Source organism: Gorilla gorilla, chromosome 7 (genome assembly GCF_029281585.2).
Source record: "Gorilla gorilla gorilla isolate KB3781 chromosome 7, NHGRI_mGorGor1-v2.1_pri, whole genome shotgun sequence".
Taxonomy (NCBI): Eukaryota; Metazoa; Chordata; class Mammalia; order Primates; family Hominidae; genus Gorilla; species Gorilla gorilla.
The window spans coordinates 12448319-12552193 of record NC_073231.2 but is presented as its reverse complement, the minus strand read 5'-3'; the positions used below and the strand labels follow the sequence as shown (position 1 = coordinate 12552193).

The window sequence follows — 103875 nt, the reverse complement described above, 5'->3', positions numbered from 1 at the left end:
GCAAATTGTGCATATGACAAAGGTCTAATATCCAACATCTATAAGTAACTTAAATTTGCAAGAAAAACACAACTTCGTTAAAAAGTGGGCAAAAGACATGAACAGACACTTTTCAAAAGAAGGTATACATGTGGCAAATCATATGAAAAAAGCTCAACATCATTGATCATTAGAGAAATGCCAATTAAAACGACAATGAGATACCATCTCACAACAATCAGAATGGCTATTACTAAAATTTAAAAAACAATAGATGCTGGTGAGGTTGTGGAGAAAAAAGAAGCCTTATACATTGTCGGTGGGAGTGTAAATAAGTTCAACCATCATGGAAGGTAGTGTGGTGATTCCTGAAAAACCTAAAAACAGAACTACCATTTACAATCCCACTACTGCATATATACCCAAAGGAATAGAAAACATTCTATCATAAAGACACAGGCATGTGTATATTCATTGCAGCACTATTCACAATAGCAAAGACATGGAATCAACCTAAATGCCCATCAATGACAGATTGGATAAAGAAAATGTGGTACATACACACAATGGAATGCTATGGTGCCATAAAAAGAACAAGACCACGTTCTTTGCAGGAACACGGGTGGAGCTGGAGGCCAGTATACTTAACAAACTAACACAGAAACAGGAAACCAAATACTGGATGTTCTTGCTTATAAGTGGGAGCTAAAAGATGAGAACACGTGGACACATAGAGGGGAACAACACACACTGGGGCCTTTTGGACGGTGGAGGGTAGAAGGAGGGAGAGGATCAGGAAAAATAACTAGTGGGTACTAGGCTTAATATCTGGGTGCTGAAATAATCCGTACAACAAACTCCCATGACATCAGTAGTTTACCTGTATAATAAACCTGCACATGTACCCTTGAACTTAAGAAAATTCTTTCATGTTAAACATTCACACACACACACAAATTAAAAATTAGAAGAGCAGATGCTGTTTATAAGCACTCACTTATGTATCTAGAACTTTGTTCCGCTGGCTTTTTCTTCTAGGCAGCTCTCAGCTGTCAGTACCAGTAAAGCCTGCAGCCAGCATTTGTCTTATTCCTGGATCTCTAAGTTCAGTTTTCCATGAATCATGACCCATGGAGCCCACAAGTAGACTCGAAGCCCAGCAAATACCAAGAACGTTATCTTCCTTCTTTCTCTGATGACACTGGCATCTCTGAACGTGAGCCTATTGGGCGCACTGAAAATCTGTATTTCTCCCAAACAAGTATAAAAATGTGTAAATCTGATTTTAGAGGGAGGTTTGATTAGGGGGAAAAGCTTTGCACCTGGGAGAGAAATTACTCTGGCTGTCATTTTGCCCCAAATTGTGTAATCTTAACAGAATCACTTCTTGTCTTGACTTTTCATTTCCTCATCTGCAAGAGACGGTGTGAGTCCAGCTTCACAGGCTACTTCCTCCCCATCCTGCAAACTGTGATTTTAATCAGGTAATTCTGCCCATACTGAATTATTTTCCATAAAAAGTATATAACATTGGGAACATTTGAAGAAATAGCCGTAACATGTAAATTATTAAACATGATAACAAAGCAAACTGCTGGGAATTCACAACTGATCATTCCCACAAAACCTCCTCTCCCTGCCACTCTTTTGGCTTGCCCAGTTTTGCTCGTTACAGGCGGACATGACAGCATTCCCTCTTTACCAGCGGGATGTTAAGGTTCTAATGCAAGATCACTTGATAGTTCCATTTTCTTCTTCCCTTTAAATAAACCGTTGTCAGAATACCTTCATTTAAAAATGACTTTCCTGCTTGTAATCCCAGCCCTTTGGGAGGCCATGGTGGGCAGATCACTTGAGTCCAGGAGTTCAAGACCATCCTGGGGAACATGGGAAAACCCCATCTCTACTAAAAATATAAAAATTAGCTGAGCATGGTGACATGTGCACCTGTAGTCCCAGTTACTCAGGAGGCTGAGGTAGGATGATCGCTTGAGCCCAGGAAGTCGAGGATGCAGTGAGCCAAGATTGTGCCACTACACTCTAGCCTGGGTGACGAAGTGAGACCCCGTCTCAAAAAAATAAAAATGAAAATGAAAATGACTTTCCTTAAAATTATTCAGCACGTCCATATTAAAACAAAATTATTTGGTGGTTTTGCTGAGGAACATGCTTGTCTAATGGCTAAAATCAGGATTTCCATTCTGTCAAATAGGAAGAACATTATACTGGAGCAGTTTGAAAATTTCTAGTTTCCTTGTTGGCATATAATTGTTTTTGGAGGGAAAAAACCCCAAACATTTGCTAAATATCTGCCATATGCATTGAAACTAATTTTGTAATGTTCACCAAATTCTGAAAACGAAGTGCTGTGCTGACATATTTATTCGGTCTTGAAACAGATGGGAGTCTGCGTGAGGGGGAGAAATGATTTTTAGGAATCAAAAGTATTTAGGAAATGAAAGAATTTCAGGAATCTTTTAATAAAAGACTCAAAAATTATCCCTGTTAATATCAAATTTTGGCCATGTGGTTGTTCATATAATTATGTGGAAACTCTTTCCAATGCTTCTGTTCAGGTCAGACAGTTTACAATTTCCTGGGAAGACTCCTTTGTGCCAACCTTATTCTTTATTTTATATTTTAACATCTGTTCTTTGACTTACGATGGGGTTGCCTTCCGATAAACCTACCGTAAGGTGGGAATATTGTGTAAATATTAAATAAAAAATGCATTGAATATACCTAATCTACCAAATATCCTAGCTCAGTCCACCTTAAACATGCTCAGAACACTTACATTGGTGTACAGTTGGACAAAATCATCTAACACAAAGCCTATGTTATACTAAAATGTTGACAATCTCATGTAATGTATCAAACACTGTATGAAAAGTGAAAAACATAACAGCTTATGGGTACTCGAAGTACAGCTTCCAAAATGGTAAGTTGAACCATAGTAAATCTGAGACTATCTACTTTAGTAAATGCTTCTGTTTTGCTATTACTTTTCACAGCAAATATTAAGGAACTCAGAATGACCTCATGATTTTAAAAAATATAACACCTGTACCTCTCTTATCTGCAGTAGAAATTTTAAAACACTGATTTTATTTTTCCCCTTTTTACTTAAAAATATGAATGCACATTTAAAATCTTGTTTCCCTTTCTTCATTGTATTCACCTGTGTGCCAGACGCTGTGATTGACTCTAGTGAGGGCAAATGCATATGGAATTTTACTAGATCCCAATATTCTTCCACAATTTTATTAAAGTAAAACCTCATATAATATGTCTATCTTATGTGTACAGATCAATGCACTTTTATAGATACCTGCATCTGTGTAACCGCTACCCAGGATCAAGAATACAGAATATGTCAGCTCCCAGCACTCTAATGCCCCGCCTCATCATTACCAACCCTGCTTCAGAGATAACCACTATCCTCACTTCTATCACTATAGGTAAAGTTTGTTATTTTGGAATTATAGATAAATTATAGTCCTTTTTTGGTATGTGGCTTCTTTTGCTCAACATTATATTTGTGAGATCCATTCATGTGATCTGTTCAGTCATAGTTTGCTCATTTTTACTGCTGTGTAGTATTCCAGTGTATGACAAAACCAACATTTTAGAAAATGCGTTTTAACTTTGATGGACATTTGAGTTCTTCCCAGTTTGGGGCTGTTATGAATAGGGGTGCTATGAGCCTTCTTTTACTCATCTTTTGGTGAATACATTTGCATTTCTGCTGGGTATAGACCTAGGGTCTGTAGCGTACGCTGGGTAGTAGCATAAGTTCAGCTTTAGTATATCCTACTTAACAGTTCTTCAGCCATGTGTGGAGGTGCCTGCCTGTAGTCCCAGCTACTTGGGAAGCTGAGGCATGAGGATCGCTTGAGTCCAGGAATTCAGGGCTACAGTGTACTATGCCGATAGGGTGTCCACACTAAGTTTGGCATCAATATGGTGACCTTCCAGGAATGAGGGACAAACAGGTTGCCTAAAGTGGGTGAACCAGCCCAGGTTGAAAACAGAGCAGATGAAAACTCCCATGCTGATCAACAGTGAGTGATATTGTTTGGGTCTGTGTCTGCACCCAAATCTCATCTCGAATTGTAATCCCCACTTGTCAAGGGAAGGACATGGTAGGAAGTGATTGGATCATGAGGGTGGCTTCCTCCTGCTGTTCTCGTGGTAGTGAGTTCTCATGAGATCTAATGGTTTCATAAGTGTTTGGCAGTCCTTCAATCTCCTGCTCTCTCCTGCTGCCTAGTGAAGAAGGTACTTGCTTCTCTTTTGCCTTCGCCGTGATTGTAAATTTCCTGAGGCCTCCCCAGCCATGAGGAACTATAAGTCAATTAAACCTCTTTTCTTTATAAATTACTCTGTTTGGGGTATGTCTTTATAGTAGTCTGAAAACAAACTAATATAGTGGGATTTTACCTATAAATAGTCACTGCAATCCACCTGAGCAACATGGTGAGACCTCCATCTCCAAAAAACAGACAAACAAACAAAAAAACAAAACACCAATTCTTCGTAAGTGGGACATGAGGGCTCCACGTCTTTGCCAATATTATTTATTGCTAGAGACTTTGGTTTTAGCCAATCAAGTGAGTGGGTGGTAGGATCTCACTGTGGTTTTTACTGGTTTGTTAAATTTCCATTGTGATACAATGCACAAGAGTGCACAAATCTTATGGGCAGAGTTTTGTTAAATGTTTTTTGGAGCTTAATTTTTTTGTCACTTTAATAGACCTTATTTTTTAAAGCAATTTTAGGTTCACAGCAATATAAAGTGGAAAGTATAGAGAATTCCCATATACCCCCTGCCTTCCCACATGCACAATCTCCCCTAAAACCAGCACCAGGCACCAGAGTGGTATATTTTTTACAACTCATGAACCTACATTGACTCACCATTATCACTCAAAATCCATAGTTTACATTAGCTTCACTCTTGATGAATGGGTTTTGACGAATGTATCATGACCTGTATCCACCACTACAGTATCACATAGAGGAGTTTCACTGCCCTAACATCCTCTGCATGTTTTTGCCTCTTCCGGAATGTTATACAGGTGGAATCCTACATTATTTAGCCCTTTTTGATTGGATTCTTTCACTTAGTAATATGCATTGAAGGTCCCTCCATGTCTTTTCATGGCTTGATAACTCACTTTCTTTTAATGTGGAATATTATTCCCTTGTCTGGATGCACCACTGTTTATCCATTCACCTACTGAAGTGACATCTTGGTCGTTTCTGAGTTTAGGTAATTATGAATAAAGCTGCTATAAACATCTGTGTGCAGGTTTTTGTATGGACATAAGTTTTTGAATCACTTGGGTAAATACCAACGCACATAATTGCTGGGTGATTGCTGGGTGGTATAAGAGTATGTTTAGTTTTCTAAGAAATTGCCAAACTCTTTTCCAAAGTGGTTGTACCATTTTGCATTCCTACCAGCAATGAATGAGAGGTCCTGTTGTTCTACATTCCTGCCAGCATTTGGTGTTACCACTGTGCTGGGTTTTGGCCATGCTAATAGGGGTGTAGTGGTACCTCGTTGTTGCTTTCATTTTCAGTTCTTGAACCAGGCATGGTGGCTCATGCCTGTAATCCCAGCACTTTGGGAGGCCAAGACAAGTGGATCACCTGAGGTCAGGAGTTTGAGAGCAGCCTGGCCAACATGGTGAAACCCATACCTATTAAAAATACAAAAATTAGCCAGGTGTGGTAGCGTGCACCTGTAATCCCAGCTACTCGGGTGGATGAGGCTGGAGAATCTCTTCAACCTAGGAGGCAAAGGTTGCAGTGAACCGAGATGGCAACACTGCACTCCAGCCTGGATGGTGAAGTGAGACTCTGTCTAAAAAAATAAAAATTAATTGTCAGTTCCCTAAGTATACATTTTGTTATGTATCTTTTTGATGTAATGTCGTTCAGGTTTTTTGCCCATTTTTAAATCGAATTGTGTTTTCAAATTGGTGAGTTTTAAGAGTTCATTGTACATTTTGAATAACAGTTCTTTATCAAAGATCCTTTTGCCAATATTTTCTCTGAGTCTATGGCTTGTCTTCTCATTCTCTTGACATTGTCTTTCACAGAACAGAAATTTTTAATTTTAATAAAGTCCAGCTTATCAATGATTTCTTGGTGCTTAATACATTTTTACATACATATATCACATGCAACCACCATCCAGATCAAGATATAGAGTATTTCCAACATTGCAAAAGTTTGTCTTCTGCCCCTGTCTCCAAAGGTAAACCACCATTTTGGGACTTAACATCATGAATTAGTTTTGCCTGCTTTTGAGAGTCACATAAATAGAATTGTACAGTATGTACCAGTTTGTGTATGGCTTCTCTTGCTCAATATAATATACTTTTATTTTATTGTCGGATAATATTGCATTGTAAGAATATATCAAAATTCATTTGCCTTTAAATGGGCATTTGAGTTTCCTAGTTTGGGGCCGTTATGAATAATAATGCTATGACCATCCTTGCACATGTCTTTTAATACACACATGCATTTATATGGGTATATACCAGTGTGTAGAATTGCTGGGACATAGGGAATATGTGTGTATATATAGCATTAGTAGACACAGGCAAGCTGATTTCCAGCGTTGTTGTGTGAATTTACATTCCCATCAGCAGAGTTTGAGAGTTCCAGTGGTTTCACATTCTTGCTAACACTTCATGTTTTCCTTTCTTTTTCATTTTAGTCATTCGGGGGTGGGGGGATATGTATGGATATTGCATTGTGTTTTTAATTTTTTATATCCCTGATACAGTGGAACACTTTTTCATACGTTTGTGAACCATTTTGGGATATGCTTTTTTCATTTTTTCTTTTTTTAACTTTTTAAGTTCAGGGGTACATGTGCAGGTTTGTTACATAGGTAAACTTGTGTCATGGGGGTTTGTTGTACAGATTATTTCATCACTCAGATATTAAGCCTAGTACCTATTAGTTCTTTTTTCTGATCCTCTCCCTCCTCCTACCCTTCACTCTCCAATAGACCCCACTGTGTAGTGCTCCCCTCTATGTGTCCATGTGTTCATATCTTTTAGCTCCCACTTATAAGTGAGAACATGCGGTATTTGGTTTTCTGTTCCTGTGTTAGTTTGCTAAGGATAATGGCCTCCAGCTCCACCCATGTTCTTGCAGAGGACATGACTTTGTTCTTTTTTATGGTGACATAGTATTCCACTGTGTGTATGTACCACATCTTCTTTATCCAGTGCACCATTGGTGGGCATTTGGGTTGATTCCATGTCTTTGCTATTGTGAATAGTGCTGCAATGAACAGTCAGATGCATGTGTCTTTATGATAGAACAATTTATATTCCTTTGGTTATATACCCAGTAATGGGATTGCTGGGTTGAATGGTCGTTCTGTAGATATTTGAGGAATCGCCACACTGTCTTTCACAATGGTTGAACTAATTTATACTCCCACTAACAGTGCATGAGCGTTTCTTTTTCTCTGCAACCTCGTCAGCACCTGTTATTTTTTGACTTTTTAATAATTGCCATTCTGACTGGTGTGGGATGGTATCTCATTGCGGTTTTGATTTGCGGATATGCTTTTTTTCAGTAAAATGTCTGTTCAAGGATTTGACTCCTTTTTTTTTTTTTTTTTTTTTTTTTTGAGACAGAGTCTTCGTCTGTCACCCAGGCTGGAGTGCAGTGGTGTGATCTTGGCTCACTGCAACCTCTGCCTCCTGGGCTCAAGCGATCCTCCTGCCTCAGCCTCCTGAGTAGCTGGGATTACAGACATATGCCACCATGCCTGAGTAACTTTTTTTGTATTTTTAGTAAAAATGGGGTTTCACCATGTTGGCCAGGCTGGTCTGGAACTCCGAACCTCAAGTGATCTGCCTGCCTTGGCCTCCCAAAGTGCTGGGATTACAGGCATTGCCTACTTTTTTATTGAGTTATCTATGTTTTTCTTATCATTTTTAGGAACTATTTAGATATTCTAAATGTAAGATCATCGTTAGGTATATGTATTACAAATGTCTTCTCTTACTGCACAGATTGACTTTTTACTCTCAGTGAAACCTTTTGATTAGCAGAAATTCTTAAGTTTAATGAAGTCTAATTTATCACTTTCCCTTTGTGGTTAGGGCTTGTGGCTTGTTTGAGAAATCTTCATTTATCCTCAATCATGTAGATGATTTCTGTTGTCTATTAAATGCTTTGTTGTTTCACCTTTCAGATTTAGACTTGCAATCTACCTGGAATTGATGTGAGTATGGTGTGAGACAGAACTTCAGGTTGACTTTTGGTTCTCTATGGATACCCATTAGACCCAGTAGACATAGAACCATATTCATGGCACCAGTGACTGAAGAGTCCACACACTCCCCACACGGCTGCAGTGTCACCGTGATCATAAATCAAGTGGCTAAGTGTGGATCTGGACCTTGACTCTGCATTGTTTTATTAGTCTGTCTCTTCTTGCACTAATGCCATCTTAAATACTTTAGCTTTATAAACGTCTTGAGATTGGGTAGACCAATCATCCAACCTTGCTTTTCTTTTTTAAAAGTGTCCTGGCTAATCTTGGCCCTTTGAATTGACACAAGATTTTAAAAATCATCTGGTCAGTTACCTCAAAATATCTTCTGGAAGTTTTATTGGGATTGCATTAGAGCTACAGACCAATTTGGGGAGAAGTGACATCCTTACAACTGAACCTTTAAATTCAGAAATAAGGCATGTCTCTTAATTTCTTTAGGTTTTCTGGAATTTTTCTCAATAATATTTTCTTGCTTTCTGTACAGAGAGTACTTCTACATCTCTTGTTAGATTTATTCCTAAGTATTCAGTTTTTTTCAAAGCAATTTAAGAAGTATCCCTAAACATTTTTACTTTTTTTTTCCTCTTTTTTAATGGGACTAGAGTTGACTTTTGTAATTGGTCTTTCTAAATTACTTAGAAAAAACAATTCCTTTCTATCATTTATTTATAGATTCATTTGGATTTTTTACAAAACATATTATTTGTGAATCTTGACAGTTTTATTTCTTCCTTTCCAGTCCTTATGCCTTTTGTTTTTCTATCTTGCATTTTGGTACTGGGTAGGACTTTGAACATGTGGTGGAATGGAAGAGATATTCGCAAGCATATTTACCTGTTTCTATCTTATGAGGAAGTCTTTCAATCTATCACTATTAAGTATAATATTTGCCATAGGCTTTTTATAGTTATTGTTGATTAGATTCAGGGAGGTGCCTTCTATTTCTGGTTTGCTATAAGTGTCAATTCTGTCCAAATTGATAAGCAGATTTAACACAATTCCTATTAAAATTTCAGCAAGTTATTTTGAAGATAAAGTCAAGATTATTCTAACATTGTACGGAAAGGCACAGGAAGAAACTAGAATAGCTGAAACAGTTTTGAAAAAGAAGAATGAAGTAGGACAAAGTGGTCTATTTGATTTCAAGACTTACTCTGTAGCTACAGTAACCAAGATTGTGTGCTATTGGCAGAGAGATAGACACATAGATCCAAGGAACAGAATAGGCAACATAGAAACACACTCCTACGTATATTCTCAAATCATTTTTTACAAGGGTGCAAAGGCTATCTGACGGAGAAAAGATAGCCTTTTCAACAAATGGTGCTGGGAGCAATTGGACATCCACAGGCAATAAATAAATAAATAAAACAAAAACAAACCTTTAAGTCTCATACTTTATGCAAAAATCAATTCATAATGGATTATGAACTTGAAACATGAAACTATAAAACTTTTAGAAAAAAATTGGAGAAAATCTTCAGGAACTATGGCTATGAAAAGTGTTCTTAGATTTGACACTAAAAGTATGACCTCTAAAATGATACATTGTACTTTTTCAAAATTAAAAACTTTTACTTTGCAAGTGACTCTGTTATGAAGATGAAAAGATAAGCTACAGATTGGAAGAAAATATTTGCAAATCACATACCTGCCAAAGGACTAACATCTGGGAAAGATAAAGAACTCTCAAAACTCAGTAGTAAAAAATCTCAAAAAATTCAAATTCAAAGCAAGCAAAAGACATGAAGAAGTGACTTCACCAAAGAAGATATACAGATCGCAAATAAGTACAGGGAGAATATTCAACATCATTACCCATTAGGAAAATGCAAATTAAAGCCACATTTAATATCATTATATACCTATCAGAATAACTAAAATAAAAAAAATGACAGCCCCAAATGCTAGTGAGGATGCATAGAACCTGGATAATTTATACACTGCTGGCAAAAAGGTAAAATATTAATACCACAGCCACTTTGGCGTACAATTTGGCAGTTGCTTAAAAGACAAAACATGCAACTACCATACAACTCAGCAATTGCTCATATAAACCGAATATTTCTAAAATTCCCAGAAAATAAGAAAATTGAATTTCTAATACCAATTCAGAAACCAAGTTCACATAATTAAGATTAATCTTTGGCAAACAAGATTAGTTTAATAATTTTGATTCAGGCTGTGTGGTGGCTAACGCCTGTAATCCCAGCACTTTGGGAGCCCAAGGCGGTTGGATCATCTGAGGTCAGGAGTTCGAGACCAGCCTGGCCAACATGGTGAAACCCTGTATCTATTACAAATACAAAAATTAGCCAGGCGTGGTGGTGCGCACCTGTAATCCCAGTTACTCGGGAGGGTGAGGCAGGAGAATCACTTGAACCCAGGAGGCAGAGGTTGCAGTGAGTTGAGGTCGTGCCACTGCACTCCAGCCTGTGTAACAGAGCAAGACTCTGTCTCAAAATATTATTAATAATAATTTTGATTTAAAAATTGCCATGTTACTTCTCTTATTTATTGATGTATATAATACAAGCATGCATTTTATTTGGTTTCTCTTTCCTAAACTAGTACAAGCTTACTCATCAAATAAGCGATTACTTAATGTTACATAATGTTAAGGATCATTAAACCAGGAAGTTTGTGCTCAACTAAATTCATTCATTATGGTGACAAACTTTTTCTTTCAACAGCAATTATATTTTGTAGCTGGAAGATACTTTTCTAGGTGTTTAGATGACTTAGAATTTGGGGCTGATATTAAATTGAGTTAATGGATAATCACTGTATAGTTAGATGACCTCTAAATACTATCAAATGACAAAACATTGATTACGCAACATAATTTTAGGTTTATATGCGATTGCTTTTTATTTGTTGTGCTTTAGAGAGGCTGTATCTTGGGATCAGTTGCATGACTGCTCATTTTTGAACTTTCAGAAGGCGTAAAAGGAATGTGTGTGGCTATAGAAGGTTGGTTATGAACTTTGCTGTTTTGCTAAAATATTTGTCTAAGATAAACAGTTCTCACTTCTCTACCCACCATTTTTCTCTGTGAAGTAGAAGACATTTTGGCTAGTAATGAAAATTAATATGGTTAAGATAAATCTGTATGAGTTAAAAAAATTAATATGGTAGTTGGAGCTATGCAAGGAGCAATAGTGAGAGAGAAACCCAACTGTACCTGAGCTTTTGTTTTTCAAGGAAAAAGCATTTCTTTTGCTAAAGCAGTAATTATCAAACATTTTGGGAGAGGCTTCCATTCACAAAGGAGGAGCTCCTCATGTTTCTCATGGGAACTTGTCCAAGCATATCTCTTACATTGCAAATCCCATCTTGCCACCCCTGCTCAGAGGCCCCAGATCTACATGCACCTTTCTTCCCAAGAAAGAAGACCTGTTGTCATTGTTTGCACACCTGCCGCCCATTGGACTGGATGCTCTCCTGATAGCCCTGTTTGCTCACCTCCATTCAAAACACATTTTCATTACTGAACCAGATGCCAGGAAAACAAGCATTTCATCTTCTATGAAAATTGTGTAGGGTCGTATTGGTTTTAGAGGATTGTTGTGAGACAGAAATGAGACAGTGCCAGTGAAACAGAGCAGATGCACATCAGTGTGGGTCCATTTGAAGTCTGGATGGACGGACTGGCACCCCAGCCTCCTCAAGGAAGCCAGGACCCAAGAGTTGCCTTTCACTTTTGCCTCTCAAGGAACCTGACATAACCAACATGAAAAAAACACACTCAGAGCTCAAGAGGGTTGGCCCTTCCCAGGACAGATGCTGCAGAGACTGGATGCATTTTTTCCTGCCCAACCAACCTTGGCGACAGGTTGCTGGGCTCTCATTCATAAAGCTACCTGCCTGGGGAAATGAGTCAATCCAGTTATTAGCTCACCAAGGGCTTTTATTCTTGGCAAGGTACTGATACCCTATCTACCTCCACTGCTTGGGAATAGCTGACTTATACTTAATTCTGTGGGAATCAAGATATCAGGATACCTAGAGAAGCTGGAGAAACCCACTCCCAACAAATGCCACCTCAGTGTCTGTCACAGCAGCCGTCTTTGAAAGTTGTCCAGCATCCTGACGGCCATGCACAGATTCCATCATGGTGCTTTAAAATTATTTACTAAAACCCACAGAGAAAAGAGGTAGGAAGATACTTCCATGTTATTCCCAAAGCTTCTTGTGAATAATCTTACTGAACCCCCACCGTGATCTTCCCCAGCTGGGTGATCAAGCCAGGACCACCTGAAAATGCTGTCCTAATGCCTGACTCTATTGTTCAGGGACGTGGTGTCCTTTCTTCATTCCCTGGGCACTCTTAGAGAGATCATGCACACTGCCTTTCTCTCCTCCTCAGTGTCGAACCTCAGGTAACATTTCTCCCAATTCCCACTCCTCTTCCTCCAGGGAATCAAAGGCCTTTTGCCAACTTTTAAAATCCAAACGCCCAACTGCACACTAGATGTTACTTTTTTTTTTTCTAGAGGAGAGGGTGCTGGCTTTTCATCAGATTCTCAAAGGGTCCCCTTCCACCCCAAAAGATAAAGAACCACGATGCTAAAGGATGTCCACCTAAAGGGCGACAGCTCTAGTGTGAGGGTACAAGCTTGCCATCTCGCTCCCACCCCCTGCCCAGGGCAGCAGGCCTGAGAGCAGGGCAGTCTTTGACAAGCCAGCAGTGCTCGTGCCAGAGGAAAACAGGGTGGGTCGTGCACCTGTGCTGGAGCAGTTACAGGCCCCACTTAGCTTATCGGCCGGCCGCTCTGCCCGGGTTTTGAGGCTCAGACCTTGTGAGCTGATAGCATCCTCCCTCTTTCCAGAGTCAACACAGCCGTGGGCCCGGGAAGCTGGCAGCCATTCTCAGGAAGGGGGTCGAATGCCGTGTAATCACCGGGCTGGCAGGTGTGTGGCCTTCGCCGGGACGGGCCCCTTTGGCTTGTTCTCCTTATCTTCTCTCCTCTCAAGGCCCTGCAGTGGTTATTGAGGGCAGCGGATCCAAGGGCAGAATCTCTCTCCTGCCTCGGGCTCCCTGAGATCTGTAGCCAGCATCCACCATTCCTCAATGTTCCTCACTCTTCTTCAGTCTGATGTCTTAGTCCCCCAGACATTTCTTATTCATCACTGGTAGGGAGCGTTGCAGGGCCCCTGTGCCTCTAGAACCATAGGCATGGGCGAGAATGCAGACTCAGCACCTGCGGAGGGAGCTTTGGACCTGTGTCTGGCAAACATCCTTGGATTGTGACAGGGTGGGCTGAACTGCTGGGGAAGAGACGTAGACCAGCTGAGCATCGCAGGTTCGGGAATTCTATGTGGTGCCAACACCACGGAGGTCTTCAGTCGTGTGTGAGCAGAGCTTAAAGGGAAATGTCACGTTAGGGAGAGCTGCAAGGTTTCCTGCCACACACTACCAGGATAAAGAAGCCACTTGTGTATCTGGGTACGACTAGAAAGGTGAGCCGCGGGACTAGAAGCGGTGGAATGCATTCTGGAAAGCCCATCAGGCCAGATGGGCAAGTTATCCTGGAAGTGATTGACAGCAAAATCACACCCAGGAAACTCAGAGACCTAAAGACGGCCCCGCTTCTCATTCTATGTAAAACCCGTTTCAGAAGAGAGAGAGGGAGGCCACGCTGATTATTCTTGGAAAAGGTCAGCACGGGTGGCACCTATTCAGACTGGATGAGGGGAGGTGCGATGGATGTGACTCAGCTCCCGACAGGCAGTATCCCAGGGAGCAGGGACAAGCAGGTCCTCAGCTCTGGTCAGAAAGCAACCTGGACCCCAAGTGGTCTGCTGCTTTGCCTGACAACCCTGCCCATAAACTGCTTGTGAGCAGAACAAGCGAGCAAGTGTTCACCCCCTGGCATTCACAGGCACTGGTTCAAGTGGGGCAGATTTTGAAGCAAGGGCTGCCAGGGCCTCAGAGGCAGGAACTTCTGCCCATTGCTGTGCTGCTGCAGCCCACAGCATGCTGTACCCACACAGAGAACATACTCCTGGGACTCAGGTGGGGGAACAAGGGAGGGGTCAATGTGAAGAACAATTCTGGCTGAGAGAGAAGCAGGGATGGGTGGGAGGAGGATGGAGACAGAGAGAGATGAAGGTAGGGCACCCTCTCGGAGACACAGGGTGGGCTTGTGCTCTGAGGACTCAGCTCAGAATTCAGCCCCATCTCCAGGTCACCTCAAAGCCCTAATGTTGCTGGGCTCCCCTCAGTGACACTTGCCTTCTCAGTCTCACCAGGCTATTCTGATGGCTTCTACTAATGCCCTCTGTCCTTCTGGCCGAATGTGTGGGCAGTGAGTGTCCTGGAGGGGAGGGTGAGAGTCTCCATCCAGAACTTCTCGACTGCAGAGCTGTGAACACAGAATGAGTGAGTGAGGTACGGAGGTCCTCGGCCCCAGGGGACCCCAGGTTTGCTCACGGCCCCAGGTGCGGCGGCCTTCTGCATCGTGGCATGTAGCACGCAGAGTGTCATGTGCTGTGTGTGCCACACGGTGAAACAGGTGGAGACACTGACAACAGGCTTAACTGGGAAGCTGTGCCCCAAAAGGAGCTTCAAAGAAGAGCCCCCTCCACATCCTCAGGAGAAGGACTCTTGTTGGAAAAGGCCTGGAAGTGACCAGTATCTATGGTGCTTCGTCTCCTTCTCAGGCCTATAAGGACAGAATTTACATTTGAAAAGAAGAACAACACAGAAACTTTTGCAAAGGGCTGCCAATACTTTTTCTCTGAGGAACGTGCAATGTGATGAACAAAATTTTTTCCCAGAAAGCCAGAGGCTGGGCAAAGGCAGAGGGGCCTGGAGGCTGCTCCCAGGTAGGGAAACTTCTGGAGCAGGGACTTGACTCCACCTCCCAGGGGGACCGCATGTCCAGAGTGTGCACTTCTGGGAAGGCTGCAGAGCTGAGAGAAGCTGGTCAGATGCCCGATGCCCTAACCCTGAGATGAAGCTGCTCCCTGCCATCTCCTCCCACCTTTAGTGATGTTTTCAGAGCCTTAAGCTCTTGTGCAGTCTGGGCAGAAGCTGAGCCTTGTGTCTGATCTATACTGGCAGGAAGGAGGCAGCCCCTCTGGGTGAGGGGCCTCCAGGCTGCGGCTGGCTCTGGCGAGGATGGTGGTGAGAGACCCATCTATTTCCTCAACCTTAGCTGACCTGCCCTAAAGCAGGGAAAGCCTGGTGATGGGGTGGGTCACATTTATTCCAATTCTGTCTCCCCTCTTGCATCAGCATTTCAGCACAGCACCCAGGAGCTTGTTAGAAAAGCAGCCTCCCAGACCCCACCCAGACCTGCTGGGTCAGAAAGAATGAGATCCCCCGGGCAATGCATATGTGCAGACAAGTTTGAGAAACACTGCTGCTCTAGATACTAGGTTAGCAAAGCACGGCAAAAGTGTGGGCAGGGGAGCTGCACAGTCCTGGCTTCAAATTCTGACCCCCCACTCCCACCCACAGGACCCACTCCATGTTTCTCAGCTTCTCTGAGCCTCAGTTTCCTCCTTTGCAAAATGAGGACAATCATAGCACCCACTCGTTAGAATTGGGGGAGGACTGAAGTGTCCAAAGCATGGGCAGTGCCTGGCCCATGGGAGGCGCTGGGGGTGACAATCCTCCTTCTGGAACTCCCTTCCTGGCAAGTCTTCTGGAGTGAGGCTGAGGAATGGGTGTTTTTAGAAACTTCAGCTAGCTCTGATGCAAGTCCAGGTGGTACCATCCCCTGTCATTTACAGTACCTGACCCTGGAATTGTACCCAGGGCACCCTCGTGCACTGGGATAAGACTGATGCAGGTTGGAAGGCAGAGCTCCCTGCAGTGGGAGAAGGATGGCAGGGAGCAATGGTCTGGGCCTCAGAAGCATAAGGGAGATGGGTTTGCTGCTGGAAGCCATCGGTGCATTCTCAGCTGCGGCACAGCCTGACAGCCACAGCTCACAGAAGGGAAAGGGGAGTGAAAGGGGAGGTGGCGGTTTTAGAGTAGCCATCTTAGGAGCTTGGCTGGGAAAGGACAGTTATTTGAAATAACAGAGAATCAGGGAGATTCTTCAGAAAGGAGAGAACTGAGATGGTGTTAAGGTAGGGAACGCTATCCTGAATAATAATAATTTCTCCTGAATAACTAAATGTGGGTTTTTGTTATTGTTGTTTGTTTGTTTGAGACAGAGTTTCAGTCTGTTGCCCAGGCTGGATGCAGTGGTGCAATCTCGGCTCACTGCAACCTCCACCTCCCGGATTCAAGCGATTCTCCTACCTCAGCCTCCCAAGTAACTGGGATTATAGGCATGTGCCACTGCACCTGGCTGATTTTTGTATTTTTAGTAGAGATGCGGTTTCACCATGTTGGCCAGGCTGGTCTCGAACTCCTGACCTCAGGTGATCCACCTGCATTGGCCTCTTAGAGTACTGGGATTACAGGCATGAGCCACCGTGCCCAGCCTGAATAACTAAATGTTTTTCAGCATCTAACATTTTCTTCTACAGGTTTGCTTTAAAAAAAAAAAAAGACTTCATGAATTTACATGTCATCCTTGTGTAGGTGCCATGCTAATCTTCTCTGTATCGTGCCAGTTTTAGTATATGTGCTGCCAAAGCGAGCACCAGATTTGCTTTTTTATAAGTGTTTTTTAAAGAAATGGTATAATGAAACATACATATAGAAAGTGCATAAAACAAAAATGGATAGTTTCACAAATAGTTGTAAGGCAAAGTCCTGTGTAGCCCCTAACTAGCTTAAGAAGCAGAACCTTGCCAGCACGCAGAAGCATCTACAAATCTTGCAGGAGGCAGCACAGGCACACCATTGACTTTAAGCTTTGCACCTGTCCCGTGAGGTGGGCATGCTTGTTCCTATTTTATATATGAAGACACCAGGATGCAGGTGGGCTACCTGGCTCCCCCAGGGCCACATAGCTAGTGGGCAGTAGAGCGAGAATGAAACCCAGGCATGTTGGAGCCTGACAGCACTAGCGCTGTCTCTGCAGGTGCTAAGGGGGAGGCTTGGCCACAGGGGTGGGCCTGAAGGGCCAGCCTGGACGGTGGACAGGGAGAGAATGGACTCGGGGATTGAGGTAACCCTGCCGGGCAGGGAACGTGGGAGGAGAGACACAGAGCAGGTACTCTGGGGTGAAGAGGAAGCCTGCTCTGCTCCCCAAGAGTCCCTCCTCACCATGCCTTCCCCTCACTTCTCCCTGACAGTGTCAGGAGAGTCCGTCGTTCAGCTAAAGCTTGGGAGAGGGAGCCCTTGATTCTTCCGATTAGACAAAGAGGACCTTGGCAGGCAGGTCTGGGGACTTGCTAGTGCTGGGTCACTGAGGAGTGTCCTTTAAGGCGATGGGAGCCGAGGGGAAGACGGAATTACTCCCAGAGAGAAGGCTCCCAGCTACGCTAGCTCACAGCCCTCAAGTCCACTGCTCTTAAAAGAAAATGCTCTACTGGGTGGCCTGAGGACTTGTGCCAAGTTCCAAGTGAGATAAGACAGAAAACAAGTCACTGGTCAAGGACAGGTCAAGGTAAACCCAGCCAGAAGAGTTATCATTCCAAGAAGTTCACAAGGCCATTCATTATACAACCTTTGGAACGAGACATTTCTGCTTTTCCGTAAGCAGCTGGGAATTTCTGAGACCTGTTTACAGAGAATTAGAACTTCTAATAAAGGATATGTGACCAATATTACTTTCACCCTTGGCCTCCATCTGCCCTGTTCCCACACCTCCCTAGGTAAACTTTATTCTAGTTTCTCATGCATCTTTTCAGAGCTTTAAAAGTGCATATCTGAGCAAATCAAACACTAGATTTGTATTTCCCCTCCATGACAAGTTTAACAATCTAGAAGTTGGGTTGGTGGATTGTCTCCTACACCACCGAACCTGTCTCTGAGTCCCAAGAATCAGTCAGTCTAGTTAAACAGTCAACAGTTGCATCTCATTTCAGGCAGCAGTGTTACAGGTGGGCTGCCACCAAAATTAGACCTCTATATGGCGCGAGTATTTCACGAGAGGCATTTCTATGAAAACAAAAGAAAAACAAATGTTAGTAATTAGAATAAACTATAAACTCGGTTTTTGAGCTCAGAAAGCAGCCAGGTGAGAAGATTTCTGGGTTTTTGGCTGAAAGCATCTTCAGCTGGGGTGGGAGCAGGCAGTGGCAATTTGACAGGTTTCCCCACTTTACAGTTTGCATCAGGTGTTCCAGGGGCATTTCTGAGTAGTCCATATAGCAGCAGGCGTGAGGACCACGCATACATAAGTTGCTGTGCTTTCTCTATGGCTTGTGTCAAGTCATCCAGCTTTCATTTGCAGGGCTTCAGGAAGAGAGCAGTTCTCATTTCAGTGATTCCAAGCCAGAAGGGTGGGAGAAAAATATTAGTTTGGAGACCTGTAGCCAGACATTTCTGGAAATGAGAAGAATTCAGGATCCAGTCCAGATTGTAGGTGAGTAACAAAAACCTCAAAAACAATGAGCTGGAATCTAATAACGAGTGCATATAGTTTTCTTCTGAAACATTTTTCTTTCTATAGTCATTTCCATTTCTACCAAAGATTATCAAACTAAGACTAATTTGTTCGCAAAGTAATGTTTGCAAAAGTAATGATTATTTGTGCAAGTGCCACAACAATAGTGGTTGACTATATAGGCACTTTCAACATTTGCTTTACTGGAACTTTTGATAAGGAACCTCAAGTTAGACTTTTAATAGCCTCTTGAGGCCAGAAGCCAGGCCAGTAACTTGCCATCAGACTTTGCCTGCAATACCTATAGATGTGGGTGAATTCCTTTCTTCTCAGGATTCCCCCCAAATATTCTACAGTTCCTGGGCCTGCCAGAAAGTGACATTACTTACTCACTTGTAAGGTTAGAAATTCTTTTAAGCCAGGCCAGTTTTTCCAATGGGGGCTTTACTGATTCCAGTAAAGTAAATAAACTTTACTGGTTTTAGTTCCTTAAAACTGTCTGGTCATGTCTGAAAATACGATATTCCAGTCAAAGCCTTGGTCGTATAATCAGTGTTTCCAATTTTGTCCTGTTTCAAGGATAATATACTTATTAAACTTGTGCAAATAACTATAATTGTCATAAAAATAAGAGTACTCATAAATAGTTTCTAAATTCTGGAGGGATCAGGGAGGAAGAAAAAAACTGAAAGTTCTAATTTTGTTAACAACAATATACTAAATTGCTGTAAGTTATAGGTAGCTTAAAAGAAAAAAAGGTTTCCTTAAATCTGGAAAACAAAATATTTAAAGAAGAAATGTTTCAAATAAAAGTCATAAAAATTATCCCCTTCATTTCATGTAGTCTCATGTAGTTAATACTCTTCTTGATCCTGGTTAGCAGGTTCATGAAACCACCAGTTTCTTCATAAGACTTCTAGAAATTTGTACCCCATCCAATGGTGTGATCTTAAAGTTATCAGAAACCTTTATTCCAGAGTAGAGCCTTTTTTATGAATCTCCTTGAAGAAGAAGCAATTTTGGGCTGTAGCTGATTACAAATGCTTTCAGAGAAGAATCAAAGTAAAACAACAACTGCCTGTGGATGAAAAAAGACATTCAATGGCCATGGTTAAAGATGTGATGAGAGTTCACCACCATAATCACGCAATTGTCAAGGAAATGTGGTTATTTCTGTGGCATATTGCATTTTAATACAATAATTAAAATTATGACTGATAGCATTATACTAGGACATATCAGATTTCTAGGAATTATGTATAATTTCTGGAACACTTGTATCAATATCATATCCACAAACATAACATAAAGGTTTAGCATCACCTATTATTTGTTGATGTTTCTCATATAATTTAACATATCCTGTAAGCCTAATTAGTTTAATAGCTCTCTTTTTTACAAGGTGAGAGACAAATCCTATGGAACTTTCCAGAGGGCTTCTGAAATGTTCCAAAATTAGCTTGAGGTCAAAAACAATTTATAATTTGATTTGGGGAAGTTGTTAAAAATGTTGAAAGGTTTAGGACATTTGTTTGAAGAGAATCACAGATCACTATAAAACAATACCAAAATGACAAAAAATTGTAAAGACAAATACAGAAGGTTACATAATTGTAAAATAAATGAGCTCCTTTATTATTGAGAAGACTCATTTTTCTTTTGTTCTTTTTTTTTTTTTTTTGAGACAGGATCTCATTTCATCACCTAGGCTGGAGTGCACTAGCATGATCATGGCTCACCACAGCTTTGACCTCCTTGGGCTCAGCTGATCCTCCCCTCTCAGCCTCCTGAGTAACAGGGACTACAGGCACATACCACCACACCTGGCTATTTTTTTCTATTTTTTGTAGAGATGAGGTTTTGCCATGTTGCCCAGGCTGGTCTTGAACTCCTGACCTCAATCAATCCGCCCACCTTGGCCTCCCGAAGTGCTGAGATTACAGGCGTGAGCCACTACACCTGGCCTTGATTTTCTTAAGTAATCAAAGACCTGATAGAAAACAATGTGAAGCACAAGAAATTATTTTTGTAAAAAAACCTTTGTGTCCTACTACAATAACTTAAAAGATAAAGAAAAATCTTCACATTCTCACGCTGATACTGTAAGAAAACTTGGCCATTTTGACAAAGAGGACGAAATTCTAGTTTTGCATCATCGTATTTAGTAATATGGAAGCTAATTTTAAGAAAACCTTATAAATAAAATTAAGCTCATTTTAGCCAGCTTTGCCCACATAACATTTTCCCCCAAAGATTCTTTTTCCAGAACCCTTTTAAAATATTTTTAAAAATTGATCTTTATTTATCTTCCTGCATTTTTCTTTTTCTGATTCTGGAACAACTGCTCATTATAGTTTCGTACACAATTAACTACTCCTTTTTCCATTAACAGAAAATACAGTTTCATGCCTTACAATTTTCCTTACCAAAAATACATCTTGCTTTCCTCGTGTATTTTGCATACAGGATTGTTTCCCTTATTATTTCTAGTAGTTTTAATTACATATAGTAATTAGAATTTTAATCTTCAGCATTTGTAATTTATCACATTCCATAGATTAAAGCCATAATTTCTAAAAATCATGTGCTTCTCCATAGTACAATTTTTCATGTCTATTAACAGATCCAAATTTTGTCTTCTCTATACCATATAAAAAACAAAATGCCAATGTATATAAACTTAAATTTATGCTTAGTAATTAATGTTTCAATGTTTTAAGTGACTTAGAAATGACTCAGATATGGCCAGGCATGGTGGCTCACACCTGTCATCCCAGCACTTTGGGAGGCCCAGGTGGGTGGATCATGAGGTCAGGAGTTTGAGACCAGCCTGACCAACATGGTGAAACCCCGTGTCTACTAAAAATACAAAAATTAGGTGGGCGTGGTGGTGCACACCTATAATCTCAGCTACTCAGGAGGCTGAGGCAGGAGAATCACTTGAACCCAGAAGGTAGAGGTTTCAGTGAGCCGAGATCGCATTATTGCACTCCAGCTTGGGCAACAGTGAGACTCAGTCTCGGGGGAAAAAAAAAAAAAGAAAAAGAAATGACTCAGATATGTAATGAGTATTTATTACTTAATTTAATTTAGCATAGCTTTAAGGTTGCAAGTTACCAAAAAAGTTTTCTGAAACTATTTTTAAGTAGACTTGTTTTATAAAACATAATTATTATTGAAAAGTTCATGTATATACTTTTAGGTCACTTGTACATTATTTAATTCATTTGTTTTTAACAATTATTCTTGGATGTCTCATGGGCATTTTTTATAAGAACTTAAAGCCATCATCTTATTTCATTTTTGTTTACAAATCAGGTATCAAAAATATCACAGAGGCAAAGAACTAAAAAGTTAAACAATTCATTGTCTCTGTATCTAGTTATCTATCTATCTATCTATGTTTTTACTTTCATGAATGATATGTGTCAAGCAATTTATTTTTACTGTGTGTTCTGCTCTTAGGTTGGGTTTTTAGTTTTATGTTTTTAAACGTCAAGCAGGGACAACACAAACCTGTGTGGCCAGCAAACTCAGGGAAAAATGTGTATCTGAATTATATTTCACACTTACAATTCTGAAGATACCCCTACTTTTATTTTACCAATAATTTAAAAGCTAGCTTTATTTACCAAAGACTTAGCCAAGTCATGTGATTTAAAAAAAAAATAATTTGGGCAAGAGTCTATATGTCTGAGAGTTTTAGGAATGCCTAATTTATCTGAGCACTCATTTATCTCTAAGCCAATTTGAATAGAGCTCCTTTAAGGGTTTTATAAATTAATTTAGTAACCCTATCCTGAGGTGGAAAAATATTAAATATACATAATATACAAATATACATACATAAACTTACAGACAAATACAGCTTTCATTGTAACATTTAGTCACAAGTCAGTAAAACATAGTAATGCAAACTCATTGATTTATTTCCAATTTATATTTTTATCCGAATTGTGTTTCTGACAAAAATGGGACAAGTTAAGTTTACCTGCTTACATGGCTAAAGCTTTTTTACCAACGTTTGTGGAAAAGACTTGAGATTTTTATTTGCCCAATTCCCAAATAGTTCCTTTAAAAAACATGACAGTCATTTCCCTGAAGTTTGTATTTCCAAATGATAGTTTTCAGGTTTTAGAGAAGACAGGGTAGGGAATCATCTCAAAGGAACAGAAAAATAATGCAAGTTTTTTTTTTTATTCCAAAAAAGGAATTTGGGAGCATATTTGCCTATTTTCAGAGGTTTTTCTTATAGAAGTTGTGGACTAAATTTTAGGCTAGTGACTGAGGAGATATTTAGCGTTGTCTAAATGTTTCCAAAGTCCAGATGAGTGGACAAAACATCCATTTCTTGTTTCCCAGTAACCATTTCTCCTCTTTTCAGCCTCAGGTTTTTTTTTTTTTTTTTTTTGGAGACGGAGTCTCGCTCTGTCCCCCAGGCTGGAGTGCAGTGGCGCCATCTCAGCTCACTGCAAGCTCCGCCTCCCGAGTTCATGCCATTCTCCTGTCTCAGCCTCCCGAGTAGCTGGGACTACAGGAGCGTGTCACCGCGCCGGCTAATTTTTTGTATTTTTAGTAGAGACGAGGTTTCCCTGTGGTCTCGATCTCCTGACCTTGTGATCCGCCCGCCTTGGCCTCCGAAAGTGCTGGGATTACAGGCGTGAGCCACCTCGCCCGGCCAGCCTCAGGTTTTTTAGCAGACCTGGAGTCCAGCAAGAGTCCTCTGTGGAGGATAGTGGCCTAAAGCTCCAGTGATCACGGGGCTGGAGTTGGAGGGAAAAGGTCTGGCAGGGGTGGACAGAAGGATGGAGGGTGAGGAACGTGATCAGATATCAAGGGTGGCAGTTCTTGCTAAACTGACTTGCCAGGGTTCTTGTTAAAACTGGATTTGTTGCATTTTCCTCTAATTTTATCTTGAGGTTTCTCTAGATATAAATTCTGGCCCTGCCCTGATGGGTCTCCAGGGGAGGGGGTGGTGGATTTTTACAGTCTGCCTTTCATGGGATACTTATTTATTCTGGCAGATGGCTTAATGCCTAAGTATTCCACCTGCGGCCAAGGGTCCCTCTCACAGCAAATTTGTTTATACTAGCAGACATTCTTGTGGCTCTCAGCTGACCTATATCCAGTTTATCCCCACGAAAATAAACAGTTTGCAGAAGAGCCCTGGCCAGGAAGAGAGTCTGGGTCAGTCAGATGAGACACAGAAGAAGATTCAAAATAGATGGTAAAGCCAGGTACAGTGAAGCACGCTTGTAGTCCCAGCTACTTGGGAGGCTGAAGTGAGAGAGCATTGCTTGAGCCCAGGAATTTTGGGGCCAGCCTAGGCAACATAGCAGGAGACCACATCACTTAAAAAAAACAAAAACAAAAACGCCAAAAAAGGATAATGAAGCAACATAAAACTTACTACAGGATTTTATAACATAAAATAGTAATTCACTACAGGATTTTTTTTTTAATAAGAAAGTACACAGATGAGCCTTGGAGAAGGTTCAGAAGCTCAACTAAAGTTTGGCCATAGAAACCAGAGTGCAGCATACCCCTGACATTTTCTCGCAGTAATTTTCTATTCACTGACCACCAAATGTAGGAAGTCAAGGCTTGAAGGAGATATATCAGGGATTCAATGTAACTAACCTGCACAATGTGCACATGTACCCTAAAACTTAAAGTATAATTAAAAAAATAAAAAAAATAAAGTTGAAAGAATCCTTTAAAATGAAATAAACTAGGCAGCTGTGGTTAAAAAAAAAAAAAGGATTCAAGGTAACTGGATGAAAGATCAAAGGTGGCACAAGGAGGAAGGAGGAGAAGTAAATGGAAAGAATAGGTCTTAGAGGAGCAAGTTTGGGGAGATCTAAAGCTTTATAAAGAAGCCAACGAAGTTGCACAATATTCTTTGGAAAAATCATGCCAAAAAGAAAGGAAATGGTGGCTCAGGCCTGTCATCCCAGCACTTTTGGAGGCTGAGGTGGGTGGATCACTTTAGCCCAGGAGTTTGAGACCAGTCTGGGCAACATAATAAAACCCCATCTCTAAAATCTTTTTAAAAAAGTATTAGCTGGGTGTGGTGGCACACACCTGTGGTCCCAGCTACTCAGAAGGCTGAGGTGGGAGGATTGCTTGAACCCAGGAGGTCAAGGCTTCAGTGAGCCAAGATTGTGCCACTGCACTCTATCCTGGGTGACAGAGTGAGACCCTGTGTCAAAAGGAAAGAAAGAAAAAGAGAGAGGAAGGAAGGAAGGTATGTAGGTAGGTAGGTAGGTAGGTGGGTAGAGTATCTAGTCAGCAGGGGTTTGAGAAGAGGAGTTTCAGCTGACTGAGAAGTTCCCATAGTAGAAGCAGGATCCAGTAAGGAGCACAGAGAGATCTTAAAAAAAAAATTACTGGGATTTTGACTGGAATTGTATTGTATCTATAGATTAATTAGGGATATTAAGTCTTCCAATCCATGGAAATGGTATGTCTCTCCATTTATGTTGCCTGTTTAGTTTCTCTCAACAATGTTTAGGTCTTACACATATTTTGTTAGATTTACCTCTAATTATTTCATATTTTTGGGTGCTATTTTTTTAAAAATTCGATTTCTTAAACTGACATTGTGAATACATAGAAATATAAGATTTTTCTGTATTGACTTTGCAACCTGAGACAGCATCACCCTCACTAGTTGTAAGAGCTTTTTTGGGGATTCCCTAGGGTTTTCCTACATACGTGGTCATGTAGTTGGCAACAAAGAGAGTTTTGCTTTTTACTTTTTAATCTTTCTGCCTTTTTTTCTTTTTCTTGCCTCATTACATAGGTTGGGATTTCCAGTTCCTTGCTGAAGAGAAGTTACGAGACTGGGCATCCTTGCTTTGTTCCTAAACAGGAGATGAAAACATTCAGTCTTTTGCCATTAGGTATGATGTTAGCTCTGGATTTTTTACACATTTATTTATTTATTTATTTGGTTAAAGATGTCTTCTACTCTTAGTTTGCTATGAGTTTTTTTAAACATCAATGGGAATGTTTTCAGAATCTTTTCAATTTTTTTTTCTACATCTGTGGAGATCATTTTTTATTCTGTTATGGGGAACTACATTGATTTTCAAATGTTAGCCAACCTTCAATACCTGAGATAAACTCCACTTTCTGTATATTGCTAGAGTTAACTTACTATTATTTTTATTCATGAGAAATATTGATCTGTACTTTTCTTTGTCTAGTTTTGGTATTGGGGTAATGAAGACCTCATAAAATAAGTTGAAAATGCTTCCTTCTTCCTCTATTTTCTAAGAGTTTGAATAGAATTGGTATTCTTTTCATTCACCAGTGAGACCAGTTGGACCTAGAGTTTTCTTTGTGGGGAGGCTTTTAATTAGAAACTTAATTTCTATAGTAGCTATAGGAATACTTGGATTTTCTATTTTTACTTTAGTTAAATTTGATGATTTGCATTTGCTATGGTTTGAATGTGTTCCCTCCAGAATTCAGGCGTTGCTAATGTGATAGTATGTTTTTTTATTATACTTTAAGTTTTAGGGTACATGTGCACAATGTTCAGGTTTGTTACATATGTATACATGTGCCATGTTGGTGTGCTGCACCCATTAACTCGTCATTCAGCATTAGGTATATCTCCTAATGCTATCCCTCCCCCCTCCCCCCACCCCACAACAGTCCCTGGTGTGTGATATTCCCCTTCCTGTGTCCATGTGTTCTCATTGTTCAATTCCCACCTATGAGTGAGAACATGTGGTGTTTGGTTTTTGGTCCTTGGGATAGTTTGCTGAGAATGATGGTTTCCAGCTTCATCCATGTCCCTACAAAGGAAATGAACTCATCCTTTTTTATGGCTGCATCGTATTCCATGGTGTATATGTGCCACATTTTCTTAATCTAGTCTATCATTGTTGGACATTTGGGTTGGTTCCAAGTCTTTGCTATTGTGAATAGTGCCACAATAAACATACGTGTGCATGTGTCTTTATAGCAGCATGATTTATAATCCTTTGGGTATATACCCAGTAATGGGATGGCTGGGTCAAATGGTATTTCTAGTTCTAGATCCCTGAGGAATTGCCACACTGACTTCTACAATGGTTGAACTAGTTTACAGTCCCACCAACAGTGTAAAAGTGTTCCTGTTTCTCCACATCCTCTCCAGCACCTGTTGTTTACTGATTTTTTAATGATCACCATTCTAACTGGTGTGAGATGGTATCTCATTGTGGTTTTGGTTTGCATTTCTCTGATGGCCAGTGATGATGAGCATTTTTTCATGTGTTTTTTGGCTGCATAAATGTCTTCTTTTGAGAAGTGTCTGTTCATATCCTTCACCCACTTTTTGATGGGTTTTTTTTTTATTATAAATTTGTTTGAGTTCATTGTAGATTCTCAATATTAGCCCTTTGTCAGATGAGTAGGTTGCAAAAATTTTCTCCCATTCTGTAGGTTGCCTGTTCACTCTGATGGTGGTTTCTTTTGCTGTGCAGAAGCTCTTTAGTTTAATTAGATCCCATATGTCAATTTTGGCTTTTGTTGCCATTGCTTTTGTTGTTTTAGACATGAAGTCCTTGCCCATGCCTATGTCCTGAATGGTATTGCCTAGGTTTTCTTCTAGAGTTTTTATGGTTTTAGGTCTAACATGTAAGTCTTTAATCCATCTTGAATTAATTTTTGTATAAGATGTAAGGAAGGGATCCAGTTTCAGCTTTCTACATATGGCTAGCCAGTTTTCCCAGCACCATTTATTAAATAGGGAATCCTTTCCCCATTGCTTGTTTTTGTCAGGTTTGTCAAAGATCAGATGATTGTAGATATGCGGCATTATTTCTGAGGGCTCTGTTCTGTTCCATTGATCTATATCTCTGTTTTGGTACCTGTACCATGCTGTTTTGGTTACTGTAGCCTTGTAGTATAGTTTGAAGTCAGGTAGCATGATGCCTCCAGCTTTGTTCTTTTGGCTTAGGATTGACTTGGCAATTCAGGCTCTTTTTTGGTTCCATATGAACTTTAATTTTTTCCAATTCTGTGAAGAAAGTCACTGGTAGCTTGATGGGGATGGCATTGAATCTGTAAATTACCTTGGGCGGTATGGCCATTTTCATGATATTGATTCTTCCTACCCATGACCATGGAATGTTCTTCCATTTGTTTATATCCTCTTTTATTTCCTTGAGCAGTGGTTTGTAGTTCTCCTTGAAGAGGTCCTTCACATCCCTTGTAAGTTGGATTCCTAGGTATTTTATACTCTTTTAAGCAATTGTGAATGGGAGTTCACTCATGATTTGGCTCTCTGTTTGTCTGTTGTTGGTGTATAAGAATGCTTGTGATTTTTGCACATGAATTTTGTATCCTGAGACTTTGCTGCAGTTGCCTATCAGCTTAAGGAGATTTTGGGCTGAGACAATGGGGTTTTCTAGATATACAATCATGTCATCTGCAAACAGGGACAATTTGACTTCCTCTTTTCCTAATTGAATGCCCTTTATTTGCTCCTCCTGCCTGATTGCCCTGGTCAGAACTTCCAACACTATGTTGAATAGGAGTGGTGAGAGAGGGCATCCCTGTCTTGTGCCAGTTTTCAAAGAGAATGCTTCCAGTGTTTGTCCATTCAGTATGATATTGGCTGTGGGATTGTCATAGATAGCTCTTAATATTTTGAGATACGTCTCATCAGTACCTAATTTATTGAGAGTTTTTAGCATGAACCATTGTTGAATTTTATCAAAGGCCTTTTCTGCATCTTTTGGGATAATCATGTGGTTTTTTTCTTTGGTTCTGTTTATATGCTGGATTACGTTTATTGATTTTCATATGTTGAACCAGCCTTGCATCCCAGGGATGAAGCCCACTTGATCATGGTGGATAAGATTTTTGATGTGTTGCTGGATTCGGTTTGCAAGTATTTTATTGAGGATTTTTGCATCAATGTTCATCAAGGATATTGGTCTAAAAATCTCCTTTTTGGTTGTGTCTCTGCCAGGCTTTGGTAGCAGGATGATGCTGGCCTCATAAAATGAGTTAGGGAGGATTCCCTCTTTTTCTATTGATTGGAATAGTTTCAGAAGGAATGGTACCAGCTCCTCCTTGTACCTTTGGTAGAATTTGGCTGTGAATCCATCTAGTCGTGGACTTTTTTGATTGGTAAGCTATTAATTATTGCCTCAATTTCAGAGCCTGTTATTGGTCTATTCAGAGATTCAACTTCTTCCTGGTTTAGTCTTGGGACAGTGTATGTGTCAAGGAATTTATCCATTTCTTCTAAATTTTCTACTTTATTTGCATAGAGGTGTTTATAGTATTCTCTGATGGTAGTTTGTATTTCTGTGGGATGGGCGGTGATATCCCCTTTGTCTTTTTTTATTGTGTCTATTTGATTCTTCTCTCTTTTCTTTATTAGTCTTGCTAGTGGTCTATCAATTTTGTTCATCTTTTCAAAAAACCAGCTCCTGGATTCATTGATTTTTTTTTTGAAGGGTTTTTTGTGTCTCTATGTCCTTCAGTTCTGCTCTGATCTTAGTTATTTCTTGCCTTCTGCTAGCTTTTGAATGTGTTTGCTCTTGCTTCTCTAGTTCTTTTAATTGTGATGTTACAGTGTCAATTTTAGATCTTTCCTGCTTTCTCTTGTGGGCATTTAGTGCTATAAATGTCCCCCTACACACTGCTTTGAATGTGTCCCAGAGATTCTGGTATATTGTGTCTTTGTTCTCGTTGGTTTCAAAGAACATCTTTATTTCTGCCTTCATTTCGTTATGTACCCAGTAGTCATTCAGGAGCAGGTTGTTCTGTTTCCAAGTAGTTGAGCAGTTTTGAGTGAGTTTCTTAATCCTGAGTTCTATCTAGTTTGATTGCACTGTGGTCTGAGAGACAGTTTGTTATAATTTGTTTTCTTTTACATTTGCTGAGGAGTGCTTTACTTCAAACTATGTGGTCAATTTTGGAATAGGTGTGGTGTGGTGCTGAAAAGAATGTATATTCTGTTGATTTGGGGTGGAGAGTTCTGTAGATGTCTATTAGGTCCGTTTGGTGCAGAGCTGAGTTCAGTTCCTGGATATCCTTGTTAACTTTCTGTCATGTTGATCTGTCTAATGTTGACAGTGGGGCGTTAAAGTCTCCCATTATTATTGTGTGGGAGTCTAAGTCTCTTTGTATGTCACTAAGGACTTGCTTTATAAATCTGGGTGCTCCTGTATTGGTGCATATATATTTAGGATAGTTAGTTTTTCTTGTTGAATTGATCCCTTTACCATTATGTAATGGCCTTCTTTGTCTCTTTTGATCTTTGTTAGTTTAAAGTCTGTTTTATCCAAGACTAGGATTGCAACCCCTGCCTTTTTTTTGTTTTCCATTTGCTTGGTAGATCTTCCTCCATCCCTTTATTTTGAGCCTATGTGTGTCTCTGCACGTGAGATGGGTTTCCTGAATACAGCATACTGATGGGTCTTGGCTCTTTATCCAATTTGCCAGTCTGTGTCTTTTAATTGGAGCATATAGCCCATTTACATTTAAGGTTAGTATTGTTATGTGTGAATTTCATCCTGTCATTATGATGTTAGCTGCTTATTTTGCTCGTTAGTTGATGCAGTTTCTTCCTAGCCTTGGTGGTCTTTACAATTTGGCATGTTTTTGCAGTGTCTCGTACTGGTTGTTCCTTTCCATGTTTAGTGCTTCCTTCAGGAGCTCTTTTAGGGCAGGCCTGGTGGTGACAAAATCTCTCAGCATTTGCTTGTCTGTGAAGTATTTTATTTGTCCTTCACTTATGAAGCTTAGTTTGGCTGGATATAAAATTCTGGGTTGAAAATTCTTTTCTTTAAGAATGTTGAATATTGGCCCCCACTCTCTTCTGGCTTGTAGAGTTCCTGCCGAGAGATCAGCTGTTAGTCTGATGGGCTTCCCTTTGTGGGTAACCCGACCTTTCTCTCTGGCTGCCCTTAACATTTTTTTCCTTCATTTCAACCTTGGTGCATCTGACAATTATGTGTCTTGGAGTTCCTCTTCTCGAGGAGTATCTTTGTGGTGTTCTCTGTATTTCCTGAATTTTAATTTTGGCCTTCCTTGCTAGATTGGGGAAGTTCTCCTAGATAATATCCTGCAGAGTGTTTTCCAATTTGGTTCCATTCTCCCCGTCACTTTCAGGTACACCAATCAGACGTAGATTTGGTCTTTTCATGTAGTCCCATATTTCTTAGAGGCTTTGTTCATTTCTTTTTATTCTTTTTTCTCTAAACTTCTCTTCTGGCTTCATTTCATTCATTTCATCTCCCATCGCTGATACCCTTTCTTTCAGTTGATCGCATTGGTTACTGAGGCTTGTGCATTCGTCACGTAGTTCTCATGCCGTGGTTTTCAGCTCCATCAGGTCCTTTAAGGACTTCTCTGCATTGGTTATTCTAGTTATCCATTCGTTAACTTTTTTGCCATTGGTTCGAACTTCCTCCTTTAGCTCGTAGTAGTTTGATCTTCTGAAGCCTTCCTCTCTCAACTTGTCAAAGTCATTCTCCGTCCAGCTTTGTTCCATTGCTGATGAGGAGCTTCATTCCTTTGGAGGAGGAGAGGTGCTCTGATTTTTAGAATTTCCACTTTTTCTGCTCTGTTTTTTCCCCATGTTTGTGGTTTTATCTATCTTTGGACTTTGATGATGGCGACGTACAGATGGGTTTTTGGTGTGGATGTCCTTTCTGTTTGTTAGTTTTCCTTCTAACAGTGACGACCCTCAGCTGCAGGTCTGTTGGAGTTTACTGGAGGTCCACTCCAGACCCTGTTTGCCTGGGTATCAGCAGCGGTGGCTGCAGAACAGCGAATATTGATGAACCGCAAATGCTGCTGCCTGATCGCTCCTCTGGAAGTTTTGTGTCAGAGGAGTACCCAGCTCTGTGAGGTGTCAGTCCGCCCCTACTGGGGGGTGCCTCCCAGTTAGGCTACTTGGGGGTCAGGGACCCATTTGAGGAGGCAGTCTGCCCATTCTCAGATCTCAAGCTGCGTGCTGGGAGAACCACTACTCTCTTCAAAGCTGTCAGACAGGGACATTTAAGTCTGCAGAGGTTATTGCTGCCTTTTGTTTGTCTGTGCCCTGCCCCCAGAGGTGGAGCCTACAGAGGCAGGCAGGCCTCCTTGGGCTGTAGTGGGCTCCACCAAGTTTGAGCTTCCTGGCTGCTTTGTTTACCTACTCAAGCCTGGGCAATGGTGGGTGCCCCTCCCCCAGCCTTGCTCCCGCCTTGTACTTTGATCTCAGACTGCGGTGCTAGCAATGAGCGAGGCTCCACGGTTGTAGGACCCTCCGAGCCAGGTGCGGAATATAATCTCCTGGTGTGCTGCTTGATAAGCCCATTGGAAAAGCACAGTATTAGGGTGGGAGTGACCCGATTTTCCAGGTGCTGTCTGTCACCCCTTTCTTTGACTAGGAAAGGGAATTGCCTGACCCCTTGTGCTTCCTGGGTGAGGCAATGCCTTGCCCTGCTTCAGCTCACACATGGTGCACTGTACCCACTGTCCTGCACCCACTGTCCGGCATTCCCCAGTGAGATGAACCCGGTACCTCAGTTGGAAATGCCGAAATCACCCGTCTTCTGTGTCACTCACGCTGGAGCTGTAGACTGGAGCTGTTCCTATTCGGCCATCTTGGCTCCACCCCCTGCTAATGTGATAGTATTAAGAGGTGAGGCCTTTAAGAGGTGATTAGGCCTTGAGGGCCTCTCTCTTATAAATGGGATAAAGGCTCTTAAAAAGTAGCTTCATGCAGCATTTGGCTCTTTTTGCCCTTCTGCCTTCTACTGTGTGAGGCACAGCATTCCTGCCCTCCAGAGGACACAGTGGCTAAGGCTCCATCTTGGAAGTGGAGAGGAACCTTTGCCAGTTAGCTGGTGCCTTGATCTTGGACTTCCCAGCCTTCAGAACCATGAGAAATTAATTTCTGTTCTTTTAACAGTTACCTAGTCTCAGATATTTTGTTATAGCAGCACAAATGGACCAAGACATGTGTCTCTCAAGGAGTTTTTCCATTTCATCCAAGTTGTTAAATATAGGTGTCAAGTTTTTTCTCATGCTTCCTTAGTATGCCTTTTACAGGACTCTGTGTGATATCAGTTTGCACTTCTGCTATTGGTAATGTGTGTCTATTCTCCCTGTGTCTCTTTTCTTGATCACTGTAGCTAGAGGCTTAGCATTTTTACTGATCTTTTCAATTAACTATTTCCTTTTCAATTAACTGTTTTATTTCCTTGATTTTTATATTAATATTTATTGTTTTTGGCTAGGCACAGTGGCTCATGCCTGTGATCCCAGCACTTTAAGAGGCTGAGATGGGAGGTTGGCTTGAAGCCAGGAGTTCAAGACCAGCCTGGGCAATAATGTAAGACACCCATCACTACAAAAAATTTTAAAAAATGAGCCTGGTGGGATGGCATGTGCCTATAATAGCAGCTACTTCAAAGGCTAAGGCAGGAGGATTGCTTGAGCCCAAGAATTCAAGGCTATGGTGAGCTATGATGACATCACTGCACTCCAGCCTGAGCAACAGAGTGAGACTCTGTCTCAAAAAAAATTATTGTTTTCTTAGTTCTGCTTACTTCAGTTTTAATTTGCTCTTTTTTTCTAAGTTCTTAACATAAATTCTTAAGGTAGAATATTTATTTTAGAGCGTTCTTCCTTTTAAATATAAATATTTAAGTCAAATTTCCCTCTACTCATTGTATTACCTGCAATATAAATTTTAACATATCATGTAGCCATTTTTCAATTGGTTTAAAATATTTTCTAACTTCCTTTTTTTAATTGGATCTCTGTTGAACCATTTGCTATTTGGTGGTATACTGTTTTGTTTCCAGTTATTTGTAGATTTTTCAAATAGAGAAGCGTAGAGAAAGGAAGACCTTCACAGGGCTCCCTCGGTTTACTTCTTATGCCTCTGGCCCCTCTCAAGGACTCAGTAAGACCAGAACTTTTCTTTTCATCTGGCAGCTCATGTTTCAAAGCCTGATTTATTCTCCCCTAAGACCCAGGTGTGATGTCTTCCTACCGAGGACACTTTGAGGCTGGCCACACCTTGAAGGGCCAAGTCTTGCTTTGCTTGTGACTTGCTTTTCCTATGGACAATCGGAAAAAGTGCCAGCAGAGGGGGCCAGTGGTGCAGATAATGGGACATCACCATCCAGCTTTAGAACGTCCACTTCCGGCTGAGCTCAATTGTAACCATGCAACAGTGCTATTCAACCCCAAGGACCAAAAGAGCCACTTTTTGTATATATCTGAGGTGGATAAGACTTCTGAAATAATTCTGAGACTACTCATCATCCTCACGTTTATTGAGGGGTCTGCCTATTCTGCACGCTGGGATTGGTATCGAGACTCTAAAGAGGAAATTTACAGTCCAATTGTGGAGTCAGGATATACATGGGAAAAGACAACCATCTGTTTAAAGGGGCAGAGACAAAATTAAAATAGAGATAGGTAGAGGGAGAGAGATAGAGAGAAGATTGGTCAATGGATGCCTGAAACCCCCTGCCCAGGGACTCTCACTGAATTGCCCTGGGGTGGGACTCTGGCATAGATAAATGTTTAAAGCTCCCAAGACGATATGTTTACACTTAGCAATTTAAAGTTTGGTAACTAATTTCAAATTGGCATTTGGACTGGTCCAGAAAGAGCATCACACATCCAGCTCCTGAGGATGTGGACGTTGCTTAGATGGCTTTTGTTGTATATTCTTTGGTTCCAATCATTTGTCTATTCAGGTTTTGAAAAAAATACTGACATAAGTTGCATTATTTCTTGAACCTGAGTTAATATTAAGCTAAGAAATCCTTTTTAAAAAGTATTTCGTGTCAAAGGGATACAAACTCTGTTAGGAATCTGTCACAGGGACCTTCCTTACAGGAGTAATTTATGTCTTGGCATGTTGCCAGGGATAATTAAGGTGCAGAAATACTGGTTGTTTGCATGGAAGGTAGCTATCTGGAGACAGGGGAGCAAACCAGAAAGGCATCTTCTCCTAAAGGTGAAAATAAAAAGCAAGCAAGACCATAAGAAGATGAACTGAGACACATGTAATTGGGGAAAATTTGTTACTGAGAAATGTATATTATAAGGAACAGACGGCCTTTTGTGATTGTAATCTGTTTGCTTCTGATTCATTGGAAGAAAGGCAGCAACAGAGATGGGCACCAGGAAGACTGAAGAGGCAAACCGGAACATTTGGTAATGGTCCCAGACAGTTGTCCCTCTTGAAGAGACAGGCAAGCTTTTAGCTGCAAGCTGATAAAGACCAAAGCCAGAGCTTTGAAAGGGGGTGAAGCCAAGAGGGTGAAATCTGAAGTCTGGGGGGTTTTAATATATGAAAACAAATGATAGAAAGATGTAAGGATTTCTTGCTTTTCAATTGTAATGGGGGAAATGGCTACATTATTTAGGAACCGCAGCTTTTCAAAATTAGAAGGAAAGCCCCAAAGTAACAGATTAAGAAATTTAATAGGCTAATAATGGCTATTTATTTTCTTTATAAAGAACTGAGTTCCAGGCTGGGCACAGTGGCTCACGCCTGTAATCCCAGCACTTTGGGAAGCCGAGGCGGGTGAATCATCTGAGGTCAGGAGTTCAAGACCAGCCTGGCCAACATGGTGAAACCCCATCTCTACTGAAAATACAAAAAAATTAGCCAGGTGTTGTGGTGGGTGCCTGTAATCTCAGCTACTCAGGAGGCTGAGGCAGGAGAATGGCTTGAACCCGGGAGGCGGAGGTTGCAGTGAGTCGAGATCGCACCACTGCACTCCAGCCTGGGCAGCAGAGTGAGACTGTCAAAAAAAAAAAAAAAAAAAAAAGAATTGTGTTGCAGAGGGAGATAAAACATGAACTTCAGCTTAAATGTCATGAGCAAAACCAAAGCGCTCTATGCATTTTCAGCATCTAGTCATTGTGTTTCCCAGAGCAGATACCGGGCTTGGCAAGTACTAGATGCTAAAAAGTATTTGTAGTGTTTAATTGAATTGTGACAGAGCACTCCAACCATAGGTTTTGGGTTTGAGCAGAAAACAGCCTCTGAACTTTTAATTTTTCAGCAAACATGGCAAGTGACAGCAATTGCAAATGCCAAGAACACAAGCAACTATCACTGGCGTTTTTCAAACTGTTTCTCAGAATGCACCTCTAAAGAGATCTCCGTGTCTCCGGCAGGGGGCGCGTTAGGATTTCCTTAACACCATGGGTCCGCAGGCTAAAAGTGAAAAAACCGTTTGTTTAAGAGGCAGAAGGGCAAGACCAGGACAGATTTGTGTTCTCAGACCTCCTCCACTGTGGCTCTGACAGGGAGTAGGTGGAGGAGGCACTGCAGGGAAGACCGAATGAACAGTTTCGACCACTCCAGCGCCTGGACCTGCTTCTTGTCGTAGGAGGAGACCCCCCCGATTGCTGAAGCCCTCTGGCTCTGACAGCAGAGCCGGATGCTCTAAGAGACACGTGCTCTAAGTCATGTGTCCCACCAGCTCGGGGGCGACATAAGGTCATGCCTCTCTTAATACTTTATGCGATATAATTCTGAGCCCCATTTCATCACGACAAACCTTTCTCCTCTCCCTTTTTCACCAAGACTCGCTTGTCCCTGGGGCTGCCCCTCACAGGTCTGCTCTGCCCCTTGAAGTGGAGGATGTCACCCCTCCGTGGCCTGGGTTCCCAGTGTCATGGCCCCTGTGTTGGGGCTCACCCGTGTCCCACAGTCTGGCCTGTCTGGGATCACAGCGTTCCGGCGGTTAGAGATGCTTCAGTAGCGTTCATCTGGGAAGGAGCCAGGAGCCCTTTCTTCTGGAAGGCTTCTTGGCCCCAACACAATCACTTGTTCCACCCCTCCCTAGCAATCTCAGTGGGGAGTGGAGGGTCTGGCTCCCGCAGAAGAAGAGGAGTCCTGACTTGCCTTTCCCCTCACTCACTGAAAGGGGCCATGCTGGCGTCTGTCTCAGGAAGACTCACTGTCTCGTCTGCTAGAAATAGAAGTGGCTGGAGTCTTTTAAACACAAATTCTCTTGCTTAAAAGAAATCAAGTTCTGCCTCTCAGGGTGCCCTGCAACATTTTCTTGATGGTTCCATCAGCTGTGTCTTTTCTGAGACGGAAAGAGAGAGAGAGCACGTTGGCAGCTTTGCAGAGCAAGGTGGCTGGATGGGAGCCAGGATCCAGGAGGTGACCCTGCTGTCCTTCTGTCCCCTGCAGAAAGTGGGCAGTAGGGCCTCCTGCCTTCCTGCTTTGGGCCCCCTGAAGGGCTGTGCTGTGTGGAGGTGACCTGCCAGCGGCCCGCCCAGAGATGAGAGGGGACTGCAGTCGCCCGCCTGGCTGGAGCTAGCTCTGGGCTCACATGGACAATGGGTGATGGCAGGTCGCTCTGGCTGGTGGAATGGGGCGTCGGGGACTGGGGGCTCCTGCAGGGCTGCTGGGTCTTGCATCTGCTCCTGCCCCTGAGCCTCAAACTCAGAAGCTGTGATTTCTAGGCCCTTTTCTTAGACTTGACCAGAACATTCTGAAAAGGGGAGACGGGGGCAGTGCAGGAAAGGAAGGCCGGTTCATGTGCTTGGATTTGGTGCCCATATTCCATCCTAAAAATAACCTCCTGCGTTTCACTGTTTCTTGTACCTTCTCTCTTTCTTGGCCTTCTCCCCATTTCTCTCTCTCCCTTCCTCTCTCTCTTGCTTCCTCCCTTCCTCCCCCTCTCTCTCCCCCCTTCTGTTTTCTACCCCTGGTGCTTCTGACATGGGCTTCATTGTGGGTTTGAGATAGGAGTTGGGGAGGGCTGGTTTTGCAGGGCACAGATCACAAAGACCCTGCTGATAAAACGAGATGTGGTCAAGAAGCCGATCAAAATCTAGCAAAACCAAGATGGGAACAAAGGCCACCTCTGGTCGTCCTCACTGCTCATTATACGCTAATTATAATGCATTAGGTGCTAAAAGGACACTCCCACCAGCGCCATGACAGTTCACAAGTGCTGTGGCAATGCCTGGAAGCTACCCTATATGGCCTGAAAGGGGGAGGAACCCTCAGTTATGAGAATTCCCTGCCCCTCTCCTCGAAAACTCATGAATGATCCACTCCTTCTTCAGCATATGATCAATAAAGAAATAGCCAACCAGCAGTCCCGGGCTGCTCTGCCTATGGAGTAGCCACTCTTTTATTCCTTTACTTTCCTAATATGTTTACTTTCACTTGACTCTGTCGGCTCACTCTTGAATTTCTTCCTGTGCAAAGCCAAGAACCCCTGTGGCCTCCCAGGCTGAACCCGGTTTGGGGGTTTGTCCTCTGACAGGTCTGTCAAGGGGAACAGAGCCCAGAGCAGACTGGCAGAAATATGGTGCCTTTTACCCAGCGACTCAGGTGTGTGCAGACGCCATATGTGGCCACACAGGGGCAGTAGGACACTGGGCAGAGGCTGTGCCCGTGCCACCTCGCATGAAGAAGCATCGTCCCTCATTCAGTTTGGCACAGCCTGAGGCTTGGATATGGGGTGAATCCAATATGGCGCAGGCAAAGGCCGGGCCTCACCCTTGTCTGACTTGCCCTCTGTCTGTGAAAATGTTTGTGCATTCCCCAACAGATTTATACAATATACATGTCTGTACCAATGTGTTATACATATTTAGAGTGCATTGAAAGCAGAAAAGAAGAGGTTTAAAACATCAATAGAAGTTCTCATCTTTTTGCATGTGTGTGACAAGGTTTCATTCTGTTGCCCAGGCCGAAGTGCAGTGGCGTGATTGTGGCTCACTGCAGCCTCGACCTCCCCAGGTTCAGGTGATCCTCTCATCTCAGCCTCCTGAGTAGCTGGGCATGTGGGTAGCTAATTTTTCTACTTTTTGTAGAGATAGGGTGTCACCATGTTGCCCAGGCTGGTCTCGAACTCCTGGGCTCAAGTGATCCTCCCACCTCGGCCTCCCAAATTGCTGGGATTACAGGCGGGAGCCACTGCACCTGTCCTCTTCTCTTCCTTTCACTCCATGCTGCATCATCTTGGTACTGCCCCGTGTCTACACTGCAAGTCAGAGTCTGCTGGTCAGGGTGTCCTTAGGGCTGCAGGCTGATGGGGTTTTGCAGGTCCACTCTGGATGGGGTGAGGAAGAATGACAGGTAATCACTAAGATCCCATCTGCAAATAGTCCAGTTCTCCTCTACTTGGGGGCCCAGGCTAAGCTGGTACTTCTCCACACTTTGGATGTCAGGTTTGGCCATCTGACTTGTTTAGACCAAGGAAATGTGAGCAGAAATGACATGAGTCCCTTCCAGGTGGGGGCTTTAAAAGCTGGGGGTGGGGTAGGGAGGAGAGGAAGAGGGGACAAAGAGGAAAAGCAAATATCCCCGTTGGCTGTGACTGCCATAACAAAATCCCATAGACTGGTGGCTTAAATAACAGACATTTATTTTCTCACAGTCCTAGAGGCTGGAGGTCCAAGATCAAAGTGCTGGCAGGGTTGGTTCCTTCTCAGGCCTCTCTCCTCAGCTTGTAGGTGGTGTCTTCTCCCTGTGTCTCCATGTGGCCGTCCCTCTGTGAGTGTCTGTGTCTTAATCTCCTCTTCTTATGCAGACGCCAGTCAGATTGGATTATGACCCACCCATATGACCTCATTTTACTCTAGTTACCTCTTACATAGTCCCATTCTGAGATGCTGGAGATCAGGATTTCAACATGTGAATTTTTGGGGTCATAATTCAGTGCACAATAGCAAGTGAAGCTTTATTCCTGGTGGTGGCAGCAGGCAGAGGTGTGGACAGACCTCTTGAGAATCACCGGCTTTCCAAAGCCGTTCCAGCTGCAGCGGTGCAAAAAAAGGCCCCCTGCTGAGCTGGGTGAAATCCGGGCCACTTTGGGGAGGAGCTCTGTGAGTCACCTCTTCTCACAGCCTCTTCCCGGACACTGCCTGTCCCCGCCCTTCTAAGGGTTCTGTGAACCCTTAGTTCCTGAATCAGGTCCTTTCCTTTGTGGAAGACTGAGGGGGCTTCCACTTTCTTGACCAAACCCAGACTGGTGCAGAGGCGACAGGTTGGAGACGCATTTGTCCTGCTCCAGGCCCAGGTACCCCTCCCAGATGAGGCCGAGTGTGCAGTGGGTGGGGGCGCAGAGGTGAGCTCCCTGAAAGCTCTCCCTCCAGGCCTAGGCCAGGCCCACCTGGGTGGGTGAGTCTCTGGGAGCGAGACAAGGAGTGTGGCTTGTCATCTCTAACTCAGGTTTGCCTTGGGACTCTGGCTGTTCTTTAGCAAATGCCCCTTAGCTTCAGTAGTCTTTGCGTGGAGAAGGGAGTAAGAGAATGAGCAGTGCAGGGCTTTCTGTTTAACAAATGGCTCAGGAAATACCCTACTGTCCTGCAAAGCTGCACCGAGCCTCACTTTCCTCGTAACCATCCTGCAGGCGGGAATGTTCAGGGCCAATTTATCTCCTGGCAGCGAGTGGCGGATGACAGATTCTTACAGCCCGCAAACACCTTCATTTTTTTATGATTAAAAAATAAAAAATAGACAAGGGTGGGGCATGGTGGCTCATTCCTGTAATCCCAGCACTTTGGGAGGCCGAGGCAGGCAGATCACTTAAGATCAAGAGTTTGAGACCAAGCTGGCCAACATGGTGAAACTCCATCCCTACAAAAATACAAAAATTAGCCAGCTGTGACAGTGCACACATGTAGTCCCAGCTACTCAGGAGGCTGAGGCAGGAGGATTACTTGAACCCATGAGGCAGAGGTTGCAGTGAGCTGAGATCCTACCACTGCACTCCAGCCTGGCAACTCCAGTCTGGCAACAGAGCCAGACTCTGTCTCAAAAAATACAAACAAACAAAAAGAGATGAGGTCTCTCTATGTTACCCAGGCTGGTCTTGAACTCCTGGGCTCAAGCAATCCTGCCATGTCAGCCTCCCAAAGTTCTGGGATTACAGGCATGAGCCACCATGCCTAGCTCAAACACCTTTTTTCCCTTTTAATTTTTAAAAAATTGATGTATAATAATTGTACATATTTATGGGGTATATAGTGATGTTTGTGTACATTCCATGTCTAGTGATCAAATCAGGGTAATTAGCATATCCATCACCTCAAGCATGTATCCTCAAAGAAATGATAAATGTTCCAATGCATCTGAGGTTTCTCTTCCTGAATCAATTTCCTTTGGAGACCGCCTAGCTGTCTCCATTGCTGTTTGCTTTGAGCCTGTGAACAGGGTACTTAAAAACAGCCCTGTCTGAAACCTTCAATCTGCTGAGCAGCTCCCATCAGATAGGGTCTGGTTACGACAGGCCTGTCTGCTTTGGTCACTGCCAACTTCCTCGTCTTCTGCCTGCCTCCTTCCCCAAGTCATGTAGGCCACAGACTTCAGGCTTAGACATGGAGAAGAAGCCAGTGGGAAGTGCTTCTGGTCTTGTTGAGAAGTCAAAGGGGTGTGTGTAAATGGAGTTTACCCCCTTTCCAAACATAAGAGAGATGAGATCTCTGGGAGGCCAAGGAAGCCACAGTTTGACGTCACCAGCCATGGGTCAGGGCACCTGGCCACCCTCAGCAGGGCACCAGCAGCTAATGTGGCAGCAGGCCGAGTCTCTGAATGAAGCAGCCACACCACATCTGAATTGTCACTCCCGCTCTCCCCATACTCTGGTCACCACCTGTTCAGTCTTGATCTCTCCTGGACTCACCCTAGCAACCCCCAGGTCACGTGGAGACCACTGGCCATGCACTTACCTCCAGCTCCGTTGGCTCTCCCGGCCCATTTCCTCTCGTCCCTCTTCCCTCCTCACTCAGTCCAACACTAACGTTGCTCCTTTGCAAAAAACATTCACTTTTGCTGTTTCCGTTCTCTGCCACCTGCTTGGCAAATCCTATCTCCCACTGTCTGCCTGGTCTATGTCTCTATTGGAACTTCTAAATATTGCTGAAAAAATCAGTCACTCCACTAGGCTTGCTGGACACACCCCACATTTATGACCACAGCCTCAAATGGGCAATCCCGGCACCAGACCAGACGGTCCATCTTGGCTTTCCTAATTACCTCACCCGTTCTCAGGTAATTATTTGAAAAATGTCTTTGCAAACCTCCAATATCCCACCCCCTCCGACTCACTTCCCTATTTCACAGACAAACAGGAGCGACCTCATGGGCTCCCTTCCTCTGTGCCACTGATTGTTATTGAAAAGGTGTCCTGATCCAGACCCAAGGGAGGGTTCTTGGATCTCGCACAAGAGAGAATTTGGGGTGAATCCACAGAGTAAAGTGAAAGCACATTTATGAAGAAAGTAAAGAAACAAAAGAATGGCTGCTCCACAGGCGGGGGCTGCTTGAATGGGCATATTTCTAGTTATTTCTTGATCACATGCTAAACAAGGGATAGATTATTCATGGATTTTCTGGGAAAAGGGTGGGGAAATCCTGGAACGGAACGGAGGGTTCCTGCCCTTTTTAGACCATGTAGGGTAACTTCTGGCCTTTGCCGTGGCATTTGTAAACTGTCACGGGGCTGGTAGGCGTGTCTTTTAGCAGCTAATATATTATAATTAGCATATAATAAGCAGTGAGCTCGATCAGAGGTCACTTTCATTGCCATCTTGGTTTTGGTGGGTCTTGGCTGGCTTCTTCACCACATCCTGTTTTATCTGCGGGGGCTTTGCGACCTGTATCTTGTGCCGACCTCCGATCTCATCCTGTGACTAAGAACGCCTAACCTCCTGGGGATGCAGCACAGCAGGTCTCAGCCTCATTTCCCCCAGCCCCTGTTTGAGCCGCAGTCGCCCTGGTTCCAATGTCCCTGACAGTATCAGTAACGGGCATCCCTTTAGCTGCACCCTGCCTTCTTGCCTCAAGGAGGAATTGCCTGGTCCTGTTCTCTGAGCCGGGTCTCCACTCGCACTCTGCCGTGGGCTCTCTCCCCTCCTCCAGAGCTGCACTGCTGTGGCTGCCCTCTTCCCTGTGCACATTGTCTGTCTTTCAGCAGGCACTGACCTATCTCACATGACAACACCTTCATTATATTGTATGTTGTTATGAGAAAACCACAAGCCACTTTCTGGACCTTATCTATGTCCTTGTCCAGCTCCTTGTCTCTGCTCCCTTTATGGCACATGGATGCAGCAAGGTGGCCTTTATCTCCTGCCTCCTCCTCATCCCTGGCCTTACCACTGAGCTGAGATGGCCATCTCCACCATCACTGCCATCACGGTGGAGGAGGGGCTCCCTCTTGCTGAAGCCAGCATCCACCTGTCTGTCCTCTTCTTCCTTGATGTCTTAGCAGCGCTGGTGTAGACGACTCTCTCCTTCAAACAGTTTCTTCCTGAAGGCTGCCGGATGCCCTGTCCACCTGCTTTACTAGCTGGATTTTTTGTTTTGCTTTGTTTTTAGTTTTCTTTTTGTTTTTTGAGACAAGGTCTCCTTCTGTTGCCCAGGCTGGAGTGCGGTGGAGCAATCTCAGCTCACTGCAGCCTTAACCTCCTAGGCTCAGGAGATCCTGCCACCTTAGCCTCCCGAGTAGCTTGGTCTACAGCTACCTTTTTTTCCTAAGTACCCTCTGACCATGCCTCTTTCTCTGTCAGATATTTAAATGTCAGGGTACCCAGACTGCATGTTCACACTTCCACACAGACTCGAAAGCAAGCTAACTCACAGAGGCAGAGAGCAGAATAGGGCACTTGAGGCTGGGAGCAGGGCGTGGGGATGTGCTGGTCCAAGGGTTCAGGGTTTCAGTTAGGCAGGAGGAATAAATAATGAGCATTTGAGGTGATGGGTATGTTAGTTAGCTTGTTTCAATCATTCCACATTGTACATATAGCAACATTTTGTACACCATAAATATATACAATTAGAATTTGTCAATATCCAGTGAAAGTAAATAAATGAATAAACACACACTGGAGTCCCGAGGCTGCCGTGCGCAGCCCTCTTCTCTCCTACAGTCCTTTCCTGAGTTTACCCAGGTAGAGGTTTTTTTTTTTTCTTTTCTTTTTTTTTTGACAGTCTCGCTCTGTTGCCCAGGCTGGAGTGCAGTGGTGCAATCTCAGCTCACTGCAACCTCTGCCTCCCAGGTTCAAGTGATTTTCTTGCCTCAGCCACCCAAGTAGCTGGGACTACTAAGCACCTGCCACCACGCCTGGCTAATTTTTGTATTTTTAGTAGAGATGAGTTTCACCATGTTAGCCAGGATGGTCTTGATCTCCTGACCTCATGATCCACCCACCTAGGCCTCCCAAAGTGCTGGGATTACAGGCGTGAGCCACTGTGCCCAGCCGGTATGATACTTTTAATATTATCTAAACATCTGAATCCAGACTCCCAAATTTGTGTCTCCAATATTGGCCTTTTCGCTGAACTTCAGGCCCTGTGTCCAACTCACTCCCCACTTGTATTAAATTGACATTTAAATATACCGTGAACCAGCACCACTGCTGCCACCCCTCTGCCCCCATTCATTCTGAGTGAACAACACCCCCTCTTCATCCAGCTGCCAACAGGAGGGCCATCTCTAGGTCCTCCATTTCCTTCACACTCCACATACAAATTATCCCCAAAGTATGTCCCCAAAGATGTCCCTAAGCAAATACCCATCAGATCACTCCTCATCCCCTCCCCACCTGCTGCCCCATCTAGATCACACTCACGTCCACTGCCCCTGCCCCTAATTGCCCTCTGGGCTCCCCTTTGCCCCTCCTCCCCACTTACTCTCTACAAAGTACTTTCTACTTCAATCTTACAAAAGTTTAAATCAGATCACGTATCATTCAAAAACCCCAGGAAACTTCCTGCGCCACTCGAATACAATCCCAGCTCCTGACTCTGCCCTACCAGGCTGGAGAGCCCCCGCCAACCTCTGCAGCTGCCTGCTGCGCTGGCCTCCCTCTGCAGACCTCGGGGTCTGGGACTATCTTTTCCTTCCTAGAGCACTCTTTTTCCTGACCTCTGCACAATTGCCACTGCCACTGGAAGAGCTCTTCTCCAGGAAGCTTTGACCACCTGGGAAAAGCAGCCCCCTCCACACCTGGCGCCGTCTCACATTTTGTCTTCTCTGTGGCACTTAGAATGGTTGGATTTGTTTGGAGGTCACATTCATTTCCCTCTGGGCTGCAAAAGTGCATGTGTGGTCCCACTGGCAGGGTGGAAAGGCCCTGGCTTCTTGAATGCCCTTCAAACCACATGGTCAGGGCGGATGGCAGATTCCCAAGTACCTGCTCCCCACCCACCTCACGCCCACGCTCCCCCAAGCAGCTTATACTGTGTGCTCTTTGTGGAGAGAGACATCACAGGCACTCCTCTTGGTGTAGACGGGGGATATCATCTCAAGGGATGGACAGAGATCTGCAATTGTTGTTCAGTGGTTCCTTCCACAAAATGGGATTAGTGACACCCGCTTTGACCCTGTGACTTAGGCCTTTGCTGAGAATACAGAGATGGGATCAGTGAAAAACAGGGCCTTCCCTCACCTGCTTTGTCTTCCAGAGGTTTCTCAAAGTGTCTAGACCACCTGTGTCCATCACCTGGGGTGTCTGTGAAGCCCGGAGCGACACAGCCAGAATCCCCGGGGCTGGAACCCAGTACTTCTCCTGGGAATACGCATTTGTAACAGCAGCCCAGGTGACTTTCATGCATGCTCGATTTTGAGGTTTAAGAGGTGCTTTAAGTGGCTGAAAAAATTTCAGGCATAAGATCTCAGAGCATAATATGATCACCTTTGGAAAAGGCCACTGGAGGAGAGTGGGTTTACTTTGGCTCTGGCTTCTGTCAAACTTAGGAATCAAGACTGCATTTTTTAATTCTACCTCAGCTTACCTGTGGAACTCCTGATAGTAACAACCACCAAGCAGCTTCCTCAAGGGGAAGATACAAGAAAGGAAGAACAGTGATTTGGGTGAATCTTTTTCTCCCTCCCCTGCCTCCATCTGGTTGCAAAAATCTTCCTTCCCTCCTTCCTTCCATCTGTTGTTCATCCATCCATCTGTCCATCCGTCCATCCATCCATCCATCCTGTGTGTGCTATAACAGGGACAAGCTAAAAGGACAAGCATTTTTCTCTCCTTTTATTTTTATATGGATATCTTCTTTTGAAGTATTCTTATTTCACTTTTTCTAACAGCAATATAGAAACAAATAATCATAAAAAATAAAAGTATAAATCGTCCATTGATTATGTAATAGCACTTGGTATTGCTACAGGGTGTGGGTCTTGAACTCGGTCAGGCATTGTCAAGCCTGCCCAGGCCCTCCAGGCCTCTGTGATAGCTACGGAGCCCCTGAAGGCATCAAGACATGACCACGCACGGCAGTGTTGGTGGAGAGTTTGCGTTTTACACCCAGCGATGCTTGGGGATGGCAGAGAGATGGATGGATAATGAGTACAACTGCAAACAGCACTGTACACGTGTGGTGAGCCAGGAGGCTGGGACGGAGGTTAGGCCAATGTTGCTGCTGACTCAGAGACCCACAGAGAGCAGGGACTTCACAAAGCTGAATTAATGTGGTTAGTTGTGTTCACTGTGGAAAGTAAGGAAGCCAGTCAACATTGGACGATGTTTAGAAAACATCGCTGTCCCCCTCCACTTCTCATCTTGGGTCACCTCCTCATCCCATAATAAAGTTCTCTTAGGATAAACTGAGCAAAATAGCTCAGACATTTAACCTACCCCCAAACATGTGTCTTGATCTTAGTTTCCTCCCAGAGAATGAAGAAAGCAAGCAAGCACTGGGTTACCCAAGCAACTAAATCACTCAGTTGCATCCAACTTAATTGGACTGACTACATTCAACTAAATCCATTTTTGCTGAACCCAATGGTTTCGGTTACTGTAATGACTGATTTCCAAAAAGAAAGAAAATCCTAATTTGGCATTTTTTCAGAATATGGGATGGGCTTTCCTGCATGGGTTGAAGGATGTTTATGGCATGTTCTCTGTCGTGTGTGTGTGTGTGTGGGGGGGTGTGTGTGTGTGTAGGTCAGCCCAAGACCTCAAGGGCTCATCTGGAAGGAGTTTGGCAGGAAAGGAATGCGTCTTCAGGACTTGGCAGTGTTTGTGCAGAGCTCTGAGGAAGCACAGCAGTACATGGTCCTCAGGCCTGCAGACTTCATTGCACAGAGCATGGCAGACAGTAGATCTTGGCTGTGTTGTTCTACCTACTTTGAAGGAGGCATAGAACTTCTGGCTCTTTGAAATTTTAAAAAAGAGACCAAGTTCTTTTCTGTCTACTAGAGATCATTCATTTGCATTGTCCTACTCTCAGCCCACAAAAGAAAAGCAACCTCTCCCCTATGTGGGTCACGATGTGTGGGTGGACACGGGCCCCACTGAGATTACACAGGAAGAAGTCACAGTAGACAGAGCAGCCAGATGCCGTGCGTAGACCATGGGACAATGATTAGTGACACATGCCCTGTGGGGCCACTGTCAGTGCCTTGCTCCACACTGACCCAAATGTTCTGAATTGCAATACTCTGGGAGATGGGGGTGGGGGCTGAGGTGGAGAGTAGAGGGGTTGGCAGTGTGCGGGTTTGGCAAAGCATCACGACCATCTTTGGGGTTCAAGTTCATCGACATGTGATCTACTAGGCATTATCAATAATGGTTTCACACATCAATATTCTATAGCCTAAACAGCTGTGCAACCTGAGGGAAGTCCTTCTCCTCCCTCAGGTTTCACTTTGCTCCTTTGCTAATGAGAGGACTCGACTAGATGACACCAAAGGTCAGAAACACTCCTTATCTTAGGATTCTACCGGTCTGGCCGAGGGACCCCTGCCATGCCGTATGACCGCAGGTTGACCTCCCTAACCTGCTGGGGTCTCAACTTGCTGATCCTCAAGCCTGTGGTGAGGGAGAAACTCTTAAAATCAAATCCTACGCACTGTAGTTGACCTACACAAGTGGCTTCCCCATTTGGACAAAAATCAGTTACTAACAAGTGAACAACACATCAGTAACAGTCTTATTAAAACTAGTTGTTTAGGTCAGGCACAAAATCTCAGAGGAGGCTCAGGTTGGGCCTCTGGGCTCCCTCGATTGTCTTTCTGGAGAGGGCAGTAAGGTAACACCACCAGAATCCACCAGAAGGCCCCGGTCACTCCCCTCCAGGAGAATTCAGTTATGGAAAATGCTTTCAGGACCTGCCTGGTTCAGTCACCAGTGGTCTCCCAGGCTGTTGCCCTGGGGTGTGGGTGGCAGTGAAGAGGCTCTTTGGAGATGCATGTGGCCAGGGGAGACAATGGGGACATCTGTGCTTGTTGCACCCAAGCTACGCTAGTGCCCCCATCACATGTCCCAGCACATGCCAGAATTTACAATTTACACAGCCTTGTAGTGTCAGGCTCACCAGAGACACTGGCTGCCAGCCACTGGGGCTGCGTCCCCAAGTGCCCATTTGTCATGCCTTTCAATTTTCCCTTCCTAGTAGCTCCCTGTCAATGTTGCTGAGTCATGTACTTAGGGTGAATTTGAGACAATATTTAGAGGACAGCAACAGCACGTGAGACAGGCACATCTGACATACCTAATTTCCCCCAAGGCCCTTGTGGGACAGCCTTCTGCAAGAATGACAGCTTCGTTGGGGGGCCTCCCTTTGGGAATCCCAGTTCATAGCACCAGTGATTCCACGAAAGAGGAACGTGACCGTGGAGGGATGGATTATGGTGGAAACCCAGGTCTCATTTAACATCTGGTTGGAGCAGCCCTTCTGCATAGCTCTTTGGGTATTAAGCAAGAGCCAGTCACAGAGACACTGGCATCCACACACAGGGCCCGTGGGAGAGCACCACTGAATAGGTCCTGGGGCCCTTGAGTCGCCAGTCCCAGGGACCCCTGCCTCTGGGAGACCCACTGGAGTAACTTGGCCTCAGCTTCCTCTAACACCCCTCCAGCCCAAGCCCTCCGCTCCAGCCCCTCCGCCCAGTCTGAGGGCTCCTCAGCAGAGAGAGAACCTCCGAGAGTTGATGTTCATCTTGGTCACGCCAATAAGCTTGAGTGGTGTGGATAGGCTGAAGGAGGAGGCAAGAGGGGAGTCACAGAAGAGGTCGGCCAGCTCGTCCCGCTCCTCCAGCTCGTAGGTGGCGTCGTTGAGCATCCTCCTGTGGAGGCGGCAGGTGTGTTCGATTTTCAGCTTGTTGATGTCGCCGCGCAGGCGCATGAGCTGTCTGGCCAGTTGCTGGTCCTGCAGCCGCATCTCCGTCTGGAAGGAAGGGGGAGCAGGCAGGGTTAGCAGAGTGTGGCTCCAGAGTCCCTGACAGGCACAGACTGGTTAGCAGGGCCCTGACTAATGTCTTAGATCATTAATTGGTCCGTCTAGAAATATTAGCACTTTCCCTGCTCAGGGAGGTGAAAAGACACAGAAAGCAAGGTGACAAATGAGGGTGTGCTTGCAAAACAATACTTTGTGCTAGGCTAGTTGCTATATCTGAATCCTTCTGAAAGACATGCATATTGGTCCTGGCTAGAAGATACTTCCGGTGCTTTCTCATTGTTTAGAGTTTCATTTAGATGGAGTAAGAGTATAAAGGAAAGCATAGGGTGACAGCTATCAAATTCAGGAGGATGGTTGCCTCTACGGTGAGAAGGAGGGACTGTGATTGGGAAAGGTATATGGGGGCTTTGACTGTGATGGCCATGTTTTCTTTCTTACGCTGGGGAGTGTCATGTTGTTACATTAATCTTTAAACGTTTTAGAATGCCTGAAATATTTCTTAGTAAAGTTTCAAAACAGCCAAACAAAAATTGGTTCCTAGGTACTGGGTGTTTTATTATGAAACAGTTCTAAGGCCTTTGGGTCTATTAACATGCAACAGTTAACCGTCACTACAACCTGTGAAGTGATGTCACCATCATCACCCACAGCTTATAGAGGAGGACGCAGAGGCACAGCCAGGGAATTAGCTGTGTCGGCTCACAAAGCTCATCCACAGCCGAGCTGGGATGAGGAAGCCGGACAGCTGGACTCCAGAACCAAAATGATTGACAATTAAGTTCTGCTGCTCAAGGACGAGCTGCAGTGTGGTGTATGGAGCTAGCAGAGTGCTTAGTGACCTTGTAGAAGGTTCCTAATATTTTTAGTGGCTTGATGTTTCCTATTGATGTATAAACAAAAAGTAAAATCCTAAGCCCCCCAACTGACTGAACAAGCCCCCTCTTCATCAAGAGGACCCCAGAGAAACCTGAAAACTGAATTCCCAGCCGTGATGGGATGGAGTTCAGACATGCTTTGTTATACCCCCCCTTGCTGTTGGAGTTTAGGCACAGCAGATCAGCAACATTGAAATAGAGATATAAGACTGACAAAACAGACTCTTTGTGGCAATAAGGTAGCAAATTCCTGCCTCTGGTATAGCGTCACATAACAGGTAGCAAACCCTGAAGAAAATAAAAATATTTTACCCTGAAGTATATTTCTTTGACATATTTTGAAATGGCCCTGCAAAACCATCTCTTGTGGGAGATACTTATATCTGTAGAGCATTTCCATTAATGCAATCAAGCCTTCCCTTTCTAGGCCTTTCCAAGATCTAGGAGAGATTAAATAAGAGTCTGGCAATTTTAAGGTCTGAAAAGAGACATTTACCATCTATTTTCTGTAAAGGCTTCTACCTGGAGGCTTCATCTACATAACAAGAACCTTGGCCTCCACAACTGTCCTTTGTCTTAAGCATTTCTTTCTACTGACTTCAAGTCTTTAGGCAAAACTTAACTCTTTCAATCAACTGGCAATAAAAATATCTTTGAACCTACCTAAGACCTGTAAGCACCCCCACCCTCCAAGCCCCTTCAAGATATCCCACCTGTTTAGGCTGAATCCATGTATACCTTATGTGTATTGAGTTATGGCTTTGCTTGTAACTCCTGTCTCTCTAAAATGTGTAAAACCAAACAGTAACTGGACCACCTAGGGCTAGCTTTCTCAGGACCTCATCAGACTGTTCCCTGGCCCATGGTCACTAACACTGGCTCAGAATAAACCTCTTTAAGTATTTTACAGAGTTTGTTTTCTTCTGTTAACAAAGAGATTGGATAATTTCTCACCTGGCTTCACACTCCCAGTTTCCCAAACCCACTGTAAACCAAAAGTGTCTGAGACAGGTGTCAACAATTTAGAAAGTTTATTTTGCCGAGGTTAAGGATGCACACCTGGAAGGCAGGTGCATGCCTTTCCTCAAAGATGATTTTGAGGGCCTTAATATTTAAAGGGGAAGGAGTGGATATTGGGGGAAGAGGAAGAAATTTTTTAAAGATGTAGGTAGATAAGAGACAAACCATTGCATTCTTTTGGGTCTTTGATCAGCCTTTGGTTGATCAGTCTTTGATCAACCGAATACACAATTTACATGTGTGTTTAGGGTACAGGAAAAGTCACTTGTGTCTTAGTCTGGCTCACTGAATCTGCATTTTTATAGAAGATAACACAGGGCACGTGAAGCAATCAGGTATGCATTCATCTCAGGTGAGCAGAGGGATGACTTCGAGTTCTGTCCTTTGTCCCGCACCTGAGAAGATCAGATGTCAATTGACATTGCCAGGGTGAAATTCAACAGAACTGTTTTAGGGTACAGATCTGGGGGCCCAACACGGAAGTTCCTTGTGGGCCAATTGTGAGGGAGGTATGTAGGTTTTATCTTTGCAGCTATCTGATCTAGAAATAAAATGGGAGGCAGCTTTGCCTGATGCAGTTCCCAGCTTGACTTTTCCCTTTGGCTTAGTGATTTTGGAGTCCTGAGATGTATTTTCCGCTCATGTTTAACCTTGATGGGCCTCACAGCCACTCCTGAGGTACCAGCAGGACAGTCTGGGTCCGTATTTTACCAGTCAGGATGCTAGCTAGAGCTCAGAGGGCTGGTTTCTCAGTTGTGACATGGTACAAAGGGACTGGCTTAGTGCAGAGCGCCTTCTGTAAGCAACACTTTGTCACTGAGACAGGTTGCCAGCTGCTCCTACTTGACTCGAGATCTGAATCCTTCTCACTATTTCCTCTGTCTCCACTTGTAAGTGGTTATTTAGTATTTCTGCGACATGCTCGGCTGTGACATTTACCTAATGCCTGGAGCCAAACTGATTAGAAAAATGAGCCCTGAGATGCCCTGTAGTTATGCAAATGAAGGCAATGTTCTCACTTTCTCCCTGTTAGGTTTATAATAGAGCACATTGCAGGGTAGAAAAATTAAGTGACCTTGCCAGCGAGCATCTCAATGTTCTTTTTTTCTCTCTCTCGTTGTTTATGCACTTGTACAGATCTCTTTTCTCCTGATTTCATATATAAGAAAAATCAAGATAGAAAATCTTGCTTGGGAGTCAGCAAGGTATCTAATGGCAAAATTGGGATTAAAGTTTGTAGCCACATTCATTAGTTTACTTTTCAATCCTTGGGCCTCAAGGATTGAATAAACTCAAATTTATTGCTAATTTAATTCTATTGATCTAGAAAAGCACCAAATTAATGATGATAGAGTGACTGGTCATTTGTTTTTTAATGGTGTCCCTCACTGAGCCTGGAACTGAGCTAGGTGCTACCTAAACCCTTCTGAGGAGATGGGGGTCAAACCTGCCTGAAAGATACTGTCTGCGAACACCCATTGCCTTAATACAGTCATCTGTCACTTCTCTTTGGAGTGTTCTGTAATTTGACAATAGATCTTTTTGAAAAACTAGGAACCCTATGGTTTAGATTTGAGCTTTGGCCCCAGGAATTGCATCTTTGGTGTGAAAAGATCCTTTGAAGTCGGGGAATTTGGGGTGTGGCCAGGTGTCTAAGACTATCTGTGAGACGCAGGCTGTGGCGGACACATCTCTGTGGGGTAGCAAGAAGGAAGGGGCTGTTTTTCTGTGGCTGACAAATCTGGTCAAAGGTCAGAGAACAATTTAGTCTTTAAGACCCGTCAGAGGCAGCTAGAAAGAGGGCTGACAGTAAGGCCTGTGGCAGTTTCCATGGACTGGACAAAGGCCGCCTGGATGGCGTTGCCTTGCACGCCCATGCTGTGCAGATACATTCAATTCTGCGTAAGGGTGAAAAGAGAAAGAAAGCTGCAGCTTCAACAGGGATGGCGATTCCGGCCGGTCTCCCTGCTTGGGCTCTGAGAGAACATGAGGAGGGGGCTGGGAATCACAACTTCCTCAGTGGGCTTTGGGTCTGAGGGCGTCTCACAGCGTGAGCATCTTGCTAGGATGCACTATGGGTTCTAACATTTAGATGCTCACAATACATAGTGTGTTGGGATCCCTGCACACAAATCAACAAATTCATCTCCTGCCCCAAAGAACAGGGTTTGTCCCCGTGCTGCGGGAGCCCTGGCTGTGCTGGGCCCATGCTCGGCTGCTCCCTGGGCCACACAGACATTTTGCAAAGGTGACTTTACACCTTAAACACTAACTTGAGCCCCTATTAAGAGGTCACTCTGCTGTAATTGAACCAAATCCACACGAGTTCCCACAGACTCTGAAGAAATCTGAGCAAAATGTGCAAGAATAAGAGGCTTGATTTGTTTCTAGAATTTTTTTCTAGTTGTGATAAAATCCATACAACATAGAAGTTATCATCTTAACCAGTTTTAAGTGTACAGCTCGGTGGCAATTAAGTACATTCACGTTATCGCGCAACCATCATCCCTCTCCAGAGCTCTTTTTATCTTTCTAAACAGAAACTGCATCCATCAAACACTAACTACCCATCCCCCTCCTCCAGCCCCTGGCACTCACCCTTCTCCTTTCTGTCTGTATGACTACTCTAAGAACCTCATAGAAGTAGAATCACACAGTATTTGTCTTTTGTGAGTGGCTTATTTCACTTAGCATAATGTCCTCTGCTTTCTGATGGCTAAGAAGCTTTTTATAAATTAATCTTTTTAGAGATTTGCAATGAACATATGTCTTTGCTGGTCCTGTGTGGAGTTAGTCGAGAGGACGGCAGTTGCCAGGGAAGGCACAGAGGGCTGTGCCAGTTCAGGAAAGCAGGTCTGAGCTGGGGCTGGAGTCCCTCCTCCTGTTTTCCCTTCAAGCTCTGCCAAGGGGCCCCTTGGAGGCGGGGATGACAACACAGCCCTGGCTGCGGCCGCACACGTTTGACATAGATTGTTTCATCATGTTTTCCCACAACTCTAGATGGCAGGTGTGATTTTAGTCTGTCTTACAAGGAAACTGTCTCGGAGAAGTAAAAGAACTGCTCATGGCCAGCCAGCCTATGGCATCTGGACCACACTCGGGCCTGTCAGCACCCAGAGCTGGAGGACTCTCCCAGGCTCCTGTCTGCTCAGAGGTGAGCTGGGCCCAGGGGTGGCAGAAAGGGAAAATCCACAGCCCTGGGTTAGAGCCCAGGTTCAAGCTGAGCTCCACTCCTCACTCGTTGGATGGCAAGTCACTGCCACCTGGAACTTCTGTGTCCTCATCTACAGAAAAGAGATAAGGCCTCTTCTCATCTCTTCCAAGGACAGTGAGAATGAAATTCGACAACAAATAGCATGGCAGAAAATATGAACTACACTGGCCAAATCAAAGTAAGAGGTGTACCATCACTTAAGTCCTTTCTCTCCAGGCCATGGCACAGAACATGGAACCCAGCAAGGACCTCCCAGTTTTAAAGCCTGAAAAGCTGGCCAGGGTGACTCAACTCTCAGTGTGGGTTTCATGCTGTCTCTGGCAAAGGCTCTACCATAGGATGTGCCAATTTCCAGTCCCCGCTCCCAGCGTGGCCTGATGTCTCTCTGAGAACAAAAGCACTTGCTGAATTCTCAGAGGTGCAGCCTGTAATCCCAGCAACCCCATAATTAGGGCACAGAACTTGTTGAAAGGGAAGAGATGTCATTGGTCGGGGGCTGTCCAAGCACTGTGGTGACAGGGTGTCCCCACTAGGCTTGGAAGAAGGGAAGGGCGGCAGCCACATGTGGCCCCTTTGAAACAGCTGTGCTTGTGATCTGTACTACAGATGTTTGGTTTTTTTGAGGCAGACAAGAATGCTCGTTAAGATGTGAGCCACTGCACCTGGGTGAAGTGTTGAAATGTTCTAAAATTATATGTGATGATGGTTGCACAACTCTGAAAACACTAAAAACCACTGAATTGCTACTTCAAATGGGTGAATTGTATGGTATGTAAAGTTTATCTCAATAAAGTCTTTTTGAAAAAATTTTAAACACCAATTAAAGAAAGAGAGCAAGAGAGAGAGCCAGGTTGTTTCTCAAGGTAGAAGGCAAACCCCCAAGAGCAGGATTACGTCACTAAAGATGGTAATTAAATGGCTCTGGAAGAGGACAGAGATTTCCTTACTTTGTGAGGGGAGGGTGTGGCAAGGGGGCTGGAGGAGATGGGCAAAGCGGCCCTGGAAGAAGGACCCAGAGAGGAAAAACGCAAGGGGAAGGTCAGCTGAGGACATTCAGATCATAGAAAAGTCTAATGCATCAAGCCAGTGGTGTGCTGGGGGGGTCTCTCTGGACCTGGGGATTTTCCTGGGGAGTCAGAAGAGCTGACTCCTACCTCGGAGCTGGGTGGAATAAAACAAAAGCCGTAAGAAAGGTGTGGGAAACAGCATGGCGGGTCCCGGAAAGTCAAACAGAATTACCATATGCCATGGCAATGCCACTCCAGGTACACACCCCAAACAAATGAAGGCAAAAGCTAGAACCAGGATTTGTACATCCACGTTCACAATCACCAATAGGCGGAACCAACCCAGTGCCCTCCACAGATGAATGGATCCACACAATGTGGCCTATCCATAAAGTGGAATATTATTCAGCATTGAAAAGGAAGACAATCCTGGCACATGCCATAACATGGATGAATCTTGAGGACATTATGCTAAGTGAATTAGCCAGACACTACAGGCCAAATACCGTAGGATTCCACTTAGAAGAGGTTCCTAGCGTAGTCCAATTCATAGTGATGGAAAGCAGGACAGTGGTGCCAGGGGCTGGGGAGAGGGGATGGAGAGTTAGCGTTTAGTGAGCACAGAGTTTCCATTTGGGAGGATGAAGTTCTAGAGATGGATGGTGGTGACGGCTGCACAGCAATGTGAATATATTTAGTGAACTGTACATATAAAATGGTTAAAATGGTAGATTTTATATTATACATATTTTACCGACATTTAAACAACAACAGCAGAGTCTGCAAATTTAGAGTGATCAGTTCAGTCCAGTTTGCCCAGGACCTACCTGGTTCTAGCACTGAGAATCCTGCATCCAGGGGACCTCCTTAGTCCTGGGCAAATAGAGATGGCCGGTCAGCCTGCCTGCAGCAAGCGTGGCCGCAGGTGCTGGGGAATGGGGGCCCAGCCTGGACAGTTGGAGGGTGGTCTCAGTGATGTTGTCTCTAGCCTGAGTGACACTGGAAGCTGATGAGACCCTGAAGAGTAGTCTGGGAGGTAGAAGGGCCTCTCTGGGGGGGTTACTGGAGATGGGGGCCACAGAAGGAGGGTATTGGACCAATTGGCAAAAAAAAAAAAAAAAAAAGAAGGATTTTGTTCTTTGCCAAAGGCCCGAGAGGCTGGCTGGAGTGACTCAACTCTGAGTGTGGGTTTCCTGCTGTCCCTGGTAAAGGCTAGTCTAACATAGGATGTGCATTTGGGAAAGGCAGCATTTTTGTGGAATTTGCATCCTTACTCAACATCCCCTGGCTGATCTGTGTTCACTTGCTTGGTCTAAAACACTGAGTGATTTCTTCGCATTCCAGGGAAGCAAATACTTTTATTCTTAGTTGCCAATGAGATCTGCTCCAATACTTTCTCTGATGCCACGGACTGATGTCTATGGGTCTAAAACCGCCCAAAGATTTTAGGAATTAAAAATTTAAAAAAGGACATGTACTATCATCAGAGTGAACAGGCAACCTACAGAAAGGGAGAAAATTTTTGCAATCTATCCATCTGACAAAGGGCTAATATCCAGAATCTACAAAGAACTTAAACAAATTTACAAGAAAAAAACAACCCCATCAAGAAATGGGCAAAGGATATGAACAGACACTTCTCAAAAGAAGACATTTATGTAGCCAACAGACAAATAAAAAACACTCATCATCACTGGTCATTAGAGAAATGCAAATCAAAACCACAAGAAGATACCATCTCACACCAGTTAGGATGGTGATCATTAAAAAGTCAGGAAATAACATGCTGGAGAGGATGTGCAGAAATAGGAATGCCTTTACACTGTTGGGAGTGCAAATTAGTTCAACCATTGTGGAAGACAGTATGGCGATTCCTCAAGGATCTAGAACCAGAAATACCATTTGACCCAGCAATCCCATTACTGGGCATATACTGAAAGGATTATAAATCATTCTATGATAAAGACACATGCACACGTATGTTCATTGTGGCACTATTCACAATAGCAAAGACTTGGAACCAACCCAAATGTCCATCAATGATAGACTGGATTAAGAAAATGTGGCACAGATACACCATGGAATACTATGCAGCCATAAAAAAGGATGAGTTCATGTCCTTTGCAGGGATATGGATGAAGCTGGAAACCATCATTCTCAGCAAACCAACACAGAAACAGAAAACCAAACACGGCATGTTCTCACTCATAAGTAGGAGTGGAACAATGAGAACACATGGACACAGGGAGGGCAACATCACATACCGGGGCCTGGTGGGGGGTAGGGAGGGATAACATTAGGAGAAATACCTAATGTAGGTGACGGGTTGTTGGGTGCAGCAAACCACCATGGCATGTGTATACCTATGTAACAAATCTGCACATTCTGCACATGCAATCCAGAACTTAAAGTATGATTAAAAAAAAGATCATGTAATTGTCCGACCATTGGAAGCACAAGGAGTAACTCTATGAAGGTGTTACCTTTAACCCACCATGGTTTCTGCTTCCTAAAATAAAGGCAATGCACGGACCACCAGACAAATCCTCCCCTTTCCAACAAAAGTCTTACCCGAAACCCTATTAATAGTTTGTCTTTTTTCTATCGTCTAATGCTTCCATTCCTGAAGAATGTGGCTGTGTGCGCTTTGGCTTATGGAACCCTCTGTTCTTTTAGTTTGGTGACATAAGGGCTGTGATAGCAGCAAATCTGAAAACATGTTTGGGGCAGAGATTTCTGGATGCATCTTTAAAGCTGGCTTGAGAGAAATCCCAGTGCACAGGGGCCAACCAGAGGCGAAAGAGTGCGTGTCCTGGAGAGCATGGTAATCAGCTCAGAACTGGGCAGGCAGACAGAATCCCAAGGTGGCGAAGGGCATTTTGTCTGGTCCCTTAAAGTGAGGTTCTTATCTCTCCTATCCCAGCCTAATAGCTACAATTAGCCTCTGATGCATGCTGAAAAGAGGGTGCGTGTAAAATCCAGGCTGTTTTGCCAGCTGTGTGTGCAGGCCCAGAACATGTTCCACTGTCCCACGATTTGGGAATGAGACTCACAGTTCTTGAACCCAGGAAACAATTTGTGTAATCTCTCTCTTTATCTTATTTAACTTCACCTGCAGGTCTGCCTTATTACTTTCGTCAGTGTTGTGCAGGAGAATCCACTTAGAAGCCTGGGTAAAATTGTATTACATGATCTCGGGTTTGGTCCCTGAGAAAGAGCCAGGTTAACGCTGGCAGGAAAGAAAGCAGGAGTGCCCTTCAAACACGCTGCTGAAGGGCAACTGGAGGTTCTGGGGAAATGTGAAGAAAGAAACGCAAACATCCCTAGGAACCAGGTTGGTCTTGTGAATTGATTTCCAGAGGAAGGCTGGAGTTTGTTTTGCAGAGGTCTCTATTCTGGGAGGCTACAGCCCAGCGGGAGGGAGCTGAAGCTGACTCTCCTGGCGAGCCGAGGCTGCACTCATGCTCTGCAGCCCGGGGACTCTGAGCCTGGCTGGTCCTGGGTTCTCTTTCAGGCCCCGGGCCTGGGACTGTGGGTGGGAGGGGGGCAGGTACAATGGCTCCTGTCACTGGGCTGACTTGCATGCAGGAAGGAGACAGCAAGATGACTCCATCTGAGCCAGGCCTCCAGGGATCCTCCCTGCCAGGGGCTCCTGTGCCCCCTGGGGAATGGTGAGTTTGCTGGGAGGGAGAGACCACAGCCCCATAGCCGGGCAGAGAGCAGGAAGCTCTTCGGGCCCTGCCGAGGACTCTACAGGAAGAGTTAAGCTCTACCCCTGTGATCAGGCCTTTAATTTTTCAAACTTGGAAGGTGTGGGCCAAGCTACACCTGCAGGGGTGAGGCTGGCCTTTGGGAAGGACAGAGTGATGCATTCTGAAAAGCCCCTAGATCTGCCGCTAGGGGCTCTGGGTTCCAGTCCTAGTGCAGCCTCTGATGACATGAGTGACTCTGGACAGGTGGCATGTGCCCTTCACAGAGAGAGGATGCTGATCACCTTCCTCCCCTCCCATCAGATTGCATCTTGGAAGTGAGGAGGTTCGGGAAGCTGTACACCCAAGGAAGACATTCTGTGCCCGAGAGAGAGTGGGAGAGATGTGACTGCTGCTGGCTGGGTGAGGACAGGCCCAGAGGACAGCATCACTGGCACCCACCCCTGCACTTGGGCCCTTTGCACCTCAGCTCCCAGCATCTGGGCCTCCTCCCTGCCTGCCTCCCCGCCTCGCTCAATCTGTCTCCACTCAAGAGGCTGATGGGCAGGTCTCCCTGCTTCTTCACATCTTTCAAAGGTATCACGGGACCCTCCTGTTCCCTTGACCTCTCCAGCCTCCTCTCCCATTCTGATGCCCTTGCCCCCGCAGGGCAGCCACACTGAGGTTCTGTCCCCTCCCCTGTGGTCCCTTCTCCACCTGTCACCCCCTTCAGGACCAGCTCAGCCTTTGTCCCTCTCCCTGCAGAGGGGATGACAGCCCCATGGGCGCCTGCTACCACTGCCCCTCCATGCGGCTTCCACCATGGCACCCACGTGTTGGGCATTGGTTTCATTTTTTATCATGTGTCTAGATGACAAAACACCAGAGGAGAGACAGAGACTGGGGCCACCACAGTGCCTAGGGCATGCTCTGGTGCTCAAAAGCCATTTGTTAGATGAATCAATCAATGAATCAATCCGTTAGTTAAATTTCCCCATAGCCAAGTCTTGATTTTCCACACTCCATTACCCAGTACCTGTCTCCACGGCTGGGACAGTCCTGGAGAACTCCCTCCTCCCTCTGCTACCCGGGCTGACCGCCACCCTCTGGGATCTCCCACTGCCCCCAGGCCTGTGGCGAGGCAGGCAGTAGAAAGGACAGAGGAGCAGCCCCTGGTTCAAAGTCCTTCTCTTCAACTTGCCAGTGACGCCACCCTGGGCAAGTCACCCCACACCTAAGCTTCAATTTCCTCATCTGCTCAATGAGCCTAATAGCACCCACTTATTGATAATAATTGATAGTAATTAAATGGGCACACACTACTGATCATTTATGAGAATTAAATAAGCCCATATACACACACTTTGTACAGGACATTGAGTTCCGGAATTACTAGTTCCACCATATCCCGTCTTCATACACAGAACCTCAGAGCAAACCATTCAATTACGTTTTTACTTCCCATGTGGCGCTTGCCCCAGCTCCTGGGTGCGGGGTCCCTGCCGGAACCTTTTTTGCTCCTCACAGCCTGGCTCACGGGCGGGTCCCGAGCCCAAGCTTCACCCACCTTTACTGAGCGCTCCCTTATCGCTGACAACTGTACTGCCTGTCACACGTCACCAAGCATGGTCCGGGGTTGGGTAGGGCCGTGTTATTGTCTCTATCACCAAGTGTTGCCAACGTCAGAGAGCTGGTAATGCCAATACACTTCAGACTGGAGATGCGGTGGGGACCCTCCCACTCAGGGGTGTCCTTAGCTTGCACATGAGGAGGGCCAGGCCCGCCACTAGGGGCCAAGGCCTTCCTCAACTTCCCTGCCACTCCCCTGGAGAGCAAGTGGGGACCCTCGTGAGGCCAAGCAGCCAGTCCCAGGACTGCTGCCCCTCCCAGGCTGCGAGCATGGCCCAGGCACGGCTGTTCTTGCTGGGCCCCCGGCAAGACCTGCAGGAAGGGCTGGCTCCCTCACCTCTGTGAGCTCGGCCACGCTGCTGGGGGTCTCTGGGCCAGTCGGTGGAGGGAGAGAAGACACCCACTAGCAGGGGCTGTCTCCCTGCTCCGACAGCAGCTCCCCTGCACGGCCTTCTCAATTCCACCTGCAGGAAGGCCTCCCCCATCTGCAGGCAGGAATTGGGGCTTGCATTACATGAAACTGGAAGCTTTAGCCAAGGTGATAACTGTCCTATGGAAACGGAGTGCCGAAGTGCCCTGGGGTCACCTGAGAGCCCTCAGAAGACCCCTGGGGCACAACTGTTGGGATTTCTAGGCTTTTCTTGGGTTCTCTATCCCCTGGTTTGGAAACAGATGTAGCAGGAGCTTCACATCTGATGCTGAGCGAGAACCAGCTAGGAAGGTGTCAGTAGGCTGCTAACCTCAAGGGAGGGAGAGCTGAGGACAGGACATGAGCTGCTGGAGTGGGGACCTGTAGGATTAAATAGGGCTCCCAGGCACCTGCAGTTGCTGTAGATTCCTACCTGCGCCTCCAAAGGGAAGTGAGGCAAATCTATTTTCTGCCCCACCCTCCAGGCAAGTTTGAGGCTGTTTTGTTCTCCAAAGTCAGTTCATACTCCATTACTCGGGTACCTGTCTTCTTGGGAAAAACATGCTTTGGGCTTCAGCTGCCAGGGGCCTCACAGTTTCCTATAGCATGGTGGGTGAATCCAGACCCACTGCAGGGCTTTGAGGTCAGGCAGATCTGAGTTCAAATTCCTGCTCTGCTGATTGATCTTGGGCAAGTTTTTTAACCTCAGTTTTCTCATCTGTGAAATGGGGATAGTAATCGTGCCTACCCGGAAAGATTGCTGGGGCTACTGAATGATGTGAGGCGTGTGTATAAACATGCGTAACACAGTACCCAACCATCCCAGGGGCCCAGCAACTGTTCAGTGTCCTAATGCCACTCATTCCCCTCCTCCCTGCTCAAGGCGCTGCCAAGTAGGGATTTATCATTTTACAATCACAAAACCAAGAAGTCTTGGTTAATTGGTTTACCTAAAGGCACACAACTAGGATATGGTAGAATCTGACTTGAAGTTGAATCTAATTACACATATTATGCTTTTTCCAGTGCACTCTTGACCAGTTAATGAGCCAGTTGTATTAGAATCACTTGCAGATACCTGTTGAAACCCCAACACCTCCCCAGGTTTATGGAAACTGAATTTCCATGGAGGGCTGGGAGAGATCTGCACTTTTAGCAAACGCTCTAGGTGCCTCACCCAGTAGTCACTTACCGTGGTGTGCTGTTGTAATGGGGAGGGTGCCCATCAGAGGAATTGGGTTTATTATTATAGAAGAAATGCGAATGGGAAATAAGGAGAAGCTTAATGCAATTACATGGACAGGCATGGATCTGGCTGCCGAGGAAGTGATGAATTTGCGTATTTCCCTTTGGTTAATTTCATCATCCACTCAGCACAGCCCTCAGCTCACCAGATCATCTCAGAACTCAACTTACTGCATCTCTATTATAACTTTTGTCACACTGTGCCACTGTGTTTATGTGCCTGTCTTCTCCTTCGAAGGGAAACTTCACAAAGACAGGAGCCCTGACCCATCCGCCTTGGCCTCACCCCACCCCAGCACGGAAGCCAGGCGGCCAGTGGAGGCTGGTAGTGCTGAATGGACATGGGGCTGGATGAAAAGACTTCCGCCTGCCTCTCTCAGCCCCGGGATCGCCATGAGCTGCTATTCCGGTGAGGTGCTGCTGTGGGGATCCTCCAACTCCCTTCTCCTTGACTCTGCAAGACAGCCAGGAAAGGGAGAGCAGGCAGGACCTCCCGGTTGGGGTCAGCTGCAGCTCCCTGGCCAGCAGCCCCAACTCATCAGCTCTCACATCAAACAGGAATGTCGGGAGATTGAAGGCCTTACTTTTATTTGAATGTTGGGAAATTGAAGGCCTTACTTTTATTTTATTCTAGGAGATTCTATGCTGCAGAAGTACAGGGTGAAGAATGCATACCGATTACATTGGCAAGGGAGAGAAGAGCCTGGTGCTGACACTTTTGCTTCTTTGGTCTTTCAATAATGTCTTTCCCCTTGATTGTACATGATATATTCCTATTTTAGAAACTTCGAAAACTATAAAAAAGTCAAAAGGATAATATTACCACTCAGAAATAAAGATCATCAAGTTTTGGTGTATTTCCTTTCCTGGTTCTTTTGTTTATACGTACTTTGGTAACCCCCACAAGGCCTTTGGTAACCCCCACAAGGCCGTATCTGCCCAGATGAATAGAACAGGAATCTTCCTCCTGCAGGGCTGGTGCCAGACTGGCTGAAAGCCCTGGGCTATGCAGAGAAGACTTAGCCTTGGGAGAACAGAGGCTGGGACTAGAAATTCTCTTGTGAACCAAATCCCCGCTCAGCCAGTGCCTCGCTGATGGCTCTGAGCAACTTGCTACCTTCATCCTGAAACAGTACAGCTGCCCCATCCCTGCAAATGGTTGTCATGAGGCATTGCTAGCAACCTCCTGTGTGACCTTTTATAAGTACCCTGTTCTGAAGGGTTGAAGCACAGGCTTTCTGGCAGCTCAGGGCCCCTTGACTTGGACATCTGATGTGCCCAGAACAAAGAGATCTGGATCCAGAACCAAGTGACGTGTGTCTGTGTCGTGGCTTAGTCACATCCTTGCATATGACCTTGGCCAAGTCGCTTTAAACTTTCTGTCCCTCAGTTCTACAACCTTTCTGAGCCTCAGTCTTCTCCTCTGTAAGATGGGAATAGCAAATACTTCCAAGCCTTCTCGCAGGATAGTGTATATGGAAGGTTCCCTAGATGGGGGGTATCAACCTGGCTGTATCGCCCACTTCCCATCAGAAGACACTGGTGACTATGACCTGCCATTTGGCCACACTGCTTAGCACACATGGATGACACCTGCCTCAGAGGGCTTGTCCCCTGACATACCAGAGTCTTGTGCATACCAAGCTGGCAGCACAGGCAACAGAGGGTTAACAGGGAGAGGGCAGCCCCCTCGAAGCCACGCTGTAGCCACAGTGGGGCCAGCTGAGTTTAGGTCACAGGCCTCCTGCCATGACAGGCCCTAAGTGACGAAAACTTGTCAAGGTTCTCTTCTCTTTTTCTAACAGCCATAAACACCTCCTTGGTGCAGGGGGAGGGAGGAGACAGCGGGAGGGGGGTGTCTGCAGGGATCACACACCTGCGTGAAACTAAAAGAAAAATATCAGTGGGTGCCCAGGGCTTCTCACTACAAACTATCCATTAGGAAGCCGGAAGGTTTTGGTTTTCGTCCCGGCACTGCATAAACCACGCGGAAGACTTTATTGCCCCTTTTCTCTGTCTTCCGGGTTGGCAAGGGGAACTTGTGGGTGTGAATGAAGAGAGAAAACAGAAAGGAGGGTCCCTGCTCCCCTGTGCTGAGCACCCAGGGCCCCATCCCAGGGAGTTGGCTGATGGACCCAAGCCCGGGCAGAGGCGTGTGCGAATGCTCTGAATTCCAGACTCAGCTAGAGAGGAGAGAATCCCACAGCTGCAGGTCATGCTCTTTCTAGCTCCCCTACTTCCTCAAGCAATGCCCTCCCCCCACTCCCACCCAGGATACTCAGCTGCCTGGAAGGTGAAAGCTGGGGACTGTGACCTTCTGGTGACCCGAGCAGCCTAGAACTGCAGCTGCACAACGGCCACTCCCGTGAGCCAGTGTCCCAGGAGCAGCGAGACTGGGCCTCGCCTGGAGGAGTCAGGTGGCCGCAGCCCTGCCTGCCACAACCAGAGAGCCACACATCTCCAGCTCCGCCCGGGGAGCCCAAGGTCAGGCCGTCTTAGCTGGGAGTCGCACTAAGAGGCTTGGAGGATCTCCATCAGCCTTGAATCCCCAACACATTAGCCTGAAGGAAAATCTGATCTACTTGCTGATCCCTGGGGGGCGTCAGGAGTGACAGTCATTTCCTTGAAAGCTGAGAGGGAGAGCTGACCCCTGAGAGCTGTTAGGATCCTCCCAGCCTCAGAGGTCAGCCACAGTCAGGCAATCATTCTGCCTTTTAGCTGGTCTTGCAGGAGGCGGGAGCAGATTAAGACGATGCTTCCAGACCCAGCACTGCCTGCCTCTGGTTGAGGTGACATTGACCACTGCCTCCTGGGAGAGCTGCTAGGTGGTCAGAGGACAGGTTAGAGTCTGCCTTCTCCTGCAGTCAAAGCTCCCTCTGAGTTACAGAAAATATCCACACGACTAAGGGAATTACAGATTTCTAATCGATTTCCTTGGCCACGTGAGAACAAACAACACATTTGCACTTGAGCCTAACAAATCTATAGGAAGGGCTTGCCCAGGTGTAGAGAAAACCACATTCGGGGCTTAAAATACGACCAAAAAGGTTATGCAAATCACTTTCACTGAGTTGAAGAATAGGTTAATTTTTAAAGATGCCTTCAATGAGTTAAGAGGATGAGTGAGGGAAACCATGGCATTAACTTTAATGTTTTGACTGAGACTTAAATAGAGCAGAATGTGCTTGTTCTGCGACGTTGAACTCTCAGTTTTCAACCCAATCAAAGGGTTTTGCAAGTTGCTGTCTAATCCCAGCAGCAGGCGGAACTGCACGTCCAGCCTGCCTGCCTGCCTGCCAGCCAGTCTGTGTCTGGTGTGCTTTGGGCCTCAGAGTTGCAATCTTCTGAATGAGTGTGGTTCTTGGACCACTCAGGGTGGGATGCTGTGAGTTTGTTCACTGAGGCCCATTCACCGATGGAGCCCCAAGCCACATGGGCAGTTATGACAGACACAGGGCTCAGAGCTCCCGCTTGGGGATCCCTGGGTCTGTCCTCTGAGGTCCCCTCTTGGTCCCCTGGCCCTGGTCTCGCCCTCCTTTCATTCCCTGATACTCTAAGTGTGGCCCAGGGACTAACAGAATAGTGTCACCTTAGAGCTTGTCGGAAATTCGAAAGCACAAGCTCCATTCCCAACCAAAGGGACCAGAATCTTCATCTGCACATGAGCCCCAGTGACCTACATGCACATTAGAGTTTGGAAGTCAATGCTCAGATTCTCTATCCTGCGATGAGGATGATTTCTGGAGCACGCATCTCCTTGGTTGCTGCTCTTTGAGCACGTCCAATGGAACCTTCTGCATTGGGCCACCTCACGAGCCTCACCTGCTACCTCTCTCCCCATAGCTCTCTACCCTGTATGAGTTCCAGCCCTGGCTCTGTGGCTCACTCATCATGTCATCCTAAGCAGGTCACCTAACTTCTGTGGACCTCAATTTATCCATCCATAAAATGGACACAGTGAGGGCAATCATGCAGTCTTGTTGTAAGAATGAGAGATCACGGAATGAGGCTGCAACTCATTCAGTCCTGTTTCTCTCTCTGCCCCCACCCCCATGCATTCTGTTGCCTGCTGACATTTTTGTGATTTACATTTTTGGGAATCAAACAGGAAAAGCAGGGGTACCAGGAAGGTAATCCGACAATTAGAAGAGGTGAGTAATACCTGCGAAAGGCCTGGCACACAGGACGCACCCCTGGTGGCACAGGGAAGTGGTTAGAGGAGTGGAAACAGTGCAAATATAAAGCACTTTTAATAATGCTAATATTCCCTTTACCCTATGTACGACAGCCTTTGGTAGTCAGATTAGTCCTGACAATTTCTGCTCTGCTGTTGTCCTATGGAGCCTGGCTCTACACATCACCCACGGTTGTGCCTCACCCTGGGCCACCTTCCTCACTTGGCCAGCACACTGGGCAGGGCACTTCATGCTGCTTGGCTCACAGGCCTGGCAGGAGATGTGAGCATGACTTGTAGACTCGAGGCCCAGGCTGCACATTAGAAGCACGCAGGAGCTTTAAAAACCACACGTGTGGTTATCACCCCCAGACATTCATTGGATTGGTCTTCAGTGTGGCCTAGGCTTCGGGAATCCTAAAAGCTCCCCAGGTGGTTACAGTACACGTCAGAGTGAGGGAACTAAAGGACGATAAGCAGGACAAGTTCTAGGAAGCTCCATCCTAGTGGGTGCTCTGCGGAATGCTAACTTCCTTAGAAAGTAAAAGCCTCAGCTCCCACAGGCAATAAAATCTCAAATGAACTCGAAACCAACAAATTGTATCTTTGATGAACAAGAATGTTTTTTGTTCCTTCTTAAGAAAGCAAATCAAAGCAGTTTAGCCTCAGCCATTCAAAGAGCAGCTGGGGGCTGCGCACAGTCTGTCCTGGGGCACTGTGCATCTCCCTTCACCTCTTATACCCCCCCCCCCACCAAGAGCACCAGGGGTGATAGAGCACCCCAGAGATATGGCTCAAACCCGCAGGTGCCTCATCTTCTCCGAAGCCGACAGCACGTGCACCCTCTCGTTACTAGAGACGGATATAATAGAATGCTGTGTTCTGAGAAGCACTCTCGGTATCAAGTGTTAAAACGCAAACAGGCTTCCAATTAATCAATCAGATCCCTGCGTCCCTGAGCCCTGCCCCACTCCAAACCCCAGTGGATTCTCTCAGCCCCTGAGACATTCCAGTCCTCATGGGGATTTAGTTTTCGGGATTCTGCAAAACAAACCTAGCAGGCCTCAGCCTACCCAGCTGACCCAAGAACCACTGCCGGCTCTGGAAGGCAGCTGCCCTTGATGGCTGGCTCACCTGTGGCCAGAGTGGCCTGACTCACAGGTGTCACCTGGGCCTCAGGGACGGGGTGGGGCAGGGGTTGAGAGCTGGGGTAGGGTTAGCTTCATGCCTGGTGCTGCTGAGAGGCTGTCGTGCCAGACACGGGTGATTCTCCCCTGGGGGGGTGGGAGGGGACAGGGCACCCAGCTCTGCACCCCCACCCTGTTCTCAGGTTGAGTCACCATGCACAAAAGATGCTCCTATTGGGAATCTGCTTTGCCTATGGGCAGGAAAGTGACTGCGCTGTGGTCCCAGCTCAAACACGATGTGCCTTTAGCTCACACCTGGCCCGGCCCTGACTTCTGAGCCAACTCCTCCTCTGAGCCTCCTCACCGAGCTTCTCCCAAGGCAGGACCCATCCCGCCGGCTCTGGGCAGCTCCACAACTCCTCACCACTCGAGCACATTCCACACCGAGCCAGCTCCTCACAGCAGCGCCTTGCACAGCCACACCGCAGCCACTGTGCCCCATGGAGCCACCCAGCCAGCTCCCAGCACAGGAAGAGGCCGCTCACGTGCAGAAGAGTGGTCCCCGGAGTGGCAGGCAGCTGGGGTGGACAGCAGGGTGGGGAGGTTCCAGCACAGAGGGAGGGGCAGTCACACCCCAGGAGCCAGACTCCAGTACTGGGAGTGGTGTTGGGGGGAGGGGGGTACACCTTAACATGGGTTCAGGTTCTGCCAGAAAACACCTGCTTCCTTCATTAGTGTCTGCAATTAGGGGCTGATGACACCTGGGTCCCCCCAGCCACATACAAATGACGCCTGCCTTCAACTCACGGGAAGATTATAGATGTGCACTTGGGGGTTAGAGAGAGGGGAAGAAATACATGGTGGGGGTGGAGAGACAGACAGAGAGAAACAGAAAAAGACACAGAGAGACAGTGGCATCTCCTCTTTTCTGGGGATTCTTGGGGGCAGCCACTCACCAGTTCCTTCCTGAGCCAGGCTATAGCTTCATCGATGCTCTGAAAGCCTTCCAGCTTGCCAGTGGACAGGGGTCTGGCACCTTGGCTGGCACTCCTGGCAGAAGGGGGGTGCTGCCCAGGCTCTCTCAGGGGGAGCAAGGGCTCCTGCCCCCCACGCTCCCCCTCCTCCAAGCTCGCCTGTGGCTCCGCAGCCGGCCTTGGGAAGGGCCAGGTCTGCTCCTCCAGCCTGGCCTGCCATTCCAGGTAGGAGGGCCTGCGGGTCTCCAGCCTCAGTTTCTCGGTGAGGGCCTTCAGGCTCCGGAGGTGGTCATCGGGTGGTGCGGCTGCTCCCGCCCCCTCTTCTGCACCCACTTCTTCCACGTGGATCTGGGGCACAGACATTCTACAGTCTGCCCTGGCAGCCGGACATGCGGGGGCACAGGGGGAGGCTTGGTGGGTGGCACAGTTGGGTCCCGCTCTGGGATGGCCTCATCCAGGTGCCCGAGGGCATTTCCGGGACAGGAGCCGGCCTCGGAGGCTGGGTGGCAGGGGAGCTGAAAGTGACCACGCAGTGAGCCGCACAGGGCACCCTCCTGGAGGCTCGGGTCTATGATCCGTCCTGGAAGCCTGTGGGTGCCATGCTCCACAGAAGGCAGGAACAGACAGCGTCGCAGGAATCTCGGGGCAGCCTGTGCCAAGGTCTATCTGTCCTGAACGCACTCGAAGACCAGACTGGCAGGAAGAAGGCCCAGAGCTCTCTCTTCTCGGGAAGGGCAGGTGGCTGGAGACCCTGTGGGAGGGATGAGAACCGCCTCAGTCCCGATCCCTGCCCTGCCACTCAGAGGCAGGCACATCCACTCCACAGGAGGGGAAACTGAGGCTCAGAGTGGACTGGTGACTGTGCTTCTCATGGCTAGTCCGGGACGGAAGTGAGATCATTTCAATGCCTTAATTCAATGCAGAGAAGTTAATGACCAATTGAAAAATTGTGCAGTGTTTTACCATTTATATAAAAACGACTCCGCCTCTACTATCTCACTTAATGCCCCCAGCAAGTCTGCAGGCATTTGTTTTTATTCTCATTTCACACATGAGGAACCCACATCTCCTAGAAGTTAAATGACTCACCAAGATCTCCCAGCAATAAGTTGTGGGGACAAGCTCAGGCTGTCTGAATCTGAGGCCACAGGTCTCTCCTCTCTGTGGCAACGGCCGGAGGGTCCCCAGAGCCAGCCAGCAGGGAAACCGCACCCCACACAGGCTCAGGTGGGTCTGCTCCGTCCAGGTGCCACTGCCCCCTCACCACCTCCACCCACCACAGGTCCTGTCCTCCAGCAGCCGTTTCTACATCGAGGTCTTACTCTACGCTCCTAGCTTCTTCCTCCAAGAACAACACCTTACCTCACCTCTTCAGAGACAGAAGCAAATAAACCTGCAGCTGTGGAGGGAAGAAGGCGGTGGCACCTGGGCTGGATGGCTAAACGAGCAGGCTGTGACTCATTGTTCTAGAACGAGGCTTCTCGTGTTCACCTAAGTGCCCGCATGGCAGCACCTGTTTGGTAAGGACTTCAGCTATGGGATCTGATGTGGCCTCCCCATCTCCAGAGAGGAGGCATAAGCCCCAGCTTCTACCCCATAACATCAGACACAGGGTAGAAACCTAACTCCCAGTAAGAAGAGACTGCAGCCTCCAGACTCTGTGGTCCGAGGTCCATGGGGTGGGCAGTGGACATGGGTGAATCAGAGTAGGAGACATCTGATTTGGACCCAGGTGGTAAGCCCTGGACTTTCAGGGTGTGTTTAAAAAAAAAAAATCCATGCTGGGGGACATGCAGCTATAAAAAAGAATGAATTGATATGGAATGATGTTCGAGATAAAGCTTAAATGAAGAAAAGCAAGATTCTCAGCAGCCTGGACAGTAGGCCACCCTTGGGGTGAAAAAGGAGAAAGAATGAGGGGTTGTTACTGACTTGTAAATGCCTAAAAACATTCCAGCCAAAAAAAAAAAAAAGGAAGGGAATAGCCATAGTCATGATTACTTGTTTGGAGTGAGGGGAACTGGGCAGAAGAGAGGTGAGGATAGGAGGGAAAAGAATTAAGATGAGGGTGGCAAAAGCTGAACAGGCAGCAGGACCACCTCGCGGTGTCCTGGGATTCCTCTCCGACATGGCACGCAGATGCTCAAGAAAGAAGAGCAGAACTTTCCAGTCCAGACCTTTTCCTTAGCCCCAGCCTGCGGTGGGGATGTGACTGGAGGACGCCCTGCTGCCCGACCTCTGCCGCCCTAGGCTATGAGCCTGCCCTGGCAAGGGGTATCCATGGAGAATGAGAAGGAATAGTCCACCCCAACTGGTAAGCAGAGAAACCCGCTGTCACCTCCAGCTCTGCTTGGAGCAAGCGAGAATCCCCCTGAGGAACTGGATTCTGATTCAGTTGGTCTGAGATGGGACTCAGACAGCAGTGTTCAGCTCCCCCGATGATCCGAGTGTGCAGCCGGGTGGAGAACCACTGTCTCCAGATGCAGACACTAGAGTTGGGATCAGATGGCCTAGCTCTAGGTCTTGTCAGGCTTGCTAAGCCTCATTTTCTTCATCTGTAAAATGGGGGTGATAAATACCAACCTCCTATGTTCTAGCAGATTGGCAGAACTAAAATTCACCGGCACTCTCTGAAGACTTAGCACGCTAAGTCCGCAAATGCGAAATGTACTCATGGGAGTCTCCTGTGCAGTTTCATGGTCAGAATCTGTCCAAATCTAAAGACTTATCAGCTGCTTTCTGGGGCCCCTCCCAGGCGCCGTCTGCCTCTTTGCTGAGGTGCCAGGATCTGTTTTGAGCATGTCTGGGGCAGCTGCACCTACAGGGCTTCCTTCTCCCTGGCAGGGGAGTGCTGATTAGATCCATCAAAGCTTCCTGGAGAGGATTCAACTGCAGGCGGATGAGCAGCACCCTCCCTCCCTGGGTTCTGTGAGGAGATAACATGGACGAGGAGCCCTGGTGGCCCACCCCCTCCCCCACCAGCAGGCTCCCACTGCAGAGGTGAGGGCATCCCACTGGGCTACCACTGCTGGGTGAGGGGCTCCTCTCAGGGTAGGAAACTGCTACAAGTCTGTAACTGTATTGCAGACAATTTATTTCAATTATTGGTTTCTTTTCTTTTCTTTTTCTTTTTTTTTTGAGACGGAGTTTTCACTCTTGTCACCCAGGCTGGAGTGCAATGGCATGATCTTGGCTCACTGAAACCTCCATCTCTTGGGTTCAAGCGATTCTCCTGCCTCAGCCTCCCGAGTAGCTGGGGTTACAGGCAGCCGCCACCATACCCAGCTAATTTTTTGTATTTTTAGTAGAGACAAGGTTTCACCACGTTGGCCAGGCTGGTCTGGAACTGCTGACCTCAGGTGAAGGCCTGCATAGACCCTGTCAGGACCATCTGGTGGCACGGGCAGCAGCCCCTGTGAACTGTGACCAGCTAGTGATGGTCCTCAGATCTGCTGAGCTTGGTGAAGTACAGAAAACACAGTGTGCACATCTGCCCATGTGAGCCCCAAAGTAGCCCCCAGAGGCAGGCGGGATCACCCCATTTCACCAAGGAGAAATCGAGGCTAGGGCAGGTGAAGTGCCTCACCTCCTGGTCACAGGCAGGTGCCAGCAGCTGGACCTGGGCACAGTCATTTGACTCTGTCTCAGCCTCTTTCTACTCCGGAGAGTGTGGGCTCTGGGTTAGAGCTCCAGGGCAGCCATTGGCTTTGTGACGCTGGCACATTGCTTCATGACCACTCTGGGCCTCTGTGTCCTCTTCTGAGAAATGAGAACAACCGGAACGACTACATAATTCGCAAGGCTCAGTATGAAATGAAGATGCGGGGCTCCTTGTTTAAAAAGTTCTAAGAATTGGCCGGGCGCCGTGGCTCACATCTGTAATCCCAGCACTTTGGGAGGCCGAGGCGGGCGGATCACGAGGTCAAGAGTTCAAGACCAGCCTGACCAACATAGTGAAACCCCGTCTCTACTAAAAACACAAAAATTAGCTGGGCGTACTGGCCCACACCTGTAATCCCAGCTACTTGGGAGACTGGGGCAGGAGAATTGCTTAAACCCAGGAGGCGGAGGTTGCAGTGAGCCAAGATCGCACTGCTGCATTCCAGCCTGGGTGACAGGGCGAGACTCTGTCTTAAAAAAAAAAAAAAAAGTTCTAAGAATTTCAAGACAGGGACAGCAGAGCATGAACCCACACGAGGGGCCCTGTGCCACTGCCCACAGCCATGAGGCTAGTTCTGGGGATAATCACATGTACCTCGTAGGTCCTAATCAGGGATTCAATAAGGTTACAAATGTGAGCTCTCAGCACACTGCCTGGTCTACAGGAAGCCCTAGACATAGTCATGTAGCCCTAGTCATGGTTTTTAAAATGTCATTATTAAGACGACATAACCTATCAGAGTTATATCACCGTCACATGACAGATCATGACCCTCCAACTGCACTGAGCAGTCACTCTGTTGGTCTCTGACCTGCTGGGTGGCCCAAGACAATCCCTGCACCCTCACATCCTTCCCTGGACACCAAACAACATGAAGTCAGTGGATCCCACCTCCCCCAGATTTTCAGGTGTCAAAACTTAGTGGAGTCTGTTCTGCCATAGAAGGGAGAGAAGAGCTCCACTTACTAAAACCATTCCATGCCCGCTCCCTTCCCTCTCTGCTCACATTGTGAATGCCCCGGCCACGGCTCGGGGTGTTGGGGAGACTCCACCGTGTGCTCTCTGCATGGCAGACCAAGGCCAGGCCCCAGAAGCCTGGTTTCTGGTCCCAGCACTGCTGACAAGCCGAGCACCCAGGCTCAGTCCTTTCCTCATGGCCTCAGTTCCCTAATCTGTGCAATGGCTGAGGATCTATGGAACCTGGTATGTGAAAGCTCTCTTTAAACTATAAAGAGCTGTACCCACCTGAATAGGCGTGTGTGCAATGTGGAGAGGCCTGAGTTAGGGAGTCACTATTTTAGAGCACGTGGTCACCTGTAGCTGGCAGGAACAGGATTGCCCCCAGCACAGCCAGATGGTGAGGAGCTGCTGCAGGAACGGGATTGCCCCCAGCGCAGTCAGACCGTGAGGAGTTGCTCAACCAGCATGTGTTTTCCTGGTCATCAGTGTCTGGGGAGCACTGTCCCCCTGGGTGCCCTGGTGCCTGAAGAAGCCTAAAGGGGTTTCTTCCCTCCCACTAGGCACAGGAGCTGAGCTGGAATGTCACCCACACAGGGGCAGGGACGTGACAGCAGAAAAGCTTGTCACTGCTCACTGGGCACTGAGCTGGACCCGGCCTGAGCCGGCAGAGAGGTGCTGGCCGGCTGCCGGGGAACAGATGCCAGCACTGGGCAGCTTCCTGGGCTGGAAAAGCAGTGGAGGCCTCCCCTCTCGCTTGACAAACCAGGGACTCCTGGGGCCCAGGCCCCGGGAGGAAGAGCCCCCCAACACTCTAAACAAACGTGCTTTCTTTACATGTAACCTGGGTCGTTCCTAGGGGTGGAGGAGCCGGAGAAGGAAGCCAAAGGACGCTGCCAGACCTGGGACCTAGGGTGTCTAGAAAAACAAAATCAGACCCTGTAATCCCACCAGGCCCAGGCACGCCCCGCCAGGCAGGCCACCCAGCAGCAGTGGGGACAAGCCCTTGGGGGGCGCGTCAGCCTTTCTGCAGCTCTGTGTGCCAGTGCCGAGGACCCATGCCACACACAGAGACTGCTGTTCCAACACGCTCCCTGGATCCCAGGCCCACAGCGGCTCCTTGGAGGAGCCTTTGCCAACCATGAGCTAACTCCTCTGGCTGCTGGAGGAGCCAGGTGGGGGCAGCTCAGCCAACACCTTGTCTCATTATGACCTAATCTGTTCACCTGGAAAACGGTCATATCCACTTCCTCGATGGGCTCCCAGGGGCAGGGGAAGACGCAGGCGCTGCTGACCCATGCCCTCCACACCTCCTCTCACCATGCGCTCCTGCTGTTCCTTCCAGCCTCGCATTCTCCACTAGAACCCTTTCGTTTCTTCTCCGTAAGACACAATCTTTCCAACCCCGACCCAGCACTCCTGTCCCGCCGGACACCATGCTCTTTCACACCCCTGACTCGGCAAAAGCTTTCCTCCAGCCTGGAAAGCCCTTCCCTCCCTTCTGTGCCTCAGCTCAGTTCTCAGGGATTTTCTCCTGGGGGAAGTTTTGCTTGATTTGCCCAGGCTGGGCTGTGTGTACCCAGGACAACCCAAGCACATCAGAGAAACAATTATGTCATCGCAACATTAGCTAATGCTTACACCACACCACACCACACGAGGCGTGGCGCTAAAAGCTTTACATGTATTAACACATTTAATCCTCACAACAGCCCTATGAATCTGGGGTATCATCATCCCCATTTTACAGATGAAGAGACTGAGGCATAGACAGGCTCGGGACCTTGCCTGAAGCCACAGAGCTTGTAAGTGGTGAAGCTGGGATTTGAACCTCTGCAGTCTAGCTCTGAGCTGGCCCCTAACCACTGGGCTTACTGCCCCTCTTAAGCCACAGCACTTACACCCAGGGCCTTTGTCAATGGTCACTTCTACCAGACTCTCAACTTGAGGGCGAGAACCAAGCTTTTCATGCTGGACCCTCCAGTGCTTAGCACAATGCTGGACTCTTCAAATGCTGCGGAATGAAGGAGCCAATAAAACAGATTTCCTCCCACTCACAGTGACCTGTCCTTGCTCTAATCTCAGCCAGCCTGGATGGGCTCAGAGAGGCAGAAAAAGAGACCCAGGCTTCCTGGGATGGTGCCTCCCCTCCTGTCCCCACGGATGCCACCCACCCTGCCTGCCCTGAGCACAAGTGTCCAGACATAGGTGTGCAGGCTCTGGGCCTGCAGTGGGACAAAGACAGGAACAGCTGCAGCTCATCCCAAATCCCAGGACTGTGTGCTGGAGTTGGAGGGGACAGTCTGATGTGACAGACCTAGCATGAGGGCCTCCTTGGAGTCCAGTGCAGGATGAGATCATTTCCATCCAGCAGCTTCCTCCCTCTTCTGGAAAGTGCATCCCCCTTTCCCACAGGAGCCCATCCCTGGGGTTTCCTTTCTCCTGGGGCGTGGGGAGACACAGGATGAAGTTTTGGTGTCAGAACCACTCAGAGGCCAGCCTTGCTCTGAGCTGGCCGGGGCCGCTGGGGCCACCATGCTCAGCACATGTGGGGAAAGGGTCTACTTGGAGAGCAAAGCCAAGCAGACAGTGTGGCAGCCTGGCCGTCAGAGCCCAGTGGCAAGGAGCTGGGGGCCCGCAGCTGGGCCGCGGGAAGCCACCCGCCCTGCCCAGGTTACACAGGGTATACCTTCCGCCTTTTTTGCTTCAGCTACTTTGAGTGGGGTTTCTGACATTCGTAACTGACTGACACAGCATGCACTGGAGAAGGAATATGAAAGAGCACAGCGGATGCTTGCTGCTATTTGTCTTTCGTTAGACTGTGTGTCTGTTTGCCATATCCAACCCCCTCTCCTTTCCTGTGTGGAGGGAGCTCCCCATTTCGTGCAGAACAGCAGGCAGGCCGTGCAGCCTTCTCTGCAACCAGAGGACCACGTCCTCCTCTTCCCAGCTCATGCCCTGGTGACCAGGTGTGAGCATGTGACCTGAGCTTGGCCAGTCAGCTGCTCAGGCCCCGACTCTGAATTGGGTGCGTGTGAGTCTCAGAGGAAGGGATGGTTAGGGCGCATCTGTGAACCAGCCCTGGAGGCAGATGTGAAGTGCAGGGGCGGTGGCATCCTCTTAGCCAAATTGTCTCTGCTGAAGGACTGGCCCGGAATCTCCTGCCTCTGCCTTCTGGATCTGCCCTGGTTCTGCCTGTTTTCTGGTCTTTACCTCCTGCCAATTCTGTGGGCACCTGACAGCCTTACAATAATGTCATTTTCTCTTGCTCACAACCAAGAGCTGTAACTGAAATGAGACAGGAAGCACAACTCATGTGGGGAGGAAAATATAAAACTGAGAGCAAACCAGTGTCATAAAATGTCATGACAATCCAAAAGGCTCCCTCTGCCACCATTCCACATGTCCCTTGGTGGTAGGGGGCGGGGAGGGGGTGCTGTGCGACCTCCCATTGAGAAGCACAGGGTGGATGGTCACTGTCCTCCTAATGAAATCTTACTGAGTCTGTCCACATGCAGAGTTGACTTGTCTCCTAACTCACAATCCATGACAGGCTATGCTTGATGAGGACAGAATGACAATTTCCCATATGAGTGAATTTATCCTTGCTCTGCTGCTCTGGCAGAAACGCCGCCCTTGGTTCCCTGGGCAAAATAGATACACGCTGGGTCATGAGACCAGCCCAGCTGGGCTACAGCTGGACATCAGGGCAAACAACTGAAGGGCCGAGAAGTCTGGTGAGCTGTGCTCTTTTGGGAGTGGTGCCTCTGGGCTGTTTCAGGACTGTGACAGTCCCCAGAGGGAGAGGGGGTGAGCAGAGGCAGATAGAGCAGGAAGGAGTGAGCCTGTGGCTGCATCTGTCTCCCACAGGCTGCTGCTTCCTCCACCTGCAGCTCCTTCCCTTCTCATCAGCCTCCACCCCACGAGGTTGCCTCGGGTCTGTTTCTGCAGCCTGAAAGAGGTGCACTAACCCTATTCAAATCCCCATTTTACAGGTGAGGAAACAGATAACTTTTCTCATGAAACCGAAGCCCAAGCTCCCAGAAACAGACGTGATGGCCTGAGATCCTGGCCCACAAAAAAGGGTGCTTTATTTAGCACCTACGAATGCTGGGGGAATGTGCAGACATGTTCCCCAGTGCCAGCACGGGCTGAGCAACGGTAGGTCTCCTTAGAGTTCACCGAGCGTCAGCACACACATTCGGGCCTCACGTCCTTCTGACTTCACGCAGGAGAAAGTGGAGGCCACAGAGGCTGGCTGGTTCCCAGAACACAGATCTGCTGCAGGAAAGCTGGGGTGATCTCCACCCTCTGTCCCCTTCATCACGGCTGCCCCCATACCCCTGCACTCCTGACCCCTCAGCCTGAGCCTGGGGACGTGGACGCTGTTCCCTTCTCCACAGAGCTCCCTCCTCCAGGCTTCCTCTCCTCTGTCCTGCTGCTGGTTATCCTTCTAAAATGCAACTCGAATCCTGCCCCTTAATAACTTTCCTACTAAATAACTTTATTATTGAGATGAGGTCTCACTGTTGCCCAGGCTGGAGCGCAAGTGGCACAATCACAGCTCACTGCAGCCTCAGACTCCTGGGGTCAAGTGATCTCCTGCCGCAGCCTCCCAAGTAGCTGGAACTGCAGGCATGTGCCACCATGCCTGACTCTAAATAACATTTTACTAACACTGTCAAGCTGCTAATATGTATGAAGCACTCAATATGTGCCAGGCACTATAAGGAGATAGCACCTCACTTACTTGCATGAGAATCTTGTGAAGTATGCACTATGATTGTCCCATTACACAGATGAAGAGACCGAGGCACAGAGATGATAAGGCACAGGCCCAGTGGCACTCAGACTGTACCTGGCAGGGCAAGGACTGAAACCAGCAGATGCACAGCTCCCTGCGGAGGTGGAGGGGAGGGCTGCAGCAGGAGCCAGGAAGGCTGAGCTGGGGACCAGGACCGGGTCAGAGGCTCTGTGACCCTCCCCATGGTCTACTCAAATTGAACACAGCAAGAGTGCCCTCTGGGAATCAAGTTGCCCCCGAGACAGCCAGCTCTGTCTTGGTTCTGTGCTGTCCTATGACGCTGGCCACTCCACAGCAGAACCACCTTCACTGAGTTTATGGAGCACGTCTACACCGCAGCACATCTACACTGCAGGGAAGGCTGGGTCTTCTTACCCCATCATGCAGCAAACCGAGGTGGGAGCCTATGCGACCAGCCTAAGGCCCGGGGCTCCTCGGTGACAGCCCAGAGCCTACTGCCCACACTCCTTGGGGTTGCTGTGCCATCTTCTAGAACCTACTATCTGGCAGGACTAGCTATCACGTGTGTGGAAAGCTTTCCATCTGCAGGTATAACTGGGTTCTCCCAGAAATTTCTGGAAGAATTAGCTACACTGTGACTTAGGGCCCTGCAGGATCCTCAGCAGGGCAGGTCTTGGGGGATGGGATGTCTTTAGTGCTGGCCTCACCTTCTTGACCCCGACACCGTCTGGGTTGCCCATGGCTCTGCTGCCAAAGCCAGGGTGGGCTTGGCTGACGGGCGGAGGCCCACGTGTGTGTGCAAAGCGCTCTGTTTCCTCTGCTGAGCCTGCTGTGTGTGTCACCAAGCCTAAAACTCCACATCAGAGAGAGTCGTAGCTTCACTCAAGGACAGCATCTCCTGATTCCTCCGTCAACACCTATCTGGTGCAGGGGTGGCAGGAAGAGGTATCTCCACTCTACCTTGCCCTGATGTTGCAGTTTCAGCCAGGCCAGGCCCATCAGTAGAGGGCACAGCCCTGATTTCAACCGGAGACAAAGGCAGGCGCCATGAGCTGGGACCTGCGGTGGCTTCAGAGGCCAGAGAACAGTGAGGCCAGCCCCACAGCCAATGGAGTGCAGAGGCTCTAAGGGGTTTCATACACAGAAAATTCAGGGTGGTGCAGGGCAAAGCTCATGCCTGCATCTTTTCCTTTTGTTTTCTGAAAAGGCAAATCCCTTTGTTCTGGGTGAGTAAGAGGTCAGGAGGTCTGGGACATGGCTCCACAGTCGGCCTAGGGAGGCGAGCCTGGGGTGTGCAGGCTTTTCTGCCTGGGTTTAATCAGAAACCCAACACTTATCTCACCCAGAGGACCAGACAGGACTGGGCTGGCCTCTGGCTGGGCTCAGCACTGACCAGGTGGCAGCCGAGAGGACGGGGACACAGCCCTGGGCCCCACAGAGCTGCTGCCGGGAGCCAGGCTGCCCTAGTGGTCCCCTCCTCCTCCAGGGTTGCCATGGCAACTGAGCAGGAGGGACCCTGCTGTCTAGCCCTGGCGCTCATCTCTTGCCTTTCCAGCCTCATCTGCATTCCAAGCCTTGGTCAGAGCCGGTGTCGGGAGCCCTGACATGGAGATGACATCCTGCCGAGACCTGACCCCGGCCCCAGTGCTGCACGTGGCAGGGATGGGTTGCTGGGATACGTGTGTGTGCGTGTGTGTGTGTGTGACTGTGGTGGGGTTGTTGCCTTGCTGTGTGAGTGTGGGGGGTGGTTGCCTTGCTCTGTGTGTTTGTGTGGGGTGGTGGTTACCCTCCTGGGTGTGTGTGAGTGTGGGGGGTGGTTGCCTTGCTGTGTATGAGTGTGAGGAGTGTGAGTGTGGGATGGTTGCCTTGCGTGAGTGTGATTGTGAGTGTGGGGGTGGCTGCTCTGCTGGGTGTGTGTGAGTGTGGGGAGTGGTTGCCCTCCTGGGTGTGTGTGTGAGTGTGGGGGGTGGTTGCCTTGCTGTGAGTTTGAGTGTGGGATGGTTGCCTCGCCTGAGTGTGAGTGTGGAGGGTGGTTGCTCTGCTGGGTGTGTGTGTGTGTTGGGGGTGGTTGCCTTGCTGTGTGTGAGTCTGAGTGTGGGGGGTAGTTGCCTTGCTGGGTGTGTGTGTGAATGAGGGGTGGTTGCCTTGCTGTGCATGAGTGTGAGTGTGAGTGTCAGGGGTGGTTGCCCTGCTGGGGGTATGTGAGTGTTGGGTGGTTGCCTTGCTGTGAGTGTGGGGGGTGGTTGCCTTGCTGTGTGTGAGTGTGAGTGTGAGGGTTGGTTGCCTTGTGGGTATCAGTGTGAGTGTGAGGTGGTTGCCCTGCTCGGTGTGTATGGGTGTGAGTGTGGGGTGGTTGCCCTGCCTGGTGTGTGAGTGTGAGTGTGAGTGTGTGGGGTGGTTGCCTTGCTGGGTGTATGAGTGTGTGAGTGTGGGTAGTTGCCCTGCTGTATGTGTGAGTGCTTGGGGGGTGGTTGCCCTGCTGGGTGTGTGAGTGTGAGTGTGGGGGATGGCTGCCCTGCTGGGTGTGTGAGTGTGAGTGTGGGGGTGGCTGCCCTGCTGGGTGTGTGAGTGTGAGTGTGGGGGGTGGTTGCATTGCTGGGTGGATGAGTGTGAGAGTGTGGGTAGCTGCCCTGCTAGGTGTGTGAATATATGAGTGTGAGGTGGTTGCTCTATTGGGTGTGTGCTCTGGGTATGGCTAGGGCTGAGTTAGTGACATGCGCAGAGCTGTTAGGGATGTAGGTGTGGCTGGGTAAGAGACATGGGCGGGGCTGGGTGAAGGACGTGGGTGGGGCTGGATTAGGGGAGTGCGGCTGCTAAGGGACGTGGGTGGGGCTGGGTTAGGGAAGTGAGTTGGGCCCTGGGTTAGGGAAATGGGGGGATTGGGTTCGGGAAGTGGGTGGAGCTGGATTAGGGGTATGAGCGGGGCTGGATTAGGGAAGTGGGCGGGGCTGGGTTAGGGATGTAGGTGGGGCTGGGTTAGGGAAGTGGGCTGGACTGGGTTAGGGGTATGGGCGGGGCTGGGTTGGGGAAGTGGGCGGGGCTGGGTTAGGGGTGTGCACGGGGCTGGGTTAGGGGTGTGGGTGGGATCAGGGCTCCACAGGACAGCGCTCCTGGGGTTTTCTCCAAGCACCTCTGTGGTCTACCCTGCCGGGTGAGCATTCCCTCTGGCACATGTCCAGCCAGGACAGCACTAGCCTTCCCCCTTCCTGGAAGCCTCCTGTTTGCTGCCTGGGTTTCCCCTCCCTGCTGCACACCCTTGTGAGAACTCGGCAGTCTCTTCTGAAGGACATTGATGCTGTGCCACAATGTCATATGCTCGCTGCTTCATGCCTGGTTCTGCTTGAACCTCATCTCCACGCAAACCCCAGCCTGGGCCACAGGATGGAGCCCAGCGCTCGCCTTCCTGGTGCTTCTGGAGCTCATCACTTACTCCGTGATGTTTGTTGGTGTCTGTGTGTCCCACCCTTGAGAATGCCAGCTCCTAGCAGGCAGGGGCTTCCGAATTCTGTTCCTGACTGTGACCCCGGCACTCAGAGCAGTGCCCGGCACACAGCGGGTGCTCAGGAAACTTGCTGAGTAAGAGAGTGGGTACATGAATGAATGAAGAGGACTTTCTGGGCAGTCCATCTGGCCCTTTGTCCTTGTCTTTGACCCTCACTGGTGAGCTAGGCCCTGCACTGCCTGAAAGCTCATCCGAGGGCTCGCCTCCTCCCTGAAGCCCTCTCACACTCCCCACCTTCCAGGCCACCGTTCTCTGAATTCTCCAGTCACTTGCTTTCCTCATGCTGACTGCACACTGGCCCGCATGACCTTGAACTGTGGGAGTCTGTGGTCCTGTCTTCCTGACCAGACACCAGCTCCTTGAGGGGCAGGACACTGCTGCACCTTTTGTGTCCCGAGCACAGGGCCCTGTAAACAGCAGATGTTCAGTGTGTGCTGATGACGCTGATGCGGTGAAGTCAGCGAACAAAGTCCAGCCAGAGTCGTTCACAGCTCCAGATGACATCTCCACAGCAGAAGACCTCCCACAGCTTCATGGGTAAGACTTTCAAAGTCAGAATGCTTCTGGTGGCTGAGTCATCTTTCTTGAGTTGAGATGGGGTGGTTTGGGATGCTGGTCTCAACTTTATGTCTCATCCTTCCGCGATAGCCTTATGTTTGAATTTGACTCAGTCTTCAAGCCTGGATCAAACAGCACCTCACTCGACAGTCTTTTGTGCTCTTCCGAATGGAGCTGATGGCTTCCTCCCTTCACACTTGGATCTGAGCACTTTCCTGCCCACTCTCAGTGCAGCAGTGCACCTGCTGGATGGTTTTACTGAGTCACATTTCTGATGTGCCTGTCGGGTGAACAGATCTATCTTCTTCCAGCATCCCTTCTGTGGGCATCACTCCTGTCTAATTTCAGGTGGTTCTGAAGGGACCATGAGTCACAGCACCTGCCCATCACCCCTGCCCCAGGAACACTCACAACACCTAGAAAGAGACGTTCATTTTAGCCCTTACTCTGGCAATAGTGACTGGGCCTGGGGATGTGCAATGGGCCACAAAAGACCAATCAGAATATTTTCATGGGATTTAAACACAGACACTTGGAGAAATAGGGTATTTTCATCAGGAGCAGCTCAGCTGGGAGGATATAAGCTTGGAGTTTCCAGAGTCTGGAGAAAGCCCGTTTGCAGTAAAAAGGGAATAAGCCTGAGGTAAGGAGAACTAAGGGAAAAACAAACAGAAAGAGAGAGAAAGAGAGAGCATCCTGACATCTTCTGAGCCCTTAGGTTAGGCCCAGCAGAACCTAAAGAGCTGAACTTCCCAGTGAAATGCACCAGAAGATTCTCTTGCCATCAAGAGAGGCTGGAACGGCACTGCCCACACTAGCCTGGGCTTCAGGAGGGCGAATTCGCCCCCAGTTCTTCCCCCTGCTGCTCATGGCCACCTGCTGGGTGTAACCAGTTCAACTTCAACACATACTTTCTGATAATAAAACAAATGCATGAATGACTACTTTTCTCTCTATCACCCGTTTCTCTATTTCTCATTTATACAGAAATAAATGAAAATTGTTAGAAGGAGGAGGAAAAGAGGAGACCCTTTTTATTGTGCCAGGCACTGTGCAATATCTAGTTTAGCCCTTGAAATGACCCTGAGGCACGACTGGTATTATCTAGTGTCTCGTATTATCTCTACTGCAGGCAAGGAAACCACAGTTCACAAGCAGGTCAGGGAAGGAACCACCATTCCAGCTCAAGTCTCCCCAACTCCACCATTGTGACCATCTTTCAGGCGGCTCCATTTGCACAGAAGGAACAGGCATGTGAGCTTTATAGTACTTACAAGTCCAGTGTTCCTAGAAACCTCAGGGGCAAATAACACTGAAATAGTCCCAAGGCAATGCTTTGTTTTTCTGTAAAATTGTTCTGGGCAGAAGAGGAAGAAGAGACCGAGCGCCTCGGTCTGCAGTGCCTAGCACATGGGTGCTGTGAGTACAGCTGCTGTGGCAGGAGGGCCTCTTTCTGGGGCTGGGGTCTTAGTCCTTGGGCAGGGCTGTGCAGTGAGGGGACCTCAGCCTAAGGGAAGTTCTGCCATTAACAACCAACCTGTGACGCTGGACAAGTCACACGACTCTTTGGAATTCAACTGGAACGGAGATTCATTTCATTTCTTTTCTTTTTTTGAGACAGAGTTTTGCTCTTGTCACCCAGGCTGGAATGCAGTGGCACGACCTCGGCTTACTGCAACCTCTGCTTCCCAAGGTTCAAGTGATTCTCCTGCCTCAGCCTCCTGAGTAGCTGGGATTACAGGCACCCACCACCACACCTGGCTAATTTTTGTATTTTTAGTAGAGATGGGGTTTCACCATATTGGCCAGGCTGGTCTTGAACTCCTGACATCAGGTGATCTGCCTGCCTCGGCCTCCCAAAGTGCTGGGATTACAGGTGTGAGCCACCGCACCCGGCCAGGGACTCATTTCATTTGTCTGTTTGTTTTGGTTGATGGAGGTGGCTCCTGGGCCAGTCCCAGGGACAGCTGTGATGCTGTGATGCTGGGGCCACCAGTGTGAGAGGATGGGTACATGGCATGAAACCCAGTACAGGACTCTGGGAGGGGGCAGGCGCCCTAGTGGGCTGCACCCGTAGATTGCCCTAACACTCCGGCTTTAGGCAGCCCTGGGTGCCTCCCACCTGGGGTCCCAGCATTGCTGACGGGAATAGGAGAAACATTTTGGACAGAGCCAGCCTGGTGTGGAAGAGAAAAGAGTTCCCGGCCTGGGAGTCAGCTACTGGGGTCCCGTCCCACCCCAAGCCATTGGTTTGGGTGTGATGACCTCTGTGCCCTCTTCCATCCTGACACATGCAGAGTCAGCCCACAGCAGCAGGTAGTGGGGACTACCATGTCATGGAGCCACCCCCACGGGGCCAGGGAGTAGAGGCGCCGACTCGCCCACGTTTCCCTGGGGACTGTCTCCCAGCAAAGCCCGGTTTGCAGTGTCCTGTGCTAATGGTTGCACTTCAGCTCAGGATAGAAGCTTCCGTTTCCACACCTGGTACAACAAGAGCAACCACACGCATTTTTTAATCACACTGCATTTGCAAATTTTTTTCCCCACACACACAATGACCTGGGCTAGGGAGGCCTTCCTAAGAATTATACCACAGAGAACTGCACACCAGAGCCAGGGAAAGAACTGCCCCAGGTCCCACAGCTCCATGAGTGGGGCTGGCTGCGCTTGCACCCAAGTCTTCTGACTCCAAGTTGAACCTTGCATCTATTGTCTAGGAAACAGGGAAACCTTGCTTGTCTCGCTGGGACATTATGAGGAAAGAATCTATAAAAATACTTAAGACCTTTGCAAATTCAAAGTGCTGGGTCTGTGCTGAATAATTGATGGGCTCAGGCTGCTTCAAGCTGATGCACAGTCCTCCTGCAGGAAGGCTGGGAGCAAGGAAACCTTCCTTTTCATTTAGCCCGGTGAAAGAGGCTGCTGAGAAAATTGCCAAGAAATACTGCTTCCCCGTTGGTCAGAAAGAGGCCCTGGCTCCTGGGAGCCACAGATCTAATTTATGGCCTCCCTGCAAGGCGGGGAGAAAGCCCAGGGCCACCGCAGGGAGAGGGGCTCTTGGGACGCCCAGTCACTGGTGTGTCCCTTCCAAGGCTGCGGGGCTCTGGGAAAGGGCGGCCCTGGCAGGCAGGGAGAGGTGCCTGAGAATCTGACAGTTTGGAGGAGATGGGGAGGGGGAAAGTAGCCATGGGAAAAAAAGAGAAGGATGTGGTTTTTCCTCCTGGGAAACGCTCAACAAGGCAGGGATGCCCAGACGGGCTAAGGCAGCCTGCTGCCGCCCCGCCAACCGCCACATGAGACCCAGGGCTTTTCTGGCCAAAGGCCATGGTGGCAGTGGGGATTAGAGGGCAGAAAGTAGACACAGAGTGGCCTTTAAAGCAATCTGCAGAGATGAAAGCAGAATGCAGCGCAGGCCGGTGCCCTGGCTATACAAACAGGAAACACTTCCCAGCTGGCTGAAACTCAGACACCAGGGCACAGCTAAGGACACGGGGGATGTGTGCCCTCCCCTGTGGCTTCAGCCCACCAGAGTGGCTCCTAACCAGCTGGCATTGGCCTCAGCCTCCAAACAAGGCAGATCTAGGACTATTTGAATCCACAGGATAATTGGCTCCAAGTTGAAAATAGGCAGAATCAACAAACTCCAGCTCAAGTGGGGATCTGTCCAGATGATCTGATTTCTATTTTACTCTGCAGCACAAGTTCCAAAGCCCAGAGTTTCTAAAAGACTTCGTAAGGCCTTTCATGGGGTTCCCTGTGCTTATGCCAACTGGGTACCTCCACGTTCGGGCTGGGGGTCCTGACCTCTCAGGGGCTAGAAGGGTCCTTAGGGTTTCCTGGTGTTTGGACGCAGTGGGGTCCCAGTGTGGCCTCAGCCTGGCTTGGACTGCCCAGTGCAGCCTGTAAGTGGCTGCAGGTGCAGCGCTGTGCCTGCACTGGGGTTTGGCAGGGACATATGGCCTGAGTGCCCGCAGGCAGGGCAGAAAATGGGATGTGTGACTTTGCTTCCCTGCCGTGTCAGCTTGCGCTGGAGGTACTGGGCTGCTGAAGCCTCCCGGGTTCACACCTCGCAGAGGAAAGGAATCAGGAGCAGCAGAAAGGGTTGGAGCAGGTTAGAACAGGGCAGAGCCGGGTGTCGGGGGATGTGGGTTGGTTGACAGCCAGCCTGCCACTTACTAGTTCTATGACCTTGATCAACAGATTCAACCCTCCTAGGCCTAGGTTCCACATCCATGAAACAGGATTGTAACGGATCGTACCTCACAGTCTTGGAAGGACCAAATGAGATCAAGTTTACATGAATTTTTAGTTACACCTCTAATAGGACTGTCACCTCCTGCTCTTGACTGTGCTTGGCTGTCACTCTCCTTGGTCCATCGAATTGGGAAATGGCTCCTGCACTGCGAAAGTTAACTGAAGCGTGCAGAACAGCATCTTACTGTGAGCTCAGGACTCTACTACACAAGCTGCCTTTATTCATCAGCAACCTCACCAGACTGCACGCTCCCTGAGGGCACGGCCTTCACCTTCTGCTTCCTTGGTAGGGTGGTGCATTTGGATCCTAAACTCCTTTGCAGAGATGGTGGGCTGTTCTGTGTGGTTTCATTATGCCAGCTACAACCTAGATGTATTCAAATCAGCAACACCCACCCCTACCCCACTCGCAGCCACTGCCTCGAAGCAGAAAGCATCTGCTGCAGAGGCAGCAGGGACAGGCACTTCAGCGTCTTTATCTCTGGTCAGCATTGGGCATTTGATGATTAGCAAAGTAAATATTAGAAATGCATTCTCATTGGTAAAGACAGAGGTATTCAAGATATGTGGGTTGGCTAAATGAATTCAGAGGCACTCTTGACTCAGGAAAGAGCAGGTAAAAGAATCCATGAGAGCTCCAGGGAGGTGTGGTCAGGGCAGCAGAGAGCAGATTGCTGGGCTTCACCGAGCCCACAGGACAGGCTGTATGGACTCCGCTGGACTTGTTTCAGGTAAATATTTGTCCAAAAATGTGTACGTCTGGCAGAATTTGCTCTGAGGCTGCTTTCATTCAAACTTGATAATGAGGCTGGCTTCACCTTCCTCCAAGTTTTCAGTGGCTGCTATTGAACAAATAAACAAAACAGCAGCAGCCACACAACCAAATCTGGGAGGTGCCTTTGTGACTGGAGGGACTTAGGTCAGTTCACGCCTGGCATGGGACTTCCAGGGCGAAGTGCGTGGAGCTGATCACAAGACTAGGGAGGTAGTGTCACTTTCAACTTGATGGTGGACAGTGGGGGTCAGGTCCCTAAGGCAAAGACCCTCATCCAGAACCTTCCTGGGTGGCCACCACCCTAAGCATGAGCCTGCTGACCTAGGGGCTGCTGTGCCCAGCCAGCTCGCAGAGGCTCCGCTGGCTTCCTGGAATGAGGAAACACTGCCCAGCCTTCGAGAAGGCCTGGAACTGTAGCCAGTGCGCAAGTCACTGCCTAGGCTCTTTCCATACCTGCCACTGGACCTGGAAAATGGGGTCTGACCTGGGCCTGTCCCTCTAGGGATGCCCAAGGGACAAGCCCTGCGAGGGAGCCCTTGGGCATCTACTGCCAGCTTCCACCTTTGGATCAGGATGCCCTGGAAGGAACTTCCGGCCACACTGAAGAAATGGGGGCTTGGTCCATGCCCCCAGGGGGAGAAGGTGAACCCTCATCCTCTGCAGGTTTCTGCAAAGGCCGCTGGGGAGGAGGATCGCACTTATGGGCACCCGAGGGACCTTTTGGAAATTCCTCAGTGAAGAGCGCTTTGTGGTGGGGGAGCAAAGCCACCCCCCACTATAGATGACAACTTGGGGGGAGCTACTGTGTGCTTGCTAAGGCCACGTGGCAGGGCCTGGCATGGAGAGGAGCCTGACACTAGACAGCTGCTGCTAGAGAAGAGAGGCCCCCTTGACGGCTGTGCCCACAGGGAGACTGGGCTACTGCTCAGCAAAGTCCTCTCGAGAGTGGCTGATGGATGAGATTTGATGCTGCCTGGCAGAGATGAGCAGGCAGGCAGTGTGCAGAAGGAAAGGGGGTGAGGTGGGAGCAGCCCCCCTCGAACTCCTCTGCTCACCTTCTCTCTCCATGCTTGTCCTTCCTCTCCAACACTTCTCCAGAGAGAAGTGGTAGGGGTCAGGGTGGGGAAGAGTTGGCCTTTAATGGACAGGGCAACGGTCCTAACCAGGGAAAGCTGAGACCTGCGGCCTACCTGACTCATCCTGGCAACACGGCCCTCGGTGGCAGCTCAGACTCTACAGGTGATTGCAGAGCCAGTGAGGCTCACTTGCCGCCCCTCCTAAACTCTTTTCCCACCCTGTCCCATCCTTCCTGCTCCCCACCTCCCCCTGCCCACCATGTAGCCCATCCTCAGCCCCTCAAGGTCTGTTTCAGTCTGTGCTTTTCCTTCCTGTCTCCACATGGCAATCCAAGTCTCGGGGTGCATTTGCACAGTAAGAGCCAGCCACGCTAATCCTAAGGGATTTCCGGTTAGTGGCACGTGCATGCTCTCCCACCCCTGGTCTGGAAACCAGGAGCAAAGTGCTCAGTTACTCATTTTCCGCCTTTGCAAGCAGCTCAAGTCCCTTGGGAAAGCACAGCTCCCAAAGGGTTCTGGGAATTCCAGGAGCTCCTGTAGGGCCAACGGGGCTTTCTGCGAGCAAGATTTGCCTAGAGAACACAGCAGCCAGGGTGTGAGAAGCCTAGCAAGTAGTTTCTTCCTCATTGGCCTGGGGCTCTGTGGCTCTCTCTCAGCAAATAGTTAGGCATGGCCTTAATTTATTTCCCTGCCAAAGTCCCTCTTGGAGAGGGGCCAAGCTAGTAGACAGGAAGGCGGGGACTGGCAATTTAGTAGAAATCCATGCATGTAATTGCGAGGACCAGAAGAACAGGAGCAAGTGCGCAGGGAGTCTGGGGGCTCTGGGCAGGCAAGGAGGAGAACAGGGTGTGGGGGAGCAACCCTTTCTTCTGCTTCAGGTGAGAACAATTGAGGCCGGCCAGGCCCAACAACACAGCCTTGCAAGCTCCTAATAGAAGAAATGGCTTTCCTGGCTCCACAGGGTTCCTCAAGCAGGCAGAGGACCTTCTCAGGTCATAAGATGAGCCCCACCACACAGTTCTCATTTCATCTGGGCGTGAGTGGTTTCTGCCCCTCTCTGGGCCTTAGGTGCCTGAGATTTCCCAAAGCAGCCTTCGTTTGAGAGCACTGTCCCGGGAGTCAGGCACGTGAGGCTGACTCTCTGCTCTCTCACCAGGTGTGGGAGCCACACCAGGTCACTCAATTTCTTAGAGTCTCATTAGCAAAACAAGGATAATAGAGTCTCCTTGAAGACTGATGGGGAGGATGGAGTGACCAAGGGATGCGAAGGGTTTCTAAGTAGTGCATGGTCCATAAATGCACTCAAGAAAGAAGAGCTGTCATCTTTATCCATTCCAAGCACAGCCCATGGCTGCTTTCCAAGCTCCTTAAAAACACGCTGCAGAAGTTCCTATCCTGCCAACGCGCTCAGGCAACAGGCGCCACAGCACCTCTGCTTTCCCAAGACTTTGTCCACACCCTCCACGCTCCATCCTGAGCTTAGTGAGGGGGCAGGACTGTGTCTACTGTGTCAATGGGAAGCTGCTTTGGAGCATGTGTCCCTTGGGGAAAACCCTGTGGATAGGGACCTGATCTCATCTTCTGGGATTCTCCAGCAATGACGGGGAGTTTGTGGAAACTTGACTTGGGAGAACCTGCTTGCAGGCATAAGGCAGTGGCCAGCCCCCAACCTAGAGTCAACCCTCCTTCCAGATCTTCCCAGGAGGTCCCAGTCCTCAGAATTCCCTCGAAGCCCCACCGGGAATAAAAACCAGGCAGTAACGGGTGTGCAAAAAAGCAATACATCCAACCTAACTTGGCTGAAGAAGACACCCTACCCCTTGCGGTCTGTGGTCCGGTGCCTCGGTGACTCAGGGTGCCCACCTTCACGGCTGACCTGCTCATTCCCGGGGGCCCTTGGGGCTGTGCCGTTCCCTCAGGTCACATTGGCTTGGGTCCTTAGAGCACCCTCGGGCCCAGGTGCCCTGGGCCACTTCCCATTAGTCAGGGACCGCATCCGTGGGGACAGAAACTTCCATCTCACTGAACCTATACACAGGAGCCAGGCTGGGCTTGGAGGTCACCAGCCGCCTGGGAGTGGACCCGGAGAGGCTGAGTGCGGCCCTCCCTCTCAGACGGCAGACCCCGAACCTCCACCCAGAATACGAGCCCGGACACGGCCAGCAGGGAGCTAGGAGATGAAGTCCAGCCCTGGCTGCCCGGCTCCTCTGGGAGGGCAGCGAACCTGCGGGAGCGCATGAGCGGCCTCTCCCGGGGGGCGGTAGGAGCGCGTCCCCTCCAGGGCGCTTTGGGATCGGGCTGCTCCGGGCCACTGCTCGCGCTGGGGACCTGCGACGCCTCAGCCCCTGCCCAGACTGCGCCGCCCGCCCCGGCCACACCTCCCATTCCCTGGGAAAGTCCCCGCCGCCGGCGCGAACCAACCTTCCGGGAGCCCAGGGGCCCTGCTGGGGACTCGCCGGTGTCCCCGCCGCCTCCTCCTGCGCGGGTCCGCGCTGCCCGGCCTCAGCTCAGCGCTCCCGCCTCGCCTCCCCGAGCTCCGGTGAATTCTCGGCGCTGCTCCTTTCGGAAAGGACTTTTTTTTTTCCCCCTGCGTTGCGTCAGGGCGGTTGCCTGGCGACGGCCGAGCTCTCCGCCGCGAGCCTTTCACCGCGATCCCGGCCTCGCGTTCTCGCCCCGGGTCCGAGCGCGCCCCGGGTCCTAGCGCCCTGTCGGTTCACCGGCCCGGGCAGCCCCCGCGAGTGGAGAGGAACTGGATGCCTTCGCCAAACCCCAGATGAAACCAAACCCAAACATCCATTTTCTCATTAAACCCGAAACCAAGGCAGTTTCCCCCAATTGTGGCAACGTGGCTGCGCCACTGTCAGAAGTTTGTCTGCATGGAGGGCGCAGGGGGACCCCACGCCCAGGGCCTCACCCACCCCCAAACGGCAGGAGTTCATAGGACCCGCGGCCACGACTGCCCCCGAGCGCCTACCGTGGGCCACACCCCCTGACGACCCAGCAGGGCAAGTGTAGGCATCTCTGGCTGCCAGATGAGGAAACTGAGGTGCAAAGACCCGAGCGTTTGCCCCACTAACCACAGGGTGTCTGTCCCGCCAGGGGCGCGGCATCGGCCACCTCTGGCTGTCGTTAGATTCTAAGACCCAGTCCCTGCTGCATCAGAGCCCAGAGCTGCAAACCCTAAGGCACACGCAGGACAGCAGCCCGAGCTGCCCGGACCGCAGGTCTTCAGGACCAGTCCCAGCTTCTGACGAGGGGCCCAGGCCGGACACTGGAGGCCCCAAGGCTGGTTACTGGATGGGGGTCTCTTACCCCAGACCTCATCAAGCACCTTTCCTAGATGCCCGGGGCTGGAAGCGTCTTTCAAAGGGCTCCAGTCTGCCATTCTCACGATAGCCCTGGGCGTGCGCGCAGGCGCCGTCTACATGGGCAGACGCGAAGCTGAGTGGTGGGGCTGCAAAGTGACTGGCGCAGGCTCCAGGCAGGTGCGCGGCTGGCCGGGCCTTCTGTGGGGTCTTAGCCCCTGCAGGGGCCCGAGACACTCGTGCTGCCCTCTGGTGCCCGCGTCCTTCATTGCAACTCCGCGTCCAGCCCTGACCTACTCCCTTCCTTTCTGACCTTCACTGGAAGGTCCTCTGAGGGACGTCGTCTAAGGAGACATCTTGCCAGTACAGACCTAGTCATGCTAATGAGGGAACGGTCCTAAGCTAGCGGGTGTATTAACAAGCATCTTTTGGAGAGTCACAGCGTTGATCCAGATCTTCTGATTCCAGCTCCTAAACATCACTCCTTCCTTCTTCCTGCCCCCTGCCACTGTCCCTACCCAAGCCACCAGCAGCTTGCCCTACCCAGTTCTGGGACCTGCCACCCGGGTCCAAGCGTGCACGCAGTCTCCATGCTGATGTCCCTTTACCCTCTCTCAGCGCCTCCCAAGCCAGTTACTCCTCCACAAACAGGGGAAACTCTTAAGAATGGAAATCCAGTCTCAGCTGCTTCTGCTTAAAGGCCTTCAACGCCCCCAGTCCTCTGAGGATTAAGAGCTAGCTTGGCTGCAGGGGCCTGGCTGGCCTCTGTCCATCTCTAGGGCCTTGTCTTGCACAGACCCTGCTCCCCAGACAACAGACCCTCTTCCAGTCCCATTGTCCACGTGCTCCTCCCCACAGGCTGCTGCAGCTCTGCCTCCCAAGGGAACCCCAGGTTACAGGTGCTGGCAGCCCCCTGCCTTATGTCCTTCATGGACCAGTTATAATTCCAAGTTTACCTGTGAGGTTATTTGATTTGTATCTGTCTCCCTGAGGCAGTAGTCTCCGGAAGGGCATGAACCATGTTTGCAAGCAGGAGCCTCAATCTGGACTTGGGGATAAAGCATCCTTCTGGGTGCTGGCTGTTTCTGACCACAGCCCCGGTGCTGAGCCCTAGTTGGCTGCATTGCTCACTGGTGTGCCCATGGCCCTGGCACGTGGTGAATGCTCCAAGATCTTTTTGGATGGGCCATTCAGCCCCATCTGGAAATGCTTTCTCCCACCTCTACCTCCTGGCTCCCTGTTTGACCTGTGGCTTATATTTCTGGGAGTGCAGATGCTTTCTCATGGGGGAATTGTGGCATGCCTCAAATGGACAGGCAGCCTGTCCAAGGCAAGGGTGGTGTCTTGCCCTGTGGCTCCCATTCTGCCTGGCATGTGTCCCATCCTGCCTGGCAGGAGGGTAATCAGTGATGGGGACCAGGAGGAGAGTGGGCCAGAGGAAGGAGGAAGGGGAGGAGGAAGAGCAGTCTTGGTTGGAGTAGCCTCAACTCCAACGTGAAATCATATGGAGTGGTCAAATAAATGAGTTAGCACAGAATGGTATGTAGCCAAAGAAATAATATTCTCAAAAACTATTTGATCATATAGAAAAATACTAACGATTTAACGCTAAGTAAATAAGACTGGGACACCAAATCCTGTGTACATTATGAAACTTCTCATTCTAATATCTAATTCATATGTATGCATGGAAAAAAGATTGGAAGAGTGTATGCAAATATTAGCTGTGGTTATCTCTGGGCTGCAGGATAATGGAGGATTTAAAATGTCTTCTGTAAGCCTGCATTCGTTTTCTACAATGAATCGTTTTGTAATGAGAAACATCAAGAAACACTACTCAAAAGGGAAGATGGCACTGTGTTGGTGTTTCTGATGGCACTTCCTTTTGTGTCACGCACACTGAAACCCAGTGATGGTGGGAGGATCTGGGTGGGCCAGAGAAGGCAAGGCCACCTAGAGGTTCTCTCTTCCCCTTGATTCCTTACAGAGAAGTTTTCTTTCCGTTGGTGCATGATGCATGAGACATTGCCTCTTATAATCCTACAGGAAGCTGTGAAATAGACGAGTCAAGAAAAATGCCCAGCCAGGCATGGTAGCTCACACGTGTAATCCCAGCAATTTGGGAGGCCGAGGCAGGGGGATTGCTTGAGCCCAGGAATTGGAGACCAGCCTGGGCAACATGGTGAGACCCCACTTCTACAAAAAAAAAAAATGAAGAAGAAGAAAGAAAACTCAGCTGGGCATGGTGGTACACATCTGAAGTCCCAGCTACTTGGGAGGCTGAGGTGGGACTGCTGGAGCTCAGGAGTTGAAGGTTGCAGTCAGCCATGATTGCACCACCGCACTCCAGCCTGGGCAACAGAGCAAGACCCTGTCTCAAAAATAAATAAATAAATAAATAAATAAATAAATAAATAAATAAATAAAAGATTTAAACTTAAAATATTATCTTTCAGAATTTCCCCCAATTCATTTATTCATCTGTTCAATAAATATGTATTAGTACCACTAAATACCAGACATTGTTCTAGGCTCTTGGGAAATGTTAGTGAACAAGTTAGATGAAGGACCTCGCCCTTGAGAACTGATAATCCAGCAGAGGAAAGCAGGCAGACGATGACCGACAAATACGCTAAGTAAATAAGCAATATTGTGAGTGATAGAAAAACAGAACTGTAGACTTGGGTTGGAAGTAACGGCAGAGAAGGGGAAGAGTGTGCACGTTTTCAGGCAAGGTGGGCAGGGCTGGCCTCGCTAATAAGGTGGTTTTCTAGCAAAGATTTGAGGGAGACGATGGAGGGGGTCTTGTGGTGTCTCGGGGAAGGGTGTTCTAGGGAAAGGGTCAGTGCAGAGGCCCTGGGCCAACAAACGTGCCTGCCACAATCAGGGGCCAGCATGGGTGCCTCGAGGCCAGAATGCAGCAGGCAGGGAGTAGAGCATGGGTGGGAGATGACATCAGAGACAGGGCAGGGCAGGTGCTGCGGCAGAGCCCTTGGGCCTGGCAGACCTCGTGAGGACTGGCCTTCCCCCGAGGGGAGCTCCAAATGCACAGCTGGAACCAGACTCTGCCCTCTTGTCACTCTCAGGGCACAAAGCCCTCTCTAAATCAGTCTCTCCTGTTCCCTTTTGAGTCTATAAGCTACTTGAAGGCGATTCCTGGATTCTAGGGATGCGAGAGAAGGAAGGATGAAATTGCTGTTGGGCTCTGTGGGACAGAGGACACTAAGGGTGGCGACATCCCTGCCCTGCTCCAGGCAGCAATGAAGACTCTCAGCCCAGGGCCAGAGTCCACCGGTCTCTGCTGTTTGCCTGTGAAGGGACTTGTCCATCCGTGGGCCCAGGGTTTCAAGAAGAAGCGGGAAGTGACTGTCTTAGGCATGTTCAGCTGCAATGGCTCCTCCCTGCTCTCATCTCTCAGAAGAGGCTGATTCAGGCTGAAGTTCAGAAGGACAATGAGGGCCAGCTTTCTGTCTTCTAGGGAACCTGTTAGTTCCATTTAGGGGCGGCTGGCTCTGTGCCACCCGGGGGCTAGACATGGGAGTGTGGCGCATGTGGCTTTTTGGTAGGAAGATCATTAACAGAGCAGTCACCACATAGAGCGTCCACCTTAGTGCTGGAGTAGGGAGGTGACAGATTCCACCTGAGCCTAGATGAGAAGGAGGAGTGGGCATCAGCTGGGAGAGGTGCCCACGCTGAGGCAGCAGAGGGAACTGCATCTGGAAGGGCATGTGTGGAGGCTTTGTGCAGAGCAGGAGGTTGCTCAGCGGCCGAGGTGACGACTGGCGGGCACAAGGGCACAGCTGCAGGGCTCGGCGCAACTGCAAAGGCAGGGGATGAAGAAGGAGCGCATCACGGCTCTCCTAGCTCAGAGGAGCTGGGCAGGTGAGAGGTTGAGACAGGAGGCCCACACAGAGGTTGTTTCTGTGTTTCTGCTGGCTCAAGGTGATGGGGCCCCCGCATGTCCCAGGCGATGATGACATTGGGACGGCAATAGAGGTGGTGACAGCAGGGGACCACGAGTCAGGCAGACCTGGGTTGCATCCCAGCTCCTCTGGTGATTAGTATGTACCATGGGCAGTCACTTAAGTTTTCTGAGCTACAGTTACATTATCAATAAGATGGAAATTATTTTACTATTCATAGTACTGCCTTGATCCGTGAGCAAGAGGGCTGCCTGGGCTGGGTTTTAGAGAACCCTGCCTTGCGCTTCTCCAGGCAAGATGGCCGGGGGTCAGGGGGTGCCCTCTCAGAATCCACTCCCTCCTTTCCACCTGGGACCTAGGGCCCAGGGATCTCCTGCTCAGACGGGCCATGTTCAGGCCAGTGTGGCTTCTTCCTGGTCTATGGGGTTTGGATGAAGGCTGGGCTCTCAGGCTGAGCTGCTCCCCTGTCCAAGCTCTGGGTGGGAAAAGTAAGAGGGGGGCCACAGGTGGGGCCTGAGGCCTCACTCCCACCTCCCTTCTTTGTTCAAGGGTCCAAGGATGCAAATCAGAGCCTTGCTTTTGAAGTTGTTATAAAGGCATATTTGTCAAGGCAGGAGGAAAGAACAAAACCTATTTTCCAGTTTATTAACTTGATTTATAACTTTCAAATATTTAGAGACATGGCATGTGGACCTCCCTTTGTGCATTCACTTTGGGCCTCTCAAATGTCAGGCTGGGACTGATTTGAGCCTTTCTTGCTGGTTTGTTTAAGGAGCAAATTACGCAGCACACCGCACACAGACATGAGCGATCACCTCCCGTATCCTGCCCCTCTCCATTGTGATGTCTTTGAGTTTGTGGAGTTTGCTGTTTTATCTTGTGAACACTTGTAAGAACATCTTCTAGAATATGCTGTGGAATGTCTTTGCAGGCCCAGCACCAGCACATCCTTGGTGACACCTGGAAGGAGGCCTCCTGAACATGCACAGCATTTGTTTTTGTTTTGTTTTGTTTTTTGTTTTTTTGGGGTTTTTTTTTTTTTGAGACAAGGTCTCTCTCTGTTGCCCAGGCTGGAGTGCAGTGGCGTGATCTCGGCTCACTGCAACCTCCGTCTCCTGGGTTCTAGCGATTCTTGCATGCACAGCATTTGAAGGGCACCAGAAATGTCACCACTAACAACAGAAGAGCGGCAACCCTGATGGGCAGGGGAGAGCCTTCTAGATGTGATTCTAAGCAGTCGTCTCACCCAGTGAGCCTGGCTACTTTGAGTAATGGAAAGAGCCCTGAGTAGGAGCCAGGAGATCCAGGTTCCAGGGTGGGCTCTTTTACTAACTGGAACTTTGTCAAATCACTTCCTCCGGTTGGATGGCTTTCTTTTCACTAGAACAAGTGGTTCCAGCTCTGCCATCCTCTGACCCTTGATTCCATGACACTCTGCACCTGCTGAATAGACTCTATCCTGCTGGGCAGAGGCAGGAGGCCGGACTAGGAACTGTCAATTAGTGAGGTCTGGCAGTTACTATAAATCAAGGCCAGCAAGATAAAAGAAACAGGCTGGTTTTGAGGCTGGGATGAGAGCCAGCCTAGAATGCTCAGGAACAAAGCGGCACCCCCATCCTGGGGAAGAGCCTGCTTGAACTCAGGGTGAGGTGGCCCTTGACCTGCAGGCAAGACCAGGACCTGCAGTAGAGCTCTGCCCCTTATGGAAGCCAGGACAGGGAAGCCCAATGTCTTCTCCAACTCAATAGCCCACGGCGACGTCAGTGATGCAGGAGCGAGGACATACGGGCTCATTTCATCTCCATCGGCCAATCCCTGATGATACCTTGAGAAACCAAGGTGCAGAGGACAGATTGATGAACAGTGGTGTCGGGGGAAGCTTGCTGCATACAGGGATGATCATTGTGTCATCGGGAAGGCCGAGACATGAGGCAGGCTTTGGAGGCAGGAGTGAGACAAGGTGGTAAAAGAGAAGGACGGCCTGTCATTCACCAGTGCTGGGGGGGATTTTTGGGGAAACGGGACTTTGGCTCTTAATATTCAACCCCTTTTCAAGAACTGTACCCCAAAGAGATACTGGGGACAAAGCCTCCCTTATACGTAACTTCTCTCCTAAAATCAGCTCTAACCCGCTGCCCCGTAGATGTTCAAACAAAAGGAACGCACACCTTCTTTCCCATCCCCATCCTGGCCAGGGAGGTGGGGAGGAAGTGTATGCAGTGCAGGGTGCGGTTGTATCCCCGGGTCTGCCCTTTGCTGTCAGGCTGCTTTGGGAAAATCCCTTAGTCTCTTGAGCCTCAGTTTCCTCCTCTACACATTGGCAGTACCAAGAGCTACCATGAAGGTCACTGTGAGGATTAGAATTAACGCCTAGAAAATGCCTGACAGTCTTAGACAGGGAGTAGCACACAGGAAATGGTGGTTTGTTTCTTTTTTTTTCTTTTTCTTTTTCTTTTCTTTCTTTCTTTTTTTTTTTTTTTGAGACAGAGTCTCACACTGTCACCCAGGCTGGAGTGCAGTGGCACAATCCCAGCTCACTGCCAATCTTTGCCTCCTGGGTTCAAGCGATTCTCCTGCCTCAGCATCCTGAGTAGCTGGGATTACAGGCATGCGCCATGATGCCCGGCTAATTTTTTGTATTTTTAGTAGAGACGGGGTTTCGCCATGTTGGCCAGGCTGATCTTGAACCCCTGACCTCAGGTGATCCGCCTGCCTTGGCCTCCCAAAGTGCTGGGATTACAGGCACGAGCCACCGTGCCCGGCCAACAGTGTTTTATATCACGTCTGCACGCCAACTGCTCTTGGCTTGTGCACCACCTGGAAAGGGGTGTGGCTTTCACTCATTCTGGTACTAGGCACAGCATGAACAAATATTCAACAAGCAAACTGGCAGCATTCCTGGATATCTTAGCTGCCTTGTTTGTCTTCCCAGAGCATGAGGTAGCCCTGTTTGGAACCTGACACCAGCAAAACAGGACGGCGCATGGAACAGACAAACATGCCCCGTGGTTCAGCCACAGTTTTTGGGCACAGACTCCAGAGCACTTCCTGGCCCAGGAAAGCAGCAATCCACTCCAACCTGGTCAGCTGCCATGCTATGGTTCACATCTTAGGACTGAGACTTGGTTTCTGCTTCACAGACAGAACTAGATGCAGAAAAGAAGAGAAAAATCAATACAGGCACCCAGAGATGGGCTTACCTAGGGTCCTGGAAGATGCGAGAAGCCACAGTGCAGAGGACAGACTGATGAACACACAGAGAAATCACTTCTGCAAGAACCCACTGATGTTTCATGGTCTGATCAAAATGTTTCACAATCAGCCCTCCTGGACAAATGGCTCTGTGGGATGACGCCATAGGCTTATGGGGAGGAGACAGGGAGGAGGAAGGAGAAAGGGAGAGGAAAAGGAGGGGGTAAGGAGGAAGATGAGGAGGCAGAGGGGGAGGGGGAGGAAGAAGAAGAATCACAATAACATCAACAGCGAAGGCGGCGACATGAAGGAGAGGGGAGGGGAGAGGGAGAAGGGAGGCAAAAGGAAGGGAAGAGAGGAAGGTTCAGAGTGGGTTGCACTCTGCCCAGCAGCCAAGTGTCCTGGAGTGAGGAGCCCGTGGGAGTCCCCTGGACACTGTCAGAATAAACAAATGAGCAGGACTCTTCCCCTCTTACTGTCTCATAAAATCCTTGATCCAGCAGACTGGGCAGTCCAGTGGTTGCAGGAAGGGCCAGACCAGCCTGGGGCTAACAGTTCTGCAGCCAAGGCCCACCGTGGTGCCCCCACCTTAGGACAGGTTCCTCAGCTTTTCCTCTGGGACCCCCTCCCTGTGCCCCTCCAGCCTGGCCTCAGTTTTCCTACTCAGTTTCCCTATGGGCCTCTCTGCACCCTCGTGCATGCTCACAGAGTTGAAGGACTTGGAGTTTCTTAGAAGTTTTCCAAGAGGAAAAACGATCTGTTGGCAATTGCAAATACCTTAGAGTGTCTGCATAAAAGCCTCTCAACCTCACCCCACCCCCAGCTGGGCCTTCTCACCCTGATGTTCAGCTGCGCAAGTCACTCAGGCTTCTAGGATCTCAGAGTCTAAAAGAAATCAGATGAGGCCCAAAAGAAATCAAGCAGCAGCCAAGATTAAAATACAGCTGAGATCCAACCTTTTACACATCATACTCCTTCTGAACCTCCTGCAAAAGCCTTCTTGCCATCAGAAGAGCCATTACGTTTTAAAAACCCGCCCCACACAAGCACACCCATACAAACATATCCAGTGCCAATTATATGATCTGACTCAATCAGGTCAGATGTGCCTATTTGCAGGTCCTAGAACACACAGATTCTCTAATCTTTCCCTAAATGTATCGATTCTAGCTCCTTTTCCCTGCTCTATGTCCCCTCCCCCAACTCACATTGCTGCCCTTCACCTGTGTTTCCCTATCACCCGGGACACCTGCCACTCCCACACTCACCCCTGTGGCCGCAGACCTCTTGGTTATCCTCCCAGAGTCCTGTGAGCTCAGGGCTGGTTTCTTATTCATCTTTGAGTAAGGAATGTTCCCAGTGCCTAGTGCAGGGCTGGAATGCAGTGGGTACATAATCAATGATGCTTCTACAAGTGAACAAATGGATGAATGAATGAGCGTGCATTCTCAATAACCCTTCTGCTTAGTTTCCTCTGTTGAAGAAGGAATGGGTGGGAGATGAGCCAACCTGGGGAAGCCAGGAATGTTCCAGATGGGTAGTTGGTGCCGGGCTGTGTGGTGTGTGAGCCAAGCCATTTGTCCTCTCCAACCCTAGGAATGAAGCAGGTGGAGAGGAAGGAGAGGCCAGAGGAAGCAGCGCCCTCAGTTCACTGCTGATGTGATGTGGCCACCAGTGCCCACCCCTGCCCCCCGGCTTTCCCCCATCCCCAATCAATGACAGAAGGACAGGCATGGATCTCCCCGCTGTTTTTAATGGGATTGTGTGATCTCGCCTCTTTTCTAAGGAGCTAAAATGGAGTTGTAGAAGATTCCATCTTCTTTCTCAGGAAATCGGCAAAAGGCAAACTTTGACAAACTTTGACGCATCCTTTCTGTAGACAGAGAGGCTCAGATCCCTTCACGAGGTGCCCCCAGGCCACAGGGGAAGCTGGGCGTGGACTCACCATCCTCCCTAGCACCCAGTGTTGGTAGCAAATATGAGTCCCTGCCCCGGCTTGATGGCGGCGTTTATCTTCCCACAGCCTTCCGCCCTGCGCCAAGAGCCAGGCCTGTGCAAGTGTTTTCTGCTCAGACATAGGACAACTTGGGAAAATTCTATGACTTGCCCCACCTCCCTCCAAAGCCTCTGGGAGCCCAGGTGTTTGCACCTCGGTTTCTGGAGATTCGTGTGAGCCAGGGTGGGGGAGGATAGAGCCAAGGAAGGGAACACAGGGCGCCAGGGCCTTAAAACCATTCCTGGGGGGATCACTGCCTTGGCCTGAGCCAAGGTGGGAACTTAGGCAGCCTCTGGCTTAGAGCCCTGTGTAGACCTAAAACGCTCTCCTGTGTGCCTTGTTTGGGAGACAGTGTTTTGGGCTGGAGTGGGGGTGCCAGGGCGCAGGCAGGGCTTGAGTCTGTGGGAAAGAAATCGGGGTGGTGGGAAGGGAGAGTGTGTCTGAGCAAAGCTGGGGCCACCCACCCCTGGGGAGGCCCTGAGGAGAGGAACCGAGGCCAAGGGCGACAGCGGCCTGGATCCCCAAAGTCAAAGAGGCCTCTGTTCCCTGGACTTATCCTGGGCCTGAGCCTGGGCCTAGACCTGCCCAGCCCGGCCTGTTTGCTCACCACAGAGCCAGTCCCCAAGGCAGTCAGGTGAGGAAAGGCAGCTCCTCTGGGAGCTGAGGAAAGCTGAGGGGAGATAAGGGTCTGGAGCTGAGGCTCTGCTTTTCCTGCCAGGGAGGAGCAAGTGGCTGAAGTCCACAGCTGAGGAGAAGGGCAGGCCTTAGGCAGGAAGGGCCCGGGACAAGGCCCACACACCCCCTCCTTCCTCTCAGCCTCTTCTCTGAAGGAGGCGTCCATCCTCCCCCATCCCCTTCTTTCTGGGGGAAGCACTCAAAGCCCCCTCCCGTTCCCTTTTCAGCTCCCACCCGAATTCCCATAGCCTTGTTCAATTAGCCCTTGTTGGGGGGTCTCTGGGAGTCTGTGCTCCGCACCCCATGCCCCCACCCCGTGGAGGCTGCACTCCATCCCACAGGGCTGTCTCCAGCTTGGGAATTCTTCATCCTTCTCTCTTCCACCAAATCCTACTACTCCTCGCACTTGGACATCTTATGAGGCTTCCATACATCAGGGAGACCCACTCTGGCTACCACAAAGAGAAGAAGCCCAGTTAGGGGAGGCCAAGCACTGGCTTCCTAGATAGATCCTTCTAGAATGTTTGCTTTTTAAAAGAGAGTGATCCTTTACCCCGAGCCATCTAACTGGGGAATTTCAGGTCCCAGGACACAGTTAAGCCCTCTGTTTTCTCCAGAGTCTGCCACATGAAGCAGCAGCCATGGCTGGCATGCACCAGTCACACCTGGCACTCAGCACACGTATTTCTTTACCGTTTTTCAATCATATGTTTAGATTTTTTAAAAAAATAGAGCCTTTAGTTTTTGTTTCTGTGCCATTTCTTTTTGGATGTGGGAAATTTGAAAAAAAGGAAAAATAAAAATTTATCTCCAAAAGAAAATAGCAGTCATCTATATTCCCATGAACCATAATGAACTGCTATTGACATTTCAGCATAATTTCCTCTGTTTTTCATAGCCCATATTATTTTTAAAAGTATGCTAGATGTAAGTAAATTGATTCTTCTTCTAGAAAATTCTAACATTATAGGTAAGGCTAAGCCCTTTTTAACCAACCCCCACCCCTCAATGCTGCTTCTGGCTCCTCCTCCCCAAAATAATCTCTACTATGAGTTAAGGTTATATTTCCCTAACCCATTGTTATGACTTCTACATGCAGGTGTATATAAAGCACATACAGTTTTATTTTGTTTATTTGTATTTTTTAATGGTTTTAACATTATAGTTATATGCATTCCTCTGCAATTTGCTTTTGTTTCTTGCAATTGGCATTTTGATTTTTTTTTGTTTGATTTTTATGACATGGAGTCTTGCTCTGTCACCCAGGCGATCTTGGCTCATTGCAACCTCCACCTCCTGGATTGAAGTGATTCTCCTGCCTCAACCTCCTGAGTAGCTGGGACCCTTGTAGTCATTCTGTAAATGTATCATTTTCTTTTGATTGATGAGGAAATTGAGGCTCCAGAGTTAAAATGATTTGTCCAAGGCCTGTTTTAAAAAGGACCCAAGGCCCAAAGGGGCTTCAAATGGGGTCCATGGATTCTCCTGCCCACTCTGCTTTCCCTGGGCCTTCCCGCCCCTTGGCACGTAGTGTGGGACAGGAAACAGCTCATGAGCCTCGTTCTGGGCTTCTGTAAGGAGTGTTGGAGTGTTGAAGGCCGGAAGTGTGAGGTTCGTGATCAACTCAGTATACCACAGGACGCTATATGAGTAAACAGCAAACTATTCTCATGACAGCAGGATGTTGGGCAAACTGACAAACTGCGTCTGCAGCCCAGAAGGAATGCTGAGGGCAGTCACAACCCAGGCACAAGTGTTTCTTGTGATTAGGCAAATCTGAAGCCTGTTAGCAATAACGTGAACCTGTGATCAATCAAGCAGCTGACCAATCGTTACCTCCTCCTCCCTGCTGTCGCTCCCCAATAATACGAAGGGCTGTAGAAGCTTAGGGCTACTGCTTTGCTCACTAGAAGTAGGGAGCTCTTTTCTTCTTCCCCTGGCCCCTTTCTTTAAAAGAGTTTTTTTTTTTGTTTTGAGTTTTCATTTCTGTGTTTGTCCTCCTTTGTTCAGTCTCGTAATGACGGTCTCAGTTAGTAACAGCAGTAACTGTTATAATGATGGTCTCAAGTAGTAATTGTGACAGTCTGCCACACTGGGGGGTCATGTCCTACATTACACAGCATCCCCCCCAGGGGGACTCACCAGACATTCTGGAACTTTGTGTGATCTCAGCCTCAGGAGAACTAGGCTTCTTTGAATAGCTGGCTGTTTTTTCCCTCTTGGACATGGATCCATGAACGGTGGGGCTGTGCTCTTCACCCTGGCTCCTAGATAAGGAGTGTTGGGGTGTTGAAGGCTGAAAGTGTGAGGGTCATGATCAACTCAGCATACCACTGGAGGCTATAAGAGTAAACAGTACACTGCTTGCCCACCACCCCATCACGTGGAGAGGCACTCATGGCAGGCTTCGTGCCTGCAGTCCCCACTCCCAACTCCATCTTACTCCTCTGCTCTTATCTTCCCCTTTGACTCATTCCACCCCTCCCCTCACCAGCTTCTTTAAAAATGTTTTATTTGGTGTATTATAGTTGTGCAGTGTTTTTTTCAGAACAAGGTAGTAAGGCACTATGTGAATGAGAAGTTAAAGTGAAGCATTTCAGGTAGTGTGGGGGCTATTTGGGGCCTCACCCCAGTGAGTTAGGAGATTCCAAGGCCTTCTGGGGGCCTCCAGGCTTCCCTGTCCCATCCAGAACCTCTTTCACCTCCCCAGAGAGAACCCCCCCCCCCCCACCCATGGCAACGTCCACAGCCACCACACCTCCCCAGCCCACCCCAGCTCCAGCCACACCCTCCTGCTCCTGGAGTTTGGTTTGTGTCCATCGAGTGATGCTGGCTTAGTCTCGGCTTCTGGTGCTGCCCTGGGCGAGGCCAGGACTCTCCTAGGCATTCAGGCCTGAAAGAGCTTCCCTTGACTCAGCCATGACTCACCAGGGGTGGGCCCTACCAGGGCGGGGTGGCCCCCTGAGGGG

General features: G+C 48.2%; 2 protein-coding genes, 1 long non-coding RNA gene and 1 other non-coding gene across 12 annotated transcripts; 2 read left to right on the top strand and 2 right to left on the bottom strand.

Annotated features, from left to right (window-relative positions):
• Nucleotides 1-16799: 16799 nt before the first annotated feature.
• LOC115935757 (U6 spliceosomal RNA) lies at nucleotides 16800-16906 on the bottom strand. Its single transcript, XR_004071360.3, has one exon. It is a non-coding gene; the product is annotated as a U6 spliceosomal RNA (small nuclear RNA).
• A 7022-nt stretch (nucleotides 16907-23928) lies between these two features.
• LOC134759059 (uncharacterized) lies at nucleotides 23929-58345 on the top strand. Its single transcript, XR_010134917.1, has 3 exons — nucleotides 23929-23996; nucleotides 25565-25664; nucleotides 58139-58345. It is a non-coding gene; the product is annotated as an uncharacterized lncRNA (long non-coding RNA).
• On the bottom strand, nucleotides 38295-98373 carry FAM167A (family with sequence similarity 167 member A). Of its 9 annotated transcripts, XM_055349065.2 has the most exons (5): nucleotides 90237-91090; nucleotides 84096-84191; nucleotides 68250-69018; nucleotides 48645-48892; nucleotides 38743-38819 (listed from the first exon to the last, which is right to left on the bottom strand). In XM_055349065.2, the coding sequence occupies exons 3-5, from the start codon at nucleotides 68628-68630 to the stop codon at nucleotides 38783-38785; spliced, it is 666 nt and encodes a 221-aa protein (XP_055205040.1). In that variant the 5' UTR covers nucleotides 68631-69018; nucleotides 84096-84191; nucleotides 90237-91090; the 3' UTR covers nucleotides 38743-38782. The 9 variants fall into 9 exon arrangements, with proteins under 9 accessions (XP_055205039.1, XP_055205040.1, XP_063565112.1 ...); XM_055349064.2 differs by lacking the exon at nucleotides 84096-84191 and having other exon boundaries at nucleotides 38295-38819; XM_063709042.1 differs by lacking the exons at nucleotides 84096-84191; nucleotides 90237-91090 and adding an exon at nucleotides 98244-98373.
• On the top strand, nucleotides 59120-62849 carry LOC101146538 (uncharacterized protein FAM167A-AS1). Its single transcript, XM_019032897.4, has 3 exons — nucleotides 59120-59306; nucleotides 62231-62401; nucleotides 62627-62849. Exons 1-3 carry the CDS (start codon nucleotides 59270-59272, stop codon nucleotides 62731-62733), a joined length of 315 nt encoding a protein of 104 aa, XP_018888442.4. The 5' UTR covers nucleotides 59120-59269; the 3' UTR covers nucleotides 62734-62849.
• Nucleotides 98374-103875: the final 5502 nt, after the last annotated feature.

Excerpts from the sequence above, each read along its gene's own strand:
- LOC101146538 (XM_019032897.4), top strand. The coding sequence starts at position 59,270 with ATGGGCAGGTCTCCCTGCTTCTTCACATCTTTCAAAG. Across the intron at positions 59,307-62,230 it reads CTTCTTCACATCTTTCAAAG|GGAAACTTCACAAAGACAGG; the intron begins GTATCACGGGAC and ends TCTCCTTCGAAG. Across the intron at positions 62,402-62,626 it reads CGCCATGAGCTGCTATTCCG|GAGATTCTATGCTGCAGAAG; the intron begins GTGAGGTGCTGC and ends ATTTTATTCTAG.
- FAM167A (XM_063709042.1), bottom strand. The coding sequence starts at position 68,630 with ATGTCTGTGCCCCAGATCCACGTGGAAGAAGTGGGTGCAGAAGAGGGG. Across the intron at positions 48,893-68,249 it reads CCTGGCTCAGGAAGGAACTG|ACGGAGATGCGGCTGCAGGA; the intron begins GTGAGTGGCTGC and ends CCTTCCTTCCAG. Across the intron at positions 38,820-48,644 it reads ATGAACATCAACTCTCGGAG|AGTGGACCTGCAAAACCCCA; the intron begins GTTCTCTCTCTG and ends CACCCCATCCAG.